The sequence below is a fragment of the Tamandua tetradactyla genome, chromosome 17, assembly GCF_023851605.1.
Source record: "Tamandua tetradactyla isolate mTamTet1 chromosome 17, mTamTet1.pri, whole genome shotgun sequence".
In the NCBI taxonomy this organism is placed as follows: Eukaryota; Metazoa; Chordata; class Mammalia; order Pilosa; family Myrmecophagidae; genus Tamandua; species Tamandua tetradactyla.
In genome coordinates, this window is record NC_135343.1 from 48,767,937 (window position 1) to 48,869,146 (window position 101,210).

The 101,210-nt window shown below is 46.3% G+C and overlaps 1 protein-coding gene and 1 pseudogene across 2 annotated transcripts; one reads left to right on the forward strand and one right to left on the reverse strand.

Moving 5' to 3' along the window:
* The first annotated feature begins 11,892 nt into the window (after window positions 1–11,892).
* On the forward strand, window positions 11,893–74,689 carry HK2 (hexokinase 2). 2 transcript variants are annotated; one of them, XM_077134685.1, is made up of 18 exons: window positions 11,893–12,446; window positions 31,663–31,825; window positions 44,795–44,943; window positions 49,942–50,061; window positions 50,729–50,824; window positions 51,465–51,564; window positions 51,931–52,114; window positions 57,119–57,274; window positions 58,701–58,934; window positions 60,255–60,559; window positions 61,918–62,066; window positions 62,214–62,333; window positions 67,041–67,136; window positions 67,633–67,732; window positions 67,820–68,003; window positions 69,256–69,411; window positions 70,376–70,609; window positions 72,319–74,689. In XM_077134685.1, exons 1-18 carry the CDS (start codon window positions 12,384–12,386, stop codon window positions 72,461–72,463), a joined length of 2,754 nt encoding a protein of 917 aa, XP_076990800.1. In that variant the 5' UTR covers window positions 11,893–12,383; the 3' UTR covers window positions 72,464–74,689. The 2 variants fall into 2 exon arrangements, with proteins under 2 accessions (XP_076990800.1, XP_076990799.1); XM_077134684.1 differs by lacking the exon at window positions 11,893–12,446 and adding an exon at window positions 15,976–17,877.
* A 15,232-nt stretch (window positions 74,690–89,921) lies between these two features.
* Window positions 89,922–96,691, reverse strand: LOC143661157 (60 kDa heat shock protein, mitochondrial pseudogene; annotated as a pseudogene).
* Window positions 96,692–101,210: the final 4,519 nt, after the last annotated feature.

A 101,210-nucleotide genomic window follows, 5' to 3' on the forward strand; every position in this document is an offset into this window, starting at 1 on the left:
GCTCTCTGTTTTTTTGCTAAAAATATTTAGTCTTTGTAATTAATGGTATTGTTTTCAGGCCAAAGAGATATTGGGTAAATAACTGTTTCATCAAAAGACAAAGAACAGGGCCACATTGTTCTTCTGGATGTTTTAGCTGCTACTTTAATCCTAGCTCCCTAAACTCCCATGTCTCCTTGAGATACCAACCAATGTTGCAAACAGGAGCAGCCAACTCCACATTTTCCCTCATCACTAAAATCCTACAATTGTGATGTCATTTTCCTCTTTGATAAAAATTTAAAGAGGCAATTTTGTAAAGTTCTTTGGCTGACCAATGAGTCTATTGCCATTTTGAGTGCCAGGCTTCACATTCTCTGCAGAACTAAAAATATTCAATAAAGAAAGTTGGCATTACTATATTCTGGGACTGTAGGTCCATGTAGTCTATTGTGATCAGACTAACAGTTTCTAAATTCTCTGTCCAGGTTGCCCTGCAGGAGGAAGGTGTGGGACCCCGACTCTAGTGAAGTTATGATGTAGGGATGTGATTGGCTGTCTACCACATTCCTTCTTCTCCCTAAATAAACATGACTTTGTTGGGGAAATCCACCAAAGGACTCAGCTCCAGTGGTGGAATCTGACCAGTCTAGGCCAGTGTGTCTCAGTCTTGGCATTATTGACGTTTTGGGCTGGATAATTCTCTGTTGTTGGGCACTGACCTGTGTATTGTAGCACATCTTACCAGCATCCCTGGCCTCTACCCACTAGATGCCAGTAGCATCTCCCCAGATGAAACACCAACGATGTTTCCAGATATTCCAAATGTCTCCAGGGAGTGAAATCACACCTAGTTGAGAACCACTGGTGGAAGCCCACCACAATAACCTATTCCTCTTTCTAGGTAACTGGTTTAAGAATGGACAGGTAACAAGTTGATTAATGAGAATGAGGGTAAAAAAAGTTGCTGGGGAGTTTCAGGAAATGTTTTTATCCCTCACAAGAAAGAGACCCAGGAGAAGACAGTCCTTTTCTCTCTCTCTGGTCCTGGTTGTTTGTAGATGAAGCCTCACATGCTGCAGCTGTCTTGCCACCAGCTCAGAGATGAGGCCAACGTGGGGAGGAAGACAGAGCCAAGATATTCTCAAAGAGGTAGGGCCAGAGCCCTGATGCAGTGGCCTGGAGCCTGGCCCACCGCTGGGCTGCTTTTTATTTCAAACAACAAATATCCTTATTGTTGGAGCCAGAGTATTCTGTTACTTGCATCTGAAACTATCCCAACTGAAGTCATAGGGAAAAAGTGGCACAGAGAGAGACACCCTTGGGCTGCTGGAGAGGCCACAAGCAGTGCCTGTACTCATTCCTGCTGGGACAAGTGCCGCCGCTGTCCCTCCTTGTCCTCCTCCTTCTTTATTATTAATACACTTTATTTCTGAAAAAGTTTTAGGTATATGGAAAAACCTTCACAGAAAGTACAGAGAGTTCCCTTATAACCCCCACATGTATAGTTCACATTATTGTTATTATGATTTCTTATGGAGCTCCTCTAGGCTACTCTTCATTTAGCCCACACTCTCTCTCTCTCTGTGTGTTTTTCTCCCAATCACACCAAGTTTTATTTTTTATTTTATTTTTATTACTACAGAAGTTGTAGATTTAAAGAAAAGTCATGAATAAAATACAGAGCTCCCATATACCACTCTATCATTAACACCTTGCATTAATGTGGTATATTTGTTAGAATTCATGAAAACATTTTTCTAATTGTCTATCTTTGACAAAAGGGCCACTGTTTGTGCTGTAGAGTCCTATGTATTTTTAAAAATTTTTGTTCTAGCAACATATACAACTAAAATTTCCCCTTTCAACCACATTCACACACGTAATCCAGTGCTGTCAATCACATTCACAGTGTTGTATTACCATCACCACCATCCATTACCAAAACTTCATAATCAACCCAAATAGAAACTCAAGCATTAGTTCCCCATTCCCCACCCCCAACCCAGCTCCTGGCAACCTCTACTCCAGATTCTGACTCTATGAGTTTGCTTATTCTAATTATTTTACATCAGTGAGATCATGCAATATTTGTCCTTCTGTGTCTGGCTTATTTCACTCAAATGATGTCTTCACCATTCATCCATATGGTTGCATGCATCAGAACTTTATTCCTTTTTATGGCTGAATATTCCATTATACAAATATACCACATTTTGTTTATCTATTCATTGATTGGTGGACAATTGGGTTGCTTCCATCTTTTGGTAATGGGGAATAATGTTGCCATGAACGTCAGCATGCAAATATCTGTTTGAGTCCCTGATTTCGATTATTTTGGGTATATGCCTAGAAGTGGGATTGCCTGATCATATGACAATTTTATACTTAACCTTCTGAGGAACTACCAAACTGTCTTCCACAGCAGCGATACCATTTTACATTCCCACTTGCAATCAATGAGTGTTCCTATTTCTCCACATCCTCTCCAACATTTGTAATTTTCATTAAAAAAAAAAATAGTACCCATTCTAGTGGATGTGAAATGGTATCTTATTATGGTTTTGATTTGCAGTTCCCTAGTAGCTAATGATGTTGAGCATCTTTTCATGTGCTTTTTGACCATTTTGTATTTTCTCTTTGGAGAAATTCCCATTCAAGTGCTTTGCGTGTTTTTTTAAATTGGGTTGTGTGTGTTTTTTGTTATAGAATTATAGGATTTCTTTATAGATCCTGGATATTAAACCCTTATTGGATATGTGGTTTCCAAATATTTTCTCCCATTGAGTAGTTTATCTTTTCACTCTAATGATAAAGTCTTTTGAGGTACAAAAGTTTTAAGTTTTGATGAGGTCCCATTTATTTATTTTTTTCTTTTGTTGCTTGTGCTTTGGGTATAAAGTCTAAGAAACCATTTCCTAACACAAAATGCTGAGGATGCTTCCTTACATTTTCTTCTAGGAGTTTTAGAGTTCTGGTTCTTAAATTTAGGTATTTGATCCATTTACAGTTAATTTTTGTATATGGTGTGAGGTAGGGGTCTGCTTTCATTCTTTTACATATAGATATCCATTTCTCTTACCACCATTGGTTAGGGAGATTATTCTTTCCTGACTGAATAGGACTTGATGGTCTTGTCAAAAATCAATTGGCCATAGATGTGAGGGTCTATTTCTGAACTCTCAATTCATTTCCATTGGTCTAGGCATCTGTCCATCCAGTACCATGCTATTTTAACTACTGTGGTTTTGTAATAAGCTTTAAAGTCAGGAAATGTGAGCCCTCCAGCTTTGTTCTTTTTCAGCATAGTTTTGGATATTCAGGCCCTCTAACCCTACCAAATAAATTTGATGATTGGCTTTTCCACTTTTGCTAAGAAGGCTGTTGGAATTTTGATTGGGATTGCATTAAATTTGTAAATTGCTTTGGAAGAATTGACATCTTAACACAATATTTGGTCTTCCAACCCATGAGCATGCAATGTCTTTCCAGTTATTTATGTCTGATTTCTTTTAGGAAAGTTTAGCTGTCTGTGTAGAAATCCTTTACATCCTTGGCTAAATGTGTCCCTAGATATTTAATTCGTTTAGTTGCTGTTGTAAATGGGATTTTTTTCTTATGTCCCTTCTCAGCTTGCTCATTATTGGTGAATAGAAACACTACTGATTTTTGCGTGTTGATCTTGTACCCTACCCTTTACTGAATTTGTTTATTAGCTCTAGTAGCTTTGTTGTAGATTTTTTGGGACTCTTTATATGTAGGATCTTATAATCTGCAAACAGTGAAAGTTTTACTTCTTTCTTTCTAATTTGGATGCCTTTTTTTTCTTGATTAATTACTCTGGCTAGACCTTCCAGGACAATGTTGAATAATAGTGGTGACAGTGGACAGCCTTGCCTTGTTCCAGAGCTTAGAGGGAAAGCTTTTTAGTCTTTTACCACTGAGTATGATGTTAACTTTGAGTTTCCCCTATTATTAACACCTTGCATTCCTGTGCATTATATTTGTTATAACTGATAAACTAATATTGATACATTCTTAGTACCTAAAGTCCATAGTTTACATTAGGGTTCTCTCTTTGAGTTGTACAGGTCTTTGCTTTTTTTTTTTTTTTTTAATACTTTTTATTATTTATTTATTTATTTTAATTCTTTATTCAAAATTACAGGACAGTTGCAAAAACAATACAAACCCCATATAGAGAACACCAACACACTCCACACCCAAATACCAGATCCATTAATTGCAACAATTTGCTACCTTTGCCATATCATTCTATCTTTCTATCTACCTATTTATTTTCTGAACATTTGAGAGCAGGTTGCACCCATCATACTCCTTGAACACACAATTTCTTCCATGTACATTTCTTACAAACAAGAATATTTACTTATGTAATCACCTTAAGTGCAGTTATCAAGTTCAAGAAATTTATCCTTGATATAAAGCTTACATTCTATATTCCAATTTTTAATGTCCCAAATAACATCCTTTTGAGCCTTTTCTCCTCCATTCTTAGATCCCATCCAGTATCATGTATTGCATTTAATTGTCATTATCTCTATAATTTATCTCTTTTTAAATTGTGGAAACATATATACAATATATACAAACACATATACAAGACAAATCTTCCCATTCCAACTCCTCCCAAGCATACAATTCCCCAAGTGGAGTTGATCACCTTCTCAATTGCAGTCCCCTCACCACCATCTATTACTGTAACTTTCTCTTCACCTCAACCAGAAACCTTACACTCATTTTGCATTAACTCCCCTTTGTCCCTGCCCTCCACCCCTGGTAACCTGTACTCTGCTTTCTTGCTCTATGAATTTACATGTTCTCGTGTATTTTCTTTGCAGCTACCGTGAGTCTTAAATTTAACATCCTAAATCTTGTTTGCTTTGAAACCAGCTTAACAACTTCAATGGCATACATAAACTATGCTATTATACTCCTCTATCCCCAATCTTTTATGTAGCTCTTATAACAAATTATGTATGTCTACATTATGAGCTCCAAACCATTAATTTGTAAGTACATCTTATGCATTTACCTTTTAGATCCTGTAGGAAGCAAAAGTGGAATTATAAATATGAAATACAATAGTACTTATATTTATATTTACCCATGTCAATATCTTTACTAGAGTTCTTTATTTCTTCATGTGATTTCAGTCAATTGTCTAGTGCCCTTGCCTTTCAATCTGCAGAACTCCCTTTAGCATTTCTTGCAGGGTCGGTCAATCAGCTTTTGAGTATCTGGGAATATCTTTATTCCTTCCTCATTTTTGAAAGACAGTTTTTCCAGATACAAAATTTTGAGTTGGCAATTTTTTACTTTCAAGCACTTTAAATATTTCTTTCCACTGCCTTCTTGCTTCCATGGATTCTGATGAGAAATTGACAGTTTCATTGAGTCTTCCTTATATGTGACATGTTGCTTTTCCTTCGCAGCTTCCAGAACTTTCTCTTTCTCTTCCCATTAAACAGTTTGATTATAACATGGTGCAGAATGGGTCTATTTGGGTTTATCCTGTTTGGAGTTTTAGAGTTTGTTGAGTTTCTTGGATGTGTATATTCAGGTCTTTCCTTAAATTTGGGCAGACTTCAGCTACTATTTCTTTAAATATTCTCGCTTCCTCTTCCTCTGTTTCTTCACTTTTTGGGGACTCTTACAGTGCATACACTTGATGGTGTCCCACAGGTTCCTCAGATTCTGTTCACTTTTCTTCATTCTTACCTCTTTCTGCTCTTCAGATAGAATGGTTTCAATGGTCTTCTCTTCAAGTTCACTGATTCTTTCTTCTACCAACTCCAATCTGTTGCTGATCTCCTCTAGGGAATTTTAAATTTCTGTTACTACCAGCCAAGGTACCAAGATATCTTACTGCTTTTAAGTGTCCTTTTTCTTGATTTAGCACTTACCCTGGTGCATTGTATGGATATGGTGCAATCAATCTAACCAGTTCCCAAACATTAAAATTTAAGTTGGTTCCAGGCTTGCTATGACAAATGATGTGCCAATGAATAATCGTACTCAGAATTGTACCCAGTATACCTTACACAGGCAGTGTATATACCTGTAAGATAAATGGGATTGCTGGGTGAAAGGGTAGGTATATTAGTTTGCTAAATGCTTCCAGAATGCAATATACCAGGAATGGAATGACTTTTAAAAAGAGAATTTATTAAGTTGCAAGTTTACAGTTCTAAGGCCACAGACATGTCCAAACTAAGGCATCCAGAGAAAGATACCTTGACTCAAGAAAGGCCAATGTTTGTCACATGGGAAGGCATGTGGCTGGTATCTGCTGGTCCTTGTTCCCGGTTCTGTTACTTCCAGCTTCTGATGCCAGTGGTTTCCTCTTTAAGCATTTGTGGGCTTTTACTTAGTTCTTCTGGGACCCAATTCTGGGTTCTGGCTTGCTTAGCATCTCATGGGAAGGCATATGGTGACATCTGCTGGGCTCTGAATCTCAACTTATCTGTGTCTAGGCATCTGCTCTCTCTGTTGGCACTCCAAGCATCTCCAAATATCTGCATCTCTGTCAGCTCTGAAGCAATTGCATTTCTACAAAATGGCTCCCCTTTTAAAGGACTTCAGTAAACTTATCAAGACCCTCCTTGAATGAATGGAGGCGTATCTCCATCTAATCAAAAAACCATACCCATAATTGGGCATACACATCTCCACGGAAGTAATTCAGTCTAAGGTCACACCCACAATTGAGTGGATCAGTCTCCATAGAAACAATCTAACCAGAGGTTTCCACCCTACTATATTGAATCAGGATTGAAGGACATTGTTTTTCTGGGGTATACAGCACTTTCAAACCAGTCCAACAGGTGTAGCTGAAATTGATGGACACTGTCATGTTAGGCTCAAGAAGGCTGTGTTCTCTTTCAAAACATTGTGGGAGAAACAGTGCCTCTTTTCCCATGATAATGTGTGTTATTATTATTTAATTTTTGCCAAATCGATGGCTGAAAATGGTATACAGTATATTTTAAATGTGCATTTGCCCTTATTCTGAGTGATGTTAATCATCTTTTCATATATCAAATAGCCATTTGTTCCTTTCCTGTAAACTCTTTGTCTGTATCCTTTCCCCAAGGGTGGTTGGATTTTCTTTTTCTTATTAATGAGAAGAAGCTCTTTATATAGGAGAAAAATTAGTCTCTTGCCCCATATATTTATATTTGCTTAGGTTGATTTTTGACTTTGCTTAATACTCTCTTTTATTAATCATTTCTTTTATGACATTTAAGTTTTTAGTTTTTTTGTTTTTTAGAAAGGGCTTACCAGTCTGATATTAAAACAGCAAACTACACAATTTATACCATGGTTTACAGAATGTTTGCAGAAAAGTTCATGTGCTATTTTTCCACATGGACGTTAGAATTGGCATTTTTATTTTTAAAAAATCCTTATTTTTAATTGGTATTGTATTTACAATTGAGAGATTAACCCAAGAAGAACTGAAATTCATGAAGAAAAGCTTCCCAACACATTGTAGTCTCCTTTGGAGTTTCTTGGTCATATAAGTTCCTAGGCATCTTGACTTTTTTGTCTACATTATTGGGAATGTCTGTTAATTATTTATATGACATCAGGAATATTGAAATCTCCCAGGTGATTCTGAAATAGTGGATATACTATACATTGTAGTCTTCTCTGGAGATGTAATCAGCCACAGCTGCAATCATCTAATGATTTAATAAACCAGCCTTCCAGTTTATCAACCAGCCATGAAATATCCTCATAGTAATGGTTAGGGCATTGCCTCGTAGGCAATGCTTGCCTGACCTTGTCATTTGTTAGAGGAACCAAGGACTGCTGGCAACCAGCGTTTGGGAAGAAAGCATCTCCTTGATGATGCCTTGATTTGGACATTTTCCCGGCTTCAAAACCATAAGCTAATAAATTGTCATTGTTCAAGTTGAGCAATTTCATGGTGTTTTCTTTAAGTAGCCTAGGACACTAAAACACAAGGGGTTGTGAATCTTTACATTCAGGGAAGGCCTATCCACAGTCTTAAAATTTTCCACATCATCCCATCACTTAGCCTGCAGACTTGATTACTCCTAAATAGAAAAAGGAATATTTGGCAGACAGGGTATTTTGGCACCGTGGCCTCTTCCCAGGACATCTCCATGAAGCCTGACAGTCAGGCTCAGGTCAGTCCTCCTTGGGACCAGTGCCGACCTGCTGTCAAATGGAACTGCCGGCATAGGCACCTGCCAGACCTCCCTTGGCTGTTCTTGGCGTTTGGCTCTGCCTCTTCCTCCTCCAAAATGCCATTGTACATAGTGACACAGACAGACTTGCCTTTAATTATAGATTTTCCTAATAATTGTTTTATGTATTGGTTTATTTCTCTAACTAAACAGTTAATTTCTGAGGGGCAAGAACTACTTCTTGTGTTTCTTTTGTATTTCTCATAGCACAGAGCAGAGTGTCCTGAACCCTGTAAGCTTTAACAAATATTTGCTCACTCCTCCCTTGGGGCCGTGGAGTGTAAAGCATATGGATGTCTTCAACATTTGTGTGTGTCTCTGTGTGAGAGTGTGTGAGCGAGAGAGAGATCTAAGAGTCAATACATAACAAACTGCAGAACATGGAGTTTGGAGCCAGAAAAGTTAAAGACGAGTTTCAGCCTTGTGTGAGCGACCTCCCCTTGGTTTGTTAAGTATAAATTGGAGCTTATGACAGTACCTCCCCCAGCCACCTGATTGTGAGCCTCATAAGAGACACTGCATATTTACAGCATCTTGCGATTATTATCTAATCCACATGAAATTTAAGGGGAGACTTGGAGAGGAGAACACAGCCCTAAAATGGCATGTAGAGAGGGAATGACAGCTGGCAAGACCTTATGGGTTTCAGTTCAACCTGCTGGGGCTTAGGGGGTTGTGTAGCAATTACTACTGGTTTCTGAGTGTTTCTAGGCAGCAGCATCCTCGTCTCCACACTCACCTTTAGCCAGTGCATCAGTTGTACCTCTGACTTTGAAACATCTCTCAAACCCACAGCCAGACTCTCTGTCTTGCTCTCCCCTTTGTTCAGGTCCTTGTCATATCATACAGCTACTGCTCTTCCTGCAGACCCATTTCTCTTCCCTTTTCTTCTCTTCTCTTTTTTATTCTTTGTCCTCTTCACTTCTCTTCCTTCTCTGACCCTTTCCCCCCATCCACATGGAAGGCAGTTACTACCCTAAAAAATGCAGATCTGATCACATCACTTCTTTCTTTAAGAACTTCTGTTGGATCCCTAACTCTATGTATCTGTGGCGGATCTATGTCGAAAGAGGGAAGACCAGTTGGGAAGGTGTTGCAATCAGGTGAGAGATGTTGAGTCTGTGAACTGGGTAGATGGAATGATGAGAAAAATTTAAGAAATATAAAATATATAAAACTATAAACACACTCTCTTTAGATATTGTCAGACAAAACACAAATAATGGTTAATCTCTGATATTTTTTTCTATTAATTTATGTAACAAATAGTTGTCGTGTGACTCCTCTGAGACTGCAGGTGCCATTCTAGATACTGCAGACATGGAGGAGAGCACAGGGGCAGACCTCATCTTTGCGTAGCTCAGTCTAGCCAGGAGAGAAAAAAATGTATACAATGGACAAATTGTAAATGCGATAATACCGAAAAGTGCTAAAGGCTATGAAGGAAATCAATCAGGATAATGTGATAGTGACCTGGGAAGCTCTTTGAGACAATATGGCCAAGGAAAGCCCTCTGAGGAGGTGGCATTTGAGTGGAACTTCAAAGAGTCAGCTGGACACAGTCCTGGGGAAGAATGTTCTAGACAGAAGAAATAGGAACAGGAAAGGCCCTTGGGTGGGAAGGAAAACAAGCTAGTGTGAGTGGCAAGTAGTGTACTGGGGGAAAGTAGAAGGGGTTCCAGTGGAGAGGAGGCAGGATCCGTATCAGATAAAGTTTTAATGATCATTGCCTAGGAATTAGGATTTTATGCTATGACTGAACGCCACTGAATGCCTTTGAACTAGGGAGAAACATGGTCTGATTTGTATTTATATTTGGCTCCTAGGTGAAGAAAGCATTATAGGAGCAGGGGTGGAGGTGGACAAGAGTGGACATAGGGAGACCCGCTAGGAAGAGGAGGCAGTAGCTCCGGCCAACTCCTTGGTGGCTTAGCTGAAGAGGTGTCCATGGACATGGAGAGAAGAGGTCCAGATACAGGGCTGTTTTATGGGTAGAACTGATGGCTTCCTAATGGACTGACTGGATGTGAGGGTGAGCGGCAGGAAGGAATCCATGGTTACAGGGTAGATGGGGCTGCCAGTTGCTGAGACAACTGGGAAAGTAAGAGATTTGGGATGAAACAAACAGAAGTGAGCTCTGTTTTGAACATATGAAGTGTGAGATGCTAGTTCCTTAGTGCAGACCACAAACTGCAGTTGGAGATAGATGTTCAGAGCCCAGGACAGCTCATCACTGAAGATTCACCTTTGTGAATCATCACTGTGTAGCTAACAGTCACAGGGCTGGGAGGGGCGACCCAGGCATAAGAGTGCAACTAGTTCAGAGAAGAGGGTGGAGGATGGTCCTGGAATAATCCAGGCCTCACCAACAGAGGAGGTCAGGAAGGAAAGAGAACTATGGGGAATGAGATTAGAAAGAAGCCAAGAGAGGGGGCTTCCAGGACCCTGTGAGAGGTAGAGTAAGGCAAGGGCAGAGAAGAATACAGGGCTTAGCAATATGTGGGTCATGATGGTGATTATGATAAAACCAGTTTGGGGTGCAAGGCTGACTGGAGTCCTGGGAAGCAGGAGGGAGGATGTGTAGCTGGCAAGGATGCACAGCTTTCATGTTTTGCTTAGAGGTTGGATCAGGGATGCATTTGTTTAATCTGCTTATCTATACAATCTTGTATTCCATGGATGAGCTTGTGTAATAAAACTCGCACGCATTGTAGATAGGACTCCGTTGCTCGTGAGATAAAGAGGCACTGCTCAGTAGAACATGACAGACTTCCATCCTCCCTTCAGATGGTCTCCCCAGGGCAGGGATTGCCACTCACCTAGGGACACCAGTGCCATGCCTGCTGTACTATTTTATTTGTGACAGCTTCCTTCACATATAAAAGTGTAGTCTGGTGCCAGGCATTAGCTATGGCTGGGTCTCCCACTCCTCCCCCATTCAAAACCCACTCCAACACATGTCCAGAAACACACACAGTTACACACTTCTGCTTCCAGTTTCACCCACGCGTCCAGAATAGGATACTGGGGAAAAGAATAGAGCATCAAAGTCAGAGGGACATAGGTTCCTTTCCCCATCTGCCACTTATTAGCTGTGTGATCATGGCTCTGGCCTCAGTTTCCTCATCGGCAAAATGGGATTAGTAAAACTATTTCACATCGGTGTTGTGAGAGTGGGCCGAGTTTTGGAACGCCTGGAATAGAGTAAGCAGCAGTTACCGAGGCTCACTTTGCATCAGTGCGCTCTCAGTCGAAATAGGTGAGAACCAGGTGCTCCCGCAGAGGGTACGGCAGTGGGAACCCCCCAGAGGACTCCGAGAGGCCAGGCGTCGTCTTTCTCCCCGTCCAGGGCGTAGGCTGGGCGGATGACCCGTCTTTCCAGTCTCTCCACACCCAGAGTCCGCGCTCACGCGCCCCCCACCCAATGGCGGAGCCTGACGCGGCGGTGGCTCACGCGCCTTTCAGCAGCAGCGGCTAGCCACGGACCACACGTCCCATCCCAGCCTCCTGGCCCCGCCCCCCGCCCCCGGCGCGCCCCTCCAGCGGGCCGGCTCGGGTGTCGGGGCGGCCGCACCCGCGGGCTGGATGCGCCGATTGGCTGGGCTGCCGCGGCGGCGGCCCGCGGGCGCACACACCCTCCCCTCACAGCCAATAGGCGGGCGCGCGTCAGCAGGCGGGCGGCCCGCGAGCCGGCGGCCCCTCAATAAGCCACATTGTTGCACGAAACTCTAGCGCAGGAGAGTCCCCGGGCCGCCGCAAAGCACCGCCGTGTGGCCAAGCTCAGGAGATCCGCGGGTGGGAGCATCGCGCGGGGACAAAGCGCCAGAGAAGTCCGATCGTCCTAGCGGAGCCGGGCGGCGAGCCTCCCCAAGTTGAGCCTGAGTGATCCAGTGGCTGAAGTTAAAACCTCGATCGTGGGAACTGCCCCACACGTCACCCGGAGTGATACTTGGGCACCGGCTCGCAGTTGTGACTCCAGAAACCTGTTTCTAGAAACCCGAGAGCTCCCCCGCCGGGCGCGCCGTCACCGTTAGACTTCTTTGTGCGCCGCCGGGACTCCCCGCTGCGGAGCCGCGGTACACAGCGCTTCCCTCACGCCGCCCGCCTCCCCAGCACGCGCTGCAGCTCCCGCTTCCCGTGTGGGCGCCGTCGGGCCGCGGCAGGATGATCGCCTCGCATCTGCTCGCCTACTTCTTCACCGAGCTCAACCACGACCAAGTGCAGAAGGTAAGGGAGCGTGGGCTGGAGCGGCGGCTCGCCTCGGAAAAGTTGCCTGGCCCCGGGGCCTTCCCGGCGGGGACTCTCCGCGGGTATCTGCCTTCCCCCCGCTTCTGGGCCGGGGGCACGGAAAACGTTTGGGCAGCCGGGAAACTCCTTGGCGCGAGAAGCCACGTCCGCTCGGCACGGGCCGGCGTGTGCGCGCGTGCGAGGCTCTAGGGCTTGCGCGCCGCCGGGCTCCCTCCCTCTGTCACCCTGCGCGCTCCCTCTTTTTTTTTTCTTTCCAGGAGGGGCGGGTCACCCGGCACGTAGTCAGTGACTGCCGGGGCCCACGTGGGAGAGGCTCCTCTCTTGCAGCCCGAGTTCCGGACCGAGCACGTGGGGAGAATCCTGGCTGGGGGAGGAAACTCACGGCCGCGTGGGGCTCCCGGGGGGCGTCCCGCGCGTCAGGACCGCGTTTAGGAGATTTATGGGCCCCTCGGCGTTCCTCGGAGGCTTGGGGAGAAGCGGGCCCAGGAAGGAGCGGCGAAGGGGCCCAGCGGCGCGCACCCCACCCCTTACCCGGAACCGAGGCGCCGCGAGGGGCGAATATATCCCGACCTCCAAACACACCCCGATATCTGCCTGGGGTCGCACCGCCTTGCGTCCTGGGGCCCCTTTCAGTTTAGGGGCGGGTTTTGGACGTTACTTTCAGGTTTGATTCTAAAAGTTATTCCGCGGGCACCAACTCCCCCTTTCCCGGATTCTTTTGAGATTTTTGTCGTTCGGAAAAGGAGCTTTTGGCTGCCTTAGGCCGCGACCAGACTGCTCGTCTCGCTCCCAGCAGTCTCCCCAGCCGGAGCCTTCCCTGCGGCCCAGGCTTTTGCCCAAGAAAGAGCCTCCTGGGCAAGGACCTGGGGCTTTTCTCTCCGGGTCTCCGGCTATGGGGGTGGGGCCGAGCCAGGCCCAAGGTGCTGCCACTCGGTGCAGAATGGAGTGCCTTGAGATTTCGGAATTGGCTCCTGGGGATTTGAGGGAGGGGATGGCTGGAAGGGCCCGGGTTAGGTGAGGGTAGCATGAGGCCGTGACTAAGCGTTGCTCAGTTACATTCTTGAAATTTCAGTGTTTGGTGAGAACGCATTTTGGGGAAAATTTGTAGACATTATCATTCCGTGGGGCGACCTGCTCGGAGAACAAAAAGGGAGGTGGGGAAGTCTGTTATCCCATAGCAAGTCTTGAAAACAACGTAGAGGTTCGTTAATCTAGGGGAGCCCAAGACAGTTTAGTTTAGATATGCACTCTCCCTGAGTCCCGAGGAAGGTGGGCAGGACAGGAACCGGGCAGTGGAAGGAGGTCCTTGTGTGGGAAGAAAACTCATTATTAACCAGGGCATCTGGAGATGAGTTCTAATCCCTTGTCCAGTGGTTAATTAACCACCGGACCCTGGGCAGGTAAATTTTCACCTCTTTGGTCCTGGGATTTGCCTTTGTAAAAAAAGCAGAGGACAGCAGCAGCTTTGTCCACCTTAGAGAGTTGTGACTGAACTCATCAGCGTGTCAACCTCTTTCCTGTACGCTTTTCTCCTCTACACTTCCAGCCTGTGAAGGTCTGTGTGGACACTTGCACACTTGGGTGTATTTCCTCTAAATCACCCATGGGGGCAGAATTGAATCAGGCCTACCAGGTGTCAGAACCCAGGGCTTTGACTCCAGGTTTAGGGGAGTTTAGCTCTGGGATTACAGCTGCAAATACCTGGGAGAGATTCAGAAATGGGAGTATATCGGATGCACTTTTTCCAGTTGTCTGCCAGAGGGACAGCGGGAGAGGAGGGTAAAGCAAGTGATTAATTTTAGAGTCTTTGGAAAAGGCCTTGAACTGGACTCCTCCAAAATTTCCTGGGGCTGACATCATCTTCCCTGGCCTGAGCTGTGTTCGGAGGCCTGGAAGGCTTACCCCGTCCATGTGACTTGGCTCCTCATGGACGAAGTCCCTGTCTGGTGCCATTAGGAACAAATCCGTAGACACTTTGGAACTCAAGAGCAAACTCATGTGGCCCCTGTTATGTACCAGGCCCTGTTCTAGGCTGTTCACATTTATTAGCTTGCTGACATTCACAACAACCCTGTGTTATGTGGCAGATAAAATTATCATCATTTGGTGAGCCACAGTGCTCAGTGAGGACAGTTCTCTCCTGCCATGCCAGAGACTCAGGTTTGATTCCCGGTGCCTGCCCATGCAAAAAAAAAATTATCATCATTGCTGTTTTATGGATGAAGAAGCTGAGGCGCCAAGAAGCCCAGGATCACTAGCTTTTCCGTAAGAGCTGGGGATTGAAGCCAGGCACTTTGGCTCCAGGGCTCCATGCTTTTGACCACACACCAGCCTGCCTTTCGGGAACATTAGCAGGCTCCATCCCAGCCAGTGGGTGGGTTCACTCGTGTGTGTCGGCAGCATCCCACACGCAGCACGTCTGGAAATGGAGCTAGCCCCACCCTGGTCCTTCTTGCTGGGCACCGTGGACTCATTTACAGTGACTTTCCATTCTGATTGCTCCACTTTTGTCAACTGGTCCCTCAGGTAGTTCAGAGGTCTCCTGACAGGTTTTCCTGTTAAGTCTCTCTCTGGAGCCACACTGGATCAGTGTAGGAGCCTCCTAGAGCTCTGCATTGGCTACAATGCCCCCACATTGCATCCCCCACCTCAGCCTCATCTTCCTCTCTCCATCCTTGAATCACCGAATCACCATATCCCTCTAAATGTCTTGCCTCTCACACTTTTGTCCTTGTCCTCTTTGTGGCCTTGCCCAGACTGCCTGTTTTTTTTTTGCATGGGCAGCACCAGGAATTGAACCTGGGTCTCTGGCATGGCAGAATGCCACCATTGCCTGCCTGGCCTGTGTTTTTTTTTTCAGTCCAAATACCGCCTCCTCTCAGGAGCTTCTTTCAGCCTCCTGCCTGCTCCTCTGTGCCCGCGTTGCAGTGCTTGGGTCTTTCATGGCATTTGTTTCATTTTGCTGATCAGTGGAGTTAACATTAGTAGTTTTCGTTTTTGGCTCCATCCTCAGGATTGAGGGACCTTGGCATTCACTTTTGTAGCCACAGTTTCTCACCAGTGGTGACATGTTCCAGGAGAGGATCATCTGGGAGAAAGAAGCAGAGCGAGGGCTGCAGAGAGTGGAGGCAAGTGGGAGGCAGCTGGGGTGCAAGGGATGGAGCCCCATCTTGAGAGGGTAAAGGCAGATCTCAGGGCCAGACCTTCCCCAAAGCATGTTCTGAGCTGACCCAGAGAGAGTGAGTGTGTGCCTCCTGTCCTCCAGCAACGCCAGTCTTACGATTCCTGTCTTTGGAGAGACAGAGGATTCTTTCTATAAATTGAAATACAATTAATAAGTAAGATACGGGACTTTTGTCAATTAGGGATGAAAATTACGGTTAACTATAGACATGAAGTGAAGTATACACCCCTTCTTTTAGCCATAGACCAGATTGCTTTAACACATCTAGACTGGTGACCTTTTCGCCACACTCCTAGAAAACAGGTAGCTCACTTAGGCTGCTGTATGTGCGAGGGGTGGCTTTCAACCCTAGACTTGAGAGGGAACTATCTCGGAAGCAGAGCGATTTATTGGAGCCCCCTGAGAATTAAGATAGACAAGAAGTTTAATGCTTTTTGAGAACCTGCTCTGAGTGTAGGGCTCTCTGGGTTCTAGTGGAAGATGGAAAGAGGCCTTTTAGTTGTCGAGAGAGATAAGGCTCCCAAGCACAGATAGTTTACAAACACTGAAGGGTGGTGTAGAATTAATCTGGGCTGCAGCAGTCAAACGAAAGTATAGATTACCATGGGTTGGTGGGAAATTGGGGACCAGAACGGAGCCTTGATTGTTAGCTTTTGAGTGCTGTGGACTCCAGATAAAGATGAAAGTACCCAAAGTAAATTACTGATTAAAACCGAAGTAATATTATTTTGATTAGATTAATTTTTGCTGGTTTAACTTGACTTTGACAGTACAATTTTTCTCATTTGTTTAGCTTGTAACATCCTAGTCCCTTTGTTGCTCAAAAGACTGCTGATTGTGGTAGGAGTATTTTGTAGCCTTTGCTAACCATTCATTTGTCTTACGTTGTCCAACTTTTATTTCAGGGAGCACTAAGAAGCACTTTTTCTTTACCCCTGAGTGAATTAAAATTCCCTCTGAGACTCAGCCAAAACCAACACTTTTTTTTTTTAACATCACTTTTCAGAGTTGAACTTTTTCCAGCACCCTGAGGAATGTGGGGGCAGCTGTGGCCCCTTGTTCTGGGATGATCCTAAACCACAATAGTTTTCTGAAAAAATTTGGCAGCGGGAGTTAAGAGATCTGATGTACTGAGAGAATTCAGGAGCCTGAAAAACTGGCTTCCTTTGTGCAGATACTTCCCGTTTAAAAGACCAACTCTTGATAAGAGGCTGCTCATTATCATTGTTTTGAACTCAGCAAATCTGGTTTGTTTTCCAGCACTGTGTGTTGTCAGTCTTTGCCTTTTCAAAGCAGTGGGATTGGGCCGGGTGGCAGATCAAATCCCAGAGTTGCCAGTATGCATGGTGATATCACATGCCACACTTCCTTGCCTGTAGTGACTGGTTTTACTTAATTCTAAATCACGGTTTCTTAACCTGGCCACTGTTGACGTTCTGGGGCGGATGATTCTATGGGAGAGGTTATCTCAGCTTATCTATCATAAGGAGGAAGAATTTTAATTCTGTCCAAATTTACAAGGGCAAAGTCTGTTTTTAATGATTTCTTTACTGTAGTTTCCAACCTGGAGTGATTTTTGCCTCCCCCTACCCCCGTGGAATTTGGCATTGTCTGGAGGCATTTTTGATGGTCACAAGGTGGGTGGGAGTGGAGGATTGCTTCATGCATCTAGGGATTCTCAGGGAGAGTCAGAGATACTGCTAAACCTCCTGCAGTGCATGGGACAGCCCCCACAACAAGGAATCACCTGGCCCCAAATTTCAGTAGCACAGAGGTTGAGAAACCTTGCTTCAGAAAAACGAAGTCTGCTTCTCCCCACTCCCCCACAGTCAAGTGTTCAGGGCCCTACAGCTAGCTGGGACCAGAACCTGGGGCCCCTCACATCCCAACAGCAGGCCATGCTGGGAAATGGCTTTTACAGAAGAGTTTAAGGTGAAATCTCCCTTTTATCTTGCAGGCACCAGAGAGTTAACAGATAGCTCCTGGGTTTCCAGGGGGCAGAAGCCAACTGCTCCTTCTCTGTCCTCAATCAAAATAAAGAAAAAAAAAAAAATTGTGGGCAGCGCCAGCTCGCCAGGAAACCAGTGGGAGAGAAGTCTGCTGAGTTGTCCTCCGGAGACTCATACTCTGGCTGTGCTGGTGTTTTCATGGAGAAGCAGGGAGGAGAGGACCGGGGCCAGTGACACCACCACTGATGGTCTGGCAGACCTTGGGGCAGGCAGCTTGGTAAGGTGGCCGGTACGGCCATTTTCATGCCAGGCTCCCAGGGTCAGATCCTGGCCCACCACTTACCGAGCAGTCCGAGCATGGGCGGTTATTTAACCTCAGTTTCTTCCTCTTGTAAAATGGGGAGAGTGTTTGGATAACACTTTAATAGGATTGCCGTAAGGATGAAAAAGAAAGAGTTAATATATGTGAAGTTCTTAGAGCTGTGCCTGGCACGCAGTCAATGCATTATGTGTTAGATATTATTACACAGAGAAAGGAAGACACATCCCTGGAGGCCTGCTGCAGTACCCATCTGGACTTCTGCCTAAATAATTCCCAAGGGCTTCTTTTAGACCATGTGTGTGCAGGCCCATTTGAGCTCTTTGTCTCTTATCTGTGGGGTTTGGGTCAGTGGACAGAGATGGGGGGAGGGTAGAGAGTTCTTGAAGCTGGGATGAAGGCTGCATCCTCACTGGTCCCGCCAACTTCTCATACCTTCTCTTTCCTTGAGCTCCTCCTCTAACCCGTGCTCCTTTTGACCCTGTGGGGACGTAGCCTGCTGTCTTGGTTAGCCAGACTGCTGTGACAGGTACTGCACAGTGCTGGCTTAAACAGCATGAGTTCATTGGCCCAGTACTTCAGAGGACATAGTCTCAGGACACTGACGAGGCCGGACTCTCCCTGGAGTCTGTTGAGTCTGGTGCTGGCTTGCTACAATCCTTGGGGTTCTTTGCCTTGTATCAACCTCTTCTCACATGGCAAGCCCCTCCTTGTGACTTTCTCAGACTTTTCTTCATAAAGCTTCCAGCAATAGGGATCGTTTGGCCACATCTTGGATGATACTGTTCACAAATAAGTCCACACCTCGACTGAGAGTACATCCTCAGGGCCTCCTTTACCTATGCATACATACCCAGAGGCACTCAGGTTAAGATCGTGTCTGTGTTGGGTACATAATTCGGTCCAGCTGTGGGATGAAGTGCCCGCCTCTTCTTAGACATGAGGGGCCCCGGCTGCCCTGACTTATCCCCAGCATTGGTCCCAACTCCTGTCACCGAGGAGACTGAAACACATCCACCATGGTAAGTTTGGGTCCCATTTACTTTTGGAGTTTCCAGGGAAGGGAACTGGACTTTCTGAACAGGTTGCAGATGTTACCTGTCCCCACTTCTCCTGGCACACTGGGCCCAGCCATCTTGGGCCCCAGCCCAGAGATCTTTGCTCCTGATAGACAGACCCTGGGCTGTTGAGGGTGGACCTTACTGCTGACACTGGGGTGCCCAGGGCTCTTGACAAAGCCCATGGGGATCCTTCACATGGAACCCACACTTTCCCTGCCCAGGCACCAACCCTCCCCCACCCCCGCCATGCCCCTGTCTTATCCAAAGCAAGCCAGAAGTGAGAACAAAGTCATTTCCCTTGAAGAGCTGCCCCATGAGGGGTGCTCACGCTTTTTGCACTTGTGTCTGCATATTTCCCTGATGTTTTCCTTCTTTGGAAGGATCTCAATAAAAGCTTTTATCTTGACATTAAGGGGGAGTATGAATCACCCACCCAGGAAGGCTCCCCACATCTTTGCCCTGGAGGTGGTCAGTGTTTTTAAAAACCCCCTTCCTTCTGGCATCTCTGTATCATCTGATAATGAAGGCATGAAGCCAGATAAGCCATCCCACAGCTGTAACTAGGGTTAAGTGAGGGCATTCAAAGTGGCCACTTTTCCTCCTTTCCCATTCCAGGGACTTCCTTCTCTTGCTTCCTGTTTCCTCCCAGACTTTCCTGAGGCTCAACCCACTCCATGAAGCTATGTTCCTTCAGTTCCTTCTCCCCGTTGCCTCCCAAAGGTCCTAATAAGCAGGCACAGGACTGTTCTCTGTTCTCTCTCCCCCTATAGTAATTTGGGTCAGCCTGCAGCAGCCCTTCAGGTGGGCAGTGCTACCCTCTCTTGTTCAGATGGGGACACTGAGGCACAGAAGAGGGCAGTAACTTGCCCGAGGGCACACGTCAGCCAGTGCCAGAGGCAGAATTGAACGCTGGCAGTCTGGTCCCAGAGTCCATGCCCTTACCCCAGCAGGGAGCTGGGGGACATGACCGGAGATGTTTCATGGGTCAGGTGTTCATGAATCAGGTCATGTTTATGAGTCAGGTGCCAGAGCTGGGAAGAGGCCTTTTGGATTATCGAGTCCAGCCCCTTCATTTGATAGATTTAACCAGGTACTTTGTGCTAAGAGACCCCAGCCCAAGCTTACATGGGAGAACCCTTGATTCTATTTCAGTGCGAAGAACACAGTGTAAGTGCCTCTCATTGTTCAGGTGTGGGTTGCCCAGGAACAAAGGCAGGATTTGCTTGGTGGCCTGTACATAAGGTGACCCTGTAATTTAATTGTCCAAGCTTGCGACAGTTTTGAGAGTGAAAGGAGTGCTGGCAGTAGTTAAACCGCCACTGTGGGCAGAAATAGCTTGTTTGGGGCCAGTTTGGGTGCATGGAGATTGCGCAGGCCTGGGTCGTGGGCTGCGGGACAGAAGACCTAGGGCTCCACGTGGTACAGGGGGACAGGCCTGCAGGGTTCCGTTCAGCAGGTGGGCCACTGGCAGCAGACAGACATGGGGTGTTCGGACGATATGACTGTACACATCCAGGAGGCTCGACACACTCCAAGAAGGAATAGGCTCAAAGCCATCTAACCCAAGAAACATGATAAAAAAAATTGTTAAAATACAAAAACAAAGATGGATTTTAGAAAGCAGCAAGAGGCAAGCAACTTGTCACAGACAAGAGATCCTCAGTAAGATCAACAGAGGATTGCTCATGAGAAAGGTCCCTGCCATGGTGCTGTCCAGGAGAAGGCAGCGCCTGCTCCCTTGGCACCTGGGGTGGTAAGCAGGGCACCCGGGAAGATGGGGAATGGACCATGCTGCTGCCAGGACCCCGTCCAGTGGGGCAATGGCGAACCTCAGCCTGGAGCAGCCCCACTCGTCACTTTGACACTCCCATAGCCCTTATATGTATGTAACCATGAATAATAAGGATAACAAAACAATTCTTGAGTAGCGAGAGAGCTGCACAAGCTTTCCAGTGACTCCACAGGCTGACACATGTTTGCAGCTTGGTGTCCAGAGACTCTCACCCTTTTGCATTATTTCTTTGAAGACAGGTGCATGAAGCAGGTGCCTTTAGTCCTCTGTGACTAGTGGGGGCAAGAGATGCAAGGTGTCAAAACTGTGTCAGCAACATCCCCTTGGGGAAAGGCCCATTTGTGCTGGGCCCTGGAGGGTGGGTGGCCATTCCGTAAGCCAGAGAAGAACATTCTAGCCAGGAGGGTCAGCTTACACGTGTCTAACCTTCTCCAGACCAGCACTTCTCATCAGATCTGTCCCGTATGGAGGTGTGGTTTAGCAGGTGCTGCAGCCCCAGGTAGTCTGGCTGCAGCTCTAGGCAGCCCAGAGCGAGAACTGGAAGAACAGGAAGCCCTGTGACTCACACCGGGCAACTGGATCTGGAAGGAGTGGCCCACAGGCTTCCCCAGTTAGCACCGCGGCGAGCGGCTTGCAAGGACACAGTGCGTCAGCGTCAGCGCTGGAGTCTCCCCGAGCTGGTGGGTCCCTTGTCCCCTATGGAGCAAGTCTTGTGGGAGGCCTGTTAACTTTGGGTTGGCTGTGCTTCCGAGTACAGGAGACCAAGACTCGCTGATCTGCTGAGTCTTCCTCCTCCGCTCATCTTCCATTTTTTTCTTTTAATCAAAAACATCTGGCCCGGCCTTGGCAACTTTACAGGATAAATGTGCTGCCCTGTGCATAGCCTCGGCCCTCCCAGTTGGAGTCCGTGCAGGCGTTATTATTAATGAAGTCACCAGCTGCAGGTAACCAACTCTCCCGGGACTGGCACACCTGTGCCCCAGGTCAGGGCATCCGGCTGGCCACCGGATATTGTGGTCCCTGCCAGGAACTTGGTCTGTGGTTTGGAGAAGCGTCTTTAAACCTCCGTTGCCTTGTCAGAGATTTGCAGTCAAACGAGGGCAAAGAAATAATGCAAAAGGGTGAGGGTCTCTGGACACCAAGCTGCAAACATGTGTCAGCCTGTGGAGTCACTGGAAAGCTGTATGTGGCTAGATGAAAATTAGGGATTACCCCTTCTGGTTTGGCCTCCTTTGACCTCTTTTTGGCCATGCATAGAGGGTGAACTAGGGCCTAGTAAGTCCTCCCTGCCTTTTTTTTTCCTACATTACAAAAAAAAAATTCTTATCATATGCATATAGAAAACTGAACACACCAGGTAACCACCACTGAGATCCAATAACAGGTCACCTCCAGCGCCAGTGCCACTTCCCCGCATGAACAACCCCCCAACCCCCTGCCTGCTATCCTGACTTTCAATAGCATAGATCAGCGTGGTCTCTGTTTCTGTACTTAACTGTACATGGCCTTCTACGGTGTGAGCCCCTCTGTGCCTGGCTTCTTTCACCCAATATTATATTGTGATATTCATCCTTGTTGTTGCATCTGGTTGTAGCATCCCCCCCACACCTTGTTCTGATGATAGCTGAATTCACAAAATATTTGAGATAAGTCATTATAAAACTGTTCCCTTCAGGAGGTTACAGTCCTTAAATGTCTTTGAGGAGGCCAGTTTGGAGCCTTGGACTAATATAAACGTGGCTTGATTGTATCTTCTAGATAAGCACATGAGGGCTAAGAAAGCTGCAGTTAAAGGATAAGCTAAGCCTTCTTATAATTGTGTCTTAGAGTTATACCCAGAGAACCTATTTTGTTGCTCAGATTTAGCCTCTCTCTTTAAGTCAACTTGGTGGGTGAACTCACTGCCCTCCCTGCTATGCGGCACATGACTGACTCCCAGGGGTGTAAATCTCCTTGGCAATGTGGGACAGGACTCGCCGGAATGAGCCAGGACCTGGCATCATGGGTTTGAGAAAGCCTTCTTGACCAAAAGAGGTAAGAGAGAAATGAGACAAAATAGTTTCGGTGGTTGAGAGATTTCAGAGTTAAGAGGTTATCCTGGAGCTTATTCTTATGCATTATATAGATATCCTTTTTTAGTTTATAGTGTATTGGAGAGGCTGGAGGGAAGTACCTGAAACTGTAGAGCTGTGTTCCAATAGCTTTGATTCTTGAAGATGATTGTATAACTATATAGCTTTTACAGTGTGATGGTGTGATTGTAAAAACCTTGTGTCTGATGCTCTTTTTATCCAGGGTATGGACAGATGAGGAAAAAAAAAGGATAATAAATAAATAATGGGGGGATGAAGGGTAAAAATTGGGTAGATTGAAATACTAGTGGTTAGTGAGAGGGAGGTGTATGGGATATGGAATGTGTGAGTTTTTTCTTTTTTATTTTTCTGGAGTGATGCAAATTTTCTTAAAATGATCATGGTGATGAATACACAACTATGTGATGATATTATGAGCCTTTGATTGTACACATGTACAGACTGGATGTGTGTGAAGATTACTGAATAAAAATATATTTAAAAAAAGTTGCAGTTCCATCACTTGGTCTACTTGGGGCCTAGAAAAGGCTAAAAGGTTTAAAGGATGAGTTAGTGTTTAGTATTGCCCTGGAGAGAGGGTTCCAGGTGTCAAAGACTGGAGGAGGCAAGTCCAGCTGAGCCTCGAGGTGTTCTTGCCTTCTTGGCCCTGACTCTTACATGCTGCAGAGTCCCTTTCTTATCTGATTTGGTCACTTGTATTCACCCTTCTTCCAGGACAGTGTATCTCATACAAGTGACTGGTGAGGATTCTCTCATTTGTATGTTGTTCATTTCCTGCCTGCTTCTAAAGGAATTTGGTGATTTGGTTCAGCTGTCAAGGCAAGGATGCTAACCAGAAGACTGACTTGGAAAAGTTAATTGGAGTTGAATACAGAACTCTTGAGCTTCCTGGTGGCCAAGGCAAAAAGGGTAGTATTCCCTGAATCAAACATTTTAATCTTGTTGCCCTGTAGCAAGAAGCACAGGCTGGACTGCTAAATTTTCTCCTGACACTGAACCCTACAGGTAATTGTCTGGCTACCAAAGGGTCAGTGAATGACATGGCAGCCTTACCCAGTGGGACAATCTTTCTGGTCCTTCCCTTGGTCTCTTGATTAAAACTGAAAGGATTAAATCCTATGAATATGGAGGTATTTCAGTAGAGAGCTAACTTGGTGTAGTGAGGTGAGTGGCTTTGAGGTGCCTGGAATTCATAACCTCTTTCTAGGACCTGGGACTTGCCCATGCATTCCAAGCCTTTTCACACGCTCTCTATTCTACTCACTGAGTTAGCTTAGCCGGGAAGGTTCTCTTCCCCCAAGGCTGCTTGCACAGGATACTTACACCTGTGACAATTCCCAGTAGCTGCCTTCTTTGTCCTCCCCTTAATTACCTACCAAGCTCCAGCCCTCCATTCATTCCAGAGGCATTTACTGGTCTACAGTATGAACCAGGTTCTGTGCTTGCTTGTAAACTCCTACAGAACAGGCATCTCAATTTCTTTTTAAATTATGTTTCTGTACACTATAACATAGATATAATTGGTGTGCCATAAATGCTGTATAAAATGGGACAATATGGGGTCACAGCACTTGTCAGAGACTCAGGGATTGAGTGATAAGAATCTTACACCTTCAGAAGTGGAAATGTAAGTTTCTTCTACATGTTCCTTTTGAACCTCTTAAAGTTCTCAAGGTAGGATTTATAATGCTTTGTGTAACAAATGGTGCTAGAGTAGGAATGTTGTTCTCTGTTAGACGTAAATATTTTGATCAGGGCCAATTTCCCACTGAGGCCAGATAGGACAGCCTCCGGATCTAGACCCGGCCCCAGCGGTCCGACTGGAATAGCTTGTGACCAGCAGGTTGTCCTTGATTGTTTTTGACGATAGAGGAAGACAATCGGATTCTAGTCTCCGCTGTGTGATCTTGGGCAAGGCTGTTCCCTGCTGGACCTCTGTTTCTTGGAGGTACCGCTCACCTCCAGGCTTTTCCTTCTGGGCCTTTCCCATACCTGGTCAGTGCTGTGCCTGCCCTACCTGGGCCACTGAGGTGCCACACTTTGTAGAGGAGCCTCGCTGAGGGTGACCTTCTGCTCCATCCATTCTCCGTATACTTTGTGTAGCACAATTTCCCTTCCTTTGGTGGGGTTCTGGAGGAGAGTGCCCCTACTTATGGGGAAGCACTTCCCTTTTTGGGAATTTCATAAAGGGTATAGGGTTAATTTCTCTTAGGGGGCCACCCCAGCCCCCTCCCCTCTGTTCTGAAAAGAAGGGGGCATGCCAGATGGACAGATGTTTTATGAGGAAAAAGAAACTGACCCAAATCGCCCAATGAGGAAGTTCTTATCTCTTCAAGATTGCTAAATACATTTCATCTAAAACTGCTATCTCTTTCTCTCTTAACATATACCCTTGCTTTCAGGCAGGCAGAAAGCCTTCCCACCCTCAGCCAGTTGTTGCTCCTGCCCGCTTCTGTTCCTGAGCCTGGCATGACCTCTCCTTCCCAAAAGAGGTTTAAAGAGGAGTGGCCCGTCATGATGAGCTGCGTCGTTATAGGTAGAGAGGGAACAATTTGGGGGAAACAGTCTCTGCTTTGCTGCCACCAAGTAATGTCCTTGGTTCTCAGAGGTAGGAGTCTAGAAGAAAAAGAGGAAAAGCAGTGGAAAGACGGGGCGGCATAGGGGCCTTACATGCCTCACCTCTTTCATGCCATCAACTGTTGTATTAGGGATATTCATCCCGTTTTATAGTGAGGACACTGAGACCTAGATGGGAAGGTGACTTGTCTACACCCTGAAAAAATGCTGGAGCCAGATTTTAACACAGATTTTTCTGATGCCCAAGTCCATGTCTCACCACTGCCACCTTTCAAACGAGGGTTGTTGACCTAGATAACTCTGCTTTGATGGTTTCCAACCACTTAAATTTGTTCCCCACAAGTACCATGTTTGCTTTTCCAACTCCCAGTGCCCTAGATCAACAAGGGACACTCTTGGTCTAGCAGCTTAATCAACCGCTGCCTTTCAAATACACCAGGCCATGATGTGAACCCTGCAGGCTTAGGTTCCAGCCCAAGGAAGGGAAAGATGTTTGAGCCTCTGACCCTAGAGGTGCAATTTTGTTTAGTTTGGAGTGAATTTGGGGAATTCTGAGTTTTCTTAAAAGCTCCTCATGTCATTCTGCTGTATAGCCAAGTTGGAGACTTGTTATTCCAAGTGGCAGAAAGAGGACAAGGTGGAAGTTATCAGAAAGCAGATTTGTCCCAGATTGAGAAAAAGCTTTTTGGGCTCCAGAGCTGGTCAACAGTGGAACGTAGCAAAGTAGGAAGCTTGTCATGCTTGGAAGCAATCAAGCCTAGGCCAGATAACCACCTGTTGGGGTGAAAGAGGTGAGCTTGAGTGCTGGCTATGTTCACTCGGGTTTTGAAATAATTACCCCAAGGACCTTTCTTTTGCTGAGATTCTCTGAGTATTTTTTAACCTTAGTTCCATTGCACCAAACACGTTTGGTATCTTCTATGACTTTGGGCCTGATATTCCCTCCTTCCAGTCACACTGTGGGTGAGAGTTGGCAGAATTGTGAAAAGTATGTGCGCTTGCCTCCCTGCCCAGGAAAATGGTTTTTGTATGGAATCTGCTTCTGATTTCTGACTTCCCGCTTCCCTTGGCCACTATTCACCCAACACAGCTGTGTTCACCAAGGCTGGGTGGACCCCAGTTGTGTGCTTAGGAAGCTGTGATATTAGGTGAGTAATCATCTCTTCCTGGGTGGCTCCATCGTCTTACCCAGGTGCCATCCATCCTGAATTTTGAAAGAGTTCAAAGAGCTCAACAGGGAAAGGGGAAGTTTGGCCCAAAGTGCTGGCCTTGCACTTTTAAAAAATATTTTTATTGAGAAATCTTCACACATAGATGGTCCGTCTATAGTATATAATCTGTGGCTCACAATATTATCACATAGTTGTGCATTCATCACCATGATCATTTTTAGAACATTTGCATCATTCTAGAAAAATGAAGAGAAAAAAAGAAAAAACCTGTATATCCCATATCCCTTATCCCTCTCTCTCATTGACCACCAGTATTGCAATCTACCCCAATTTTTCCCCTTGTCCTCCTCACCATTATTTATTTATTTATTTATTTATTTTTGTCCTTATTTTTTACTCATCTGTCCATACCCTGGATAAAAGGAGCATCAGACACGAGGTTTTCACAATCACAAAGTCACGTTTTAAAAGCTATATAGTTGTGCAGTCTTCAAGAATCAAATCTACTGGGACACAGTTCAACAGTTTCAGGTATTTCCCTCCAGCCACTCCAATAACTATAAACTAAAAAGGGATATCTATACAATGTGTAAGAATAACCTCCAGGATAACCTTTTAACTCTGTTTGAAATATCTCAGCCACTGAAACTTTATTTTGTTTAATTTCTCCCCCATTTTGGTCAAGAAGACTTTCTCATTCCCATATTGCTGGGTCCCAGCTCATCCCCAGGACTCAGGTCCCACATTGCCAGGGAGATTTACACCCTTGGGAGTCATATCCCATGTAGGAGGGAGGGCAGTGGATTCACCTGCTGAGTTGATTTAGAGAGAGATGGCCTTACATTTTTCATACCTTTTCTCTTGACCAAGAGCCTGGGGGAGTCCAAGAAACCACAGAGCTAGGAATGCCAGGCCACACTTGGGGGCCCACAGGACAGGCAAGGGTGGTGTTCCCCAGGCCCTGGCTTTAGAGCGAGACAGACCTTAGTTTGAATTCTAGCTCTGCCCCTTACCACCAAGAGACTTACAAAAGAGGAATGCGGATGGTTTGTAAAAAGACCATGGAGATTGAGTCAGCAAAGCCATGGAATGGTGTCTGGCAGGTAAGAAATGTTTGACAAATGTTTAGACACTGTAGTTATCAGCATCGTTGCTACTGTTTTCATTTGTCATTGAACCCTTATCATCTATTGGTCAAAGGGCAACACAGCTCCAGTAAAGGGTGACTATTTAACTTGTTCAGTTCTTTGAGGGTTAAGTACCTACAGAGAAGGGATGTTTTCGTTTCTTGTCTTCTAAATCAAATACCATGCAATGGGTTGGCTTAAATAACAGGAATTTATCATTGTTGTAGGGCTGTCTGCCAGTGATCCTTGGTCCTTGGCTTTTCTGTCTCATGGTGTTTTAGTTTCCTAGGTTGATCAAAGCAAATACTGTGAAATCGGTCAGCTTAAACAATGGGAATTTATTCGCTCATGATTTTGAATCAGGAAAAATGTCCAAATCAAGGCATCATCAAGGTGATGCTTTCTTACCAAAGACTGAATGCCAGTGATCCTTGTCTTCTGTCCTACGGCAAGGCAAATGACGATGTCCCCTGGTCTCTCTATTCTCTTCTGGGTTTCATTGATCTCAGCTTCTTGCTTTTGTGGCTTCCTCTCCTTCTCTTTCTCTTTTCTTTTTCTCTTTCTTTATACATTCTTTTTATAAAGTACTCCAGTAATAGGATTAAGATGCAACCTGACTGCCATGGGCCACATCTTAACTGAAGTAACCTCATCAAAATGTTCTACTGACAATGGCTTCACACCCATAGGAATGGATTAGATTTAAGAACGTATTTTTCTGGAGTACATACAGCTTCAAAACACCACTCATGGCAAGGCATGTGGTAGCCTCTCCAGGCTTATCACTTCTCTTCCAGGTTCCTTGACCAGCTTCTGGCTTTCTCTCTTGCTGTGACCTTTCCTATGGCCTTTGGTAATCGGATTAAGACCCGTCCTGATTCAGCTGGATCAACCCTTATCTGAAGTAAACTCATCAGAAGCGTCATGTAGCTTTAAACCACTATAGATGAGAAGTATCTACTAGATTTCCAACAAGTCTTGTATCAGTTTCAACACCAAAGACAATTTAAGAATGGCTGCTCCATTCTACTTCTTGTATATGTGTCTTGCTCCAGATAGTGTCAGTGGAGCCTCTTGATAAGGCAATGCTGACTCTGCTCTTCTATAGAGGAACTGTCTGGCGCCTTTACCAACATCACATCCATCCATGTGGGGTAGGAGGCGAGTGAAGCTCTCTGGTCTGTCCTTCTCTCTCTAGGAAAATCGTAAGGTGGGAGCTCCAATGTTGTCATATGTCAAACTCATGACAGTGTCCTGAGACATGTCTGCTGCTCCCACTGCCCCTGACTTCCCGGGCCAGCCCTGTGGGCCCTGCTCTTCACCGTCTGCCTATCATGTTCTCTTGGGTGGCGTGTGTGACTGGAGTGGACAAGGGCCTTTTAATGGGCCATGGCCAGCCTGAGGTACTGCAGTGCCATTTGGCCCATATGGACCCTGCTGTCATCCAGCATACTGGACATGAGCACAGATGAGGCCACTTGGTCCAATCCCATGCAGCCCATTGTGTCTGTGTGACTTCCAGCAAGTCAGCTTCATGTCTCGATAGAGATAAATATCTCACCTTTGTCTTGGGACTGCTGTGAAGATGAAATGGGTTGAAGGGTGTAAGAGCTTTAGAAGAGGGTCTGCACAGAGCGGTACCATGTAATGTTTGCTGGAGGCTGTATTGGGCTGTTTCTGCATTGTGTCTGGTCTGGGGGACCCTGGGCTTTGTATTTTAGCACTGACATACAGAAGCCATGAGGTAGCCTTCCTGGACCAGCCGAGATAACATCAGATCTGGAATGAGAGGCCTCTGGGGTGGTCAGAGTTGCCCTGGGGTCCCAGGGTCACTAGAGACTGTTGGAGATTTGTCTCCTCCATCACCAACAGGGAGGGAACTTGTCTGGCTCCTGGGCATCCTGCAAGCCTCCCCTCTGGCTCCCTGTCTTGCTGGAAGCTGAGGTCAGTGGTGTCCCACAGTCCAGCAGGCTGAGAAAGTCCTGGAAGGGCTATAGGTTCAAGGCAAGTGAGGACTGAGAACCTGAAATCAAACAGAATGGACGTTTGGATTCTTTTAGATCTAAGATAGACTTAGACAGTCTAAGGTAGCTTTTTAACAAATGCTGGCAACAAAGGAGTTCTTGAAAGTCCTCATATCTGCAAATTCCAGACCAAACATGACCAGTCTGGTTTCTCTCCAGGCTGGGGAAAGTGTGGGGAAATGGCGGAGGGCCTGCTTGGTAGGAGAAAATTGCCTACTGCCCGTTCTCTGTTCTCCCCTCTGTCCTTCTCCACCCCATGCAAGGATTGTACCTGTTGGCTTAGTTGTAGAAATTAAACACCTGGCAACCGTGGAGAGGCTGGGATGCTTTACTGTGAACCATCCTTTGCCTTGCTTCCAGCTGCTCCCAGCATTTACCCCAGGCCGATCTTTTAACTTTGGGGATTGTAGAGAGATATGAAAGATTAATACTTGTCAGGGTCTTTGCTGTGATCTCTGGACAGCTGACCTCTTCTTTTACAGGGTAGGAAACAGGCCCCAAGAGGAACATTTGCCTCAGATCCTGCAGGGAGTTAGGAGAAGGCCTGGAAGAGAAAAATTGTGAATAAGGGGATTTTGCTCTTTTTTTGGTTCACAAAAGGACAGCACTGAGTTTGGTCTCTTCTTAAAGGATTAAACACTTTACGCCTTTCCTCTATAAATCCTGGTGGTGGGTTTGGTTAAAATGAATGTCAAGGAAACCTGACAAAAATGCTGGAAAATATAATAGACTGTAATATTAATGAAAACTTTGTTTGGGAGAGCTAATTGTACAAGTTCGAGGTCCTTTGCCAGAGTTGGGCAAGGCCCAAGGATGGTGGGGATTTACTTTTGTTTCCCAAAGGAATTAGTCGGTGGGCAGTAGTCATCTGCCCAGCTTGGCCCTTGGGAAACGTGGTATCTGGGAGCTGGGAAAGGCAGTGTCCATTCCAGCCCCTCAGTTGGCAGCTGAGGCTGGGAGGACCATGGAGACTTCACCTTGACCTGACCCAAGGCTCCCGATTGTCGCCCCGCTGGCCAGCAGCTTCACCTGTCGTGGACACCAATGCTGGAAGCTGTGGCATTGCAGAAGCTCATATGCCTCCTCGGATGGATTTCTATCAGACCTTTTCTTGATAGGGGAAAACCGGGAATATCCACGGCTAAGGCAGATGGAGCTTCCCCAAAGGAATCTGTCTGAAAGGCTTTCAATGCTTCTCCCTCTCTGGGTGTTAGGTCTGGGAAAAGCTCATGCAGATTTACTTGGGAAGCAAATCCAGTGAGCTGACTGCCTCTGAGGATGGCGGGCCTGCAATGTCACTTGCAGGGAGCCCGTTAAGTAGCGGACACTGCATCGCATGCGTATGAGGGTGAACAGACAGGTGCAGTGCCTGCCCCAGTGCCTGTGGGCTTTGTTCTCATAGGAAGCATGGAAGGGTTTTTAGCAGAGGAACAGCAGAGTCTGGCCGGGGATGAACATGGATGGAAGAAGTCCAGGTAAAACCAGAGACTATATAATCACTCTGTAAATCCAGGTTGCTCGGCTGAGAGGGAGGAGGGGACAGAATTAATGCGACTGGTCCCCAGTCTCAGGGGAAACAAAAGGTGAGAGCCAGTAATGACCCTGGTTCCAGGGATGCTGTCCTAGGTATTTGACCCACCTGGAAAGGACTTTTCTCTTCCTGAAGGTGCTTTCCCCATGGTCATCATTCCCCATCTACCTATTTTCTCAAGTTAGAGATAAAGTAAAAATCTATTTTTATAATTATAACTTATTATTTATTAATAATTTTTAATAGTCTTCAGTACAAAACAGATTTTACTCTTTTGAAGGTCCAGTGATGTTCTGTGATGAAGGCCTAAATCATAATGTGTTTACCCTGTGGGTCTCAACTCTTTTTTTTCCCTCCCTCTTTCAGGTTGACCAGTATCTCTATGACATGCGTCTCTCGGACGAGACCCTCCTGGACATTTCTCAGCGGTTCCGCAAGGATATGGAGAAAGGGCTTGGAGCCAACACCCACCCTACCGCCGCGGTGAAAATGCTGCCCACATTTGTGAGGTCTACGCCAGATGGGACAGGTACTGCGCCTGCAGGGGTGGCTCTGGGTGCTCCGTTCCTTGGGGGGTAATTTTGGGGACCCAAAGATCTGTGCATCAGTGCCTCAGCAACCAACAACCCTGGCTGGTGCCAGCCATACTGGGAACTTAGGGAGGCATGTGGGATGACTCGTGGGACAGGCCAGAAGCCCGGAAGAGTGGGCAGCCTCGGGAGTCAAGGGAGAAGTACCTATTTGCCAACTTAGTGGGGCCTGCTGCCGTGTTCTGTGTCCGTGTGCAGACAAAGGGTGCTTGGCTCAGCTTGACAGGACCAGGCTCTCTGATCTCACAGCCCCACTGAGACTGCACCCAGGGACGGAGGTGAGTTACAGTAAATGCACCTCAAGTTGGTCACAGCCATAGCCAGGGCAGGTGCCTGCTGGCCCACTGAGCACCTACAGCATCTGGCCACACCCCTTGGGCATATTGGAGAAACACTTAGTGCGGCCTGCCCCAGAATGGTCTCTGAACCCATGAAAAAAGAGTGTATGTGCGCCAGTGAACTTGGGAAAATGGAAAGAGCCGCAGTGCGTGTTGGGCACTAAAGCCTTCAAAGGTCTGCTGTAAAGGACCCATGAAGCTTTGCTGAATCCCCTTATTTGGACTTGGAATCCTTATCTCAGGGCCTACCAACCAGCCAGAGAAGTAATCAAATGCGAGAAAACGGTCCATCCAGGTGGATTCACATTGGAAAGCTGGGCCAGGTTTAGGTCACAGAAAGCCTTGGATGCAAGCCTAAAATGTTTGATCTTTCTTCTTGTCGGCACTGGGGAGTGATTGAAAGTTTGGTGGGGTGTGAGCAGAACTGTTTTGGGTAACGTACATCGTCAGCAGTGTATGCACAGCGCAGAGGGGGTTGGCACGGGCCCTGGCCCTGCTGGCGGGATGCGTCGGGCGAGGAAGCGAAAAGAGTCTGTGGTGATGGCCAGATGGGAAGCCCAGCTGCCAGAGGGGCAGCAAAGGGGACAGAGCCGAGTTATGTCAGAGCTTTCACATGGCTTATTTTAATTCTCTTATTTTAATCCCTCTCCATTTAGAGATGCCCCTACAAGCCCTATGAGGGCTGGGTGGGGGTGGGGGACAAAGGACCCACATTCTTAGGCTGGAGGAAGAGCCCAGGGGGCAGCCATCAGGGCGGTGGGAGAACCAGGAAGCTTGGCGTCCAAGACCCTGAGGGAGGGGACAGCCCCCAGGAGCTGGTCACCAGTGGAGAGGTCACAGGGGCCGGGGCTGGGGAAGGGCACGGGAGAAGCTTTGTTCACACAGCCACATGCCTTCACTGTTTCCATCACAGTTTGGGTCCTTGAGGCTTACCTGCCCAAGGGCTTCTGGGGTTGGGGACACCTGAATTGTCTAGTTGACTGGTTCCTAAAATAAATCTGTGCTTTTCGAAGCCTTGGGACACAGACTGAGCCAGAGCTGAAGGTGTGGTCGCCTTGTTCAGTATCGGTCTCTCACTCTGTGAGTGTGTGCGTGTGCGTGTGCGTGTGCGTGCTTGTGTGCGTGTGTCTTAGCCCTTCAGAGAGCCCCCTGAGTGAGGGGCCTTGGAGTTTCGGGCCTGATGACCCCTAGATGGGCCAGTTTACCACTCCCCCTGACTCATAACCACACCTGTTTCTCTTGTTACTTTTTGACTTTCTGGTAAAATTACCAGCCCCCTGAGGCCAGAGGCCTCGTCTTTACTCCACCCCACACCAGCACTTGTAGGTACCCTAGACGGTTACTAACTACCTGTGCCGGGCTAAGGACTAACCTGAGCGCCTCCATGTGTGAACTCACTTGCTTTTCTTTTTGAATAATGTAGGTGCACATTTTATCCGCATTTTTAGACGAGGAATTTGAGGCTTGGGTGGTCAAATAACTTGCCCAAGGTCGCTCAGCTAATAAGAGGCTGAGTCAGGATCCAAACCCATAGATGCCAAAGTCAGGCTTCAAGACTGCCCCGACTCATTTCCGGTGTGCACACACGCGGGAGCTCGTGCTGTCGGCACTGCAGCACGTAGCGCGGGTTCAACTACAGTGTTTTGGAACAGGGTTGGGGCTGGTTGCAGGCAAGTGGATAAGTTCATACGGGAGAACTAAGTATGGCACGAGCTTTTAAAATTCTTGTTGCTTTCCTGAGATTGGAGGCACAGGGGCCTCTCTCTGCTGCTCGAAGTCCCTCATTGCTGCACTGTCCAGTTGCTGAGACTCCTTCCCTGACCTCAGGCTGGAGCCCTGGGGACCTGTCTTCTTCCTGCCCCCTACCCAAGATTGGAGCAAGCCAGGGGATGCTTTTGTGCTTTGTAAATGTTGACTTTTCTCACTCAGGGTGGGGAGCAGCAGGGGACCCCTGCAGCCTTTTGGGGCAGGAGGGCCTGGGGCAAAGCCTTGTCTGCCTGCCCTCCTTTCGGTGGAGAAACTGGGAGATTTTACCTGGCGTTTTTGATACCCAGATGACCTCTTTGTCGCCTCAGATGCTGCAGTGTGAATGAGACGATGTGGAAAGGAATACCGTGTGCTGGGGGTTGTTCTCTTAAGCAAAGCCCGAGTGGCCTAGGCCGGTGGGGACCAGAGCATCGGGAACCAGGAGTCCAGCCCGCCTCCCTCACGGGCAGTCTGCGGCCCGCTCCTCCTCTCGGCTCCGGGACATAGGCCTCTCCTTCGTAAAATAAGCAGTTGATCCAGCAGCCCCAGTCTGTTCTGCACACATATTAGAACTAGCATGCGGTGTGCCTACTCCCCCCAAATTTCTCTGAAATACCATAATGGGAGCAAAAAGTACCCTCGGTGTCCAGTGTTGGACACTGGCCAATTAATGTTAATATGGCAGTCTTTTGCCACCCGTTCTGAAGCATGAGGTAGAATATGACGTGGCAAATCATCTCATTTTGCAAAGCAGTGAGATATTTTTATATACATATTCATGCATCTGTGAATTCATACACGTACGTGCAGGTATTTAAAGTCTCAAGGTTTTTATAATTGAATGTATTGGTGGTAGCCCTCCTGGGACATGAGGTTGGCAGTAGCTAGTCAAGTTGAAAATAGGCTTCTGCAGCAACTCGGCAGTTCTACTTCCCAGTCCATACTCTGAAGAAATCCCATACCAGCCCAAGGAGCTACCTCCAAGTTTGTTCCCAGCAGTGATGCTTATGACAGCCCATTCGAAACAGTTTACAGTTTATTCCTGTGACAGAATAATTCTACAGCACTTAAAATAAACGAGCATCTACATATATTCATGTGGATACATCTAAAACATAGAGAAAGAACAAATTGAAGAAGGATACACATCTTAGAGCCGAGTGTAACTAATAAAAAACCCACCTCAATGCCATGTTCTATGTTTATAGATATACACATACACATTTTAAAGAACGATTAGGATATGGACTGGGAAGTACTCACCAAATAAATGAGGGGTCGCTTCTGGGAAAGGCAAGAGGAAAATGGAACTGGGAAAGAGAACATGAGGCAATTTAAGGTGCTCAGCGTTTTGGCTTTTAGGCTTTGTCAGTTGTGGTTGTGAGTTTGGTGAATCTTAAGCCCAATAAAAATGAAAATTCTCCCTCCTTAAAGACCTGAGAGGAGAGGCCGAGGGTGCAGTTGTGTGCAGAGTGATGGACTCCTGCCTTTCCCCCAGCTGCCGCCCTGCACAGCCCTCGGGGCTCCCCTGGGGTGTCTGCCCCATGGGAGGCTCGAGGCCTTTGCTCCAGGGGTGGCTGTTCAGTGTTGGTTCCTCAGAACCATGACCCCTTCACACTCCTTAGCTCTTCAAACCTGGGAGTCAGACCTCGGATCTAGTCTCTAATCCTGGGGGACTGAATCCTTCAATCGGTCATCTTCCAACTTCCTAACATGCCCACAGCAAGCGACATGTATGCGTAAATATTTGTACACAACTGAAACAAGTTTTAGGACCTGATGCTTAGTTTTTGCTGTGATGCCATTGCATCCTTTCTCTTCTGTTCTTTGGAAAAGTTGATAGTGAGGAACCCACTACCATTTCTCAACTCGTACTTGGAAAACCACTGCCCTAAATGATCACCACCCAGATTTGTTCTGGACTTGTATTTGTAAAGTTGGGTCCATTTTGCCCCATGAGGTTTGTAGTTCCAGGGCAGTGTGTGTGGGAGTCAGAGTCAGCCCTAGGATTGAGTGGGATTGAGTTGAAGTACCGTAATTTGGAGCAATTCACTTAGGTTCCGATGCTGCATCTTCTCATTTATTAAAAGAGGCAACTCATGAGGGTTGGTTTTCTGTGACTCTAAAGGAGAGTCAATATGTGGCCCTTCTCACGTGTGCTGTGTAACACCTGTGCAGCCATAGTTCACACCAGCAAACCCACACCCAGCACACATTTTCCTAAGAGAAAGGGAGAGTGGGCTTCCCAGGTCCTTTCTTTTGGAGGAGATTGGAGTGAGGAGAGCAGGTGTGAGGTCTTCCTGTTTTCGTTTCCTGACAGCTAAATCAAATACGACAGCAATGGGCAGCCTTAAGCAATGGGAATTGATTGGCTCATGGTTTTGAGGGTAGGAGAAGTCCAAAATCAAGACATCATCAAGGCGATGCTTTCTCCTGGAGGACTGTGGCAGTCTGGGACTGGCTTTCCTGTCACATGGCAGTGCCCATAGCAGCCTCTCCTGGCTTCTCCTCTTCCTTTCAGCTTCTGGCTGCCCCCTGTGGCTTCTTTTTCTCTGTGGCCTTCTGCATAGGGACATCAGTAATAAGATTAAGACCCCTCCTGATTCATTTGGGCCACACCTTACCTGAAGCAACCAAAACGTTTCAAAGATGAAGGCTTTTGACACTTCTCTGAATTGTGAATTGTGAGCCAGACTTCACTCCCTGGAGAGCAGGGATGATGATTAAACATTATATGCTTGTTAAATGACAGACACTGTGCTAGTCAGGGTATTGGAGTGCTCTTATTAATTCTTACAATGACCGGATGTAGGCTCTGTGATCCCCATTTTACAGAAAGCAAAACAAAACAAAACACCTAGGCTTAAAGAGATTAGGCAACTTGCTCGAAGTTACATAGTAAGCAAGTGGTAGTGTCAGGATTTGAACCCAGGCAGTTGTATACCAACGCCTGGGCTCTTAATCACCTAAATAGTTGCACAAGTAATGCTTATGTCCCCCTACCCCCCACTGCTAGTACTGTTATTCCTCTGGTAACTCAGGCCTAGCTGTTGAGCTCGTTCAGCAGAGCCTCACTTCTAGACTTGGCCTTGGACGCACAGCAATGCGCTAAGCTGCCTGGGGTCCTGCGTTTGAAGAGTGAAAGTTGCCCTTGTGGAGATCAGGCCTAAACAGATGAAACAATTAAAGAATGATACCGGGTCATATAATGCAAGCGGCTGATATGATAAAGGGAGAGGCAGCCAGTGATAGGTGAGGCTGAACGGAGACTGGTGAAACCCTGAGAGAAGCCCTTATCTTGGTTGCTCGGCATTTTATCAGCATATATGCGGGTATCAACAGCACATAAACAAGTTAGTGGATTTATGTGGTGCCCACAATATAAATACAAGATTGTATTGATAGAAAGCATATATATAGTCGCTAGCATTTATTAAACATTTACATGCACCAGGCACTATGCCAAACACCTTACCCATTTATCGCATTGAATTCTGACCAAAGCCGTGTGTGTGTCCATCTGTCTGTACATGTCCTGGGGTTGAGGTCTTGATGGACTGGCTTCCGGGACCTGGAGATTTGTCTTTTAAGTCCTCCCTGGTCATTGGAGCACAAACCATGCAGACTTAGGGCAGTTCACTGTGGCATGCCAGCAGGCACGTGAAAACCAAAGGATAAATAGAGGCTCCCCCAACCTTGGAGCTGCTCTTCGAAGGAAGATTGGAATGCTCAGCCTGGTCACCTGGGGCCCGTGAAAAGCCTTCTGCCATGGTAGGGGTGGGTTCCTTTGGGGTCCCGAATTATTATAGAGCCAGTTCAGGGCTGGGGTGACCAGGAAGGCCAGAGACCCTGTGATCAAATCTGACAGGGCCCTGGGATGGCCAGCTGTCCCGCCTTGCCCAGTTTTAGGGCTGAAAGCCCTGTGTCTTAGGAAAGCGCTCAGTTCCGGGTGAACTGTGACGGTCGGCCACCCTGCATGGCCCGGGAACCCAGCACACTCTCAGTTCCTTTCCTTTCTTTTGGCCACTCCTCAAATCCAGACCTCAACTAGTGATCACAGGCCCCTACCACTCTCCATGGCTCTAGCTCTTTAATCCAACCCACCCTCCACAGTGCTGCTGGAGCCCTTTTAAAAGCTCATGTCTGATCTGGCAAAAACCAAAGTGCTGGCTGGAGAGGAGGCTATTGCTATCCTCTTTTCACAGACAATGACATCCGAGTTTCAGCTTTCTGGGCAGTAGAATCTGCTGCACACTTGTTGCCATCCCCTGGAGCCCTCTGCCGCGGCCACTGTGCGCGTGCTGGTTTCAGAGCCTGTGCGGCATGGCAGATGCCGGCGCCGCCCTGCGCGTTCTCCATGTGCGTTTCCTTTCCTCTGTCCAGTATCCTCTGAGGCCTGGCTATCACATGTTGGCTCCCGAGAATCAGAATTCACCGTCCCTTCTGTAGCAGCCTATTGCAGAGCTGCCCCGGAGCCTCTGACTGCTCCCTTTCTCCTTGTCAAGGTCAGGGACCGGGTTACATGCTGCACCAGGCAGCTAAGATGGTTTTAGTAACTGAATCAAATGCTCTGTGTTGAAATAGCTGGTGGAGGGATGGGAGGTATTTTATTGGTACTTTTTGATCTTTGAAATAGTGATTTTCAAAACTTTTCGTTGTGGACACCACTTCCTGCTTGACAACAAAGTGAAATCTTACGTAGAAGCCCAGCGCAAAACAGTAAAGAGCAGGGAATAAAAAATGCATTTGCAAGTGTGCATGCCTTAATTGGCCTCTCTCGACCCTCCCTTAGAGCCCACCTCACCACCGATAAGGAACGCCAGAACTCTGGGGACACTGTGTAAAGGCCACTCATTTAAACAAAGGAGGTTTGGGAACCCCTGGTCCTGAAGTCTGATCGCCCAAATCGATGGGTTGAGCTGAACTCCAACCCCTCCCTGAGCCAGGTCACTGCTGCTTCTGAATACAGTTGCCTAGAAGAAAGGGAACTGCTGCCTAAAAAGAAAAAACAAAACTAAATAGTTTACAGGGCTCTCTTAGAGCCCTGGTTGGCACTCTGCCCCGGTGCCTGATGGGAGGGACAGGTGGCAGTCTATTTTAACTATTGGCAAGCACCTAATGATGAAAAATAGACCCCCTTGGAATATTCAACGAAAAGCATATACTGTCAGGCACCAGCCACCTGTTAACACATGATTTGAACAAAGCTGATGTTACGGCCTGTTCATCCAAATTCCAGTGGTCACATCGACGAAGGTGACCTGGGATATCATACCCGGTGGCTGCTCAGGTGCCATGTTAGTCCTCTGCAGCCTTTCCCTGGGACAGGTGAGCTTTCAGGAGAAACAGGAACCCCCTTATCTTGCTGACCTTGTGTAACTGACAGAAGCCATACTGACCCGTGTGAGCTGGTACCAGCCCAGCTTGGGAAAATGAGTCAGAAAACAAACTGCTGGAGAACAAGACTGGAGTCTGACTGCCAGGCTCTCTGATAGAGGCGGCATGTCCTAGTACTCCGATGACCCGTTCCTTTTCACTGTGGGCCCACGCCATTTCTCTGAGTATTTTTTTCCTTTTAGTAAGGGTTGGCGCTCCTTCTCTTGTTGTCTGTTTCATCAGGGAGAGAGCTTTTAATTAATAGGACCTTCAGGAGAGAGAAATTGGAGTGTCCATAATGGTGGGGGCAGAGGTTTGGCAAAATTGTATGAGACGGCCCTCCCGTAAAGCTGCGTCGACAGCTGGGGGAGGCCCCCGGGGTCCTCTGGGGAGAAGGGCCTGCCACCTTCCTGAGAATGGGAGGCTGAGTGCAAGAGGATTAGGCTGTCCTGGGAGCAGGGGTGGAGGTGGGGTGGCGAGACTGGCTGCAGTTAGTGATAAAGGTTAGGGCATCTCCGATTGCTTTCTCACCACTTTATGGCCCTCTGCTTCCACCCTGGAGTCTGCGCCCGGTCATCCGGGGCTGCCAGGAAGCCGAGCCGTGGGTAGAGTGGGTGTGAGGCCACGGGATGCCCCCGGGCACTGGAGTCACATGGACCCGGGTTCCAACCCCAGCCTCGTCACCCTGCATGGCGTTCACCCAGTGACTCAGCTTCCACCCCCGGCACCAGGTCCTCTGCCGTAGGCTTGGGGACAGTGTGTCACAGCTGGATCCTCTGCTCTGGACACTGTTGGTGAAGCTTTCCTTATTGGAAGCTTTACAACTTTCCCGTGCGTCTCCTCATTGCTCATTGCAGTGGGAAATTTGCCAGAGAGCTGGACCTTGGTCTGAGTTCCTTGAACCGGAACTTGGTTTTCTTATCTGTAAAATCGGAATTAGGATTCCCTTATCTAGCAGAGTTGTGGGTTAACAAGGTAACGTTTATAAAGCACCTGGCGCTTAACACATGTTAGTTTCTCTTTCATTAATCTAGACCATAGTGCTTTCGCTTTACTGAGTCCCTCACATCTGCCCCTGTGTTATCATTGTTTTATTACAGCGATAACCCAGATGAAAGTGTGAAGGTCTGAACTGTGTCCCAGGGACAGGAGAGATGAATGTAGGGAACTGGGTTTCACGTTTCAAAAAAAGTCACATAAAAAATAGAAGGTAAATGCGGTGTCTTATTTCTGATCTTTTGAGCAAACCTGTGGTGGAATGTTACTTCCTTTTATTTTTAGTTGTAGAGGAACTCACATTTAGGAGGAAGTGGAGAGATTTGGAAAAGGTGATGAACTAATATGACTTTCTATTGTTCAAGAGTATTAGGGGCACATCATAAAGCCCAGAAGCCATAAGTATTTTGATAACATAAAAATGAAATATTTCTGTGTGGCAGAAATGCCACAAACGAAATTAAAAGACAGAGACCCAACTGAGAAGACGTAATTGCAGATATACAACTGACAAAGCAATTTTCCTCAATATGTAGAGAACTCTTCTATATTACTAAGAAAATAATGAATATTAAAAATAAATAGGCAAAGGCATAAATAGATAATTCACAGAAAAGGAAATTCAAAAGGCCAGTAAATGCTTCAAAATGCTTAACTTGATACAAATTAATGAAACCAAGTTATATTGGTCAAGATTCTGCAGAAATACACACACACATATGTAAATATTAGGACATTTATTATATTTCATGCAACCATGGGGAAGGGCAAGTTCCAAATAAATTGGGCAGGCTGCAAGTTGTAAACTCCAGTGAAGGTGATAGTGAATTCTCCAGGAGAAGTGGGCTGCCTGAAGTAGAGATAGATTTTCTTTTTTGACTGCCAAAATCCTCAGTTCTGCCTTTAAGGCCTCCAACTGATTGGATGAGGAGACTCCTCTCATTGCGCAAAGCAATCTCCTTTGTTGATTGTAGATGCAATGAGCTGTAGATGCGGTCAAGTGACTGATGGTGTAAATCCATCTATGAAATACCATCATAGTAACAATCAGGCCAGGGCTTGCTTGATGAAGCGAGTGGATATCATAATCTCTAGACAATATGGGACCCTGACAAGTATGAAACACACCTGTTGGCAAGAACTTTTAGGAGGATAATTTGGCGATATCTTCCAAATTAAAACCAACCCTTTCAAAATCAGGTTTGAAAATTCAAACCCTTTCCTTGCAAGTTGTTCTTTATAGTCTCCCCTGACTTTATAAAATAAATATATCTAAGGACATGCAAGAATCTTTTAATAGTGCTTCCTTTTGGTGTAGAGAAGGGGAAGAGAGACACTTTTGCTTTTCATTTTATCCGCTGTTGTACTGTTTGAGCTTTTTTTCAGGTGTTTGTGTTTTATTATTTTTAAAATGTCAAAATTGTTTTCCAGAGACGAAACCATGCTTAACGTTATGTGTGAACCCTCTGACAGGTTCATACATACGCCCCACAGTTGTACTCAAACTTTTGATTACTAGAAGAATCATCAACAACAAGCGCAGTGTGAGATGGTTTCTTCATAGTTGCCCCAAATACCAACTGTAATTACTCAGCCGAACACTCTTTTAGACCATCCTAGTCCTGCCAGGTGGCTTGGTACTTTCGTAAGGAACCTGTTGTGGGCAAGTTGTCTTCCTGCCCTGTCCAGTCTCGAGTGTCCCGGGCCCACAACACATTCCTCCTTTGCATCCCCACCACACACACACACTCTGCACTGGACTTCTGGAATGCCCCAGAAGCGTCTCAGTGGAGGTGGGTCACAAGCTGGGAGTGGGAATAGGTAGGTGGAGTTTGGGAGGGCTGAGAGGTACTGGGAGAGGGGATGACCTTAAAATCAAAGACACTGTATCAGGGAAAAAGACAAAAGACGATTTAAAAATTTGCAGTGGCTATTGCTGGGCGGCTCAGCCTCTGGCCATCTATTCACATGAAACACAGTTGGTCCATAATTCGTCCCTCACCACCCTCAGGTGGAGCCAGCATCATGTGCCTGGAGAGGCCTGTGGGGTGCCCACGGCCACACGGGGCTGGGAGCGGCCTGGCGCAGAGCTGCTGCCCACAGGGGGCATCTCGTGTGTGGCGTGGAGGTGGGCTCAGGACGAGGTGACCTCGGCACTGGGCCTGCCTGGGAGACTGGGCCTCAGAGACTGTGGACTCCGGAAGGAGGAAGGAGCTTTGGCTGTGGCGGTGGCTGTGCTTGTTAGCAGAGGAATGTCGGGAACAGAGGGTCTGGAAGGAAGGCCGGGGATGAGATTCCTTTATTATTTGTGGTTTCCCTTCCACTTGCCAGAAAACACCTCGGCACCCCTGGATGCAGCTGTGCCCCTCCGGCTAATCCAGCTGGGCTGGCCATGCAGGATAACCAACCAGCCCTCCCCCTGCCACCCCCCAAAGGCAGCCTCGGCCCCCTCACGCCCCCACTGAGGCCGATTCAGCGGATGGCACCTACTCTGAGCTTCAAAGTCCTGATGCAGGCAGCTCATCTTTGATTTCCCTCTTCGTCCTGCATGACGACCGCTATGTGGCTTTCCCGAGAACCTGGCTGAGGGCCCAGCACCCCAGGGAAGGCTCAGGACCAGGGTAACCAGGAAAGTCGCCCATGGCCCTTGGGGTGCGGCAGAGTCACTCCAAATGGGGTTGAGGGTGCCTCGGCTAATGGGCTCCTGGAACTGGTTGAGGGACAGCCTCCGGATACCCGGGAGGGAGGGGAAAATGTAGTTGGAGAAGGAGGGCTGAAGTCACTGGAATGGCTTCGGTGGCTTTTCTTGGACAGGTTTCTGCACTTCTCAGCAGTCAGAGGAGCAAACCTAAACCTGGGCCTGCCTGACTCAAGGGTGGTCCTTTGAGTGTGTTTGCTGAGAGCCTGGTTGGAAAGATCTAGTATTTACTGAGCTTATCTCAGGTATAGGCACACTGCCAGGTGCTTGGAGCACATCGTTTAATTGCTTTCCTTGCAGCCACCCTTGGGGGTGTGATGCTCCTGTTTTAGAGATGAGGCAGTTGAGGTTCCGAGGCTCGGGAACCTGCCCGGGGGCCTCTGTGAGAAAGCGGGACAGGGGTTTTCACCCATAGCCAGACTTCACGTATCCTGCCCCAGACCAGGGGCTGCGTGGAAGCAATCCCTGTGCATATCTCCAGCGGATGATGCGCCCCTAAGATTCCCCTTTGAATTCCAGGGACTGGGGTTGTCACAGGGAGCTGGGCAGATGCAGCATTTCCCAGCACCCGTGATTGCTGGGCATGGAATAAATTCCTGTTGGGTCCTTTGTTTCTGAGCATTTCCCTGTCCTGGCCTCGCCATCCAACGTGGTTTCCTGTTAGGAGAGGGGCGGGGGCTGTAAGCAAGTGCGTGTTCCCGAAAATGACCTATGTGTCCTTAGTGAGGTGTGTGCTTGGGGGGCTGCTGGGGGTTTGGGGCCCCCTTCCCCCAGCCCCTGCCTGACTTGGCACCCTCAGCTCTGATTCGGCCCTGTGCCTCTTGGGCACTTGCCTGTAGCCAGCTGCCTTATCGTCTGCAGTCTGGATGTTTCCTGTCTGCACCACGGCTTATCAGAGGGAAAGAATTGGGTCTTCCTTGTGACATGTGAAAATCATCCCTTTGTGTCTGTGGCACATTTTTGGGGTGTCTCTCTCTTCCCTGCCCCCTCTTAGCTCTGTGGCTTCTGTGAGTGGAACGACGGAGCTGCCTGAGTCTCTTCTCAAATGCTCTTGGGTCAGCATCCCTCACATTCTAATGAAATCAGGTCATTGTGTGTGTGTGTGTGTGTGTGTGTGTGTGTGTGTGTGTGTGTGAGTGTGTGAGTTGTGTGTGTGTGTGTGTGTGTGTGTGTGAGTGTGTGAGTGACCCCTGGTGGCTTATTTGGCTCTAAAACCTCTTCGTACCTAGCCATTTGGACCCCATTGCACTCCATCATGCGACTCCTTCGCCCTGGTGTATCAGGGCCTCAAATCATAGCATGCAAACCCTAAAAAGCAAATTTTGCACAGTGATTTCAGTTTGGCCGCTGGCGTAGGTCCACAGGCCTGGAGCAGCCTGCTGGGTGTTCTGGGAATGAAGAACAAGTCGGAGGCTTTTAGCACTGGCATGGGACTAGCTATGCCTGTGATATTTGTGCTGCTGGTTATGTGCCAAGGAAATGGCCTCCGAGGGGGTGAACACCACATCACTGGGGAGATTCTGTCGGGTTGAAACAGCCTCACTGCTTATGCGAACTATAAAAGCAATCTAAAGGTGCTCAGCATTTAAAAATGCAGATGATACTGATGGGCAGAAAACCCGTGAAGCCCACCGCCCTCTCCATCACCCGGAGGTGACCCGACCTCACGGGGGAAGCCTTGGTCTCTTGCTCAGCGATCTCACCCCGTTGTCTTTCCTAAAGCTGACTAACGGTGGCCCTTCCTTCCCTGGCAGAACATGGAGAGTTCCTGGCCCTGGACCTCGGAGGGACGAACTTCCGTGTGCTTTGGGTACGGGTGACGGACAACGGCCTCCAGAAGGTCGAGATGGAGAACCAGATCTATGCCATCCCCGAGGCCATCATGCGAGGCAGTGGCACACAGGTATGACCGCCGTCCCGGGGCGGCCCTGGGGCTTGGGGCCCCGCAGGGCAGGTGCCCTTCTCCTCTGGTGTGGAGGGAGGAGGGGCCCGGAAGCTGGGAGGGGCCAGGCGGGACCTAGCAGAGTACCTGTGAGCGAGGCCTGGGGGTCTGGGTGCAGGGGCAGTGGTGCAGGGGGCCTTTCCCATGGGCCCTCTCTTTGAGGTCATTGAGGAAAATCCCACTGTCAGAGGCTCGTGGTGCCACTGAATGGCAGGTTGGGAGAATGCATGGTAGTGGTTTGAACTCCTGGCAGGGGAAGCAGCTCCATCTGGCACCATGGCTGCTCTGCAACCTTCTCTGGCTAACTGTTGCTACCCCAGAATTGCCTGAAAACGAAGCTGCTGCTTCACCTTTCTCTTGCTCTTCCCTTCCCGACTGTTTAAAACAGAAGGGTTTTTGCACATGGGGACTTGGGGAGCCTATTGATAAGACACTGAAATCCAGCTTTGGGGTATCTGTCCCACCTGGCCCTGCAGTGGGTGCCATGTGCCTGCTGCAGGTTGACCCGAGTTGTAAGATCAGCAGGGATCGTGCTTAGGCATTCCATGTGTCGGTGGCTTCTAGAGCCGTGTCTTGTACCCAGCATTACTCATCCTCAATAAAAGGAGTGAACAAGAAGTCCCAGTCATAGTCTCCTCGGCCATGGCCAGAAAAAGTGGGCAATGATGGCACTGCCCCTGAGATCATCTCCAAATGGAGACTGACCCCTGCTGGGACCAAAGTCCCTGCCCTTCCCGTCAAGGGCTGGACCACAGGACACACACACACCACCGAAAGTAATAAAGTCATGAACAGGGCGAGCAGTCGGCAGAATTCCAGAGGTGCTGAAGTTTGGAGGTGCTCCCGGGTGTGCTCTGTATGGATTTCCTCACTTCATCCCCACACCAGCCCCGGGGGTGCCACGTGGGTTATCTCTGCTTAATAGAGGTAGGCTTAGGACGAGTGTGTGGCTTGTCAGAGCCGAAACACCAAGCCCAATCGACATGACCAAAGCTTATGCTTCCCAAAAACCAGGGGGCTCCATCCACACTGCCAGCTGCGAGAGCAGTGCTCCGTGGAGTTAGGCCAGGTGCTGGGCCTGGGGTCTGGCTGCCTGCCTCTACTTCCAGAGCAGGAGGTACGGCCCAGAGGGACCCATGCTTCTGCAGACCTGAGCTCCTGTGGGGACAGCCTTTTGGGGTGCTCACTGCATCTCCCACAGAGGGGCTCTCATTTCCTCAGCACTGGAACATCTGACCCATTAGTGGGTGACAGCCACAGGTCCGGCCGTTATTCTCTGCCCTTGGGTGTCCAGGGAAACTGGTTTCCCCTTCCACCCACTCCTTGGGTGGGGCGGGGAAGGTGGCGTTCTCTCTGCACCTTTTGTGCTGGGTACGTAGGGTACAAAGAGGAGTAAGACCAAAACCCTGCCATCCATTTGCCCATGGACCATGGATGGGCGATCACAGAAGCCACCCCTGGATCCGTGCAGGGATTGCTCGCAGCCTGAGCTCTGGCTGTTCCAGCTTGAGTTGGAGCCCTCATGCTCCCAGTGCACTGTTCTCTCCCCTACCCCAGGCCACCTCTTGTGAGAGGAATTTCAGGAGCACATGGGGGAGATATTTTTAGACCCTTTATTTGCCCTGGAGGGTGGCCCCAAGGGTAAACCTGTTTTCCTGGTTTAGATGCTATGGCTGGGGCAGAAAGACCAGACCCCTGGGACTGGGCATTTCAGCTCTGCTGTAGAGGTCACGTGGCTCCAGTATATCACCAGGAAGGCTCGTTCCTGCTTAGACAGGCACCATGCTGAGGCCTCAGAGAGCTGGGCCCTGTGATTCTGGCCAGCGCCTTGGTTTAGTCATCTGTAAAGAGGAATAATAGTGTCTAGTTCAAACGATCGCGGTGTGGATTAGAGCAGACGACACGCATGAAGGCCTCAGGACAATGTCTGGCATATAAAACCGGTGCAGCCACTATGCTTTCAATGGCAGTTTTGTCCCTTTGTCTAATTGCTTCTTCCCACTCTGCTCTCCAGCATTTGCATTGTGTCCACCATAGAGGACATGTCATCCTTACTTCCCATTGCAAACCTCCCATCCCGCCCCCCGCCCCAGATTACAAATATTTGACAACCAATTCAACCAAATAAAATCAACAATAAAACTGAAAAGAGCAACTAAAAAGTTGCGTGGCTGAGATCTGAAAGAGACCAGCTAAAGTGAGTTCCTTATGGCGTTAGGTGGGTTTTGAAGTTTTATGAACACCACACGCTCTGTGCATTTCCCTCCCAGCTTATCTGCACGGACCCTGGCACCTGCCCTCCACGAGCTGGGGCAGGGCTGGGGGCTCCTTCAGACAGTGAAGTTGTGCTTCTGCCAATTAAGACAGAGTTCAAGAGCCCAAGAGATCCGCTTCAAACCTGCAAGTTCTGCTTCAAAAATTTACTTTAAAAATCTCTGAAACCACTGCATTAGAGGATATAAAGAAAATTACTTCTGTTCTCCATAAAATGCATAAGTAAAATTCTTAGTACAAATTTTTTTAAAAAGTGAGACCCATCTGGAAGAAACTATAAAACTGCTGGCCTTTAAAATAAAAAAGTGAGAAAGAAAACTACTGGCTAAGTAAAAAAGATTTGGAAAAATGAGGATAAAAGCTGTATAAAAATGAAACAAAGTAGAAGAAAAGTGTCTGTTTCACTGTTTGGGGTGGTGGTGAATACTATATGCCTGGAGGCAACAGCTGACACTTAGAAAAAAAGACTGGAAGGAAATTCATCTTGGTTGTTTTGGTGGTGGAGTTTTATGGGTGCTTTTTTCCTCTATATTGCTGCCCCCCCCCCGTTTTGTCTTTAAGTGTCACTCTTTTAATTAGAGGTGAACAAATGAATTTTGAAAAATGAAATTTAACTAAAACCAAGACCAAATTACAAAACCCTAAATTTGGAAAGTTTGTGAAGAACTGTGGAGCTGGCCGGTGTGGTGGGCTCATGGGTTGGTCAACCCTGACTTTTAGCACTTTGCTGCGGCTTTAACTTCCGCTTAGGACCAGTGCATCACAAACCTTAATAACACCCCCTTAAGAATTTTAAGGTGTTTCATGTGGGAAGGAAAGCAAGCAGATTCTCAAGGGCATTAAGGACAATGAAGCCTTTGCAACTTCCTAAAATGATGCCCTTTGAGCCTTTTTATCCTTGGGGTGAGGGTGGGGTGTTGTTGACTCTTTCAGCCAGCATCTTCTCCTTTAGGTCCTGGGTTTACAGAAAAGAGTTCCTTCCAATTCAAGGAAGCAGGTGGTCTCCTGTCCCCTACTTTTTTTTAAAGGTGCAGTTTCTTCTAACCCAGAACTGTCCGATAGAACTTTCTATAATCTTGGAGCTGTTTCCTGTATCTGCGCTTTCCGATACGGCAGCCACTAGCCACCCATGCCTGCTGACCATTTGAAATATGGTTCATGTGACCGTGGAACTGAATTTTTAATTTTCTAAAATTACAGTTTATTTATGTAGTTGCAAATGGTGGGTGCTTACCGAGGCAAGCAGCACGACACATAATGCCTTTCACTGCCCCTGTTTTTTCCCTGCGTCCCATGTCGGAAGTTCAATTGGAAAGGAGAAGTGGTCAGGGCTGGGAAACTATTAGCTTTTACCCCTTCTAAATGCACCCTCATTTCCGATGATTGGTCTTATCTGGTTGCACAGTTTCTACCACTTCCATTTTTTAGATAAAAACTATTTGCACTAAAGATCATTATGATTAGAGTACCAGGAAGAAGATGCTGGGAATTTGTTTAATCATAATGCTTCTTGTTTCCTATCAACTTTCCAACAGAAGAACAGAACCTGTTGGATATCTGTGTAGAAATCACATTTGCATATTAAAAGAATTGAGTTCTACTCAGGGGACCTGGGGCACTGGTCCAGGGCTACACTTTGAGAAGCCCTGGTTTTGGGGAATCTTTACTTCTGCCTGGAGAAGAAAAGGAGGGTTGTTCCTGGCCACTGCCACCGCTGCCTTAGCTTTTTAGATTTTGCCACACAGTCAAGCTGGCTTTTAGAATCCGCTCAGTCTCTGTGGACCCCTGCTTTTTTTTTGCACGAGAATGCGCCTGACCTTACCTTCTAAGCACTCAGAGGGTCACCCTTTTCTTTATGGTTGTTGAGCTGATAAGAAGGAAGGCAGGGCATTGTGGGTCTGGGGGCTGACGGAAAACCCTGGATTACTGTGACCACACACTGTTTCTACTGGACGCTGGCAGGCCTAGTTGCTGTGGGCCCCTCAGTAAAACCACAGGTTTGAGGCTGCCAGGCCATAAAACCCTGTTCATTCTTCAGCACTCTACGGACTCAGTGTTGGTGCATTTAGAAATTAGCAAACAAAGATAATGTCTTCGAATTGCCCCCAGGAGAGATAAATTTAGAATGGAGGGAAAACGTAAGCCCAAAGTTGCTTATTTTTGTTAAGAGAGTCCATTGAATGTCCTCATCCCTGTCCCTGCCCCTACCCCCACTTCCCCCAATCACAAGGATGCTGAAACACTTCTTAGCAGTAAGATGCTTTATCTTTTCTGGTAAGACAGTCAGCCATGCAACCATGTCAGGGGGTTTCTGGCAGGGCTGCGAAGGGATGTTGTTTCCAGGGCACGCAAGGGCTTTCGGGATCAACTTGGGCCATCATTTCCCCTGCCTCCCAGGGTTATTTTGATGGTGGTTTGAATAAATGGTTTAAGTGGAAGACAGCATTTAGTGAGCATTGATTAGTACTAAGCCCTATGTATATACTGGCTCACTTAACCCTTTTAGGCGCTCTGGAGGGCAGGCAGTATTGTTACACACACTTTGGAGGTGAGTAAATGGGGACTTCAGAGGGGACAAGTGTCATGCACACACTCAACCGGCACCTTCCTGAGCCCGATGTCCATGCTTTTCATTTCTCTGCTCTTCTGCTCTCCTGCTCATCAACCTCTGTGGTGTGCCCTTAGCTGTTTGACCACATCGCCGAATGCCTGGCCAACTTCATGGAAAAACTGCAAATCAAAGACAAGAAGCTTCCCTTGGGTTTTACCTTCTCATTCCCCTGCCACCAGACTAAACTAGACGAGGTAAGATGGAACTTTCAGACACTTGCACTGCTTTCTTTTGGGGCTGGGAAGACTGGGAAGGATGCGAAACTGCCTCTGCTTTGGTGTGGATGGCGGCGCTGAGAAGGGCTCTGTAGAGTGGGTTGTGCAGGCAAGATTTGAGTATTGCCAATTCTGCCCTTCTGGGTGTGTGTGTGTGTGTGTGTGTGACAGTGTCAGAGTATTAAGGGTTGTTTATCACCCTTCAACACACAAACACACACACACATCCATGTTATCCTTACAACTGTCAGGAAAATAGAAATGAGAAATTATCAGGAACTCCCCTCACCTAAGTGTTACGATAAAGATGCCTGAAAGGAAAATACCTGGGGAGTTAATGTCTTTTGGGTAGCCGGTGTTGGTTGATGTGAGGCTAGAGAATCTTGTTTTGATGACTCTATGGCTTGTTCTGCCTATTCTTAGGGCAGTAAGTCATGAAGGAGCCCTTTCATCTCCTCTGCCGGTCTCTGAAGGGGCCCAAGTTCCTCCTCACTAGACTGGCCTAGTCGCGATGCAATGCACGAATTCAGTCGTGAACTTAGTTGAGTTTAGCCCGGTGGTGGTCTGAGCTCACGGCCCTCACATCAGGAGCGTGGCCTGAGTTTCGGTTGGTGGAAATTGATGCTCACATTTGGCCATTTCCCAGAGTTTCCTGGTCTCGTGGACCAAAGGGTTCAAGTCCAGTGGTGTGGAAGGCAGAGACGTGGTGGCTCTGATCCGGAAGGCCATCCAAAGGAGAGGGGTAAGTGGGGGAGCAGGGGGCGGAGGCCTCGGTCATGGTGGGAACATGGGGTCCGGAGAGTTTTCACATTCTTTGGGGTCCACTCTGAAGGCTTTCCCTGTCTGCCCTCACATCAGCATGAGAACCTTTTGTATCCTTCTTAAGGAGAGACTTTTTTTCTTCCCCTGATCTGCTTATCCACTAGTCTTGTATGTGACCGGATGTTTTGAGGTTTCCTAGCCTTGGTGCAGGAAAAACCCTTTAGTTCTCAGCCTGAAGAAGACTTGAATAGTACTGCTGAGTAAGAAGGTAGGGATGACATAGACATCCGGATGAAAAGGGGGAGAGAATAAGATACAGAACTTATCACAGGAGTAGTTATTGGGAGAGAAAGGGAAAGGGAGAGAGAGAGAAAGGAGAAGATGAGCCCGTCTCCTCTTAGTGCACTGATGGCTCCCAACCCGACCCCAGGGCAAGTATTGGGAAAGTCCTCGTGATGAGGACAAGCGGGACAGTTGGCTGGTTGCTGCTGTCTGAGTGAATCCGGACCCAGATTTCCAGCTCTGCTGTTGCACCGGAGCTGTGCTGCTCTTTCTTCCACCTCCGTGCCTGTGACCCTCCCTGGTGGCTGAAGGTCAGGCCCTGCCTTTCACGCCAACAGGACTTTGACATTGATATTGTGGCCGTGGTGAATGACACAGTGGGGACCATGATGACGTGTGGCTACGATGACCATAACTGCGAGATCGGGCTCATCGTGGGTGAGCTGGAAGGGAGGAGGGGCACGTGGCCTGGAGGTTCCCTTGTACTTGGCATTTGAAGATAGACCGTCTGGTCCCTTTGGAGGGCCGTGGTGGACGGCCCCAGAAATCCTGTACAGACCCTTCTAAAGCGCTCAGTTTCTGCGTTGGGAAGAAGGGGCAGGAGGAAAGTTCGGGGTGAATGCTAATGCCACGTGCAGGCTGCATCCTATCGAGGGGTGATTTCCCTGGGAGTTTGGGCCTGCAGAGGATCGGGCCATGCCTGGGGGTTCTCTGGGGGTCTGCAGCAGGGAGACCCAGCCATCCTGGGACAGTTGGGGGTGAGGGGAGGGTGGATGGGTGCTGAGCAGCCCCTTGTTTTGCCAGGCACGGGCAGCAACGCCTGTTACATGGAGGAGATGCGCCACATCGACTTGGTGGAGGGCGACGAGGGCCGCATGTGCATCAACATGGAGTGGGGGGCCTTTGGGGACGACGGCTCGCTCAACGACATTCGCACCGAGTTTGACCGGGAAATTGACATGGGCTCGCTGAACCCTGGGAAGCAATTGTGAGCAGCCCGGCTGTGTGTGGGCGGGCCAGGGTTGGGAGGGGTGTTGAGGGGTGGTTCTCAGGCTTTTCTTTAGTCTTCCCTCTCCAAAGGTTCCTGAGACTCTTAGTGATTGTGGGATGTTGTGCTTGTTATACACACTGTGTCTGTAAGTTGTCGGGGTGGGTGGGGCGATCAGAAAAGATAGAGCAAACAGACAAACGACGCTGGAGCCAATTGTTGGGTTTTGTCCTTCAGAGCCATCATTTTAGAAGGCTGTATTTGGAGTCGGCATGCCCTTGCTCTTTCTTTCCATCTTCCTACTTGTAAATTGTCCATGGAAAGTTTATGAACCACATAACAAAAGTCAGGTTGGAGATGGTTAAGATTCAGGGCTCTGGAATTTCCTTTTATAGCTGCCACCTTGTCACTGCCCAGAGAACAAAGGCTGTGGCACTTGGAGAACTCGGGGTGAGTCCCCCTGTGAGTGAGGCCAGACCCCACAGAGTGCCAGGCTTCCTGCCCCAGCTACAGGCAGACCCAAAGAAGGCCTCCTGGAGAAAGTGGCCAAGGAAACTTCTTGGTCTGTGTTCTCGTTTGCTAGCTGCCAGAATGCAATATACCAGAACTAGAACAACTTTCAAAAAGGGAAACTTACAAAGTTGCTAGTTTACAGTTCTAAGGCCAAGAAGATGTCCCAATTAAAACAAGTCTTATGGGAATGTCCAATCGAAGGCATCCAGGGAAAGATACCTTGTTTCAAGAAGACCAGTGAAGTTCAGGGTTACTCTCTCAAGTGGAAAGGCACATGATGAACACAGAGTTTCTCTCTCGGTTGGAAGGGCACATGGTGAACATGGTGTCATCTGCTAGTTTCCTCTCCAGCTCCCCGGGAGGTATTTTCCTTCTTCACCTCCAAAAGTCACTGGCTGGTGGACTCTCTGCTTCGTAGTGCTGTGGTGTTCTCTGCTCTCTCAGATTCTCTCACTTTCTCCAAAATGTTTCCTCTTTTATAGGATTCCAACAAACTAATCATGACCCACCTGAATGCGTGGAGACACGTCTCCACCTAATCCAGTTTAACAACCACTCTTTTTTTTTTTTTTTATTAATTAAAAAAAGAATTAACAAAACAATTAGAAATCATTCCAATCTACATGTACAATCAGTAATTCTTAATAACATCACATAGTTGCATATTCATCATTTCTTAGTACATTTGCATCGATTTAGAAAAAGAAATAAAAAGACAACAGAATAAGAATTAAAACAATAATAGAAAGAAAAAAAAAACAAAAAAAACAAAAACAAAAGACCTATACCTCACATGCAGCTTCATTCAGTGTTTTAACATAATTGCATTACAATTGGGTAGTATTGTGCTGTCCATTTCTGAGTTTTTATATCCAGTCCCGTTGTACAGTCTGTATCCCTTCATCTCCAATTATCCCTTCTCTTTTTTTTTTTTTTAATTAACGGAAAAAAAGAAATTAACCCAACATTTAGAGATCATACCATTCTACACATGCAATCATTAATTCTAACATCATCACATAGATGCATGATCATCATTTCTTAGTACATTTGCATTGGTTTAGAAGAACTAGCAACATAACCGAAAAAGATATAGAATGTTAATATAGAGAAAAAAATAAAAGTAATAATAGTAAAATCAAACAAAACAAAACAAAACAAAACAAAAACCTATAGCTCAGATGCAGCTTCATTCAGTGTTTTAACATGATTACTTTACAATTAGGTATTATTGTGCTGTCCATTTTTGAGTTTTTGTATCTAGTCCTGTTGCACAGTCTGTATCCCTTCAGCTTCAATTACCCATTGTCTTACCCTGTTTCTAACTCCTGCTGAACTCTGTTACCAATGACATATTTCAAGTTTATTCTCGAATGTCCGTTCACATCAGTGGGACCATACAGTATTTGTCCTTTAGTTTTTGGCTGGATTCACTCAGCATAATATTCTCTAGGTCCATCCATGTTATTACATGGTTCATAAGTTTATCTTGTCTTAAAGCTGCATAATATTCCATCGTATGTATATACCACAGTTTGTTTAGCCACTCTTCTGTTGATGGAGATTTTGGCTGTTTCCATCTCTTTGCAATTGTAAATAATGCTGCTATAAACATTGGTGTGCAAATGTCCGTTTGTGTCTTTGCCCTTAAGTCCTTTGAGTAGATACCTAGCAATGGTATTGCTGGGTCGTATGGCAATTCTATATTCAGCTTTTTGAGGAACCGCCAAACTACCTTCCACAGTGGTTGCACCCTTTGACATTCCCACCAACAGTGGATAAGTGTGCCTCTTTCTCCGCATCCTCTCCAGCACTTGTCATTTTCTGTTTTGTTGATAATGGCCATTCTGGTGGGTGTGAGATGATATCTCATTGTGGTTTTGATTTGCATTTCTCTAATGGCCAGGGACATTGAGCATCTCTTCATGTGCCTCTTGGCCATCCGTATTTCCTCTTCTGAGAGGTGTCTGTTCAAGTCTTTTTCCCATTTTGTAATTGGGTTGGCTGTCTTTTTGTTGTTGAGATGAACAATCTCTTTATAAATTCTGGATACTAGACCTTTATCTGATATATCATTTCCAAATATTGTCTCCCATTGTCAAGGCTGTCTTTCTACTTTCTTGATGAAGTTCTTTGATGCACAAAAGTGTTTAATTTTGAGGAGTTCCCATTTATTTATTTCCTTCTTCAGTGCTCTTGCTTTAGGTTTAAGGTCCATAAAACCGCCTCCAGTTGTAAGATCCATAAGATATCTCCCAACATTTTCCTCTAACTGTTTTATGGTCTTAGACCTAATGTTTAGATCTTTGATCCATTTTGAGTTAACTTTTGTATAGGGTGTGAGAGATGGGTCTTCTTTCATTCTTTTGCATATGGATATCCTGTTCTCTAGGCACCATTTATTGAAGAGACTGCTCTGTCCCAGGTGAGTTGGCTTGACTGCCTTATCAAAGATCAAATGTCCATAGATGAGAGGGTCTATATCTGAGCACTCTATTCGATTCCATTGGTCGATATATCTATCTTTATGCCATTAACAACCACTCTTGATTGAGTCACATCTCCAGGGAGATGATCTAATTAAAGTTTCACACATGCAGTACTGAATAGGGATTAGAAGAAACAATGGGATTAGGATTAAAACATGGCTTTTCTAGGGAACATACATTGTTTCAAACCGGCATAATCTCCTTCCCTGGACCTTATGGTACATCCAGTGCCCTGGGGTTGCCTGGCTGTGGGGTGTGGGGGCCTCCCCCACCCTGAATGCTGTACTCAGCATTTTGGAATCAGAGTGCCATCCTCTCTAGCCTGGCCAGACCTGGGTTTTAGTAACTTTTGATTCGTTCTTTCACTCTCACAAACTTATTTGCCTAATGTCCCTGGGAAAGATCTTGCAATAGGGGTTGCCACAAGCTCCGAAGGCGATTGCAAAACGATTTGAGCAATGTAGTATTTCTCTGATCTTCTCATTTTTCTGACTGGATTGTAGGAAAGCTTTTAGCTCCAATTTCTACTTCCAGAGGAAAAATCCAAGCCTATAAACCAGGTCAGGGGTGGCTAGCTTTTTTCTTTACAGGGAGAGTTCTTGCTAACTCAAAGCATAACTTGGCCAAAGCTTCCCTCACGTGTTGAAACGGGAGTCCATTTACTTGTAACTTTCTTAGGAACCGACTGGCTGTGTCTGCCATGGGCGGTGAGAGGTTTATGGGCTGAGAATCACTCACTTCTGCCCCCGTTGACGAGCCACACCTACCCAAGGCATCTCAAGGAGCCACGCAGCCTTTGAAGTGTTAAAAGACAAAATTGGCCACTGGGTCTTGTCCACACACAGCTGCCCTATCCTTGGGCAAAACAAAGATTGGGGAAGACAAGCACCAGGTTATTCCTGGTAACCCTGGAGACATTTTAGACTTCCCCGTCCCCCATCCCCACCCCTTTTCAAATGTTGACTGAAAGTGTTTTAAAAGCAGGAATAAAAATTTTGCAAAACCACACCCTTCAAAGCCCATCTGCCCCTGCTCAGGCAGTTTGCTGGCTCTCTCTGTAGCTCTGATTCTGCGGAATCTAGCCTTGGGGCCTTGGGTCCCTCCCGTGAAGATTACTTGGGGTGATGACCATATCCCCTTCATGCTGTCTCTTTGCTGTATCTGCCCTAATTAGTTCTGGCAGGTCGTGGGTGCCTCCTTTCTAGGCCTCAGTTCCTTTCTGAAGTACTGAGCAAGACATGGGCCCCCTGGCCAAATAGCCTTGCAAGGTCTTGGTTTCCCCTGTCACGTATTCCTAGCCAGAAAGACTGCTTCTGCAACAAAACAGTGTCACCTAGTGCTGAAACGAGTGAAATGCTTGACTGCCCTCTCAGCTTCCTGCCATCTCTCTTGTCCCTTGCCTGCCCAGGGACTTTCCATGTGTCTCACCCCCAGATTTCTGACATTTAGTGCTCCTTAGCCATCCCAGCTGCCCTTCTAATCCTGCCCCATCACTCCCACCCTGGGTTGTTTATTTTCACAGTTTTTTTGGGATTCCACAAGGTGGGGTAGTCTGTGTGAGCTGACACGGAGCGGAGCCTCTGCCCTCCGTGTAATCCAATCGAGCTTTTCCTCTTGTAAATAAATATTGGGGTTCTACCTAGGATTCTATTTTTAAAAAGTGCTTCTCTGCTAGAGAAAAAGTTTTAAAAAATCAGTACCCTACTTTAACTAAGAAGTCAGGTTGTTCCAGAATGCTCCGCACTCCCTGACTATTTAGTTTGGCTGGTGCAAGGCCTGCTCTCCATGGCTTCAAGCCTGTCCACTCTGCAGAGAGCAGCCCGGGCTCCCTGGCTCCCACAGCCCCCCACCGAGCTCTTGCTTCTCCACACACTTCATTTCTCATCACCGCTGCACGCCTTAACCCTTCAGTGTGCACCAACCTCTCACATCTGTCAAAGCTTCATGTGAGTTCATTGACAGCAGGGACTTCTTTTTTTTTTTGGTCTGTGTCTCCCTGCAGATTTGAGAAGATGATCAGTGGGATGTACATGGGGGAACTCGTGAGGCTCATCCTGGTGAAGATGGCCAAGGAGGAACTGCTTCTTGGGGGAAAACTCAGCCCGGAGCTCCTGACCACGGGCCACTTCGAGACCAAAGACGTCTCAGAAATTGAAGGGTACGCGTCCAGCTCTGCCTGCTGTGTTCGCTGGGTCTGCAGGAGGGTGGGCACGTGGTTAGGCAACAGCCCTTGACCCTTCAGCGGTGGACTGAAAGAAAGCTCACCCAGTGCGGGCCCTGCAGGGCCTGTGCCTTTGCGGCACTGCCCTTCCCGGACAGTGAGTGACAGCGAAGCCACCCGGCGCTGGGCATGACCGGCCCCAAGTACAGGGACTAGGGCTGCTGCGCTCGGCTTGGTGCTGCCACGGAGGGCTCGGTGTGAGCCCGGCGTGCGCCTTGTTCCGATGCATGAGGCCCCCAGAGTGACTCATTTGCCTCCTTTTCCTTCTGAAGCTCTGGCATTTCATTATTTACAGGCAGTTCTCAACGAGGACTCCATCCTGTCCCCTGCTTCATATCAGAGAAGCGGGTCTTGGGCTTGCCCAGGGATTTACCATGGAGTTCAGATTGGTGGAGCCGAGGCTTGTTTTCACAGGCGGGCAGAGGTGGGGTGGAGATGGCCTGATTTTTGTTTTTCAGTCAACACTATTCAAAGAGTCAGACCTGGTTCCCTGTTCTTGAGAACGTCTGCTTGTAGGTGGAGTGTACTGTTGTTTGAGGGACCCGTGGGTAGAGAGGCAGTGATTTTCTGCTGATGAGAGCAGCAAAATGGTTCAAACATCTTGACTTTAAATGCAAGAAGCTCTTGAGAGGACTGTGCCCGATTAATCACTAAACCCTGAGGGGATGTACGTCCTCCTGTCAGGAGGCATTTAGCTCCCCTAAGAGGTTGCTAAGGTCGGAGCACCACCCCTTACCCATCTTTAAACACGAGTTAAAGTAGCACCAACTTCTTTGGAAAAGGCCAACCAGCTCTTCAGAGTTGGACTAAGGCACCGCCCCCCACCCCAACCTTTTGTTCTTCTCACCTGGTAAAGCAGAGGCAAATCATCTGGGATGCCCAGGGGAGTAACAGGGGAGGGACACCCTTTACTCCATACCGGGAGATGGCGGGGACCACGGCCAGGTTCAGAGCTTCGGAAGTGGTTAGCAACAGAGACACATCCTCCTGCTCGCCAAACCAGCAAGCACACCACAAGCACGCACACACAACTGGGTGTGTAGACCACCAAGCACAAGGCCTGCTCCTTACATAGTACCTGCATAAGAAATACTCTTTTTTTTTTCAAATAGGGAAAATATCCATAGAATGGCACCTGGAGGGGCGGCTGGGGCAGTGCTCTGTATGTGTGTGTGTATGTGTGTGTACATAAGTGGGAGGTGTGGGGTGTGGGTGTGACATCTGGGAGAGGCACTCCGGGCTTGGCCATGCTGTATTTCACTTCCTCCCCGCTATCCTACCGCCCACCGGCAGGCTGAGTGGGGGCTGAGGGGTCCCCCGCCAGCCCACCCCGTGCCCACGCGCCGTCCTCCGGCCTCCACAGGGAGAAGGATGGCATCCGGAGGGCCCACGAGGTCCTGGTGCGGCTGGGCCTGGACCCGACGCAGGAGGACTGTGTGGCCACCCACCGCATCTGCCAGATCGTGTCCACGCGCTCCGCCAGCCTGTGCGCGGCCTCGCTGGCGGCCGTGCTGCGGCGCATCAAGGAGAACAAGGGCGAGGAGCGGCTGCGCTCCACCATCGGGGTCGACGGCTCCGTCTATAAGAAACACCCCCAGTGAGTCTGCGTTCCGGGGTGGGGGCGGCGGCGCTCCCGTGACTTGCTTGTGGTTCCCTGGGCGCGGGCCAGCTCGGATTTGCGTTCTTGGGGTGTGGGTGGACTGTGGACTGTGGACTGGAGGGTCCGTGGAGAATAAAGCACCCAGAGCCCGGCTGGGCTAGTGGACAGTGGGCGGTGTTCTCCTGGCATGGGTGGGGGGGTCCTCCCGAGGGCTGCCAGTGGCTTTAGCTCTGCTGTAGAGCCACCCCACCCCACCAGCCATAGGGGCTCTTTTTGCTGCCCCTATAGGGGTTAACATTTTTCTCTCTGTTCGGCTTTGACGCTCCAGGTGTTCTTTTAGATGCTGTGTCTTTTTGTCCTGGGCCACCCCAGCTAATCTCGGCATTGAATCCACCTAGCCCATGAGTTTTAATCTCAGGGATTATATGTGCCCAAATATTAAAAATTTCACTTAGAACTTTGACCGAGTCTCTCTTATGCCCATTTACTGCCATCATTTTTGCCTAATGTGAGAGTGCCAGGTCATTGCATCTTCATTAACTTAATTGACTGATGTGGGGCTTTCCAGCCCTGCGAACCCCCCACTCTCCCAGACCAGTGCTGCAGGAACGTTAGTATGTTCACAGATCACCCGGGGGTTGTTAGAAGGCAGGCTCTGGAGCAGGTCTGGGTTGAGGCTGAGAGCTGTGTTTCTAGCAGGCCCCAGGGCTGCAGGCCCACGGATCCCACTTGGGGTGTGGTCCAGGGAGGCTGCCGCCTGGAGAAGTCCCTGCTGAGCCTGTTGTCTTGAGCTTCTCAGACACCTTTAGGATCATTGGTAGAAACTGTCCAGGGAGAAGACAGATTCTGAAAGAAGAGTATTTCCCATTTTTCTGCTTGGGGTCTTGCCTGGGAAGGAAGGTGTTCCTAATGAAATGAGTGAGGAAGCAATGAAATGTGGGTGGTGTTGTGATTCCCCAGTTCCACTTGAGCTGCTCCAGCAGAGAAGCCAGTTGCAGCCATGTTGGGCCAAAGGAGCCATGGCCTGGGAGCCAGTTTGATTGGGAAGGGAAGGTCTGTGACTCATATGGGGTGATAGTGGCTTCTTAGGTCTTTTCCTTACAGCCTGGGGGTGAAGGACCCCAGCTAGAGCTCTGCATGTTTAGCGTGACCCCTTACTTGACTTGGGAAGGACAGGGAGAGGAGGTTTAGGCCAGAATCAGCTCCTGCAGGGGCCTCCTGGCACTTGGGTGGGGGTAGTGAGCTACTGCCCCAGCCCGTCACACCACCCACCCTGACGGCGGGCCCCTGTCTCTCACCCCATCTCGGCAACTGCAGCTTCGCCAAGCGTCTTCACAAGACCGTGCGGCGCCTGGTGCCAGACTGCGACATTCGCTTCCTCCGCTCTGAGGATGGCAGTGGCAAGGGGGCCGCCATGGTGACAGCCGTGGCTTACCGGCTGGCTGACCAGCACCGGGCCCGCCAGAAGACCCTGGAGCCCCTGCAGCTGAGCCACGAGCAGCTGCTGGAGGTGAAGAGGAGGATGAAGGTGGAGATGGAGCGAGGTCTGAGCAAGGAGACTCACACCAGCGCTCCCGTGAAGATGCTGCCCACCTACGTGTGTGCCACCCCCGATGGCACAGGTACGTGGCAGGATCGTACCACTATGGTGGGCCTCCATGCTGGCGCTTGCTCTGGGTGGACTCCCTTAGCTTGAGCATTGGACACCTGGACAAGAGCACATTTCTTCAGTTACATTCCTAGGGAATTATACTAGTGTTCTGTAAGCTCAGGCAAGGCATGCCTCCGCTAAAACTTGCACAGTAACAGTTGATACTTATTTTATAGAATGTTTACTATGTGTCACACACTTCTCTAAGCATGTATCTATTTCATCTTTGTTCATTGCTAACAAAAATTAACTGTTAATTTTGTTCATTAACAAACTGGTGTGTTTGGCAGAAAATGGAGGCACAGAGATGTTAAGGAACCTGCCCAAGGTAACACAGCTAGAAAATGGCAGAGCTGGAATTCAAACTCAGGAATTCTGGTTCCAGAGCTGGCTCTCCCAATGGCCACAGTGGTCTGGGTCAGAAATTGCCAGCTATGGCCTACAGGCAAAATCCAGCCCATTGCCTGTTTTTATAAATAAAGCTTAATTGGTATGCAGCCACGTCACTCACTTACCTATGGTCGTGACTGCTTTGCGCCACCACGGCAAAGGTGAGTTGTTGCAACATGGACTAGGCGGCATGACCTGCAAAGCCTGAAATTAAAATGTTCGCTCTCCAGCCCTTTACAGAAAAGGATTGCTGATCTATGGGTTAGGTCTCCCAACCTAGAAACAGTGGGCTTTTCCCAGTCCTCAAGATTATGGCCAGTGAGCAGGCCGGTGCAGCAAGACTAGTGCATCTTCTGGAGAGGGAGACTGGGATTTGGCCCTTGCCCTCCCCCATTATGTGATGCTGGGCAAGGGGCTTCACCCAGCTCTGCCAGGTGTCACTCGCCCACAAAAGGGGAATGAAATGCCTCCTCCTCTACCTCCTGAGGGTTGCCTGCCCAACACCCTGTCATTGCCCAGAAAAGGGGGTGGTTTTTCGTTTTCGATGATTTCCCTTGAATTTTTCTGGAAGAGTTGGGACCTGCTGTCCCTTCTCGACTCTAGAATCTACCATGAGGTGGCATTCGACTGAGCATGAATGGAGAGCTCGGATGTTGTACGTGCTCTCAGCATTTCCCGTGGTTTTCAGGGCTCAGTGTGACTGCGGGGGTCGCCACTGGAACACATCTGGGAGCCCTTGGGATGCTGGCAGGTGGTTCGGCCCAGGGGTGTTAACTGTTGGGTGGGGGTCGCAGTCCCTGCCCGCTGAGGTTGTTGGTGGGGTGGGGGTGGGACTCCAGGGAGGGCCCCCATCAGGGGAGGGTGCACTAGACTCGGATGCTCGCTGCTGAGGTGACACGGTGATGCCTCAAGTCGCCATCTTCTGGGTTTATTTTCCAGAAAAGGGTGACTTCCTGGCCTTGGACCTCGGCGGCACGAATTTCCGGGTCCTGCTGGTGCGCGTGCGGAACGGGAAGCGGCGTGGCGTGGAGATGCACAACAAGATCTACTCCATCCCGCAGGAGGCCATGCACGGCACCGGGGACGAGGTGAGCCCACGGCACCTCCCCTGCTCCCCCGCCTCCCGGCCTGGCCTTCCCCGGGGCTTGGGCCGGAGCCTCTCCTTTCTCCTGGGACCCTGCTGGAGGCCACCTGCCCAGGCCCCTCACAGCCCCTCCCCCCTCCCCCCCCCGCAGCTCTTTGACCACATCGTCCAGTGCATCGCTGACTTCCTGGAGTACATGGGCATGAAGGGCGTGTCCCTGCCGCTGGGCTTCACCTTCTCCTTCCCCTGCCAGCAGAACAGCCTGGACGAGGTATGGGCACCTTGCCCTGGCTCTCCCGTGGGCTTTATTGACGAGCAAGGAGCTGGAGTTTGGAGCAGGGGAGAAAGCCAAGTTGAGAGGAGAGAAAGGAGGACACGTGTGACCAGAGGGGAGGAGAGCAGCTGACAGGAATAAGGAGGCCAAGGCTGGCGGAGGCAGGGTAGGGTAGCTCAGCTCAAACAGTCTTTGGCACAACAGCAATGATGGCTCTAAACAAAATATGAATGACTGGCAAGAGTTTTACACACCTGTGATATGCCAGGCTTGGCTTCTTACAGGCATTGCCTCATTGAGCCCTCATACCAACCATCTGCAATAGATATTGGTATACCCATTTTGCAGAAAGGAAAATGAGGTCCACAGGGGCACTGAATACCTTGCTGCAGACTACCTGGCTTTGGGGAGTGGCCAAGGCACGTTGTGAATTCACATTCCCTGACACCTGGGCCAGTGCATCTGATTCTGCTCTCTCCCTCCCGAGGCCCTTGTTTTCATCCACACCCTTGCTGACTCCCCCAGCTCTTTCCCAGTCTCACCTTTCGTTTTTGTTTTCCTTCCACATTTCTTGGGCAGGTGCAGCAGGGGCTGGAGGCCCTGTACTCCCAGATGGCCTGGAGGATAATGGGTGTGTTGAGAAGTGGAGGGAGAGCTGTTGGGGCAATGCCCCAGCTTGGTTCTGGGTCCATAATTGGAATATTCGACATCAGAATAGTTTTATTTTAGCAATCACATCTCGAAGCTACACACATGCCACGTGTGGGTTCTGGGCCCCGCGTGGAGCTGCCAAGTTATAAAAAAAAGTATGGTACCTGCTTTGAGATGCTCACAAACAAACAGGGCTGATGAAACAAGCTCAGAAAAGCCATTGCTGCTGTTGGGAATGTGGCATCCCTGAGCTGCAGAGGCCCCAAGGACGTGCGGGGTGATGTTGACCAGAGAGTGTGCCCTTGGCCCTTGTCAGAGGAATCTGTTGAGACTTCAGGCCTGGCCAGGGTGGAGAGGGGCACGTAAGTGGGAACAAATCCACAGGTAGATTTAACTTGGCCAGAACAGAGGGGACCAACCCATTGGTGAGGAGAAGCCAGCACTTCCCATGGGGTCCCCTGAACACCAAATCCTCAAGTTGTTTGACTGAGTTTCATAAATGCCTCCTACTCTTCCCCCTCTGAGAAGTAAATTCATCAGTGAAGTAGCATAGAGAAGGCTTTGGGGAGTCCTGCAATAAAAACCCGGCCTAATGCAGTATTTTCCCAGGATCCATTAACATTTGCTAGAAAACCCTTTTGGGGAAATGCAGGTTTAGGAGCAGGTTGCCAGGCCTTAATTGCCATGCTGCACTGAAGTTTCTTGAACATACTCAGGGGTGTCTCCTGCCAAGCTCCAGCTCAGGCAGAAATGGCATCTGCTTCTTTGTGTGTCTCTCAGTTGCCTTACAGTCCCTTTCCCCTGCCCCCTCATTGGGGGCAACCTTCCTTGACCTGACTTGTATCAGGGTGGGAGGGGACGCCCACAAAGGGGCACAGGGGAAGTGGTGTTTTCTGATGGATTTGAGGATCACAGCCTCCTCCAAGCTCTTAATTATTACTACTTGTTGTGCTTTCTCCTGGTCCTGCCTTGCAGAAATATGTCTGTGACTCCCCCGCTTGCCCTTGGCCAGCATGTACTTCTCTGCAGAAAATTTATCTCAAAGCATGCCAGCCACAAGTTCTCCTAGGTCCTGGGGACACTGGGCATCCTACCGCCCATATTGGGACCCTCTGGCTTCAATGACCTTTTTTTTTTTTAACAATCCAGAAGCCTATTATTATTATTATTGTTATTATTATTATCAGCCACAACTTCTCCTAGGTCCTGTGGACACTGGGCATCCTACTGCCATATTGGGACCCTCTGGCTTCAATGACCTTTTTTTCCCTTTTTTTTTTAACAATCCAGAAGCCTATTATTATTATTATTATCAGCCACAACCTCTCCTAGTTCCTGTGGACACTGGGCATCCTACCGCCCATACTGGGACCCTCTGGCTTCAATGACCTTTTTTTTTAACAATCCAGAAGCCTATTATTAGTGTCATCATTATCATCATCATCATTATTATTGTTTTAACATCTCTTATACCATGAAGACATAAGGAATTGGTCCCAGCAGCCCAGGCTCCTTTTCCCTTGGTTCTCTTGAAGTTTGCTTCTCTGGGTGGGACAGGCTGAAGTTTCGGCTGAACCCAGGTACCTTTCCTTGGGCTTCCTTCTTTTTCTGATCCTTTCCTTCAAATGTTTCAGGAAGCTGTCTTGGCTCTTAGAGGGCTCACATTAGTTCTCTCAGCAAGAATCTTGCCTTCGTTTATTGACAGCAATACCAACAGCATGCTGGGGGTGCTGAGACTCTTTTGGCTTTGCTGCAGTCACATCTGGGGGTGAAACTTTCTGAACTGCATCTCTCTGTCTCCTTGACGTCGCAGTACCACCTTTCCTGTTGATTCACATGTATGTGGCTATAGGAGCAACTCTATGGTTACAAAAAGGCCTAGAAAACAAAACACATGGTAGTTGCTTCTCCTCTCTCCCTTCGTTGTCATTTTGGTGAATTACTGCAAGAGGGTGGGTGCAGCCAAAAGGTTCACGGGCCTCTTTGCTTCAAGCTTTTCCATTTCCTTTGTCTCAACTCATTTTTTTTTTTTCAGTGTCATTGGATTAGGTTTTCAAAGCCTTCACATTTGCATTGGCTTGGCAGAGGGAATTATTAAACATGTAGATAAATATTTATGTAATGCTTAATGAAAAGACATTAGAAACAACCTAATTGTCCACACAGTTGGGAGATACTTAAATAAATCATGAGCCATTCATTGCCTGGTATCAGCTGCTAGTTTGTTGGAAGAGATTTTAATGACATGGGAAAATTCTGGTGGTAAGAGTGAAAAAAAAATTTTTTTTTAAGTAAAATAGAATATTTATTATAGAAAAATACTAAAACAGAAATTAATAAGACAATAACATATCACTTTAGTGTATATCCTTCTAGACTTATCCTACTAAAATCTTCTTAAACAGAAAGTATCTTATTTTTTCATGTCAACAAGTTTGTATCTCTGTGTTTATCAGGGAGCCTGGGAAGACATGTTAACCATGTCTGAATTGTAAGATCCCATGTCATCTTACTTGATTTCATTGTAGTTTCAAGTTTCTGCAAGGAGCACTTGTCAGGTCTAGAATCATAAAAACTAAGAGCAAGTAAAGTTGAAGACGGGCTCTGTGTGTTGGCCCTGGTGAGACTGTCCCACTGATGGGAAATCAGCAGGTGCTGGAGAGGACATAGGGGCTTTGCGTCCTCAAACTGCGTTTACGAGTTGGCGACCTTGGGCCCGTTTCCCCAGCTTGTCTTCCAGTTATTAAGGATCACCTGAAGTAATGTTACTTGAACATTCCTTAAACTGGGACGTGCCAAATCAAAATTTTGTCTGAGAGGTGACGCTAACTTTTAGACAGGAACGATGGTGAGAGAGAAGTACCCGCTTGTCTGCATGTTAGACGGGCAAACCAGGACTCTGGGGGGATTGCATTTTGTTTTTCCAAATCTCCTAGACTCGGAACACAGCGTGACATAGCCAGATTGACTTGTGATACTGACCTCCTGGGCGATCAGATGGGAAGCCATGGGCACCAATGATAGAGTGAGGCCCGGGGAATCCGCGCAGGCGGGTGGACTGTGAGCACACAGACAGCCCTTTTAGATTCCGGCCTCCCGGGACAACCGTCGAAAGGGACTTGGCAGTCCCTGATGCTTGGGCTCTGATAGGCCATGGTAGCAGAGAGGGCACTGGGGAGCCAAACCCAAAACAATTCTCCCGCATTCAAAGCCGCTGTGTGCATCAGCTCCTGTATGCACCAGCTGGGGACAAGGTGGCACAGGGAGAATTCTGAGGAGACTTGGGGGTACAATGAGGCCTGGAGGTCACCCCAGCTGCGGTAAGCATTTGCTCACCGATCCTGGAGTTTTAAAACTAGAGAAACCCATTGAGCCTCCTGCTATGAATCTAGAATGGGGACTGGGCAAACTGCCTTGCACTGCAAAGGAAACAAGTGCATTGGACTCAGTTCCCAGGAGGGGCAGCTGTGCTGGGCTTAGGGGCCGCTGTGGCTTAAGTCAGCAGGCCTGGGGGTGAGGTCTGCTCTGCTCCTTCAGGCCTCCAGCCTGGGGCAAGTTCCTCAGGAGCCCCTGTGATAATGATCAATGTGTAAAAGGTTGCTGTGAGGACTAAATGATGTATCACATTTGGCGAGCTTAGCTCAGTATTTGGTACGCAGTGGGTTCTCAATACGTCCAAGTAAATATTTAGAATTTTTTGTGGGAGAGGTGATTAGTCACTACAGGGAACTTGCTAGCCAAGCCATCTGAACCTGCCGTTTTATAAGACTTTCAACTACAAATCCAATTTCTTTAATACATCTAGGACTATTTCTTATCAGTGAATGGACTATTGTCCATTCATTCTGAGTTGTCCAGTGGGTGTGAGGTTTTTCACAACATCCCCTTGTCATTCTGTTGTCATATCTGCAGGATCTATAGGTGATGCCCCCCCTTTTCATTCCTGATATGGGTCATTTCTCAACCATGAGGTTGAGAACTTGGAGCACAGCTGGGCCCCTGGGAGCAAACCCAGGAGTCCATTACTCATCCGTGATCATGTGTGATTTTTAGAGCATCCTCCTCAAGTGGACAAAGGGCTTCAAGGCCTCTGGCTGCGAGGGCGAGGACGTGGTCACCCTGCTGAAGGAAGCGATTCACCGGCGAGAGGTGGGGGCAATGTGGCCTGAGGCTCAACATGCCAGCTCATTGACGCCTGAAATTATCTGTGTATTCAGAGCATGGGGAAGAACCACGTATGTTTGCACCGGCTAGGCCAAGAGTTAACTGAGCCACCCAGCGGTGTGCTGAGCCCTGCTCTTGGCACTGGGAATCCGGTAGTGACCACAACAATAACTTGGCCTGCCTGGAGCTTATTTCTGTGAGCAAATCCACCCATGAGCTCATGCCTGGTGCTAGGAGGAGCTATGATGTTGGGTGAGGGGAATGGTGTGAGTAGGCTTGGGAGGGGCATGATTTTGCCTGGTGTAATCATGAAAGGCCTCTTTGAGGTGGTGACCTTTGAGCAGAGACTTGAATGAATGAAAGCATGAGCCACGTGCGGAACAAGCATTTTGTGTACCAAATAATTCTCCCTTGCAAGTGCCTGAATAGAGAGCGTGTTGTGGTTTGGTAGTGGACTGGGTCTCTGCTTCTGCCCACCCAGGAGTTTGACCTGGACGTAGTTGCCGTGGTGAATGACACAGTAGGCACCATGATGACCTGTGGCTATGAAGACCCCCACTGTGAAGTTGGCCTCATTGTCGGTGAGCACCCAGACTGGCCTTCCTGGGGAATGCACAACCTCGGGTGGGTGGACGGTGCTGAGGCCCTGCTGCCCCTGTGATTGGCAGGCACGGGCAGCAACGCCTGCTATATGGAGGAGATGCGGAACGTGGAACTGGTGGAAGGGGAAGAGGGGCGCATGTGTGTCAACATGGAGTGGGGGGCCTTTGGGGACAACGGATGCCTGGATGACTTCCGCACTGAATTTGATGTGGCTGTGGATAAGCTTTCCCTCAACCCTGGAAAGCAGAGGTAGGCTCCTCGCTGTGTGTTGGGGGTGGGGGAAGGGAGGCGTTGAGCCTATTCATGGGTGTCCCAGACTCAGACCACCACCCAGGCCCAGACCCTCTACGGCAGCGCTTCCCAGGATGCTGGTTCTTTTGTGACGTTGTTAGAAGCGGTGTCCTCGAGGAAAGGGTTTCTCGAGAAGATTCTGGGTTAAATCTTTTCTCCCATCTGCTGGACCGCGATGCTGTATCAGTCAGCATTCGGTTGGGGGACTATCAGAACAGGTTAATTATACGGAGAATTTAGTGCAGAGAATTGTCTGCACAGGTTTTAGAAAGTTTAGAAGACACCGAGGAGTATGGAATAGTAAATGTAAGACGTGGCCCCCACCCCAAGGACTGGAGAGAACAAGCAAGAACGGACTGGACACTAGGCCTGAGACTGTGGGGAAAACACAGAGAAGCCTGAATCCCAGGGTGAAGGAGCATTGTGGAGGGGTGGGATGGGGTTGGGGGTGGGGAGGTGTAGACAGGAACCAGAAGCCAACAGAGGCTCAGAGCCTTTCCTGCTAGTCCAGCCAGCTAGCATCTGGTGCCCTCTCTTGTGGGAAGCGGGTGCAGGGCCAATCCCGGCTCCACAAGGCAGGGTGTAGTCCAGTGGGGCTGAGCTGGGGGATGGTGGCTTAAGGTCCGATGTACTTCCCAACAGGAACACCTTGAGTACAGTGTTTTCAAAGCTGGTGAACCAGGTCCCATAGTTCTGCAGAATACTCTTAAGAGCAAAGCATTTGTTGAGAGTAGAGGGTACATTTGTCCAGAGTAGAGATCCTGACCTTTTTTAAGACACAGTGTAGGGCCAGAAGACCCCCAGGTCACTGCTTAATCACGTTGGGGGGGGGACACCAGGGGGTCTCCAGCTGCTGCTGGTTCCCTGAATGAGAGTGATTGGGTCAAAGAGAACGTATAAGTGCTCTGGGAAGTGAGGACTAGGGCTATGGGCCGTGGGGGTGTGTGGGCATTTGGGTGGGTGTCCTTTCTGGGGGGTGGGCAGGAATGAGCCTGGGAAAGGCAAGGAGCCCAGAAGGTGGAGCTGATCCCAGGGAGCCCATGGGCCTCAGGTACTGTGCTCAGTTTCGCTGAAGGCAGGTGGAGGGGGAGCACAAGCAGACCGCAGGAACCAGGCCCGAGGGCACCAAGTGGCCTGTCCTTTCCCCCCCACTGTCTGACGTTTTTCCCCACCTCCCTCCCTGGCCTCCACGGACACGCCTGTGCTGCAGGTTTGAGAAAATGATCAGCGGCATGTACTTGGGGGAGATTGTCCGTAATGTCCTCATTGATTTCACCAAGCGTGGGCTGCTCTTCCGCGGCCGCATCTCCGAGCGACTCAAGACCAGGGGCATCTTTCAGACCAAGTTCCTGTCCCAGATCGAGAGGTGAGCAGTTAGGGCCGGGGGGTAGGGGGCAGACGAGCTGGAGGGTTTCCACAGCTCAGGGCAGGGCTTGTGTAGAGCCCACTTCAGTAGCTAACCCAGGTACTTTATGGGATTTAACATACCTTATCGGGAGTTGGCATTTTAAGGGCAAATAGGAATCCTCCACGTGAGAAATCACAGTATCCCAAAGCCAAGCACAGTAATATGGTGCTTATATGCGGCAAAAAAGCTTGCACCACTGTAATGCGGCAAAAAAGCTTGTGCTCAGTTAGAATGGCAAATTTCCGGGCACGTTAAAAGATGAAGACTGAGTCAGGCCCATGGAAAGATGGGGCCTGGGGACTAGACAACTGAAACATGAGTGGATCCCCCAGGGCTTCTGCTTTGGGGAATAGAAATAATCACCTTCCCAGATTTCATGTCTGTTTATGTGCAAGAGGAAGATTCCAGGGGCTAGCATAGTTCTTCCTGTGGGGTTTAATTTCTTACAAATTTATCTACCTTTGTTTCATGCAGCATGCACAGGTAGATGTCAGACCCCCTGGTGTGGGGGAGGAGAAATGGAACGGAGCTCTGAGGTGGATGGGCAGGACCTGTCCTGCGGACCTGTGACCCACAATGTGGGTCCCAAACCGAATGGTCATTTTGGTTTGGGACCAAAAACTGCCACCCTCAGGCATTGTCACTGCCTGAGGCAGAGACATGTAGATAGTGAATTTTGTTTCATTCCAAGAATCGGTTTGGTAGCAGCGGAGCCCCCCTTGCCTGGGGGAGCTGGAGCAGGGAGCTGTCTCCCTGTCCTCCTGTTGCACCAGGTGTCAGCCTGGGAAAAGGGGGTGAGCCCCGGCCTGGGTTCAGCCACTTCGCAGGGGGCACAGAGCTCCAGACTCTGTGCTGACGGAGGAGCCAGGCTTCCCCGGCTCCTCCTGGTTGGTGTCTGACCGTGTGCTCCCGCCTCCCCCAGCGACTGCCTGGCCCTCCTGCAGGTGCGTGCCATCCTGCAGCACCTGGGGCTCGAGAGCACCTGCGACGACAGCATCATTGTCAAGGAGGTGTGCACCGTGGTGGCCCGGCGGGCGGCCCAGCTCTGTGGCGCGGGCATGGCTGCCGTGGTGGACAAGATACGAGAAAACCGTGGGCTGGACACCCTCAAGGTGACCGTGGGCGTGGACGGGACCCTCTACAAGCTCCATCCACAGTGAGTGCCTAGGACCGACCCTTCTGCCAGCCCTCTCCCTCCGTCTTGCCGCGCTGGCCTTGCTTTCCTTTCTCTTCTGTCTTAACTTAAAACGAATGACCAGGCGTTCCAGGGAGGGTGCATCATGTATGCTTAAGGACTGATAACCAGAAGTGGACTGTATTCCCACCACTCAGGGTTAGCCAGCCCCCTGGGAGCCCTTCCCAAGTCGCACCCTTTATGCTTCCCTGCCAAGTGTAGCCGCTAGGTTGCATCCGCCTCTAGCTTTTCTTTTCCCGTACACATCTGCGGGTGCATTGTTTAGTTTGACTCATTTCCAACATTTGCCACGAATGGGATCCTATAGCATCTCTTCTGCAACTAGTGTCTCTCACACAGCATTTAGGGTTTGGGGATGCAGCCACGTGGAAGGGTGTAGCTGAAGTTCATTCATTTTCAGGGCTGTAGAGTGTGCCTTTGAATGAGTTTCCTCTTCCAGTTTAGTCTACTATTCAACTTTATCTATTTTACCATTGATGGCAACTTGGGTCGTTTCTGGATTTCAACTATTACAAGCAGTGCTGCTGAGAACAGCCTGGTAAATATAGGCTGGAGCTCTGGAGCACAAGTTTTTCCACCGTCTAGAGCAGCCCATGGCAGTTGCTTGTTTTTGTAAATTAAGTTTTATTGCAACACAGCCCTGCCCTTCGTTTGTGTGTGGTCTGTAGTTGCTTTGGGGCTATGATGGCAGGGCAGCCACGGCAGACCGAGGGGCCTCGGACTTTAAAATACCTGCCCTCTGGCCCTTGATGGAAAAGTATGCCACCCCCTGAGGATGGACGTGCCGAATTCCCTGTTCTTCTTCTTCTCTTTCTCTTTCTCTTGGCTTATCTTCCCATATGTTTTAAATATGTCATTTCAAAGCAGGAACCATGGGGCTCAAGCTTAGAGCTTAGAGAGACTGCTCGGCTGAATTGTTACCTGCTCTCCTGATGTTCATTTCCAGGGAGTCAGAGACTAGTCCCAGACTCTTGTTAGTGACAGGAGTGGGACTTCAGAAGCGCTGAGTGCTGTGTCGTGACACAGTGTCCTTGTGAAAATCGCAGCCTCGGTCCCAGCCACCGGCTTCGGGTTTGGGGTCCGGGCCTGTGTCCTCAGCCTTAGAGATGAGGCGGGGCAGAGGGTAATGGCCCCTTCTCTAGCTCTGTATGGGAGGGTTTCCTGTGCCCACCGTGACGGCCACCAGTCAGCCCTGAGTCTGCGCTTCTACCTCCAGTGGCCTTTCGGAAATGTGGGTTGGTAACCTGAAGCAACACCCCTGGAAAACAGAAAGGCACGTGTGTGCTTGGCCCTCCCCCCGGAGTGTATGATCAGATTATGTGCATGTCCACAAGGCCCACGTGTGGCTTCCGGGCCCCACGGACCTGGCTTCCACTGATTAAGTTTTGGAGCACAATTTTCCAGGCCCTCGGGTGTTGTTCCCGGAGGCGAGTCCCAGCTCCCCGGCTTTGCCAGCTGGGTCCTAGGCCTCGGCGTGTCCACAGCCTCCCGAGTAAGCACGGGATGCATGGTGGCTGTTGCCATTCTCTTCCTCCCAGCTGTCCCCGGGTTTCCAGCGTCACTCCTCAGGGGCTCGTCTCGGAGGATGCCGGTGTCTCTGAGGACGCAAATCGACAATGACTAAGGTTTTTTTTTTTCATCTCTGTCTTCCACTCCCCCACCCCCTTCAGCTTTGCCAAAGTCATGCATGAGACGGTGAAGGACCTGGCCCCGAAATGCAACGTGTGCTTCTTAGAGTCGGAGGACGGCAGCGGGAAGGGAGCGGCCCTCATCACCGCTGTGGCCTGCCGCATCCGCGAGGCTGGGCAGCGGTAGAACCCCTGCTCCCGGAAAAGGGGTTTCCTCGGGCTCCCCCCACCCCCTGCTCTGTTTCAGTTTTAAATTATAAGGTGCCACCCTCTCGTGTCAGAACAGACACCCTTGGCTTCCCTTTGGCGAAGAGGCCCCTGCCAGACTGTGTTTCGTCCCTCCCACTATAGAGTCCCCAGATCGAGACAATTTGAAGCCAGGCTTTGTTCACAGCCTCCCCAGCCATTCCCTTCAGTCCTCTTAAGACTTCTTTATAAATGTTAACTTTAGTAACCTGCCTGGCCAAATGCCCTGTCCCTATATAACCCAGCAGGACGGGGGCTCTGATGCGAAGACACAGCTGATGCTGCTGGAGTCTGCACGTGACATTTCTAGGTGGGATGCATCCCCGACATGGGTGCTGACCCTGCGTATCCCATCAGAAACCCTGAGGACTCTAACTGAGCCCAACCCTCCTGCAGGCAAAATGTTGGGGGGAGTGTGACAGCAGGGGAGGGGCGCCCACGGGTACCCGGGTGGGAGCCCCCCCTTAAGCCTCATTACAAACATTTGCTCTGTGGCTTACCCAGCCCCAAGGGTAGGCAAGCGAAACCAAAGCCAAGAGTTGACCTGTTCTGCGCATGGGCTGCCCGTGGCATCTCACGGTGGTTGCACAGACCTTCCTGGAGCAGCGGATCTCTGGGGGAGAGGGGACTTTTGTTGTTTGTTGGTCGTTTAAGTTTTTCATGCAAAAGTGGCGACACTGTCTTTTTCATTTTAATTTATGTTTGACATATTATTTAGTTCCTGAAGCAGGGCTGTTCCTTCGTCTTGACAGGGTCCCCGATGGTCGGTAGTATGTAAAGTATTTATATGTTCATTTATTCTGTATATAGACGGACGTACAAGGGTTCCTCAACTCGGCCTCCTCAGTAGATCAGGGTGGTTACAGGATGCAGGACACTGACTAGTCACTAGAAATACCTCATTCGCCTGTGGGGAAGAGAGGGGACACCTCTTCGGGTGAGTGAATCTCAAAGCAGCTCGTTCCTGTCTCCATCTTGCCATGGACTCGGGAACGTGAGGGACAGCGCGACAGAGGCTGGGCCCGTGAGCCGAAGAAACCACAGCTACTTGCTGCTCTTTCTCAAGACTCTTCTGGGGCAATATTGCTTATGATGTTAACCAAAGGAAACGGGAATCATTTCCAATAGACTCATGTCTTAGAAACCTGTATTCTCCTCTTACGGCCATCAATCGTGTTTTAATAGCTCTTTGGCAAGTTCAGAGAAGCCATATATATATATATATATATATATATATAGTGTCTAATTGCTCAATCGCAAGCCAAAACAAAACAAACAGACAAACAAAACCTCAGGGATGATTTTTTTTGGGGTGTGCATATTTGCGCCCCTCCCTACCAGATTTTACTTTGGGTTTGTTTTGTAAATGTTTTACAGAAGTGACGTCCCTGTACTCCCCGGGGCTAGCTGGCATTTGGTCTGCTGATCCATTTGTGTGTTTTTATGCATATTATTTATTTCAAACTGCTGAGAGGAATGGGGGTGGCATAAAACCTTCCAAGACCTGCTGTTTAGGAGCCCAGTTAATTCTGAATCTGAAAGCCCACTTCTGCCCTAAAATATACACACCTGCACCCACAGTAAACCTGAGTGCTGCATGGAAAAGAGGGAATGACCTTGAAAGGGATACTAGAAGCAAAGCAAAGAGGAAAAGAAACTCAACTCCAGTAGCACCCCATTTTTGCTCAGTTTTGTCTTTTGTGCCCCGTTTTTGTCTCCCATCTGCACTAATTGATCCAAAATATGGATGTCTCATAATACACGAAAACAGAAGACACCTCTAGACTTGTGTATCACTCAAAAATGCCCACAAAATAGAGAGAGATGGATTTTAACTTTTAAGCTTGAAAGTTAGGCACTGTCTAGGAAATTACGCATTTTTTTTTTTAAGGTAGAGAGGTGTGCTATTAAAGACGTGTCACTGGTTTCTAAAATAGAATCCTAAAAAGTGCTATTTGAATGTTCCCAGACAGTCTCTTGCTGATGCTGCTTTGCCTGATGTAAATACAATGAATCTCAGTTTTGGGGACATGCTGAATAGCAAGTTACCCCAAATCCTTGAGCACTCAGTCTAGTGAAGATGTTGTCATTATGTACAATAAATAACTAGTTGAATTAACTACATGATGTTAACTATTATTAATAAATTTTAACATTTTTCAAAATATTCAACGTGTGATTCAGTTGCGTTTTGAAGAGTGTGGTTTTCTTTTGGGCATCTTCATTCTTGGCCAGTCTGGTGAATCATTTCTGGGTGTCTTGGTTTGGGCTGCACGCTCTTGGCAGGCACATGGCCAGAACTTGACCTCGGCTCCCAGGCGACTTTTTTTACAGAAATGCAGACAGGCCCAATGGAACTGGCAAGTCTGGGCTGCCTTTGAGCCCCTGCATCTCCAGCATCATTGAAGAAGAGAGGCTGGCTCTACGGTCTACTGTTTAAGCAGCTTGGCTGAGATGCAGCATCTCAGGGCTCTCTTATGATACACATTCAAAATATAAAACCCTTGTGTCAACATCTGAAGAGCACTTGCCTCCTGGCCTTTCCCTACCAACCCTTCCCTCCTCCCCAGTGAATAAAAAGAAATTCCCTGAAGTATCCAGTGGTAATCCATTGGCACTAATAGGCATCTGCTTGACAATAACCAACCGAGAGAGGAAAGTGCCCACGGCTAAAAGAAAGAGCTTCACTGCTCTAGAGGTGCCTAGTAGGGTAAGGATCCCCTAACGTGGTGGGGAGACATCCCAATAGGAGGATGGGAAAGCACTTAAAGCAGCAATTCCCAAAAGAAGACAGATAGGCACAGCCAAAGAACCAAACAAAATTCAGCCTCACCAATGATTTAGAAAGAGAAATTAAAATTAGACCCTATTTTTCTGACATCAAGTTGGCAAAGATTATGGGGTATTTGCATGCACCACTGGTGGTGTATAAATTGGTACAACCAGTTAGGAGGGAAATAGGCAATATACATCAAAAGCATGTTTTGTATAATGTGCTGTATGATTTTCTAGGAGTTGATGCTAAGTAGTCATGATTGGGTCTAAAGATTTGGCCATAAGGATACAGACCCCTGTATTATAATAGCAAAAATGGGAAACTGTCCCCGTACAATGGGACTGTCCACCCTGTATTAGGGACCTGTCAGGGTTACCATCTACTCCAGTTATTTCAAACAGAGTTTAAGGCAGACACAGGTGGTAGAAGAGTTGAGAAGCCAAACTGGATGGAGAAGCAACCCAGAGATTAGCCACATCAAAAAGTCACTTGTACTATCCCACCTGGAGGTGGAATGGTTTCACCTGAGTCCAGAAGCTTAGAAGCGGGGTTGGGAAAGGGGTGGCAGGTAGCTGGAGCCATACAGCTGGGGTGGGGGCAGAAATGCCCTGGCTTCTTCCTACTCTCTAGTCTGCCAGTGTTTCCCATGGGCCGGACCTAGCAGGAAGCGATTGGGGAAGGGAACAATGGGAGATGTATCTGCTGTCCAGAGCAAAGCCGGGGAAGGCATGAAATGGAGCGCAGCAATTAGGAAGATAGCTGGTGGACGCCCTGTAGAACTATTTAAAATGTCCTATAAAACCATTTAAAACATCCTGTAAAACCATTTGAAGAATATTTAATATTATGTACAAAGTTAAATATACTGCTTCATGTGGAAATACGTTACAGAGCAGGATACTATGATCTTATTTTTATTTAAAGATTATGTCTGACTTGAGATACAATGTGTCTGTCTCCCTCAATGTCCTCTGGGCCTCAGTGGACTGTGGGCATAAATGAAGCCTCCGCCTCCTTGGGAGCTTCCCCGCAAGTTACTCTGGGAGTCAGTCGGGTGCCCCAGCTGGGTTCTGGGGCCACATTTCTGCTTCGTTCAGCCTCAGCCATGGCTGCTGCTGTTCCACACACAGCCTCCCAGGGAAGAAATGCCTCAGTTTCCCCACGGGGGCTCGAAGTGGATGGACCCTTACTTCTCCAGATACCTTCACACCCAACAAGACTTCAGAAGGGACTTTTCTCAGTACTGTCTAAATCAAAGCTGGCTGTGCCCGTGGACGCCCTAGAAGCCCCCGGCCTGCCGATCCCTGCGTGTTTCCGTCCTGCTGCTGACTGCTGACTGCCCCATTCCCCGGGGCAGCAGCTTAGTTTGTAATGACTTTGTAAGACATAATCGTGTCTGTGTGCCCCTTTTAAAAAAATTTACAAGCTGCTATTGGCTGAAAGTCTTTTTGATTGTTTTTTCTTCTTTTGTTTCACTAAGCACCATGTTTTTAAAGGTCCGTAGATGCTGCAGGGTGGTGCACCTCTAATTCATTATGCCCGTCATGCATTTTGTCCCCGCGGGGTGCACGTACCCTGTTTCCCCATTGCCTGTCCCGGGGTGGACTGTGGTTTAACACAACTCCAGCGGCACCAACATCATTTGTTGGGCATTTTTGTGCGTGTTCCTGTTACCACCTTTGTGATGAACTCTCTGGAATACACCCAGGTATATAGGGGGATCACAGGGGTGCGTTTCCTCAATTTGACCCCAAACAGCCAGACTGCTTTCAAAAGGCTGCCCCATGCCCCACTCCCAGCAGCAGTGACTTGGGCCAACACTTACCTTCCAGCTTCAAATTTTTATTAATCGGTTGAGTGTAAAGAAGTTCTTATTGCTGTTTTCATTTCCATTTTTCTAATTGCTGTGAGTTTGAACATGTCTTCATGTGTTTCTTAGCCTTTAGGATTTCATTCTATTAACTGCCCGTTCGTATTCTTTGCCCATTTTTTAAGCAAGGTGTTTTGGTTTGTTAAAGCTGCCAGAATGCAATATACCAGAAATGGATTGGCTTTTATAATGGGGATTTCTTAGCTTACAATTTTCAGTTCTAACACCTTTGAAATGTCCTAAGGCACCAACAGGATGATACCTTCTCTGAAGATAGGCTGCTGGCATCTGGGGTACCTCTGTCACATGAGAAGGCACATGGCTGGCGTTTGCTGGGCTTCCTCTCCAGGTTTTGTTGCTTTCAATTTCTGGTTCCAGTGCTTCCTCTCTGAGCTTCTGTGGGTCCTCTCTTAGCTTCTCTGGGACTTTCCTCTATTTAATCTCTTGCTTTTCTGTGGATTTTTCCTCTTATAAAGGACTCCGGAGAACCTCTTTTGTTGCTCAGATGTGGCCTCTTTCTCTAAGCCAATTCAGCAGGTGAACTCACTCCCCTCCTCCCCCTACATGGGACATGACTCCTAGGAGTGTAAATCTCCTTGGCAAAGTGGGACAGGGCTCCCGAGGATGAGCTGGGACTTGGCATCATGGGAACAAGAAAGCCGTCTTGACCAAAAAGGGAAGAGAGAAATGAGACAATAAAGTTTCAGTGGCTGAGAGATTTCAAACTCATTCGAGAGATTATACCGGAGGTTATTCTCATGCATTGTACAGATATTCCTTTTTAGTTTATGGTGTATTGGAGTAGATAGAGGGAAGTACCTGAAACTGCTGAACTGTGTTCCAGTAGCCTTGAAGAAGACTGTATAACTATACAGCCTTTACAATGTGACTGTGTGATTGTGAAGACCTTGTGTCTGATGCTCCTTTTGTCCAGAGTATGGACACATGAGCTTCTTAAAAAAAGGATAAAAAAATTAATAAGGCAGAGACAAAGGGTAAAAATTGGGTAGATTGAAATACTAGTGGTCAATGAGAGGGAGGGGTAAGGGGTATGGAATGTATGGGTTGTTTTTTTTTCTTTTTATTTCTTTTTCTGGAGTGATGCAAATGTTCTAAAAATGATCAAGATGAAGAATACACAACTATGTGAAGATATTGTGAGCATTGATTGTGTAATATGATTGGACTGTATGTGTGTGAATATTTCTCAATAAAAATATTTAAAAAATAGTTGATTGGATAATTACATGTAACTATGAATATGCAGTGAGATCTTGGTTTGTATAGATTAATGTAATGCTCTGATACATCCCAGAGTAATCTGGGCAGAAAATAAAAATGTATTTGCAAAGTCCCCTTTAATGACTAGAAAAAGAAGTGGAAATATTAACCTTCTCCACCTGGGGTATTCCTGCTATTCTCGCAAGCATTGGGGACTGCCAGTTTAATAGGTCAAGCCCTTGATGGTGGGGTTTGCCCCTATGAAACTTACTCTGGCAAAGGAGAAGTTAAGCCTACTTATAATAATCCTAAGAGTCGCCCCCAGAGAACCTTTTTTGTGGCTTACATGTGGCCTTTCTCTCTCCAAGCCAACTCAGTAGGTGAACTCACTGCCCTCCCCCTAGGTGGGACATAACTCCCAGGGGTGTAAAAATCTCCCTGCAATGTGGGACAAGATTCCCAGGGATAAGCCTGGCATCGTCAGATTGAGAAAACTTCTTGATCAAAAGGGGGAAAAGAAATGATAAAAGAAAGTTTCAGTGGTTGAGAGATTTCACATACACTGGGGAGTTCATTGTGGAGTTCATTCGTATGCATTATATAGATACACCTTGTTAGTTTTTGTGTATTAGAATAGTTAGAAGGAATTACCTGAAACTGTTGAACTGTAATCCAGTAGCCTTGATTCCTGAAGATGATTACATAACTATAGAGCTTTTATGGTGTGGCTGTGATTGTGAAAATCTTGTGGCTGACACTCCTTTTATCTAAGGTATGGACAAATGAGTAAGAAAATAAAGACAAAAAATAAATAATAAGGGGATAAAGGGCATGAGATGTTTTGGGTGTCCTTTTTAATTTTTATTCTTATTTTTATTTTTGGAGTAATGAAAATGTTCAAAAAGTGATTGTGGTGATGAATGCACAACGATATGATGATATTGTGAACCACTGACTGTACACTTTGGATGATTATATGGTATATGAATATATATGTCAATAAAATTGCACAAAAACTTTTTAAAAAGACATGGTCTTTTCTGGGGTATTGTTCTAGTTTGCTAGCTGCCAGAATGTGATATACCAGAAACAGAACGGCTTTTAAAAGGGGGAATTTAAGAAGTTGCTAGTTTACAGTTCTAAGGCTGAGAAAATGTCCCAAAGCAAGTCTATAGAAATGTCCAATCTAAGGCATCCAGGGAAAGATACCTTGGTTCAAGAAGGCCGATGAAGTTCAGGGTTTCTCTCTCTAGTGAGAAGGCACATGGCAAACACAGTCAGGGCTTTTCTCTCAGCTGGAAGGGCACAAGGCAAACATGGTGTCATCTGCTACCTTTCTCTGCTGGCTTCTTGTTTCATGAAGCTCCCTGAGAGATGTTTTCCTTCTTCATTTCCAAAGGTTGCTGGCTGGTGGTCTCTGCTTCATGGTGCTGCAGCCTTCTCTGCTCTCTCTGAATCTCCTTCATTCTCCAAAATGTTTCCTCTTCTATAGGACTTCAGAAACTAATCAAGACCCACTCAAATGGGTTGGAGACACATTTCCCCCAATCCAGCTTAACAACCACTCTTGATTGGGTTCTATCTCCAGGGAGATGATCTAATTACAGATTCAAACATACAGTATTGAGTAGGGATTATTCTGCCTTTATGAAATGGGATTTGGATTAAAACATGACTTTTCTAGGGGACATACATCCTTTCAAACCAGCACAGGTACATAACAGCTTCAAACCAGCACACAGGCGTCTCACCTCTTCCTTGCTGATCTGCCGAGTCCCTTGAATAATCTAGATATAAGTCCTCTGTTAGCATTAGGCACTGCGGGTATCTTCTCCTAACTTGTTAATTTTGTCCATGCTGTCCTTCATTGACTAGAGATCCTTTCTTTTGGTTCCATCCAATCCATTGATCATTTCTGATTTGTGCTTTTAACTTTCCTCACCACTCGCAGTGTCTTCTCTTGATTTTACTTATAGTTTTAGCTTCTAACGTTAAAAGGTTAATATAAGACGCTTATGGAGTGTATCTTTCCATATAATATAGGTAGGGTCCCATGAAATTGTCTTCACCTTTCCTGACAAACAGGAAGCCCCCAAGGGTCTGACTTGAGCACTCCCCCAAGTTCGCGTGGTCTCCTAGGTGTGTTCTTGGGCCGGTAGCACCCTGCCTCCTTCACCACGGCTTTGTAGGACGTCTTAGTGTCCAGAAGGACAAGGCACCCCTCTTTTTCAACACCGACTTTACTCTTCATGGCCCTTTATTCCTCATGTAAACTTTAGAAAAAGTTTATCAACTCTGAGAAATCTATCAAATTTTGATTAGTGGTGTATTGAACTTACCAATTTTGGGGACAGAATTGACCTTTAATGCTTTCACAAGAGCATAGAATGTCTGTATATTCAAATCATCTTGTCTGCCTTTTGTCAGAATTGTAAAGCTTCCTCTGTAAAGGTTTTGTGAATTCTTTGTAAGTTAATCCCCAGACAGTTTATAGTTGCTAGGCAAGGGTCTTGATTTTTATTTTCTGACTAGTTATTGTGAGAGTATGGCACGGTTTCTCAGCCTTGACACAATTCACACACGCATCGTACATGTTCAGCAGCATCCTTGGCTTATAGCCACCAGATGCTAGTACCACCCCCTCCAGTTGTACCAAACTATCTCTCAGACAGTGTCAAATATCCCCTGGCGATGCTGCAAGATAAAATGCCAGATGCCCAGTATGTTGTCCCCAATATAGCATGGGACATATTTATACCAAATAACTATTCATTGTTGATCTGAATTTCAAATGTTTCCTGGTGTCCTGTATTTTTATTTGCTAAAATTTTCAACCCTTCCTGGTTGAGAACCACTTAGAGAAATCATAGAAATCTTTATAAGTTGATTTTGTTTCTGATTACCTGCCTGAATTTTATTATTAGTTGTAATAGGCTCTTTATTCTACTGTTTTTTCTATGTAGATGATCATTTTGGGTAACAAAATGATCCCATTACAAGTAACGGGAGTTTTAGCTCTTTCTTTTCAAATGGTTAATTTATTTTTATTTTTTCATTTCTTATAAAACTAGTTAGGCACTCCAGTACTAACTTACATAGCGGCTGTAATAGTGCATTTAAATCTCATTCCCAATCTTAAAAGGAATAGGCGTTAAATTTTCTCCATTCAGAGAAATGTCTGCAGGAGGTTTTTTATACCAATTTTAGGAGGCTATTTTTCTATCTCTTGTTTGCTAAGATTGTTAATTATAAAATCTACATAGACGTTGAACTTCATTAAACATTTTTTTCTGCATCTATTGAAATATATAGTTTTTCTCCTTTAGTCTTTACTATAATGAATAATGTTGATGCCTTCTCTGATGTAGTTTCCTCATTTTGGTGGGAGAAACCAAAACTGATTTTTAGTACATTGCTGGATTAGTTCAGCTGGTATTTTATTTTGTGTTTCGCAGCCTCATTCATAAGTGAAATGAGTCTATAAATTTTTCTTAGTATGTCCCAATTCAGTTTTGAATCCAGATTACATCAGCTTCACAAACACACCAGAAACACCAGGAAGTTTTCCCTCTTTTTGCGTTTTCCATAATAATTGTGATGACATAATGATTATTTGTCTCTTAGAAGTTTGATGAAACACGTCTGCAAAACCGTCTGGGTCTGGGGTTTTTCAGAGGGAAGGTATGCTGATCACTTTAAATGCTCTGATGCTAATTGTTTTAGTCCAGTATTCTATATTTTGGCATTCAGAACTCCCCAGAAGTGTACCAGTTATGTCTAGATTTTTGTTTTTTGGTACGTTGGCAGTCTTGTTTCATCTAGACCCCACTGCTATCCTCTTATATTATTTGAAACAAATCTCAGACATTGTATCCTGACATCTGCAAATGCTCCAGTATGCATCTTCAAAAGACAAGGATTCTTTTTCCAACACAATTGAATAGTATGTGGCATTATCACCATCATTCCAGATAACAATAATTCCTCGATATCACAGCAGGTTAAACTTCCAATTATCTCATGTGTATCTTTTTCTTTTTCTTTTTTTTTTTTTTGCATGGGCAGGCACCAGGAATTGAACCCGGGTCTCTGGCATGGCAGGCAAGAACTCTGCCTGCCAAGCCACCATGGCCTGCCCCCTTTTTTTTTTTTTAAATTTTTATCGTTCAAATGAGAATCCAAATTTGCAGATTGTTATAAGCTGAGCTATCATAATCTTAAATTTCCCTTTCAGCACTAAGTTTTTCACTCTTGCTGAAGAAATCCTTTCACTTGTCTGAGTTTCCCACCAATTGCCCTCTAGTTTAACATGCTTCCCTGTCACCTGTATTTCCCACAAATTAGTGGCTGAATCTAGATTTAGCTGAGTTTTTGGCAATATGGCACCAGAAGAGTCATTTTTCCTGCCTTAGTCTTTAATCACTTTTGTTGACATAATTGTTTCCCCTTTTTAATTCCATATTTCATTCATCTTTCCAAAGAACAAGCTTTTGATTTTGTTAATTTTTCTACTTTTTTCTTGTTTTTCCTTCTCTACTGCATTGATATTTCTTTCCTTCTTGTTTCTTGAACTTGGCCTGTTGCTTTTTTTCCAAGTTCTTCAGTTAATTGCTTTGCTCGTCTTTGAAGTTATAAATGTCCCTCCATCTCTTGCTTTGAGTTCCACAAATTTTGGTACATTGCCATTTCATTGGCATGCTAAGGACCTAGTAATGTGCCATGTATTTTCTTTGTTTGCCTTTTAAAGTATAATTTTTAAAATTAAAGTTGTAGATTTACAGAAAAATAATGCATAAAACACAGAGTTCCCATATACTACCCTATTGTTAACAACTTGCATTAGTGTGATAACTTTGTCACAATTGCTGACAGAATACTATTCTAATTGTACTGTTAACTATAGTCCATGGTTTACATTAGAGTTTACTGTCTGTGCTGTACAGTCCTATGGTTTAAATAAAATTTTATTCTAGCAACATATAGAACCTTAAAATTTCCCCTTTTAACCACATCTCTTTCACCTTTTAAAGCTTAATATTATCTTATTTCTTTTCCTGTAAATATATTTTTTAAACTATCTAAATTTATCAAGTCATCTGTGTGGCCTATCGGAAGGGCACTATCGGAACCCTTATGCACGTGCCTGAAAACCGTGCTCTCTGGTATTGGACATAGAGAAAGAGAGAGCAGGAAAGAGACAAGCACAGAGGCTGAGTGGCTGGTTATGTTCCTGACCATCAGCAGAGATCATTTCTGTATTTCTTGGTGGCAGGGTGATAGGCAACCTTTATTTCCTTCTTTTTGGGCAGCAGTTGTTTCTACCGATCTGTGCCTTCAAATGTTCTGCCACGAATATGCGCTGCTTTTGTAAATAAGGAAGAAACTCACTAACTTAATTTTGAAAAATCACATTGGAAGATTTTACATGGCACCCACTGCCCTGGGTGGACAAGAGCAGTGGAATGGACAAAGGGTGACACTTGCCATGCTGCTCACCTGGGTGACAGAGCTGCCCTGTCTGGGCCGATGCCCTGCTCTGTAAAATGAGGGATTTAACATTTATAATCTGCTACTTGTAAACTGCATCTGCCACTGGTGGGATTGCCTGAAAACCCTGCGGGCCGTGGGACCTGGGTCAGGCTAAGGTACCAGCATCTTAGGAAATTTCCCAAACCTGGCCCAGGACAGGGGGGTCTGACCCCACTCACCAGTGGGGAGGGGAGGCCTTCTCCCTGCATCCTCAGGAGTGGATGTGGCCTTCTTCCTTCCTTCATTTAGCAGTTAAGGCCTTTCATTCTCTGGTCATGCTTTGTTGTCTAAGCTGCCAGCCCACTTCCAGGGAAAGCAGACATGACACAGCCACTCGGAGTGTTGAAATTAACAGCATTCAGTATCCTTGGCCACACTTCAGCCAGCTGAAAAACAAACATGTGTTCTCTGTTTTATTAAATATTTTCCTTCTTAATCAGCAGTAGGAAATGCCAGAGCTGTCCGCAGCTGCCTGCCAGCCCTAGGACTGGAGCTCGGGGAACGCTCGGCCTCTGAGTGTTTCTATTTTCCTGTTTTTCAGTCGCACCAGGGATGTCCTCACTCAGTGGGGGGCAGGATGGCCACAGGGGGCCTGCCCCACGTTCTGTCCCAGGCGGGTTCGACTTCTGACAGGACCAAGTGGCCCCTTCCTTGTCAACTTTCTACCACATTTGTAAGCCCCAGATGTTGCCCTAAGGCCTTTTTCTCATGGCGCATAGAATAAAAAATTGGGAAGCCAGGTTTGCATGTTGTGTATTATCTGGTGTCTAAGCATTGTGTGTGAAACAAGTATAAAGTTGCTTCACCTCGCTTGAATACAAGGACCGCATATTTCTGAAACCTAATTAAACACAGCCCCGAAGGGGTGCACGGGTAGTCCAGTGGCAGAATTTTCACCTGCAATGCAGGAGACCCTGTTAGATTCCTGGCCCATGCATGCATCCAAAACAAACAAGCAAACAGAAAAACACCAACAAATGGTACTGTGATAATGGGATAGCCACACGGAAAAGAATGAAATATAAACACCCACCGCAAAGCATACCAAAAAAAAATGTAGATCTGAGCTCTCACTAGGGAGACGAGACTCTAATATATTGGGGTGCTCTTCCGCTCCGCAGATCCCCACTGGAGTACCAGGGAAGGGCACAGTCCAGAGCCCCCATTGAAAGGGCTTCGAGTCTTCAGCCCCGGAGGCCCCGCTGCTCTAGGGCCCAGTCGCCTCTGGAGCGCCCCCTGGTGCCTGCTAGTTGTGGGGCTCATCATCTCCCCAACAGGCACGGCGAGGGGCTCCCATAGGCGGCGCTGGGGTTCCATTGGCAAATGCTCACCCCAGGCTGGCTGCCAGCAGCGCCCTCGTGAGGTTGCACTGGGAACTGCCTCTTCTGCACCTCAAACTGCCCTGTGCCCGGACTTGACCGGAAGTGGTGCTAGGCTTACACGCTCCTTGATCTTTTTCATTTAGGCTCCCTCAGACAGAAGATTAGTTTAAAATCTTGATCTATGTGTTCCTTTTGTTTCCTAAGTCATCGACAATGTTTCAAGGGAGGAGATGAAAGGAAAAGGAGGAGAAGCAGAGAAGTTGCTAAGGAAACATGCCCACTCCAGGGGATGGACTCTGGGAAAGCAGAGGTGAGGCTGGTGAGGTGCAGGAGGGATAGGCAGGGCACTATGCACACCAGCCTGATTCCTTCCTCACCTCTTGCATCGGTGCCTTTGGAAGCCCGAGTCTCCCACTAGAGAGTGCTATTTGTCAGAAAGAGATGGTGAGACTTCCCAAGACGAGTGGTCCACACTAGACATTCTAAAAGAATTCTAAAAGCCACTGCTGTTCTTTTTTTTTTTTTATTAATTAAAAAAAGAATTAACAAAACAATTAGAAATCATTCCAATCTACATGTACAATCAGTAATTCTTAATAACATCACATAGTTGCATATTCATCATTTCTTAGTACATTTGCATCGATTTAGAAAAAGAAATAAAAAGACAACAGAATAAGAATTAAAACAATAATAGAAAGAAAAAAAAACAAAAAAAACAAAAACAAAAAACCTATACCTCACATGCAGCTTCATTCAGTGTTTTAACATAATTGCATTACAATTGGGTAGTATTGTGCTGTCCATTTCTGAGTTTTTATATCCAGTCCCGTTGTACAGTCTGTATCCCTTCATCTCCAATTATCCCTTCTCTTTTTTTTTTTTTTTTTTTTTTTAATTAACGGAAAAAAAGAAATTAACCCAACATTTAGAGATCATACCATTCTACACATGCAATCATTAATTCTTAACATCATCACATAGATGCATGATCATCATTTCTTAGTACATTTGCATTGGTTTAGAAGAACTAGCAACATAACCGAAAAAGATATAGAATGTTAATATAGAGAAAAAAATAAAAGTAATAATAGTAAAATCAGAACAAAACAAAACAAAAACCTATAGCTCAGATGCAGCTTCATTCAGTGTTTTAACATGATTACTTTACAATTAGGTATTATTGTGCTGTCCATTTTTGAGTTTTTGTATCTAGTCCTGTTGCACAGTCTGTATCCCTTCAGCTTCAATTACCCATTGTCTTACCCTGTTTCTAACTCCTGCTGAACTCTGTTACCAATGACATATTTCAAGTTTATTCTCGAATGTCCGTTCACATCAGTGGGACCATACAGTATTTGTCCTTTAGTTTTTGGCTGGATTCACTCAGCATAATATTCTCTAGGTCCATCCATGTTATTACATGGTTCATAAGTCTATCTTGTCTTAAAGCTGCATAATATTCCATCGTATGTATATACCACAGTTTGTTTAGCCACTCTTCTGTTGATGGAGATTTTGGCTGTTTCCATCTCTTTGCAATTGTAAATAATGCTGCTATAAACATTGGTGTGCAAATGTCCGTTTGTGTCTTTGCCCTTAAGTCCTTTGAGTAGATACCTAGCAATGGTATTGCTGGGTCGTATGGCAATTCTATATTCAGCTTTTTGAGGAACCGCCAAACTGCCTTCCACAGTGGTTGCACCCTTTGACATTCCCACCAACAGTGGATAAGTGTGCCTCTTTCTCCGCATCCTCTCCAGCACTTGTCATTTTCTGTTTTGTTGATAATGGCCATTCTGGTGGGTGTGAGATGATATCTCATTGTGGTTTTGATTTGCATTTCTCTAATGGCCAGGGACATTGAGCATCTCTTCATGTGCCTCTTGGCCATCCGTATTTCCTCTTCTGAGAGGTGTCTGTTCAAGTCTTTTTCCCATTTTGTAATTGGGTTGGCTGTCTTTTTGTTGTTGAGATGAACAATCTCTTTATAAATTCTGGATACTAGACCTTTATCTGATATATCATTTCCAAATATTGTCTCCCATTGTGAAGGCTGTCTTTCTACTTTCTTGATGAAGTTCTTTGATGCACTGCTGTTCTTTAGTGCTATTGTAAATCAGTAATTTGAATTCTCTATCTGCATGCTCTGGTGCAGCAGACCTCAGGCTGGCGATGAAGACAAAGTGCACCCTGTGAAATACACACCTGGACATGCCTGGGCCTTTGGCTGGGAGGCTGTTGGGGTCCCGGCTGAGTTTTGTTTGGCATCTGGCTGAATACAGAGCTTTCTATGTTCCCTTGCTCTCTTGTATTTATGAAAACCCAGGAATGCTTGCTTTTCCTCCTTTCACACTGTTTGCTTTGTCTTTATATCATCACCCCGTCCAACTCTCTGGAATACATTTCCTTGCTCATGGTTCAACACTGAAACCTGACAAGTCTTATAGATGAGAGAGACTTTTGTAGAAGATTAGGCAAGGGCATTTTAATCAGAGGATCTGGGAAGGGGGATCTCTATGATATTCCCCATTGTCAATACACCAGGCAGGGTGAATTTGGGGATCAACACATCCTCTGAGGCTACATGAGCGACTGCCTGGCTTCTCCTTGTCCCAAGTCAGGTACCAAGTCTTCTTTTGCTGGGCAGAACCCCGCACCCCCCCCCCCCCACGCCAAACTGGGAGCACCCCAAGTTCTCTGTCTCTTAGGCCAAGCCTCTGCCCTGTTTAAGTCCACTGGGAAGGCTCCCCACACATGGCACCCTGCATTCATCGTGCATTCATCAGTCAGTGTTGCAAACATTCGCTCCCTGGAAGCCCTCTCTCTTCCATGGCCCCACCATCCTCACGTTGCTTGTATTTTCTTTCCCTGATCTGATCCTTCACTTCTTGTTTCCACTCAACCCTTCCACAGGCTTAGCAAATTACCCTCAATACCCAACCTCTTCCACCAATGTTCCCTCCACTCCCTTGCCTTAATTCACTCATTCAGTCAATTATTCAATAGACATTGATTAAGCAATTACTAGGGTCAGTGTTTTAGGTGCTCAGGACACAGCAATGAACAAAATAGACACCCCCCCACCCCCCGCTTTCCTTCTAGTGTGGGAGAATAGGCACATAACATATATTATGCCACATGTGGTTGATCCTATAAAAAAAAATTAGGGTAAGAAGACAGAGAATGATGACTCGGGCCGGTGTGGCTATTTTATACCAGTGAGCCTTTTCTGACAAAGTGAAGCTAGGGAAACCTTGGGATGTGAGGCAAAGCCATGTGGATACTTGGGGGGAGAGCTCTTCAGGCTGAGGGCAGGGCAGAAGCAAAGTCCTTGACTGAGAAAGAGACCCGGCATTTTGAGGAACAGCAACGATGCTAGGGTGGCTGGGCAGTGGCAGCAAAGGGAAAAGTGAAAGGAGATGAGATAGGGAGGTAGCTGGAAGCCAGATCATGTAAGGCATTGGAAACCATTGTGAGGCTATTGAGTTTGTTTTCGAGTGAAATGAGAAGCCATTGGAATCATTTTGAGCAAAGTAGTACCAAGATCTGAGTTATAGTCTTAAAAAGAACATGTGAGCTGATGTGTAGAGAATAATCAGAAATAGAAACAAAACAAAACAAAACAAAACAGTTATGAGGCTGTTGCAATATACCAGACGAGAGATGATAGAGTTTGGAGGTGGCAATGCCGGTGGTGAGAAGCTGTTAGACTCTGGATGTATTTTGCAGGCAAAAGCAACACATTTGCTGGTAGAATGGATTTGGGGTGTGAAGGAAAGAGAGGAACAAGGGCGACTCCAAGGTTTTTGGCCTGAGCAACTGGAAGGACGAAGTTGCCATCCCCTGAGATGGGGAAGACTGGGGGAGGAGGAGGTTTTGAGGAGATAATCAAGAGATCTGTGTTGAGACATCCCGGTAGCAAGGTTGTAGTCTTGAAATGCCATTTCCCAGGTTTGCTGACCCCAGGTCATGGGAGGAAATGGATAAGATGAGCCTGGAGTACCTTGTTATTCCAGGTGGCAAGGAAGCTATCAAAGATGATGCCCTGTCAAAAGAACTGAATAGCCAACTTGAAGAGACTCCCACTTGCTAAAGATGGGATAGTTTGAGCACCAATAAGGATAAAAACTTCAGTGGATTGGAACATCATTAAACATATTCGTATCTTTAAGTTTGTGTTGATACTAAAATCATCCCTTAATTGGTCTCTGTTGAAGAATGATAGGGAACCAGCTCATTATTTTGAAAATGGGCTAAGAGAGGGAAAGAATCATCTACCCTGTCTTTCCTGTACAAATTATACCTAGGATAACCAAATAGTAAATAAGAGCCATTTCTCTCTATAGATGTATTCCAGCTAATAAATGAAGAAGAATGATCAAATGCGAATGTCACCATTTGGCAATTCTAATGAGGTAATAGGTTTGGGCAGTGAGCATAAGCTGCTCTTTTTTTTTTCAGGAATGTACAAATATCCTTTTATTAAAAAAATACAAAGTAAATTTTCTGTAGGCACAGACAATGACAGGAATAAACCATTATATACTGCCAACTGAAACCAGTAACTAATGATTATAGTGACTTTCTTATATCAGCCAGTCTTTTCTTCTATCATCTTCTTCAAATGACTTTAAGTTATTGGTGAGAAACACTGCCTTGAGCTTCCCATTACAGTCCATTAATTATGGTGGAGCCCTATTCTAAGGATGAGAACATGCCCCTCCCATACCACCATTCCACCCATTTCACCCATTGCAGGGTACTTCTCTTCTTTAGGAATTTCTGTGACTACAACTTCTGCTGTGGTTAGCAGAGAATCCACCCCAGCAGCATCCAATAAAGCCGTTCTTACAACCTCAGTTGGCTTAATAATTATATTCCACCATAGTCACAAAATCTCCAAGCATAGCATCATAGCCAACTTCTGAGGAACTTTGCATAGTGTTCTCAACTCTCAAGGATCCTTCAACACCCGCATTCTTAGCAAGGATCATTGTAGGAATTTGGAGCGCCCTTTTAATAATTCCTATACCAATTTTTTGATTCTTCATTATTCAGAGTTAGTGAGTCCAAGGCTGTCATGCATCGAAGCAGAACACAACCCCTCTCCCAGAACAATGCCTTCTTCAACAAGCAGCTCGTGTAGCATTGAGTGCATCTGTAGCTACTTCTTTTCATTCACTTCCACATCACTTGTGCTGCCAACCTTCCGCACAGTTATTCCATCTGAAAGTTTTGCTAGATGTTCATTTAGTTTTTCCTTTTCATATTTGCTAGTTGTCACCTTTTTTTTCAAGAGTGTGGCATCATCTTTGGTCACTGTGATTTCTCCAACTTTTCCCAAATCATGAGTCAACCCCTCAAGAGTCAACCCCTCAGCACTAGAGTCAGATACAAAAAGACAGAAGAGAGAGATATGGAAAAGAGTGTAGAAAGAAGGAAAATCAGATATGATATATATAATACAAAAGGCAAAATGTTGGAAGAAAATATTATCCAAACAGTAATAACACTAAATGTCAATGGACTGAATTCCCCAATCAAAAGACATAGATTGGCAGAATGGATTAAAAAACAGGATCCTTCTATATGCTGTCTACAGGAAACACATCTTAGACCCAAAGATAAACATAGGTTGAAAGTGAAAGGTTGGGAAAAGATATTTCATGCAAATAACAACCAGAAAAGAGCAGGAGTGGCTATACTAATATCCAACAAATTAGACTTCAAATGTAAAACAGTTAAAAGAGACAAAGAAGGACACTATATACTAATAAAAGGAACAATTAAACAAGAAGACATAACAATCATAAATATTTACGCACCGAATCAGAATGCCCCAAAATACGTGAGGAATATACTGCAAACACTGAAAAGGGAAATAGACTCATATACCATAATAGTTGGAGACTTCAACTCACCACTCTCATCAAGGGACAGAACATCTAGACAGAGGATCAACAAAGAAATAGAGAATCTGAATATTACTATAAATGAACTAGACTTAATAGACATTTATAGGACATTACATCCCACAACAGCAGGATACACCTTTTTCTCAAGTGCTCATGGATCATTCTCAAAGATAGACCATATGCTGGGTCACAAAGCAAGTCTTAACAAATTTTAAAAGATTGAAATCTTACACAACACTTTCTCGGACCATAAAGGAATGATGTTGGAAATCAATAATAGGCAGAGTGCCAGAAAATTCACAAATACGTGGAGGCTCAACAACACACTCCTAAACAACGACTGGGTCAAAGAAGAAATTGCAAGAGAAATTAGCAAATACCTCGAGGCGAATGAAAATGAAAACACAACATATCAAAACTTATGGGACGCAGCAAAGGCAGTGCTAAGAGGGAAATTTATTGCTCTAAATGCCTATATCAGAAAAGAAGAAAAGGCAAAAATTCAGGAATTAACTATCCATTTGGAAGAACTGGAAAAGAACAGCAAGCTAACCCCAAAGCAAGCAAAAGGAAAGAAATAACAAAGATTAGAGCACAAATAAATGAAATTGAAAACATGAAAACAATAGAGAAAATCAATAAGGCCAAAAGTTGGTTCTATGAGAAAATCAATAAGATTGATGGGCCCTTAGCAAGATTGACAAAAAGAAGAAGAGAGAGGATGCAAATAAATAAGATCAGAAATGGAAGAGGAGACATAACTACTGACCTCACAGAAATAAAGGAGGTAATAACAGGATACTATGAACAACTTTACGCTAATAAATACAACAATTTAGAGGAAATGGACGGGTTCCTGGAAAGACATGAACAACCAACTTTGACTCAAGAAGACATAGATGACCTCAACAAACCAATCACAAGTAAAGAAATTGAATTAGTCATTCAAAAGCTTCCTAAAAAGAAAAGTCCAGGACCAGATGGCTTCACATGTGAATTCTACCAAACGTTCCAGAAAGAATTAGTACCAATTCTCTTCAAACTCTTCAAAAAAATCGAAGTGGAGGGAAAACTACCTAATTCATTCTATGAAGCCAACATCACCCTCATACCAAAACCAGGCAAAGATATTACAAAAAAAGGAAACTACAGACCAATCTCTCTAATGAATACAGATGCAAAAATCCTCAATAAAATTCTAGCAAATCGTATCCAACAACACATTAAAAGAATTATACATCATGACCAAGTAGGATTCATCCCAGGTATGCAAGGATGGTTCAACATAAGAAAATCAATTAATGTAATACACCATATCAACAAATCAAAGCAGAAAAATCACATGATCATCTCAATTGATGCAGAGAAGGCATTCGACAAGATTCAACATCCTTTCCTGTTGAAAACACTTCAAAAGATAGGAATACAAGGGAACTTCCTTAAAATGATAGAGGGAATATATGAAAAACCCACAGCTAATATCATCCTCAATGGGGAAAAATTGAAAACTTTCCCCCTAAGATCAGGAACAAGACAAGGATGTCCACTATCACCACTATTATTCAACATTGTGTTGGAGGTTCTAGCCAGAGCAATTAGACAAGAAAAAGAAATACAAGGCATCAAAATTGGAAAGGAAGAAGTAAAACTATCACTGTTTGCAGACGATATGATACTATACGTCGAAAACCCGGAAAAATCCACAACAAAACTACTAGAGCTAATAAATGAGTACAGCAAAGTAGCAGGTTACAAGATCAACATTCAAAAATCTGTAGCATTTCTATACACTAGTAATGAACAAGCTGAGGGGGAAATCAAGAAATGAATCCCATTTACAATTGCAACTAAAAGAATAAAATACCCAGGAATAAATTTAACTAAAGAGACAAAAAACCTATATAAAGAAAACTACAAAAAACTGCTAAAAGAAATCACAGAAGACCTAAATAGATGGAAGGGCATACCGTGTTCATGGATTGGAAGACTAAATATAGTTAAGATGTCAATCCTACCTAAATTGATTTACAGATTCAATGCAATACCAATCAAAATCCCAACAACTTATTTTTCAGAAATAGAAAAACCAATAAGCAAATTTATCTGGAAGGGCAGGGTGCCCCGAATTGCTAAAAACATCTTGAGGAAAAAAAACGAAGCTGGAGGTCTCGCGCTGCCTGACTTTAAGGCATATTATGAAGCCACAGTGGTCAAAACAGCATGGTATTGGCATAAAGATAGATATATCGACCAATGGAATCGAATAGAGTGCTCAGATATAGACCCTCTCATCTATGGACATTTGATCTTTGATAAGGCAGTCAAGCCAACTCACCTGGGACAGAGCAGTCTCTTCAATAAATGGTGCCTAGAGAACTGGATATCCATATGCAAAAGAATGAAAGAAGACCCATCTCTCACACCCTATACAAAAGTTAACTCAAAATGGATCAAAGATCTAAACATTAGGTCTAAGACCATAAAACAGTTAGAGGAAAATGTTGGGAGATATCTTATGGATCTTACAACTGGAGGCGGTTTTATGGACCTTAAACCTAAAGCAAGAGCACTGAAGAAGGAAATAAATAAATGGGAACTCCTCAAAATTAAACACTTTTGTGCATCAAAGAACTTCATCAAGAAAGTAGAAAGACAGCCTTCACAATGGGAGACAATATTTGGAAATGATATATCAGATAAAGGTCTAGTATCCAGAATTTATAAAGAGATTGTTCATCTCAACAACAAAAAGACAGCCAACCCAATTACAAAATGGGAAAAAGACTTGAACAGACACCTCTCAGAAGAGGAAATACGGATGGCCAAGAGGCACATGAAGAGATGCTCAATGTCCCTGGCCATTAGAGAAATGCAAATCAAAACCACAATGAGATATCATCTCACACCCACCAGAATGGCCATTATCAACAAAACAGAAAATGACAAGTGCTGGAGAGGATGCGGAGAAAGAGGCACACTTATCCACTGTTGGTGGGAATGTCAAAGGGTGCAACCACTGTGGAAGGCAGTTTGGCGGTTCCTCAAAAAGCTGAATATAGAATTGCCATACGACCCAGCAATACCATTGCTAGGTATCTACTCAAAGGACTTAAGGGCAAAGACACAAACGGACATTTGCACACCAATGTTTATAGCAGCATTATTTACAATTGCAAAGAGATGGAAACAGCCAAAATCTCCATCAACAGAAGAGTGGCTAAACAAACTGTGGTATATACATACGATGGAATATTATGCAGCTTTAAGACAAGATAGACTTATGAACCATGTAATAACATGGATGGACCTAGAGAATATTATGCTGAGTGAATCCAGCCAAAAACTAAAGGACAAATACTGTATGGTCCCACTGATGTGAACGGACATTCGAGAATAAACTTGAAATATGTCATTGGTAACAGAGTTCAGCAGGAGTTAGAAACAGGGTAAGACAATGGGTAATTGAAGCTGAAGGGATACAGACTGTGCAACAGGACTAGATACAAAAACTCAAAAATGGACAGCACAATAATACCTAATTGTAAAGTAATCATGTTAAAACACTGAATGAAGCTGCATCTGAGCTATAGGTTTTTGTTTTGTTTTGTTTTGTTTTGTTCTGATTTTACTATTATTACTTTTATTTTTTTCTCTATATTAACATTCTATATCTTTTTCGGTTATGTTGCTAGTTCTTCTAAACCAATGCAAATGTACTAAGAAATGATGATCATGCATCTATGTGATGATGTTAAGAATTAATGATTGCATGTGTAGAATGGTATGATCTCTAAATGTTGGGTTAATTTCTTTTTTTCCGTTAATTAAAAAAAAAAAAAAAAAAAAAAAGAGAAGGGATAATTGGAGATGAAGGGATACAGACTGTACAACGGGACTGGATATAAAAACTCAGAAATGGACAGCACAATACTACCCAATTGTAATGCAATTATGTTAAAACACTGAATGAAGCTGCATGTGAGGTATAGGTTTTTTGTTTTTGTTTTTTTTGTTTTTTTTTCTTTCTATTATTGTTTTAATTCTTATTCTGTTGTCTTTTTATTTCTTTTTCTAAATCGATGCAAATGTACTAAGAAATGATGAATATGCAACTATGTGATGTTATTAAGAATTACTGATTGTACATGTAGATTGGAATGATTTCTAATTGTTTTGTTAATTCTTTTTTTAATTAATAAAAAAAAAATATATGTATAAGGATAATTGACACTGTAAAAATAACATTAAAAAATTAGAAATAGCCTAAATATCCATCATATGGGAATATAGTATATCTGCTTAATGAAATATTTTACAACCATTGGAAATTATTTTTTGAATAATTTATGACATGAAAAATACTCATCATGGTTTCTATTTATAAATATGTAACCAAATGGTAAGTTCAAAATGATCCTAATTGTATAAAACATGATTTTTCCTGGAAAAAGAAGTAACTCAATATTATATCTAGTTAGTGGATAATAAGTAAATTAAATTTTGTTCTTTTGCTTTTTGCATTTTCCAAAAAAAAAAAAAAAAAAAAAAGAGTCAACCCCTCTTCTCCAAACACTGCACCACTGGTAGCAATAGCCATCTGTTTGAGTTGGTTCTTTCTATCATCACCAAACCTTGGAGGTTTGACTGCTCCAACCTGAAGACCAACTTTCAGCCTATTCAAAGAAAGTGTAATAGAGCTTCTCCATCAACATCTTCAGCAATTATGACCAAAGGCTTACGGTGAACATTGGCAATTTTAAGAGCAGGTACTATGGGCTGGATGCTAGAATTTTTCTTTTCACTCAACAGAACATAGGCATCCTGAAATTCACATTACTGACCTTTTGATGTATTAATAAAGTATTGAGAAATATAATCCCAATCAAACTTCATGCCTTCAATAATTTCTAATTCATCATTCAATGTTTCTCAATCCTTTACTGTGATGACACCCTTTCTTCCAACCTTTTTCATTGCATCAGAAACGATGTTGCCAATTTCTTTGCCTCCATTTGTAGAAATTGCAGCATCCTGAGCAATTTTTTGAAGGGTTATCACAGGTTTCGATTGCTTCTTAAATTCAGCAATTAGAGCATCATAAGCTAACATCACACCTCTCCTGATTTCCACTGAATTAGCACCTTTGCTAATCTTCTCGAAGCCTTCCTTGGTAATGGAACATGCCAGTACAGTAGCAGTGGTGGTGCCATCCCCAGACTCTTCATTTTGGCAACATCTTGAATGAGCTTAGCACCAATATTTTTGTATTTATTTTTCAAGTCAATTGACTTTGCAATGGTCACACCATATTTTGTTACTTTGGGGCTTCCCCAACTCTGTTCAGAAATCACAGTTCTTCCCTTTGGCCCCATAGCAATGGCTACAGCATCGGCTAAAAGTCTGTACCTTGAAGCATTAAGGTTTGAGCAACTGCACCTCATTTTATATCTTTGGCATAAGCTCTAGTGAAATGAGGAGCCAATGCCCTGGACACTGGCCTCAACTGATGAAGGACTGCAGGTAATCTAAGCATTTCTGCCAGGTAGTGGCCAAGCATGCAGACGGAGAGGCAGGTGGTCAGTGGTGAATGAAGGACAGAATGCAGAATGCACATGGTAATGAGTCTGTGTCCTCTCCCTCAACCAGTCCCCTAGTCCTGCAGCCATAAGCTGCTCTTAAAGTGACAAAAGCAGGTGCCCTCTGATGGAAGACGCAATTATGAAGTAATCCTGAGCTTGGTCAAGCCTCTAGGCAATTTGCAGGCAGTATAGTGCACATTAGGACATGTTAAACTACATCCTGGGGTACAATCAGTAAAATTCTAAGTTAGTAACATTGCTGGAAACACGACCCTGTTTCAGCAAATAAATTGAAAAGAAAAAAGAGGCATGGAGAGCCTATAGATTAAATTGACTTAAATGGTAGAATTCTTGCCTGCCATGTGGGAGACCTGGGTTCAATTCCTGGTCCATGTACTTCCCAAAGTAAAAAAAATTCAACAAATGGTGCTGCAAGAATGGGATAGTCACATGGAAAAAGAATGAAATGTGACCCCCACCATACAGCATACCAAAAAAAAAAAAAAAAAAAGAAAAGTGTCAAGACATTTCAACCAATCACAGTTTGTACATCTTATTTGGGTCCTGATTCAAACAAAATTACAAAAAATTGTGAGACAATTGGAAATTTGAACGCTGACTGGCTACTTGGTGACATTAAGGAATTATATTTTATTTTATTTTATTTTTTTGCATGGGCAGGCACTGGGAAGCGAATATAGTTATTTTTGATGGATGCAATAATGGTGTGATGCTAATGTTTAAAAATAAGTCTTTATCTTTTAGCGATATGCACTGAGATATACACAGATGAAATGATGCAACATCTGTGTCTGGAATTTGCTTCAAAATAGTGATGCAAGTGGGAGGAGGAAAATAAAAAGCAAAAAAAAAAGAGAGAGAGAAAAGATTTTAAAAAGAGAGAAAGAAGAAAGAAGGAAGGAAGGGGAAAGATTTTGGGGTGAGGCATGTTAAATTTGAGATGCTTATTTGATATCTGGACAGATGTGTTGAGTTTGTGTTGAGTATGTGAGATGGCGGTTTGGGAAAGTCAAGAGGTTAGAGACAGAAATGAATCAGGATTCCTACATTTATAACTCTATTAAAACCATGGAACTTGATGAGATCACCTCAGAAATAAGCATGACTAAGAGAGGAGAAAGATTTACAGATAAAGCCTTGGGAGTTTCCCAAATTGAGATGTTGGGATGCAGGGCCAGAAAAGCAATCTGTGCCCTAAAATAACCATGAGAGGTGCCTCATGGCATATTAGAGCCCTGGACAGGCTGTTTCAAGCTCTGTACCAATCAGCTTTGGACCAAAGTTCCTCAAGTTCAACACTTATTATCAAACTTTCATTACTTGTTAGTTGTTCTTCAGGCAACGGGGAAACATCAGTGACAAAACAAAATTACTACTTGCATAAAACATTATATTCTAGTTGGGAAGAGAAGCCAAATATACAATATGCCAGGCAGTGCCAAGTGCTATAGAGAGAAATAATGCAGAGAGGGGGATAGGGAGGGCTGGTGTGTGTGTGTGTGTGTTATTTTATAACTGATAGTCAATGAAGAGATATTTGAACAGAGACCTGAAGGAGAAAGGCACATAGTCACCAGGGAGAGCATTACAGACAGAAAGAATAGCAAGCTTTGAGGATGGGTGTGGTGTACTTGGACCAGCCAGGATCCCCAGGGGGGCTCAAGGAGAATAGATGAGGAATAAGGTGGTGGGAGATTATCTACATCAGAGGAACTGGGAAGAAGTTGGTGAGTGCGACAAGACTGAGTACCATCCCATTTCTGCTTTATTAAAATTAATTTGCAGCAGTTATCCTCTTCCCCCTTCCAATCAGCCAAGCCATGGAGGAGGCCAGTGTCATCTCTGGAGAGCCCTCCTCCTCCACCTTGTCGTGCTGGAGTCCCTGAGGTCTATGTAGCCTGAATGGAACATTCCTAGACTTGTGTCTAAGGGAGTCACTCTTAGACATGCCGTCCAGAGTTGATCCTCCCTTTATGCCATGCTTGGGTATGCAGGACCCCAAATTCCCCACCCAAATGCCTCAGTGTCTTCCTGCCTGAGCTTCTTTCCCATCTTTCCTGTTTGTGATTTGCTCACCTAGGCTTCAACGGTGGCTGCAGGGTGGCTATTTGCAAAGGGCCTTTGGATGGAGCTTGGGAATGTGGGATGGGTTGTTTGTTCAATTCCTGCTGCATGGAGCTGGGGTGGGAGGGGTGAGGGTAGGGGCCAACTTCCTCCCTTGCAAATGTTAGGGTCAGGTGTGGGTCTGGGGTCCATTTGGAAAGAGGGAAACTACTATTTATTCTTTCCTACCAAGTTACCTCTTTCCCTACCCTTCCCTTTCTCTAGGTTGGATTAAAAGGCTTCTTATGGAAAATCACCATTCAACACATGAACACAAAATAATGCCCCAACTATATGTGCATACAGGCAGGCACAGTCCATGTACTATGAAATGGAAGCTTCAGCAGCCAACCCAAACCCATCAATATGCTTTTGAAGGGATATACTTGATTAAAAGCTTTGGGGAAGAGCTGACTTCTTTAGGGGACAGTCAGAAACAGTTCTGCCTTGGGCTGGTAGGGGAGAGGATGCTTGCGATGAGGAGACCATGAGCAGAGGGCTGGGGGAAGCATAAGGACAAGGCTCACATGGCCTAGGAATTTGAAGGATTCTCCCTCTAGGGCAGGGGTTTCCAAGCTATTTTTCATGCAGAACCTGCTCTTCAAATGTAAGCATAGCTGGAAACCCATTATGAAAGATAAATGCTTGGAGAGGTATTCTGGCTGAAACCAGGCTGGGGGACAGGGTTACCATTTGGTTTCTTGGTGATGTACCCACCTGAGCAAATAGAAAACTCCCAGATCTAGGGAAATGCACAGGTCTGGTGGGGGGAAGACCAGGGCTACATGCAACAGGCTGCTTGAGACCCAGGGAGCGGAAGCTCAGGGCCAAAGCTGGAGCCAAGATGTTGGACTCTTGGGGCCCTCCCCCATTCTCCTTCTTTGGCAATGCCAGAGCACAGGCTTGTAGCTGCACACCTGGTGAGATCCCCAGGCTCATTACCTGCCATTACATGAGGTAATACGAGAAAGTTTTTTGTAAAGTATAAAGAACTAAGTAAACATTACACGTTTTGCACCAGCAGAAGGGCAGGTGTGAATGTTGATGCTGGGTGTTCAATCTCAGGGGACCTACCATTATCATCATCTTGTTCAGACTCCCTGTGCTGGTTATTAATCTGATGTCTCTCAGCTCAGACCTACCCTTCTGTGCTGGATGCTAAGATGCTGGGGCCAGGGCTCAGACAACCCCACACATTTCTTGGCCAGCTGGCTCCATGACGGGCTCTGCTAACATGGATGTCAAAAGGGAGTTGCAAGGCTGGAGGAAGGAGATGAGACTTGGTCCTCCGTGTCCGCTTCTTGCTCCTGTGAGCATCACCTCGGCGGTGACTCTTCACCTTGCAGTGAGGGTCCATTCCAGTAGCAGTCAGTTCCACTTTCCGGTTGTTTTTTCCCCCCGCACACCCAGCCTCAGCCTCAGAGATTCTGGGCAAGTGCCCTCAAGGACCAGCTAGGGTCCCCACTTGGAAGCTTTGCAGGGACTTTCTTCCAAGTGTCTAAATTATGATAATCCCAGTCTCTGCCCTTTGTTCACAGCCCCAGAGGTGGAGCTGCTTTGTGTGGTTCCTATCTCTGCTTTTATTCTAATGGCCATTTTTTTTTAAATAGGGGTAAAAATATTTTATTTGTAAATGGTGGTCTTCTAAATCTGTGTCCACAAATTCCAAAGCCCATAACACTCTGTATAGTTCAAAAGCAACAACAACCCACAATCTTTGCCTATAACAGATATTATTACAGGAAAACAAAGCAAAACAAAAACATGGTAGGACAAATACTGGTCAAATGTCAGAATATTGTAGCACAGAAGAAAAACATTCAAGAAACACATTTCATACAGCTATTTAGCAAGAGAAAAATAAATACAATTGATTTATTCTGTACGATAAAAATGTACCGTGACATAGACATTACACATTTGGACCTGTGTCACTGAACATACCAAGTTTACTTACTGTGCACACACAAAAACAGTCATTTTATACGGAGCTTGTGGAATGTCAGTACCAGAACTTTAAGTACAAAATACAAAGCTAACCTGGTTCAAAACGCTGATTGTATTTGCCTATTTAGCTTCCAATGCCTGTTTAGCCCACTGCCTCTGTTAAATTGTTCTTTGTTAAAATAACTGCTGTGGTTCCTGTTTGCCCTACTAGACCTGCTTGAGACACCCTCCTTGGAGACATTACCTGGGTTGCAAATTGAGGTGGCTTCTCGGGGTGCACCCCATGTGGCTGGGCTGCTCGGAGGAGGCCAACCTCAGAAATCCTGCCCGGTAGCCCTCGACGCTTTAACTAGAGTAAAGGAACTCTCTTGACACTGGAAAAGTCTAATCTAAAGCAACATT

Excerpts from the sequence above, each read along its gene's own strand:
- HK2 (XM_077134684.1), top strand. The coding sequence starts at position 17,560 with ATGGCTTTTACAGAAGAGTTTAAGGTGAAATCTCCCTTTTATCTTGCA. Across the intron at positions 50,825-51,464 it reads AGGCCATCCAAAGGAGAGGG|GACTTTGACATTGATATTGT; the intron begins GTAAGTGGGGGA and ends TCACGCCAACAG. Across the intron at positions 57,275-58,700 it reads GACGTCTCAGAAATTGAAGG|GGAGAAGGATGGCATCCGGA; the intron begins GTACGCGTCCAG and ends CGGCCTCCACAG.